Source organism: Bidens hawaiensis, unplaced genomic scaffold (genome assembly GCF_021521415.1).
Source record: "Bidens hawaiensis isolate Kalapana, Puna unplaced genomic scaffold, B.hawaiensis_p1.1 tig00014463_1, whole genome shotgun sequence".
NCBI classification, from domain to species: Eukaryota; Viridiplantae; Streptophyta; class Magnoliopsida; order Asterales; family Asteraceae; genus Bidens; species Bidens hawaiensis.
The window spans coordinates 1-144,179 of NW_027492258.1; the positions used below are offsets into that span (position 1 = coordinate 1).

At 36.6% G+C, this 144,179-nt stretch overlaps 7 protein-coding genes and 5 pseudogenes across 11 annotated transcripts; 5 read left to right on the forward strand and 7 right to left on the reverse strand.

Annotated features, from left to right (window-relative positions):
• The first annotated feature begins 2,102 nt into the window (after window positions 1-2,102).
• On the forward strand, window positions 2,103-27,309 carry LOC143546782 (endoplasmic reticulum oxidoreductin-1-like; annotated as a pseudogene).
• A 2,219-nt stretch (window positions 27,310-29,528) lies between these two features.
• LOC143546770 (uncharacterized) lies at window positions 29,529-37,593 on the forward strand. Of its 2 annotated transcripts, none has more exons than XM_077038359.1 (8): window positions 29,529-29,677; window positions 31,605-31,854; window positions 32,095-32,218; window positions 32,291-32,637; window positions 32,773-34,453; window positions 34,616-34,866; window positions 36,748-36,835; window positions 37,197-37,593. In XM_077038359.1, exons 1-7 carry the CDS (start codon window positions 29,595-29,597, stop codon window positions 36,817-36,819), a joined length of 2,808 nt encoding a protein of 935 aa, XP_076894474.1. In that variant the 5' UTR covers window positions 29,529-29,594; the 3' UTR covers window positions 36,820-36,835; window positions 37,197-37,593. The 2 variants fall into 2 exon arrangements, with proteins under 2 accessions (XP_076894474.1, XP_076894473.1); XM_077038358.1 differs by having other exon boundaries at window positions 37,192-37,592.
• A 2,710-nt stretch (window positions 37,594-40,303) lies between these two features.
• Window positions 40,304-41,800, forward strand: LOC143546755 (DNA-directed RNA polymerases II, IV and V subunit 12). Its single transcript, XM_077038343.1, has 3 exons — window positions 40,304-40,391; window positions 40,508-40,600; window positions 41,593-41,800. Exons 1-3 carry the CDS (start codon window positions 40,352-40,354, stop codon window positions 41,613-41,615), a joined length of 156 nt encoding a protein of 51 aa, XP_076894458.1. The 5' UTR covers window positions 40,304-40,351; the 3' UTR covers window positions 41,616-41,800.
• Window positions 41,801-43,635: 1,835 nt separating this feature from the next.
• Window positions 43,636-47,212, reverse strand: LOC143546756 (elongation factor Ts, mitochondrial-like). 2 transcript variants are annotated; one of them, XM_077038345.1, is made up of 9 exons: window positions 47,160-47,212; window positions 46,657-46,879; window positions 46,403-46,575; window positions 46,233-46,319; window positions 44,927-45,101; window positions 44,646-44,830; window positions 44,121-44,246; window positions 43,956-44,044; window positions 43,636-43,870 (listed from the first exon to the last, which is right to left on the reverse strand). In XM_077038345.1, the coding sequence occupies exons 2-9, from the start codon at window positions 46,868-46,870 to the stop codon at window positions 43,834-43,836; spliced, it is 1,086 nt and encodes a 361-aa protein (XP_076894460.1). In that variant the 5' UTR covers window positions 46,871-46,879; window positions 47,160-47,212; the 3' UTR covers window positions 43,636-43,833. The 2 variants fall into 2 exon arrangements, with proteins under 2 accessions (XP_076894460.1, XP_076894459.1); XM_077038344.1 differs by lacking the exon at window positions 47,160-47,212 and having other exon boundaries at window positions 46,657-46,885.
• A 3,352-nt stretch (window positions 47,213-50,564) lies between these two features.
• LOC143546742 (vacuolar cation/proton exchanger 3-like) lies at window positions 50,565-54,943 on the reverse strand (annotated as a pseudogene). The gene is made up of 11 exons (XR_013137642.1): window positions 54,890-54,943; window positions 53,884-54,121; window positions 53,744-53,807; window positions 53,557-53,585; window positions 53,286-53,482; window positions 51,586-52,013; window positions 51,383-51,499; window positions 51,223-51,276; window positions 50,913-51,028; window positions 50,676-50,772; window positions 50,565-50,581 (listed from the first exon to the last, which is right to left on the reverse strand). The product of XR_013137642.1 is annotated as a vacuolar cation/proton exchanger 3-like (transcript).
• Window positions 54,944-56,282: 1,339 nt separating this feature from the next.
• Window positions 56,283-59,256, reverse strand: LOC143546757 (ras-related protein RABB1c-like). The gene is made up of 6 exons (XM_077038347.1): window positions 59,120-59,256; window positions 58,101-58,240; window positions 57,703-57,785; window positions 56,816-57,020; window positions 56,668-56,736; window positions 56,283-56,582 (listed from the first exon to the last, which is right to left on the reverse strand). The coding sequence occupies exons 1-6, from the start codon at window positions 59,163-59,165 to the stop codon at window positions 56,490-56,492; spliced, it is 636 nt and encodes a 211-aa protein (XP_076894462.1). The 5' UTR covers window positions 59,166-59,256; the 3' UTR covers window positions 56,283-56,489.
• A 1,234-nt stretch (window positions 59,257-60,490) lies between these two features.
• On the reverse strand, window positions 60,491-61,148 carry LOC143546743 (putative glycosyltransferase At3g07620 pseudogene; annotated as a pseudogene).
• A 155-nt stretch (window positions 61,149-61,303) lies between these two features.
• On the reverse strand, window positions 61,304-68,278 carry LOC143546745 (putative glycosyltransferase At3g42180; annotated as a pseudogene).
• Window positions 68,279-86,047: 17,769 nt separating this feature from the next.
• On the reverse strand, window positions 86,048-88,064 carry LOC143546758 (uncharacterized protein At4g26485-like). The gene is made up of 4 exons (XM_077038348.1): window positions 87,974-88,064; window positions 87,641-87,924; window positions 87,329-87,533; window positions 86,048-86,791 (listed from the first exon to the last, which is right to left on the reverse strand). The coding sequence occupies exons 2-4, from the start codon at window positions 87,795-87,797 to the stop codon at window positions 86,395-86,397; spliced, it is 759 nt and encodes a 252-aa protein (XP_076894463.1). The 5' UTR covers window positions 87,798-87,924; window positions 87,974-88,064; the 3' UTR covers window positions 86,048-86,394.
• A 22,919-nt stretch (window positions 88,065-110,983) lies between these two features.
• On the forward strand, window positions 110,984-112,697 carry LOC143546746 (uncharacterized; annotated as a pseudogene). Its single transcript, XR_013137643.1, has 4 exons — window positions 110,984-111,027; window positions 111,116-111,215; window positions 111,917-112,287; window positions 112,363-112,697. The product of XR_013137643.1 is annotated as an uncharacterized LOC143546746 (transcript).
• A 12,948-nt stretch (window positions 112,698-125,645) lies between these two features.
• Window positions 125,646-129,662, forward strand: LOC143546759 (uncharacterized). Its single transcript, XM_077038349.1, has 13 exons — window positions 125,646-127,098; window positions 127,184-127,396; window positions 127,475-127,543; window positions 127,647-127,735; window positions 127,884-127,971; window positions 128,049-128,171; window positions 128,274-128,468; window positions 128,576-128,655; window positions 128,726-128,792; window positions 128,918-129,016; window positions 129,081-129,186; window positions 129,306-129,393; window positions 129,475-129,662. The coding sequence occupies exons 1-13, from the start codon at window positions 126,076-126,078 to the stop codon at window positions 129,650-129,652; spliced, it is 2,418 nt and encodes an 805-aa protein (XP_076894464.1). The 5' UTR covers window positions 125,646-126,075; the 3' UTR covers window positions 129,653-129,662.
• A 4,576-nt stretch (window positions 129,663-134,238) lies between these two features.
• LOC143546747 (uncharacterized) lies at window positions 134,239-140,290 on the reverse strand. Its single transcript, XM_077038340.1, has 3 exons — window positions 140,266-140,290; window positions 134,541-135,037; window positions 134,239-134,433 (listed from the first exon to the last, which is right to left on the reverse strand). Exons 1-3 carry the CDS (start codon window positions 140,288-140,290, stop codon window positions 134,239-134,241), a joined length of 717 nt encoding a protein of 238 aa, XP_076894455.1.
• Between the last annotated feature and the right edge of the window lie 3,889 nt (window positions 140,291-144,179).

The window sequence follows — 144,179 nt, forward strand, 5'->3', positions numbered from 1 at the left end:
AAAGTAATAATAGGCATGACACTTTATTCACTAATCAATCCAGTAAAACAAGCAGTTTTATGTGACCAACAAGGCCTACAACTAGCAGTACTATCATGTTACGTTCCCTGGATATTTGTATAACTGATCAATTTTATGCACACTTATAATCTAAGCGCCTCCATGTTAATTATACTATAATGTGCACCAAGTGTGTTAAAATATGTGAAGTTGTGAGTAAATATATGGTTTATTGAATAACTTGGTCAAAGGTATGCATGCTTACGTAGGTGGATGAAAGAATGTTGAGAAGTTGTGTCGTCATGTGAAGAGCTTCAACCAATTAATACCCAAGAAATTAAACCATGAGCTTGAAAAAAGAAGGGTTTGAATGACGTTATTAAGCATTTGAAATCATACATTTTGACTTGCCATTTTGTTGATACATGTGAAGACGTGAGAAATGAATGTGGGAATTCTATTTCATGGCAAAGAGGGCATGAAGAGTCTTGTCAAGGTCTCCACGATGATCGCATTATGGATATTTTATTTCATGATTAAGTTGAGTTTTAACATATGTATGAAAGTGTAAAATTTGGAGGTAACATATGATTTGTTGCTTAGAGCATTCCCAATGGGTTCTCTATCTCCATCTTTAAAATTTAACTAAAAAAAATAGTTTCTTTAAATTATACATCATTTTCTAATAATCTCCCCAACTCATTCTCCATTACTATCTCTATATTCATTTGTCTTATTATTATTTTCAATATTAAATGATTTTTAATATAAATTTATAGAAGGGTAGATGGAAATGGAGTATTATGGAACACTCTAAATTTGAAGGCTTCTTATATCATTTCACTAAAATTTAAAGATGGAGTTTGAAGATAGAGAATGGGTTTGAGTAATTATTTGAATGTTTTTTCTAAATTTTAGAAATAAAGATGGATATAGAGAACCCATTGGGAATGCTCTTAAAGTATAAACACAAAGAAACCGTAAAAAGTTGAGTTGCCATATTTACTCACAATATGTATCAAGTGTAAAATTTTGTAGGCAGGATATGATTTCTTACCTTTTTCTTTCTTTTATTCTTACAACCATTTTCAACAAACATAAAAATTCATAGAGGATGAAGAGTAATTTTTCAAATTTATTTATCAACATTAATATTTTTTCTCTCAACTACCTTTGAAAAATGAAGAACCACACTCATATAATTTACCGGACGGATTGGAATGCTCTGTATTATAACAACTAGAGCATATATTTTTCAGTTGGATTTCAGGTTCAGTGCGATACAAATTGCTTTTGCTATTGTACCTTGTGAGGAAAACACGTTCTCAGGGATAGTAAGAATGAATGTGAGGTGCTACAAATTTATTGGTTAATGGGTTTAATAATAATGGGTTAAGTTCGGTTGAACTGAGTTGTAGTACTGGGTTAACGTGACTACGTGAGGTGTGAAATAACATGTTTTATAAAAGTTTTTGTTGTCATTAATAAACGTGTTTTGAACCGTCACATATTTAAAAACCGGTGTTTGAACGTTACCTGGTTGGAATAAAAAATGTTCCACCTGGCTATCGATGGTTCAACCGTATTTAATACTTAACCATATAATTTCATAAACTTCAACTTAAAAAGAAATCAAAAAGTACATGATTTTAGTGTATAGGAAATGCTGGTAAGTTAAAAATGATTGATTGGATGGTACTAAAACTTTTATCTAAAGTGTAAACAATAAATTTTACTTTACTTAAACCAGTACGGTATAAGTCCGTATCATTATTATTATTATGTTTTAAATGTACTTGTAATTCAGCTGTATTCGGTAGGTATTCTTTCCTGTTTAGACCGCCAACTTCCCAACTGATTCAACTCATTCAAACTCTTCATCTGTTGTAATGCAGCCGTCGTTATAAGTCAATTCAACAAGTCAAACTTTAATCTCTTAGATTTAATCCGATCTCTAAATCAAACTCAACGTAAGGTTAGGATTCTTGCAATGCAGACCTCTTAACTACAGACTTTTGTACGTTTAACGAATTGTTATATTGGTGAGTTTTGAGCGAAAATATTAATGACGGAGGCAGAGATTAAAAGCAAGAATCATACAAATGAGGATCAAAATAAGAACAAGATCATATGGTGGTGGAGCATTGATTGCAGTTTTACTCGCTACATCTCTAAATCAATGGCGTCATTACCCGAATAATAACTCTTTCCTCCGTCCACCATTCCGTTGTCCTCAGGTTTGTTATTATTATTATTATCATCATTATTATTATTCCTCTATGCTGTTATAAACTTAATTAGTTAGTATTGTTACTGTATCTTATATAATTATAGACTTATGTATTATATAGTGATTATCTAGAATTATTGATGGTTTAGATGGTTATTTTGGTGCCAAATATTAACTAACCGTCAATTAGGCTGTATATACGTGTAGTATAGTGTAATGTACCAAGATGTTACTTTTACTTTCATGTGTAATATTTCCTAGATAGTTCATCATCTTTCATATACAAGTGAAAGTGTGTTCGGTTATTACAACAATTACATGTATACAAGTCTAATTATATGTAACTGCAAGATCATATCAATATTTTGATTTGTGAATTAGGTTTCTGGTGAATTTGGGGATACTTAGAGATAGTTGGAAATTACTTCTGAGTTTGATTTGGATAAGAAATAATAATTTTATCTTTTCCTCAGGTGTTCATTGAGCAGGATTCTCATACTATACAGGTGTTGTTGAGGACTGTTGTTGTGATCATGAGACTGTTGATAGTGTTAACGGAGCTGTTTTACACCCCTTGTTGCAAGAACTAGTTACGACTCCTTTCTTCTGGTATTATAAGGTATAGTTTATACTTTATACTAAAGATGCTTTCAGTTTTCAAACGAATGGGTTGATAATGACGGAATAAATATGTTTTGATTATTTTCAAAATATTTGGAGTTGTTTTATTAGAGTATTTATGATCTTTGTGGTTTCATTTGTGATAGGTTAAGCTATGGTGTGACTGCCCCTTTTGGCCTGATGACGGCATGTGCATATTGATTCATTGCAGTGTAGGCAAATGTCCAAAAGATGATCTTATAAATCCAGAGGCTGCTGTTGATCATACTATAGATGCTAAAACATTTAGAGACTTCACAGTAGTGGATAATCCATGTGACGATGAAACTGATAATGGCCATTGATCATTCCCTACATCACTTTTATATATTTTTTGGGTATATATAAGTTTGTTGCGTTTGAGAACTCTTTAATATCGATTGAAGTTCTTTAATCTGCAGGTGATATGACATATGTAAATTTGCAACTGAATCCCGAACGGTACACAGGTTACACAGGACCATCAGCCAGAAGAATATGGGATGCTGTATATTCTGAAACTTGTCCAAAATGTAAGCCCATGTTCTCATTTTTACCACTTTTTGGTTTCAGTTAGGCCATGCGAAATGCCATTTATGGAGTTGCAGTCTATAAACAAGTTACCGACTTACCGTATTCAGAAAACAGAACATGATTTATACCACAGTAATTATGTGACAAAATGATTTTCTCCATATTGTTTGTCGCTTCAAATCCAGTTGTTTTGGTATTTGTTCAATAAAGAAACCCGCAAAGAAACACGTAAACTGCTTAGTGATTTCATTAGGAGATAATCAGTAGCTAATGTGCAATTGCTTAGTAATTTCATGTTTTATTTTACACCATATAGAAACAAGTAAACCAGACAAATCTGCTTGAAGTTGAAGTATATTTGTATGCTCGTTTTTAAAAAGTTAATTTAATGGTAACAAAAATAACTCCTTGAAATCATCTTTTTGTGCAGATTCATCAGGAGATAGCTGGCAAGGGAAGAACGTGCTATACAAGTTAATATCTGGTCCCCATTCCTCAATTTCGGTCCACATAGCTATTGGTTATCTCCTCAATGAGACAACCGTAAGGCTACATGTACGTACAAGATTCAGTTAAAATGCAGTCCATTGCTTTAACACTGCTTAACTAATTATTTTCTGATTGCTATTTAGTGGGGTCCAAATCTTCTATGATCGTGTCTTGAAACATCCTGACCGTGTTCAAAACCTATACTTCACTCTCCTCTTTGTTCACAGAGCTTTAACTCCCTTTTGTACACTTACCAAGAAAGTATTCATCAAATTTTCTCTCATTTCGTGTTTGTTCTTTATACCACAGACAGCCCCATACTTGGAGGAGGCCCAATATAACTCTGTTAACCATCTTTAAGATCTGAAAGCCCGTTTCTTGATCCGACAGCTACTTCACAATCCAAAATTACAAGCTGCGTGCACTCTTCCATTTGATGAGGCTAAACTTTGGCAAGGCCAAAGCGGACCCGAATTGAAGAAACAGATCCAGAAACATAAGCTTTCCCTCTTATGCAACAGGTCAAACCCGAACCGGACCGGACCCCGAAAACCATGAAAAATCAAACCCGAGGACTGGACCATTATTGTGTGGATTGGTCCGGGTTGTGTGGTTGTGCCAGGCCAGAACTTGGTCTCGGGTTGGACCGAAATAGTTGGTTTCTGCATACATACAATATGCCAATATAAATATAATATATGGTTTCTGCTAAAATATTCACATTATGTATACATACAATATATGGTTTCTGTCAGAATCTTTACGGTATATACATACCATATATGGGAAGAGTTCATGAGAAACGAGAAAACTACCACCACCCAATCAATTTTTTTTTATTTTCTTCATTTTTTTTAATTATGATGTTTGTATTGTAAATATATTTTTCTAAATATGTGGTTCACAAAGCTACAAATGTGCATCTTATACGAGGTACATATATGCAGCTTATGAGTTACATATTTGTAACTCGCAAACTACATGTATATTTTTTTGGCAGATTTTGTTAGGATATAAAAAGAATGAAAAAAAAAACAAAATCTTGTTTAAAAGTGGTTTTCTTGAAGTTGTCACGTATCTTTTAAGTTTTCTCATGATCCCTTCTCTACAATATGTTAGGAACAAAGCGGCGCGCGGAAGCGAAACAACACACACATGCACAACGATAAACACGCATAAACGAAAATTTAAACGACACAAGAATTTAACGTGGTTCGATCCCCGCGAGGGGACCTACGTCCACGGGCTGCAACTAGGTTTTCTTATTAGCTCGGAACTAAGATTACAATTACATGATGGGATATATATAATAAACAAGATTAGGGTTAGACATAATTAGGAGCCAAAACCGGGCCTCCTAATAAAACCGGCCCAAAGGCCTTCATAACCCAACAATCTCCCACTTGAAGGCCTTGCGATAAACCCCAGCTCGCCGTCAAAGCAAATAACAATCCCAGTCATCCAGTAACTCTAGTAATCTTCAGTAACAGAAATCTACCAAACCTCCAGTTCCAAGAACAAGCTAAAACTTCAACAAAAGAAGTTCTCCAAGCCTCCAGTTCTCTAGGAACAAACTAAGATTTCTACCAATCCACACCCTAGTTGCAGCCGCCCTTCTCATCAGTTACCTGAAAGGCCCATTGAAGCTCCTGAGAGCTCCAATCTGGTCATCCCATACCCAGCCATGACAAAACTCGCCAATGACTCATCCTCAATCTTAACCGACTCTCACTTACTCACACAACCGGCTTCAAAGACTTCCAGAGGATAAACACTCTCCAAATCAGCAGACTATACCAGGAGAGATTTTCACATTCGGATTCCTGGTCCTCCGAACCCAACGTCCCTTTGGAAACGAACCTAGAACACACCGCGTGCTCCCACTGTTGCCAAAACCCCGAACATGTTCAGACCTCCGAATACGCTCAAGCTAACATCACTGTGGCTCTAGGCTTCATGTCTGCAAACTGAAACCCCTTAGCTCTACCCGATTTAGCGAGCCAAGACTTTATAACTCGAAAGTTGGTTCTCTTCTTCCGACGATACAGAGACCGTATCTTCCAAAGTCTTTAACTAAAAGATTCAACAAATGCTTCATTGAAGTGAGTAACAAGAAATAAAGCAAACTAGAATCTTGAACCCAAGAGTCTTCACCGCCTTCACTGAGTCCCAATGCATGAACCCCGTATACATTCTCAAAAGCAGAATTCCAAACCATTCGACATCGACTCTTAAAATGTCTCACCTTTACGCAACCTACCAAGTCGACTATGCCCAGCTCCCATTGTCTCTGTTATCCAAACCCATGCCACACCAACACTCCATGACCCCACTCGTACTATCCCGGCAAATAACTTTACCCAACACGAGATCCTGAACCTCTCAAATGGTGTACCACTGATCACCAGCAAACAAGATATAACTTCACAATTCCAAACGAACAAAAAGTAATAATCACAGTTCCGAACCAGCTAATAGGAAAACAGTTATAACAACAGTAGAACTTTCATGGAGAACAAGCGGTACCAAGGGTTCTATGACCGTACACCCGATCAGTTAACACAAACCCTAACCGAAAAGTCATCCAAACGAGCAATAAATCACATAACTTGTCACTAACCTTTTTATTTCACTATGTCGTCACCAGCACACTCGTTGGTTCCATTTTCTCCAAGTTTATCCATCACCAGTACCACATCCAAGTTCCCTTTGACAAACCAATCAACCAACAAAATCCAAACCGTCAAACATTCTGATCACAACTATCTCGTCTTTAGTTATGAAAATAACAAACGAGAACAGATCGAAAAACAGTTAACATACACAACAATGACACGAGCATGAACTTGACTTCTGTTTTACTAAACACTTTCAAGTTAAACCGATTTGCTCCTACAATGACCGATAAATCAAGTAATCGTAAATAAACTATAAACAATTACCTCAGACCATCTTTTGCATACAAATCTAACCCGAAATGCTGAATTTTCACATAACCCGGTTCCCTAATTTACGGTTGATAATAAATAGTCAAACCCCGAACTTGAAACACAAAATCCTAACTCTTTCTGCAAGTTTCAGTGAATTCCAAGTTTTTAGCAAAAAAACTTAATCACAACTTGCTTCCAAATAACAAAAATGGCAGCTCAAAAGTTAGAGAAGTAGAAAACCAAGACTGACCAAATATTGATTTAAACAAAAAAAACTTTAGTCACACTTTTCAATACCCAATGAGAAAGTAACCAGCCCCAAGGAGAATTATCTCCTTCACGTGAAAAAGAAAAAAAAAACAAAGAAAAACCCTTGTTTGTCTTTCTCATATTTTCATCAATTTCTAGCCACACATCATTCAGGTCAAGACAAGAAACAGAAACATCGGCCATGGTCTCCCATCGCAATCTCTGGCCAGCATAATCAGCCGACCCCATAAAATACTGGCACACACAGATCGCGCTGACCATCTACTTCGCCGATGACTTCGATTTGAACTCAGACCATCGATTGAACAAAAGAATAAATCAAGATATCTCAGCAGCGATTAACCGAGGGAACATGAAACCGAATCACTAACCAGATCCAAATCAAAACCCTAACTCAGCCTGACAGCCACCAATCTTGACTGTCGATCACTGATGAACACGAAGCAGAAATTAACCCTGCGATCTTCAACCGCAATCGTCTCCTTGCAACGAGCTGTGTGTCAGACGAGCCTAAGCTCTGATACCACTTGTTAGGAACAAAGCGGCGCGCGGAAGCGAAACAACACATGTAGCATCTGCCCGAATCCGACCCGACCCAGGTACCCGTTTCTCTGACCCGATCTCTTTCTTTTATGATTTAATATTTATTTATACTTATATTTTACTTTTAATAATAATAATATATTTTCCTTCCCGCCTCTCTCTCTCTTTCTTTCCGCCGTCCCGTCCTTCTCTCTTTCCGCCTTCTTTTCCCTCTTGTCGCCGTCCCGCCCTTACGCCTTGTTTCCCTCTTTTTTCTAACTCTTTGCCTGTCCTTTGTTCCTTCCCGCCTAAGGTTGTCTGCGCAGCTCCACGCGCCAGACTCCTTTCGAGGAAGCCTGCGTGAAGACCACCTGTTCAGCGATACGCGAGACGAACTCTTCTCGCAGCGCGCTAAGAATTGTAATTCTTCTCGCAGCGCGCTAAGAACGGTAGTTCTTCCCGCGACGCGTTAAGGATTTGTAGTTCTTCTCGCAGCGCGCTAAGAATCGTAGTTCATCCCTCGACGCGCGAAGAATTATAGTTCTTCCCGCGGCGCGCTAGGAATTTTAGTTCCTCCCGCGGCGCGCTAAGAAATGTGATTCTTCCCGCGGCGCGCTTAGAAATGTAGTTCTTTCCGCGACGCGTTAAGGTTAGTTCTGTCTGCCTTCGCGCTCGCGCTCTCTTGACCTTCTGTGTCTGCCTTCGCGCTCAAGCCTTCTCGCGCTAAACCCTTTGAGTTCTCTTCTGTTGAATCTAGCCGTTTGCTTTTGTGATGTCTTATCTTTTGAGCTGTTGACCTAATCTGCTTTATGTCTGATAAGTTACTTTCGGCGCAGCATGCGCACCAACCCCATTGGTTGGCAGAAAAAGTGACTGACATTATCTTTGGAGATCTGCTTTTTCCATGCTTTGACCAGTACCTTTTTCTGATCCGCCCATGCTTTTTACTGTTCCCTGTCAGCCTTTTTCTCTTTTTCCCTACTGCCATATCTTTTGATATCTTTTGCTTTTGGAATCTTTTACTTTTTGGAGATCTTTTCCCCTTTTCTAGGGATTGTGTTCCCTAGGGTTTCTCTATAAATAATAATGTTATTTTTAACACTACACACACAAAACACTTAATCTCTCCTGTTCTTCCTTGCTCTCTGCCGCTGATTCTCTGCCGCCTCCCTCTCTGCCTCCGTCTTCCTCCCTGTTCTGTCCTGCTTTTCCGGTAATATATATATTATATATAATAATTTACTTATTAATTATGCTAACTTGTAATCAAGACTTAAAACAAATCATTAAAACAATAATCTTGTTTATAGGTTAACTTGTGCTTGTTTAAAAGTTGGTTCTTGCTTTATCTTACACCGCATCGTTATCAAGTGAGTAATCTTGTACCTAATCCCTTTTTGCTTTTAATGTTTTGGGATGTTCATGTGTTCATACAAACTTAGAGTCTTAAACTTGTTTATGAACTTTAGTCGCGCAGTATCCCATGTGTTGAGGACGTTTACTTGGCTGTTTATTTGTATGTGTGTATCATTAACCGCTTTGTTCGGCCTATTCCGCAGTTTTCATGGATCCATTAGATGAACACGGGAGACCTATCGTTTACGGTTTTCTTTGTTTACACTTGCACAGATGTTTTCTCGTTTTTGTGCTCAATTGGGAGCACGGATTGAACTATGAACTATGAGCTATGATCTATCTAGGCTTGATCACAATCTGATTGCACCCTTGTTAAACACCAGACATACACGTGTTGCGCGCAGATTTATTGTTATCTATTATTATCTATTAAACTTGATTTCTCACCAACACGCAAGTGTTTGACGTTTATTTTAACACATGTTCAGGTTTGCAGTAGCTGTTTTGGAGCTTGTGGACACGTAGGAAGTTTTCTTTATTTTGGACCTAGATTAAAATGTGTCAAGACAAGTTTTTGCTGTTCGAATATTATGATTTATAATATATTGATTTATGATGATTTATGTTATCTTGTGTCTACCCTGCGCGTGCGCGAATGAATGTATTTATTAAATATTGACACCCAATAGTGTCACGAGTAATGAAACAATATGTGGCGGCCCGATGTATAATCCGCCTTTGGTCGGGGTGTTACAGATTGGTATCAGAGCTCGTTGACTTTAGGATAGGTGGTTAGACGTAACGGCCTAGAATACCTAAGAGTCCCTTCTCGCGCATGAGAGAAATCTCATGTTTGCGCGCTTATTGTTAATTACTCGTTATTTATGAATATGCTCGCGCTTGCGCAGTGTATGATTTTATGTTTTATTTCGCGATATTTCGATTTTTGTTGAATTTCGATTTTTACTGATTTTACTTACATATTCGTTTGTTGGATTTGAAAATCCGAAAAGTCATGGTGATACATGAATAGTTGAATTTCAATTTCCATTTACGATTATGTTCTGAGGTTGGAGACTTGAAAAGTTATGGTGATGCATGAATTGTCAACCTCCAATACTCATTTTCTTGTATATTTTATATTGAAGATTGAAAAGTCATGGTGATACATGAATCGTCAATCTCCAATACTCGTTTGCCCGTATATTTTAAATTGGGAATTCGGAAAGTCATGGTGATACATGAATTGTCGATTCTTGATTCGAATTTGTTACCTTTATTAAGTCTGCATTTAGGGTCATTTATTTTACTTCAACTTTTGACAGTAACTGACTCCGTAAATCCAAGTTTTTTGAGGTTATACTTTGCGATAAAACCAAGATATTAACTAAAATTAAAACTTTTATAGAATGCCTCCACTATCAGCTCGCCATCTTAGGAAGAAAGAAGCCGCGCGCAGACTTCGCAGCAACGTTCCCAGGAAATGGCCGCCGCAATAGCCCAAGCTTTGAGCCAAAACAATACCAACACCTCTGGTTACAACATTAAGTCCTTTAACGCGGGTAACCCTCCAAAGTTCACAGGTCTTGAAGGAGCCACCGTGATGCTCCAGTGGCTTGAGAAAATAGAAAACACTTTCCTCCACACCCAATGCCCCTCAGACAGACGAACCCTATATGCTTCCAGTGTCCTGGAATCTAGAGCGCTTACATGGTGGAATGGAGTAGCTCATGCGCGTGGCGCAGAAGCTGCTTCCAGCATGCTCTGGGAGGAATTTAAGGAAATTCTGACGCGAGAATTCTGCCCTCCCAACGAAGTTAAGCGCTTGGAGGAAGAATTTTGGAATCTTAAGCAATACAGCGGTGAAGCGCGCGAGTACGCGACGCGTTTCCATGAACTAAGCCTGCTTGTCCCTCACCTTGTTACCCCTTCCCGCCGAGCCATAGAGAAATTCCTTGGGGGTCTCCCCATGGAAATTCAAGATTCTGTATGGGCCAGAAACCCAGTTACCCTCTCTGACGCCATCGAGTTGGCCGCTGTGCTCAGCGACAACCATGTCAGAGCAGGAACCCTGTTCCTGCGGGGAACAGAAAAGACCAAACTCACCAAGACTGTTCCTGAACCAACAGAAACCAAATCAGAACCCTCAAACCGTAACAACCTCAAGCGCAGGCGCAAAGCCTTTGCGCTTACCAACCCGCCCATTGTCCAGCAACCCATCTACCAACCTCCAGTTTACGCGCCTAACCCTCTGTCAGCCTACCCAACACCTCCTGTAGTCCATAACTATGCCTTAACCAATCCCGCACTCCCTGCCCCGCCACTTAAGAAACCTTACACAGGAAATCAACCCTTTTGCCCAACCTGTAGACTTCACCACCCAACCCAAACCCCGTGTCGACAATGCAACCGATGTGGCCGCGTTGGTCACTCTGCCGAATACTGTAGAGTCCCTCCCGCCAACCCAATTGCGCAAACACCACCAGTCTACCCGCAGAACCCACAACCAACCTACCAAAACCCACGACCCAGGTCGTGCTATAACTGTGGTGATCCCAGTCATTTCCGGAACGCGTGCCCGAGACTACAAGTGCAAATCACACAAGCGAATCCGGTGAACCAGATTTCGAACCAAGTGACACGCGGACGAGCTTTTAACATAACCGCGCACCAAGCGCAAGCGAATAATGACGTAGTTAATGGTACATTTTTGCTTAACGGATTTTATGCTTCTGTACTTTTTGATACTGGCGCCGATCGAAGTTTTATCTCTCGCGCCTTTGAGCAGAAGCTTGCGCGACCGCGCAATGATTTAAAAGAAGATTTTTCAGTTGAATTGGCTAATGGCGAAACTGTTTTAATTAACTCTGTGATTAAAGATTGCACGCTTAACCTTAACGAAAACGACTTTTTGATCGACCTCATCCCCATGCCTCTTGGAAGCTTTGATGTTATTATTGGTATGGACTGGCTTACGCATAATCACGCCGAAGTTATTTGCGCCAAGAAGATGATTCGCATTCCTCGAGAAAATGGTGATCTTCACATCTACGGCGAAAAACCCTCCAGTGGTCTTAAACTTATGTCTTGCGCCGAAGCCCGAAGGCTCATGCGGAAAAGGTGTATTGCATTTTTAGCCCATGTGGTCAAACCCGATGAAGGAAAGAAGAAGCTTCGCGATATCTCTGTTGTGCGTGATTTCCCTGAAGTTTTTCCTGATGATCTTCCTGGTATCCCTCCCGTTCGTGAAGTCGAGTTCCGTATTGATCTTGTCCCTGGTGCTTCCCCCGTAGCTAGATCTCCTTATCGTCTTGCACCCGCTGAGATGCAAGAATTGGCGAGCCAACTTCAAGAGTTGACTGCTAAAGGATTCATTCGCCCTAGCTCTTCGCCCTGGGGTGCTCCGGTGTTGTTCGTTAAAAAGAAAGATGGATCGTTTCGCATGTGTATAGATTACCGCGAGTTGAACAAACTCACCATTAAAAACCGGTATCCCTTACCACGTATTGACGACCTCTTTGATCAACTCCAAGGTGCCTCTTGTTTCTCGAAGATTGATCTCCGCTCTGGCTATCACCAGTTGCGCATCCGCGATGAAGATGTTCCGAAGACTGCTTTTCGAACTCGTTATGGCCATTTTGAATTCTTGGTCATGTCCTTCGGTTTAACCAACGCACCCGCCGTTTTCATGGATCTAATGAATCGGGTGTGTAGGCCTTTCTTGGATAAATTCGTAATTGTGTTTATCGATGACGTTCTGATTTATTCTAAGACCAAGGCCGAGCATGAGCAACATCTCCGATTGGTATTGCAAAAGCTTAGAGCCGAGCAGCTCTTTGCCAAGCTCTCCAAGTGTGAATTCTGGTCTGATGAAGTACAGTTTCTTGGTCATGTTGTGAACAAGATGGGTATTCATGTCGACCCATCCAAAATTGAAGCAATCAAGAACTGGATTACGCCATCCTCTCCTTCTGAGATCCGTTCCTTTCTGGGCTTAGCTGGTTATTACCGGCGCTTCATTTCGAACTTCTCGAAGATCGCTTTGCCTTTAACAGCTCTAACGCACAAAGGTAAACCGTACATTTGGGGCTCGAAGCAAGAAGAAGCCTTTCTAACGCTCAAGCGTTTGTTGTGTGAAGCTCCTGTTCTTGCGCTACCTGAGGGTAATGATGATTTTGTCGTGTATTGCGATGCATCCAACCAAGGTCTCGGTTGTGTTCTTATGCAACGAGGCAAGGTTATCGCTTACGCATCAAGGCAACTCAAGGTTCACGAGAAGAATTATACAACTCACGACCTCGAACTAGGCGCAGTTGTTTTTGCCTTGAAGATCTGGAGACACTACCTTTATGGTACTAAGTGTATCCTCTACACTGACCATAAAAGCCTTCAGCATATCTTTGATCAGAAGGAACTTAACATGAGACAACGCCGATGGAACGAACTCATCAGCGATTACGATTGTGAGATCCGGTATCATCCTGGTAAGGCTAATGTGGTAGCCGATGCGCTCAGCCGAAAACCCTGCCAGCTTAACTGTATTTTGCCGCGCACGCAGCTTCACTTCGCGCCGATCCAAAGCAACCTTGAATCGCGTATCCGTGACGCGCAGCGCGCATCCATCAGTAATGGTAACCTTCGCGCCGAGTTAGCGTGTGGCGCGGAAGCGCACTTTGTCCCTAATCTGAATGGAATTCTCTGCTACCTTAATCGCATCTGGATTCCCTATGATGAGAATCTTCGCGCTGATATCCTGAGTGAAGCGCACAAATCTCGGTATTCCGTTCATCCCGGCGCTGATAAAGATGTACAAGGATTTGCGCATTGCTTATTGGTGGCCCGGTATGAAAAAGGATATTGCTGTGTTCGTAGCTAAATGCCTGACTTGTTCTAAGGTAAAAGCTGAACACCAACGCCCATCTGGTTTGCTCGAACAACCAGAGATTCCTACGTGGAAATGGGAATGTGTAGCGATAGACTTTATTACCAAGTTACCTTTGACAGCAAGCAAACATGATAGCATTTGGGTAATAGTGGATCGTTTGACTAAGTCTGCTCACTTTCTGCCCATTCGTGAAAACTACCGTGTTGAGCAACTCGCGCAGCTTTATGTCAAGGAGATTGTCTGCCGCCATGGTACTCCTTTGAGCATCATATCCGATCGCGATGGCCGTTTTATATCTCGCTTTTGGAAATCTCTCCAATCTGCGCTAGGAACTCGCTTGGACATGAGTACGGCATATCATCCCCAGACTGACGGTCAGTCTGAGCGAACTATTCAAACTCTTGAGGATATGCTCCGATCTTGTGTTCTTGATTTTGGAGGTAATTGGGATTCGCACCTGCCTTTGATCGAGTTCTCTTATAATAACAGCTATCATTCCAGTATCGGTATGGCCCCATTTGAAGCACTTTACGGTCGTAAGTGCCGCTCCCCGATTTGTTGGAGCGAAGTGGGAGAAGCTCAAATCACAGGACCCGAACTTGTTCAAGAGACAACCGATAAAATCGCCAAGATCCGTGATCATCTGCTGACTGCCAGAAGCCGACAGAAGAGTTACGCAGATCGTAGGCGGAAGCCTCTCGAATTTCAAGTTGGTGATCTTGTTCTCCTCAAAGTGTCGCCCTGGAAGGGTGTTGTCCGCTTTGGGAAGAAAGGTAAGCTTGCTCCTCGATATGTTGGACCATTTAAGATTCTCGCGCGTGTAGGAAAAGTTGCCTACAGACTTGACCTGCCGCCCGCGCTCAGTAATGTGCATCCAACGTTCCATGTATCCAATCTCAAGAAGTGTTTAGCTGACGAGAACCTTCATATTCCACTTGATGAAGTTCAAGTTGATGAATCTATGCATTTCGTTGAGAAGCCTGTTGAGATTATGGATCGCGAGGTTAAGCAAACCAAGCGCAGTCGCATCCCTATCGTGAAAGTTCGCTGGGAGTCCAAGCGCGGAGCCGAGTTTACATGGGAAAGGGAAGATCAGATGAAGATCAAGTACCCGCACCTGTTCTCTGCGCAACCTACTTCGAGATAAATTTCGGGACGAAATTTCTTAAAGTAGGGGAGACTGTAGCATCTGCCCGAATCCGACCCGACCCAGGTACCCGTTTCTCTGACCCGATCTCTTTCTTTTATGATTTAATATTTATTTATACTTATATTTTACTTTTAATAATAATAATATATTTTCCTTCCCGCCTCTCTCTCTCTTTCTTTCCGCCGTCCCGTCCTTCTCTCTTTCCGCCTTCTTTTCCCTCTTGTCGCTGTCCCGCCCTTACGCCTTGTTTCCCTCTTTTTTCTAACTCTTTGCCTGTCCTTTGTTCCTTCCCGCCTAAGGTTGTCTGCGCAGCTCCACGCGCCAGACTCCTTTCGAGGAAGCCTGCGTGAAGACCACCTGTTCAGCGATACGCGAGACGAACTCTTCTCGCAGCGCGCTAAGAATTGTAATTCTTCTCGCAGCGCGCTAAGAACGGTAGTTCTTCCCGCGACGCGTTAAGGATTTGTAGTTCTTCTCGCAGCGCGCTAAGAATCGTAGTTTGTCACACCCGGCCCTGAGCGGCGGAAACAGCCGGGCGCGCGCGAGTGGGGATTGATAATTAAGCACGGGTCATTGCAAACATTCAAAGATTTTCATTGCGCATGAAAAGTTTAATACAAATACATTACATTGTTTAAAATTACATAAAAACATCCAAGTATAAAACTGTTGAAGATTTCCACGCCATATCCCCTTTGCGCGGCGGGTACAACCACGCGCATCGAAGGGATAGAACTAAAATCTTCCAAAAAGCTAGTTTTAGATGTTCAGCGTGAGGTGCTCTAAGTGTGACTCCATGCGCTACCTAGTTATCTCCTGAAAGACACGTAAAAATATTTGAATCAGTATAAACTGAGTGAGTTCACAAGTTTTAGTAACTTGATAAATCGTATTGCATCATAATCTTGATACGAATCATTCTGAAACATAGTTCTGATAGCATTATTAAACACATGCTTGGGAAAACATAGTTATATCAACATATTCTGATAAAATCGTTCCGCGGGTTACGCGCGAACATTTCTGGGAACTGTGCTCGTCCATGCAAAGTGGCGCTGCCACTACGAGCTAAAATAAGTAATATCGTCCCGCGGTTTACGCGTGGACATTTCTGAAAAACTGTGCTCGTCTGTGTAAGTGGCGCTGCCACTACGAGCGAATAATACTGTAATACCGTCCCGCGGGTTACGCGCGGACGTTGTGCCGGAAAACAAGGCGCTCGTCCATGCAAAGAGGTGCGACCCCTACGAGCGGGCTAAAACCCATAGTACTGCCCCATGACCATACTAGGCACTCGTCCATGCAAAGAGGTGCGACCCCTACGAGTGGGTGGATCAAACCAGCAGTCCCTACCCTTAGAGTTCCAATGGTAAAGTGATCACTTACTCGAATCTGGTGCACTATCATCGAAAAACCATAGATAATTGTTTGCTTTGCTCATCATGAAACATAACTTAAACACGTAATCGTTTGCTTAGCTTGTAAGTATACCATGATAAAACATTATTTAAGTACGTGTCCCTCGCCCCGAAAACAGTTTAAAATAGTGAAAACAGTGAAAATGGGGCTGTGAGACTCACCTGAGGTTCTTGTTAAGGGATTAATCGAGATTCGGGTTTTCTTGGTGTTGGCCTCGGAATCGAAGGTCTAGAATACGATTAAATAACAAGTATATATATTAAGATCAAGAAATAGGAGAATATGAGGGTTGGATAGTAGGTCTCAAGGTTATATTCTCGGCTTACCTAGTAACAGGATCGGAGCTGGAAACAACGGATGCTTGGGAAAGGATTAGTGCAAGTTTGTAGTTCTTTGAAGTGTGTTTCGGGTGATAATTTAGGCTACAAATTTATAGGCAAACTCAAGGGAACACAATCCCTTGCTTTTGGGGGATTAAAATCTTTTCATATCTAAATGTAATGATGATAAAGTATGGAAGTTATTATTATTTACTTAAGAGTGGAGTGGTGGATAAAAGATTTTGATTTGATTTGGACAGAACATGCAGATCTGGGGTTGGTGAGAATAGGGTGGCTGACAGTTGACTTTTCATGTTACAGTGTGCTTTTTCAGGTACTTTTGTCAGTGTACAGTAAAAAGTGGAAAATCTCTGAAACACGCTACTGTTTCCTTTCGGGCGGGAGTAATCTCCTTAACTGGAGAATAGACCAAATGTTCTGCGCGTATAACTTGGTGCGCATAGCTTTCTGCGTATAGGACATGTCTTTGCTGCGGGTAGGTGCGTAACCTTCTCGCAGTTAGGGACATTTGAGTTTCATTTGTAGATTCTCCAGGTGGTCTTGGTATTTCAACATAGTGATCAGTCATGTTGAAGTCAATTCCATCTTGGAGCTTCAGACAAACTAGCTCTCAACGTTCCCGCCATGCGGGTAGGTTAGTTCCCTTCCGCACGCGCATAAACGATGTAGGATGCACCCGCCTTAGCATCATGCGGGATGGTCAACCCATAGACAACATAATGTTTAAGTTACATGAAAACATAAAGCCAAAACGTTCACGCATGGCGCATATAACATATGCTCACGCTGGTTCTTAACATGGTGCGCTCGCGCAGGGCGCACATAACACATGCACGCGCTGACTAACATGGCGCGCTCGCGCAGGGCAAACATAAATGTCCGCGCTGATTCTTAACATAGCGCGCTCGCGCAGGGCGCACATAACAAATGCACGCGCTGACTAACATGGCGCGCATAATATTTACAATCACCTAATTATTAGGTTGATTACTTAGTTTAAGGGGTTGGGAATTTACCGGGTGTCACATTCTCCCCTCGTTAAACGAATTTCGTCCCGAAATTTAGGAGACGTTGCTGGCAGAAGCCATATTCTGAAAGAGGTGTGGGTATTTTATGCGCATCTGATCTTCTCTTTCCCAAGTGAATTCAGGCCCACGCCTTGAGTTCCATTGAACTTTTACCAACTTGATTCTGCTTCTGCGCAACCTTTGTTCTTTCCAATCGGTTACTGCTATAGGCTCTTCTACGAAGTGCAGCTGTTTGTCAATATGAATTTCTTCCACCGGTAAAATCAACGTTTCGTCAGATAAACATTTCTTGAGGTTGGATACATGAAACGTATCATGAACTCCACTGAGTTCGGCGGGTAGACGGAGTTTATAAGCAACTGGACCGATCCTCTCCAGGATCTCAAATGGTCCAATGTAGCGCGGATTTAGCTTTCCTCGCTTACCGAAACGGGGGACTCCCTTCCATGGAGAGACTTTCAAAAGTACTTTATCCCCTACTTGAAACTCCAACGGTTTCCTTCTCATATCAGCATAACTTTTCTGTCTGTCGCGTGCTGCCTTAAGGCGATCCCTTATCTGAAAAATCTTGTCTGTTGTTTCTTGGATCACTTCTGGACCAGTTATTTGCTTGTCGCCCACTTCAGCCCAACACAGTGGGGATCTACACTTGCGCCCATATAAAGCTTCGAACGGCGCAGCCTTAATGCTTGTGTGATAACTGTTATTGTAAGAAAATTCAACCAACGGGAGATGGGTATCCCAACTACCTCCAAAATCGATCGCGCACGCGCGCAGCATATCTTCCAATGTCTGGATCGTTCGTTCGCTTTGTCCATCCGTTTGGGGGTGATAAGCCGTACTCATGTCCAGTCGAGTACCTAACCCCTCTTGTAATGATCTCCAAAACCTTGAGGTGAACCGACTATCTCTATCAGAAATGATGGACACTGGGACTCCATGTTTTGAAACTACTTCTCGAATATATAGTCGGGCTAACCTTTCCATTTTATCAGTTTCTTTAATCGGCAGGAAGTGTGCTGACTTAGTTAGCCGATCCACAATAACCCATATTGTGTCATAACCCCCAGGTGTCCTTGGTAGTTTGGTGATGAAGTCCATAGAGATTTGTTCCCACTTCCACATGGGAATTTCTGGTTGTTGAAGCAACCCTGATGGTTTCTGATATTCAGCCTTTACTTTTGAACACGTCAGGCACTTACTGACATACGTCGCGATGGCGCCTTTAAGATTGGGCCACCAATACAACATTTTAACATCTTGGTACATCTTGTCTGCGCCAGGATGTACGGAATACCGCGTCTTGTGAGCTTCGTTCAAGACCTGTTCGCGCAATCCTCCCTTGAGAGGGACCCATATGCGGTTAGCGAAATATAGATTGCCGTTCTTAAGTTCCAAATTCTTAACCATGCCCCCAAGGCATTCGTTTTTAACAAACTCTGGTTTCAAGGCTTCTTGCTGAGCTTCTCGGATGCGAGTAGAGAGATCTGCGTGAATGGTCAACCTTAGAGCCTTGACTCGTAGCGTTTTTATTCGCTCCTTCCTACTTAGCGCGTCTGCCACCACATTCGCCTTTCCAGGGTGGTATTTTATTTCACAATCATAATCGTTCAACAATTCAACCCATCTTCGTTGCCTCATGTTTAAATCCTTTTGATCAAATATATGTTGAAGGCTCTTGTGATCCGTAAAGATTATACACTTTGTACCATAGAGGTAATGGCGCCAAATCTTTAGCGCGAAGACAACCGCTCCAAGTTCCAGATCATGCGTTGTGTAATTCTTCTCATTGGTCTTAAGTTGGCGCGAGGCATACGCTATGACTTTGTCTCGCTGCATAAGGACACATCCGAGTCCTTGATGTGAAGCGTCGCAGTAAACGACGATGTCATCTGTCCCCTCGGGCAGAGATAGAATTGGCGCACTACATAACCTCTGCTTCAACATTTGAAACGCTGCTTCCTGGTTTTCGCCCCAAACAAACATCCTGTCTTTCTGAGTTAGCGCGGTCAGAGGTAGAGCTATCTTGGAGAAGTTCTCAATGAAGCGTCGATAGTAGCCAGCTAGTCCTAGGAATTGCCTCACCTCAGTTGGGGTTTTTGGCGCTTCCCAGTTTTCGATGGCCTTGACTTTGGAAGGATCAACGTGAATTCCTTTCTCGTTTACAACGTGACCGAGAAAGTGAACTTCTCTAAGCCAAAACTCGCACTTGGAAAACTTCGCATACAACTTTTCTTTCCTTAACAATTCCAAAATCAATCTCAGGTGTTGCTCATGCTCGGCCTTGGTCCGAGAGTAAATCAGAATATCATCTATAAACACAATCACAAACTTGTCCAAGTATGGTTTGCACACGCGGTTCATCAGATCCATGAATATAGCCGGCGCATTAGTTAGCCCGAAAGGCATCACTAAGAACTCATAATGGCCATATCTAGTTCGGAAGGCTGTCTTTGGCGCGTCTTCCTCATGGACCCTAAGTTGGTGGTATCCTGACCGTAGATCTATCTTCGAATAATAACTGGATCCCTGCAACTGGTCAAATAAGTCGTCAATCCTCGGTAAAGGGTACCGATTCTTGACTGTCAGCTTGTTCAGCTCCCTGTAGTCAATACACATCCGGAAGGAACCATCCTTCTTCTTCACAAACAGTACTGGAGCTCCCCAAGGTGAGAAACTTGGGCGAATGAAACCCTTATCCAATAGTTCCTGTAACTGATTGGATAGTTCTTGCATCTCAGATGGAGCTAATCGATAAGGCGCTCGTGCTACTGGCGCAGCTCCTGGGACCAAATCGATGCGAAATTCGACTTGTCGCGGCGGCGGTAATCCGGGCAGATCTTCAGGAAAAACTTCTGGAAATTCGCGCACTACTGGTAAGTCTTCAATTCTTCGCTCATCTTTCTTTTCTACTACATGCGCCAGGAAGGCGTAGCACCCTTTCCTTAGGCACTTACGCGCCTTTAGGCACGAAATCAGTTTCGTCGCAACTCCCTTTCTTTCCCCTTGAATCATCAAAGTTTCTCCGTTCAACAGTGGGATCCGAACCTGTTTCTCATGACAAATAACCTCTGCGAGATTCTCGACTAACCAATCCATACCTACCACAATGTCAAAACTTCCCAAATCTATAGGCAACAAGTTAATATTGAACTCGTGACCTCCCATGAATAAAACACATTGCTCAGCCCTTTCGCTCGCGCACAACTGCCTACCATTGGCTAGTTCTATAGTATAAGGTATGTCTAGCCTACTGGTTGCTAGACCTAAGGAGTTTTTAAACTCAGCAGATATAAAACTTAGATCAGCGCCAGTATCAAATAAGACAGATGCAAAATGGCCGTTAAGCAAAAACGTACCGGTTACCACATTCGGCTCTTCTTTAGCTTCGCCTGCGCCGATCACAAAAGCTCTCCCGCGAGCTTGGTTTCCCTTTTGCGGGCAATCCCGGCTAAAATGCCCTGGCTTCCCGCATGCGTAGCAGTTGTCGCTTGCTCCAGCTTCTCTGACACGGCAATTCATCGTCTTGTGCCCTGGTCTGCCACATTTGGCGCACGTGACGCTCGCGCACTCACCATCGTGGTGGTACTTGCATTTGTTGCACCATGGGCGAGGCCCGCTGTATCCTTTCCTTGACGACTCCGCGGCTTGGATCGCGTAAGTCCTTACGCTCTCCTGCTTCTTGAACGGTGGCTGCTTGGAGTCGGACCCTCGGTGGTGAGAGTTCCATTTCCTTTTGGAGTCAGAGGTTCGCTGCTCGCTTCCGCGCGTAGTCAACATACCCGCACGGACCGTATCCCTTGTAAGGGTGATGGCCCGCGCAACCGCCTCATCGAAGGTTGGAGGCGCTGCGGCGTTGAGCGGAACCCTAACAACAGGAGGCAATCCAAAGATATACCTCTCGACCTTCTTTTCCTCTGTGTTTGCCATATCTGGCACCAACTGACAAAGCTCGTTGAACCGGTTGTTGTAGGCGTCGATATCCGTTCCTACCATAGTGTGGTTCCAGAATTCTTGTTGCAGACTCTGAATCTCTGCGCGTGAGCAGAACTTTCTCATCAACATTTCCTTCAGTTCCTCCCAGGTCTTGTGGAGAGCAACTTCTCGCCCCAATGTTTTCACTTGAAGCTTCCACCAAGATGAAGCTGCTTCTTGGAACATGCAGGTCGCATAAAGGACCTTCTGGTTCTCACTACATCCGCTAATGGAGAGAACTGTCTCCATCTTGTCAATCCAATTGTAGAGCCCAATGGCTCCTTCAGTGCCTTTGAATGACCAAGGCTTACAGGCCATGAATGTCTTGTAGGAGCATCCTTTGTCCAAGGCTCCTGATTCGGGTTCTGGGGTCTCATTCTGACGACCCTGACTAGATTCGGCCTTGCTGGCCTCATGTGTCGCAATCGCCTGCGCGATTATTTCCGCGAGTTCCTCGGGTGTCATGGAAATTCCTTTGGCTTTAGTTGGAGGCATTCTCGCTTTAAAAGAGAGTGGAAATATATCAAACTTAGCGCATGTACTCTGAGCACATAATGTTATCATAGACACTGTGTGACCCGTGTTCCTAAGTGTGTGTATAGTTTCTTTTGAAAATATTTTCTTTGAAAAGTATTTCATGCGATTCCCCAATCGGTTATAGTCTAGGTTAAAACTTCTTTTCCTAGTTCGCTATAACCAGTGCTCTGATACCAATCTGTCACACCCGGCCCTGAGCGGCGGAAACAGCCGGGCGCGCGCGAGTGGGGATTGATAATTAAGCACGGGTCATTGCAAACATTCAAAGATTTTCATTGCGCATGAAAAGTTTAATACAAATACATTACATTGTTTAAAATTACATAAAAACATCCAAGTATAAAACTGTTGAAGATTTCCACGCCATATCCCCTTTGCGCGGCGGGTACAACCACGCGCATCGAAGGGATAGAACTAAAATCTTCCAAAAAGCTAGTTTTAGATGTTCAGCGTGAGGTGCTCTAAGTGTGACTCCATGCGCTACCTAGTTATCTCCTGAAAGACACGTAAAAATATTTGAATCAGTATAAACTGAGTGAGTTCACAAGTTTTAGTAACTTGATAAATCGTATTGCATCATAATCTTGATACGAATCATTCTGAAACATAGTTCTGATAGCATTATTAAACACATGCTTGGGAAAACATAGTTATATCAACATATTCTGATAAAATCGTTCCGCGGGTTACGCGCGAACATTTCTGGGAACTGTGCTCGTCCATGCAAAGTGGCGCTGCCACTACGAGCTAAAATAAGTAATATCGTCCCGCGGTTTACGCGTGGACATTTCTGAAAAACTGTGCTCGTCTGTGTAAGTGGCGCTGCCACTACGAGCGAATAATACTGTAATACCGTCCCGCGGGTTACGCGCGGACGTTGTGCCGGAAAACAAGGCGCTCGTCCATGCAAAGAGGTGCGACCCCTACGAGCGGGCTAAAACCCATAGTACTGCCCCATGACCATACTAGGCACTCGTCCATGCAAAGAGGTGCGACCCCTACGAGTGGGTGGATCAAACCAGCAGTCCCTACCCTTAGAGTTCCAATGGTAAAGTGATCACTTACTCGAATCTGGTGCACTATCATCGAAAAACCATAGATAATTGTTTGCTTTGCTCATCATGAAACATAACTTAAACACGTAATCGTTTGCTTAGCTTGTAAGTATACCATGATAAAACATTATTTAAGTACGTGTCCCTCGCCCCGAAAACAGTTTAAAATAGTGAAAACAGTGAAAATGGGGCTGTGAGACTCACCTGAGGTTCTTGTTAAGGGATTAATCGAGATTCGGGTTTTCTTGGTGTTGGCCTCGGAATCGAAGGTCTAGAATACGATTAAATAACAAGTATATATATTAAGATCAAGAAATAGGAGAATATGAGGGTTGGATAGTAGGTCTCAAGGTTATATTCTCGGCTTACCTAGTAACAGGATCGGAGCTGGAAACAACGGATGCTTGGGAAAGGATTAGTGCAAGTTTGTAGTTCTTTGAAGTGTGTTTCGGGTGATAATTTAGGCTACAAATTTATAGGCAAACTCAAGGGAACACAATCCCTTGCTTTTGGGGGATTAAAATCTTTTCATATCTAAATGTAATGATGATAAAGTATGGAAGTTATTATTATTTACTTAAGAGTGGAGTGGTGGATAAAAGATTTTGATTTGATTTGGACAGAACATGCAGATCTGGGGTTGGTGAGAATAGGGTGGCTGACAGTTGACTTTTCATGTTACAGTGTGCTTTTTCAGGTACTTTTGTCAGTGTACAGTAAAAAGTGAAAAATCTCTGAAACACGCTACTGTTTCCTTTCGGGCGGGAGTAATCTCCTTAACTGGAGAATAGACCAAATGTTCTGCGCGTATAACTTGGTGCGCATAGCTTTCTGCGTATAGGACATGTCTTTGCTGCGGGTAGGTGCGTAACCTTCTCGCAGTTAGGGACATTTGAGTTTCATTTGTAGATTCTCCAGGTGGTCTTGGTATTTCAACATAGTGATCAGTCATGTTGAAGTCAATTCCATCTTGGAGCTTCAGACAAACTAGCTCTCAACGTTCCCGCCATGCGGGTAGGTTAGTTCCCTTCCGCACGCGCATAAACGATGTAGGATGCACCCGCCTTAGCATCATGCGGGATGGTCAACCCATAGACAACATAATGTTTAAGTTACATGAAAACATAAAGCCAAAACGTTCACGCATGGCGCATATAACATATGCTCACGCTGGTTCTTAACATGGTGCGCTCGCGCAGGGCGCACATAACACATGCACGCGCTGACTAACATGGCGCGCTCGCGCAGGGCAAACATAAATGTCCGCGCTGATTCTTAACATAGCGCGCTCGCGCAGGGCGCACATAACAAATGCACGCGCTGACTAACATGGCGCGCATAATATTTACAATCACCTAATTATTAGGTTGATTACTTAGTTTAAGGGGTTGGGAATTTACCGGGTGTCACATAGTTCATCCCTCGACGCGCGAAGAATTATAGTTCTTCCCGCGGCGCGCTAGGAATTTTAGTTCCTCCCGCGGCGCGCTAAGAAATGTGATTCTTCCCGCGGCGCGCTTAGAAATGTAGTTCTTTCCGCGACGCGTTAAGGTTAGTTCTGTCTGCCTTCGCGCTCGCGCTCTCTTGACCTTCTGTGTCTGCCTTCGCGCTCAAGCCTTCTCGCGCTAAACCCTTTGAGTTCTCTTCTGTTGAATCTAGCCGTTTGCTTTTGTGATGTCTTATCTTTTGAGCTGTTGACCTAATCTGCTTTATGTCTGATAAGTTACTTTCGGCGCAGCATGCGCACCAACCCCATTGGTTGGCAGAAAAAGTGACTGACATTATCTTTGGAGATCTGCTTTTTCCATGCTTTGACCAGTACCTTTTTCTGATCCGCCAATGCTTTTTACTGTTCCCTGTCAGCCTTTTTCTCTTTTTCCCTACTGCCATATCTTTTGATATCTTTTGCTTTTGGAATCTTTTACTTTTTGGAGATCTTTTCCCCTTTTCTAGGGATTGTGTTCCCTAGGGTTTCTCTATAAATAATAATGTTATTTTTAACACTACACACACAAAACACTTAATCTCTCCTGTTCTTCCTTGCTCTCTGCCGTTGATTCTCTGCCGCCTCCCTCTCTGCCTCCGTCTTCCTCCCTGTTCTGTCCTGCTTTTCCGGTAATATATATATTATATATAATAATTTACTTATTAATTATGCTAACTTGTAATCAAGACTTAAAACAAATCATTAAAACAATAATCTTGTTTATAGGTTAACTTGTGCTTGTTTAAAAGTTGGTTCTTGCTTTATCTTACACCGCATCGTTATCAAGTGAGTAATCTCGTACCTAATCCCTTTTTGCTTTTAATGTTTTGGGATGTTCATGTGTTCATACAAACTTAGAGTCTTAAACTTGTTTATGAACTTTAGTCGCGCAGTATCCCATGTGTTGAGGACGTTTACTTGGCTGTTTATTTGTATGTGTGTATCATTAACCGCTTTGTTCGGCCTATTCCGCAGTTTTCATGGATCCATTAGATGAACACGGGAGACCTATCGTTTACGGTTTTCTTTGTTTACACTTGCACAGATGTTTTCTCGTTTTTGTGCTCAATTGGGAGCACGGATTGAACTATGAACTATGAGCTATGATCTATCTAGGCTTGATCACAATCTGATTGCACCCTTGTTAAACACCAGACATACACGTGTTGCGCGCAGATTTATTGTTATCTATTATTATCTATTAAACTTGATTTCTCACCAACACGCAAGTGTTTGACGTTTATTTTAACACATGTTCAGGTTTGCAGTAGCTGTTTTGGAGCTTGTGGACACGTAGGAAGTTTTCTTTATTTTGGACCTAGATTAAAATGTGTCAAGACAAGTTTTTGCTGTTCGAATATTATGATTTATAATATATTGATTTATGATGATTTATGTTATCTTGTGTCTACCCTGCGCGTGCGCGAATGAATGTATTTATTAAATATTGACACCCAATAGTGTCACGAGTAATGAAACAATATGTGGCGCCCCGATGTATAATCCGCCTTTGGTCGGGGTGTTACAACACACACATGCACAACGATAAACACGCATAAACGAAAATTTAAACGACACAAGACTTTAACGTGGTTCGGTCCCCGCGAGGGGACCTACGTCCACGGGCTACAACTAGGTTTTCTTATTAGCTCGGAATCAAGATTAAAATTACATGATGGGATATATATAATAAACAAGATTAGGGTTAAACATAATTAGGAGCCAAAACCGGGCCTCCTAACAAAACCGGCCCAAAGGCCTTCATAACCCAACACAATATACATACAGTATATATACACACACCAAGCATAATAATCAAATTTAGTCAATTATATCTAAGTAAACTTAATCATCATAAACTATCACTACATAAATTCTGTTATGGATTAAACATGCATCTCCAAAAACATACATTAGTATAGTAAATGCGGGTTGGTCTCGGTCTGGTTCGGGTCTGTTTTTATTTTGAGCCATCTTTTGTTTATAAATTCTTGCCCTTAAGGAAAAATATAATCCAGATGTTGTCAACCTGTCTGTAACCGAAACTTATACATGTTGCAGTGCCCTCACGAATTGTGTAGGGTGTGAAAAGTGTCGACTGTGGGGAAAACTTCAGGTTCGTGGCCTTGGGACTGCACTAGAAATCTTGTCCTCTGTTGATGATAAAAGACAAGTCATATTAGTCTGTGAGTATCACCTACCTAGTATCAAAGGTTTTTATGAATCAAAGTTTCATTGTTTCTTCTCCTTGAGATATATATTTATGTTTTACTGGATCAGAGCTGCAACTGCAAATATATGAAGTAATAGCATTGGTGAATCTGCTCAATCGGCTATCAGAATCACTCAAATCAGTCACGGATATGGGCTCTTCTGCTGATATGGATGGCTTGATCTTGGAACATTCTGCAAAAGCAGCCAGGTTGATTCAAAGACTGCGAGAATCACGGATGGACCATTGATAGAGTTGGCAATTTCAGCCTGTTTATAGGTAAATAACCCGAGTTAAGTCATTTATTTTCCTCTAGCGGGTAAAATGCATAAGGAAGATTTAGTTACAATGAAAATCGGACATGCTAGTATTCTAATGCATAAACCATCCTGGTAATTTCAATGAAAATGTTACATTACTATCGTAAGTTTTTATACGTGTTGTAACCAATGTTGACAGTAAAAGATCAAAAAGCTTGTCAAATGACGAATGTCTTTAAGATTTTTGAAAATTCAGTTCGGTCTTTGATGTGTTAAAATTGTTAACGTTTAAACAATCTTCAGGGCATTGTCGTCGTTTGACATGTTTTCTTTATTAACATCGGTATAAATGACAAACATATATGGATGAATGTATGATAATTATAAATAACTAGCTTAAAAAAGTTGAATACTTGAGTGACCTCCTATATGTTACCCCTTATTTTAGATTCCATCAAAAAGACAAAAAAGTGTTTCTGTGAGGGTCCCCAACTCGGCCCTCACACACACTAAAAGTTATATATGTATTCTAAACCGCATCATTTTTGACAACACAACTTGCCAATGAGTCTATTTTTGCGACCCCTAAACTTTGGCTTTGGGTGCTCATGGTCTTGACTATTAACTTCTTTAAGTTCCTTTTCAGGTTGAAGAATGTGCCGACCTCACCGCTATCTTGTACATAAAGTGCTCTCAGTTTTTCAATCAGCCTAAACCAGAGATGAGAAAAAAATTAAGTAAAGGGATACATATATAGAATGTGAACATATGAGGAAACAACACATGTAAAGCCGATGTGTACATTAATGGTTTCAAAACTGTGGACATGTAACATGTTTTTTGACCTTTTTTCTTACTTGTGAGTACGAATAAAGAAGTTTAATGTTCAACTTTAACATGCATTGTTGTGTAGAAGTAGACCAAACAGCAACCGATCAAGCAAACCTCTAATGCAAGCCCAAACCTTCCTTCTTAAAGACTTAAAGAAGTATTTGGCTTTTAAGTCATGCTAGTGTAGACTCTTAAAGGTTAAGAAGTCTTGTATTGGTGTATATCTGTGAATATGAACATGTCTAGACTTTTGGGAATGTGAGGAATCATGTTATTTGAAGCAAGATCTTGTATGCCAAATGTACAAGTACACATCATAACATTAAATCATTTCCAATAAGTCACCCGACTATATAATTGGTATCATTTTGTACTAAATACTACAAAAAAATATGTAAACAACTCATATTAAAAAAATGATGTTTGGTCAATATAAGGCAATGTGTTATGAGAGTTGTGAAATGTAAGATATGAGTTCATCATGTAGGCCACATGTAGAGACTTACACTTTCACATTTCAAATCCCAAATGATGTTTTATGGTGGGTAAAAAGTGAAATGTGATTGTAGAATGAGGTGAAGTTATATAATTAACGCCTGCATGGCATGGACTCATGCTCGCTAGCCTTCTCACACCTGGGTGTGACAATTTTTCAGTTCCTTGACGCTTACATGGCATGTGCTCACACCCACCCACCCACCCACATATGCCATAATAGTATAATACATGGCCTAAAAGGTTTAGAGGAAAACATGTAAACAACCAATTTAAATGAAAAACATATATAACTTTCAATTAATTATCAATTGGCCAGCTAAAATACTAATATGTTTCTTTATAAATGCGCATTTACTCAAACAAAAAACTCCGGCCTGGTTCTAAAGTCACAAGAATCCATTCGTAACCTGTACGTAATTTTCATCGAAAAGCTTCAAAATATGTTTTTCAAGTGACGAATAAATTGAATAATCATAAACGAATAACCAATATGTAAACAAATTTCAGTGACATCAGGGGAGAAAGTTTCATTTAAGACGTGGGAAGAACCCGAGAATCAAGGGCTATACTGTTAAAAAGAAACTGTCTAGGGATTTCAAATCAGGGTCGGTCGTAAACTGATCTCCGACCATTCTATCATACCGTAGACTGTTGACATTCTTCGAAAAAAATAAATAAACATGACATGTGTTATGTTCATTCATGTATGTAATAATTAATAAAGGAACATGGAATAAAAGTTATTAATAATGTTTATATTGGTTGGTTAATTAAATAAATAAAGAAAGAGAGGAAATGAATAAGCCAACCACGCACGATTCACGTGCCCCTGTGGAAGCTAAGAACCTACCTACGCGTTACGAGCCCCTAAAACACACACAAATCAAAAATCAAATCATCATCAGTCTCACTGTAACCAAAATAATAATAATAATAATCAAAATAAAATGAGGGAAGAAGGAATGAGCTCGTCTGGAGACCCATTACTCTTCCGCAATTCATCCTCTCGTCCACCCACTCCAGCTGCAAGGTATAATAATATACACACACCTAACCCTAATTCTCTAATCATACTCTATACATGTTAATTCGTGTTCTAATCGGTGTTTATTCAATCTCGCGTTATTCAATTCAACCTAAATCGCCATAATGCGTGCTCAATTACTGAATCACGAGCTAAACCCTAGGCTCTAGCCTTTATTGTTTCATTTTAGGGCAATAATGTACTTTGTGCATTCTCCTATTCCGGAATTAAAATTGTTTCTGTTTTTTTATCAGTTTTACCTTGTGTAACTGTAATTCATGAATTTAGGGATATTTTAGATACCGTATGAGTTTGAATGTTTAAAGCGCAAATTCCGAAGATAGAGAATCGTTATGGACTTTGCTAGTTAACCTGTAAATGCTATGAATATTCAAAAATCAGTGGAATTGTGAGTTAAAATTGTTTTATATTGTTTATCAATTTTACCTTGTGTAGCTTCAGTTGGAACTGGATACTGACATAATGTAATATATTGAATTTAGGGATATATTAATTGTTGCATCGGTTCGAATATCTAAAGCGGGATTCCGAAATTAGAGAATCATTATGAATGGAGTTTGCTAGTTAATTAGTGGAATTGTGCATTCTTGTAATTCGGAGTTAAAATTGTTTCATTTTGTATGTCAGTTTTACCTTGTGTAGCTTCAGTTGGAACTAGATACTGTAATCCATTGAATTTAGGGATATTTTTATTGCACTCAGTATCGGTGCTATAGCGGTTTCGGACCTGGAGCAGAATATCATTAAAAATATCGGTACCGATAGTATCAGCGATATTTGACCGTATATCACTGATTTTCCCCCAATATCAGTTTTTTATGTCTTAATTGTCAAATTTTAGTATTTAATGTTAGTTATTAGTCTTAATCAGTTCCTACTTGCTACAATTGTTAGTGTTTTGCTAAAGGTTAATTTGTTAATGGTAGGAGAGTGTACTGAATTGTTAGTGTTTAATGTTAGTGTTTTTAGTCTTATCTACTTGCTACAATTGTTAGTGTTTTGCAAAAGGTTAATTTGTTAATGGTAGGAGAGTATACTGAATTGTTAGTGTTTAAATTGCTATATACATATAAATTTTGCTTGATATTTAAATTACCGATATCCCACTGTGATAATCTATATCTCAAATATTGGTACTTTGACCGATATCCGATATTTTTCCGCATTAACTGCATAGTGTATCAGTTTGAATATTTAAAGCGCGGTTTCCGAAATTAGCGAATTGTTATGGACTTGGCTAGTTAACCTGTGAATGCTATGACTATGCAAAAATCGGTGGAATAGTGCATTTTTGTAATTTAGGGTTAAAATTGTTACAATCTGTTTATCAATTTTATCTTGTGTAGCTTTAGTTGGAACTGGATACTGTAACCTGTTGATTTAGGGATGTCTTAATTGTTGCAATAGTTTGAATATTTAAAGCGCGGGTTCCAAAATTAAAGAATCGTTATGAAGGTTGCTTCATAGTTATCAAATGCACTAGGCGCATAGGCCTTGCTTGTTGCCTAGGCGCAAAAAAACGAGGGCCTGAGAAAAAAAGGCACACTTAATAAAAAATAAAAAATATATTACGTGTATAATAAATTATACTATTCTTCAAATAAAATAAACAAAAGCTATTATATAACAATATAACATTTAATATCAGCTAATTAGTACCAAAAGTTCTAAAATAGTCAAGTTTCAATAGAACTTCTTGTGTTTCTTTTTCTCGGCATTTATCTTCTCATGCTCACGGCATAGACAATGTCGAAGCGCTCGCCTAGGAACTAGAAGCGAATTTTTTGAGCATTGCCTAAAAAATGAGCCTAGGCGCAAGAAGCGACGGCTTTTAATAACTATGGTTTGCTTAGTTAACTTGTGAATGCTATGAATATGGAAACATTATTTAATATATCAAAATTTTTATCAGTTCTGCAGGGGCATCATCACCTGCTGTTGCCACTAATGCTGGCAGTGCAGATTGGTTGGGTCATGGCCAAGGATCCAAAGTAGGTTCTGTGTCTCGAGTTGGCTCACAGCCCATGTGGATTTCGTTGAGTGCGAGTGTTGGTGGTTCGGCTTTGGGCTCGTCTCAGCCTTCTTGTAGACCATGGGAGAGGGGTGATCTTTTGAGGAGACTGTCTACATTTAAGCCTGCAAATTGGTTTGGAAAGCCTAAGGTTTGACTTATATATTATAAATCTATTTAACATATCAATGTGTTCAACATGCATTGCTGGAACTTTTTATAGATCAAATGACCTGTTTTTATACATTTGTAACATGTTCAAGCATTCAATGTGCATTATTGGAACTTTTTATATGATTTTATCTTGTATTACTACAGTACCACTTTTAAGTTTTAAAGTTAATGTTTGAATTCCATAAAATGCTATATTATAGTTCTATCTCTCATGCAGGATGCTAGTTCACTTGCCTGTGCAAGAAGAGGTTGGGTAAATGTTGATGTTGATAAAATTGAATGTGAGTCTTGTTGTGCTACCCTCAAATACGTTGCACCAGATTCATGGACTCCTACAAAAGGTCAAATTTGCTACAATTTATCATAATTATGTATCCTTTTTTTATAATTTGTATATCATATGTTGTTAGCAGGTGATAATGTTGGAGAAGAATTTAGCAATCAGCTTGATGAAGGACACAAAGTGATTTGCCCATGGAGAGGAAACAGCTGTGCTGAAAGCTTAGTTCAGTTTCCTCCAACTCCACCATCAGCCTTGATTGGTGGTTATAAGGACCGTTTTGATGGATTGTTCCAATTTCTCTACCTACCAATTGTGGCTGCTTCCACAGTTGACCAGATGAGGGTCTCTAGAGGCTCTGAAATTGACCGCTTTTTGGTTCAACCGCATGCTTTTGTCGCAGGGGAATCGGGTTTTAAAGCAGACATAGCATCTGGTTCAGATAATACCAAAGAAGAGGCGTTATTCATATATTCACGTGTAAGTTGCATGCATCACTTACAACCTAGATTAACTGATTACTAAGTAAATGGATTGATATTGTGACCTCTGGTAAATTATCATCATTTGTGAGCTTTATTTTTGTTTTACTGATCGATAATCATCTGTGTGTAGGCTCAGAAATTGATAAGCCTATGTGGATGGGAGCCGACATGGGTTAGAAATGTTCAAGACTGTGAAGAACATTCTGCTCAATCAGCAAGAAACGGATGTTCTTACAGTCCCATTACCGATTTTGCACCACCAGATGACCGACTTCCTATCAAAAAAACATTATCCAAAAAGGGTCCTGATAACAATGAACAATTGAGAGCTAGATCGCCTATGCTCGAATGTAGCTTATGTGGGGCCACAGTCAGAATCCTGGACTTTTTGACTGTCAATCGTCCTGCTCGCTTTGCTGCTAATATTAATGATGTTCCCGAAACAAGCAAAAAGATGGCTTTAACCCGTGGAGTAAGTGCAGCTAGTGGAATTAATGGATGGGTTGCCACTGACCCAACGGAAAAAGACCAAAATGACCTTGATGAAGCAGCAACCACAGGGGAAGGAAAGTCAATGTCAAATATTGGAGTTGACTTAGATCTTACAATGGGTGGTGGGTTTTCTGGTGGAACTACACAGAAAGCTGCGGTACCTGAACAATATGAAGATGTAAACATCGGGAAAGATCTTATTATCGGGCAGCCTACCAGTAGTGAGGTTGGTGATCGGGCAGCATCCTATGAATCCCGAGGTCCTAGTACCCGCAAAAGAAATCTAGATGAAGGTGGGAGCACTGTCGATAGGCCGCCACATGTCACAACGCAACAGGCAGATAGTGTTGAAGGGATTGTCATTGACCGTGACGGTGATGAAGTCAATGACAGTAAACAGTCATCTGGTCCTTCTAAACGCGTGTGTGAGCGTGAGTCTCATGTTTTTGAATCGCATAGACGAGACTCATCCGGTGCGGGCCCTAGCCAAACCTTATATTTTGATATTGAACAAGATGTTCACTTTCATACATCTGCTATCGATTCCACACGGGCTTCTTCTGTTATTGCAATGGATATGGTTTATCATGATGATGATAATGATTCAATGGAAAGTGTTGAAAATCGACCTGGAGATTTTGATGATGTTGATATTAATGATCCTTCTACTTCAGCTTTTAAAAGCCCTGATTTAAACGACCCGTCAGATTTGAATTTGAGTAATCAAGCCCAACAGAGTATCTGTCCCGCTTCGGTTCGGGCCCCGGGTGAGATCGGGCTTAGCAGCACGAATGACGAGGAAGTATTGAATACAGATACCGCCACCGAGCACCGGCGGGATGGTGGTCCAAGCCTGGCGATTAGTGGCGGGAGTGTTGGAATGGGGGCTAGCCATGAAGCAGAAATCCATGGTGTTGAAGGCTCTGTTCATAGGACCGAGAGTGTTGTTGGGGATATGGAACCGGTGGCTGAAGTTACAGAAAACCAAGGGCAAAATGGGGAATTTGCTATGGATCCTGGAGTGATGGGTGATTTTGTGCCTGAAGAAATGGATCAAGATCTGATGTCAAGGTCTGTTGGAAGAGCAGATAGCGGGTCAAAGATTGTTGGGTCAACTAAGGAGGAGTCGGTTGAAAGTGGTGAGAAGACTAGTAATATGAATGCTTTAGGGCATGAGCAGAGTACACACCCGTCTCTTTCTTGTAATGCGGTTTTGTGTTCTGGGATTGAAGCATCAAAGGATGAGGTGACACAGGGTGGAAAGTCTTCCCCAACTGATGAAGGCGGATTCACAAGTTATGCGGTTGCCAATGGGATAGGTAGGTTCACTTTGTCTTTATTTTCCACGCACATATACACATCTGTATGCTCTTTATCCAACTGCATGTATATTAAATATGCACTTTGCCAGCTGTCAACTGTTCTTTAACACAACTTTGTTACTGTTAGATGGTTAAAATGGTAGTGGTATTTTTGTTTAGGCCCTCCAAATGGAGAAAGCAACTTTGAAGAAGCTGTGGAGTTTGATCCAATTAAGCATCATAATTTCTTCTGTCCTTGGGTCAATGGGAATGTTGCTGCAGCTGGTGTTACCAAAAGTAGCAGTTCAAGTTCCAGTGCTGGTGCTTTAGCCCTGTGTGGATGGCAGCTGACCTTAGATGCTTTGGATGGCTTCCAAACGCTTGACCCAAATCAGACAGTTGAATCTGAATCTGCTGCTTCGTTGTACAAGGTGTGCCAATTCTAGCCTCATTTTTATAAAGATAATACTTGTGTAGGTTGAAGTTCATTACAGAACACTAAATTATTGCAAAACAAAAAGAACAAACTTAGATCGTTTAATTTTTAAATAAATATTTTATTATTATTATTATTATTATTATTATTATTATTTTTTCAAATTTTCTACTTCTTACATACATATTTGTATGTTTGTGTACATAAAAAATCACCAGACTAATTTTTTTATATGCTTTTAAAATTTGTTAACAATTTATCTACACATGTGTAGGTTATATACACAAACGATACTAGTTCATTTTTTTTTCAATTTCAGTATAGGCGATAGACATTGGATTTCTATCATTTTTTTTTATTTTAACATTTTTAAAATAGGAAAATGAAGGATTCATTTTGTTCTACGTGTTCTCACAATATTTAGTGTTATGTGTAGATTCCTCCCGTACTTGTGTATTGGTAGATGTCTTCGTTTATTTATAAAGATGATAATTTTAGCTTGTTTATTTATGAAGTTTAGTTTACTTGCTATTTTTCTGTGTAGTGTTTTAATTTAGGAAAGTTGGATAATAATAATCCAAACTATTAACTATTGGCCAATAATAATCTCAACTAACAATATGAATGGTAATAATCACAACTTTCAGTTTCTTTACCCATAACAATCTCAGTCTAACAGAGTGTTAACTCCGTTAGTTATTTCTTTTAAGTGAATGTGATAATGACCGAATTACCCTTTATGTTAAATAATTGTAAACAAAAATAAGAAACTGAATATATTTTGGGATCACTTTTTATAGCTAAAGAGCAATGAAGATTACAATAAATAGCCCGAAATCCACCCACCGGATCTCCTCATCGGAACGCCTGCAACACCGCCGTCGGCCGTCCATCTGCACCAAAACCGGCCACCGTCACCTGAAACCTGCAACAACACCACGGTGCACCCCCAGTGTACTACTTCATCAACAACACTATGACATACATAAAGAATTTCCACGGAATCTGTTCTCTCAATTCCTTTATTAAATCAACAAATTGGAGACAAATTGAGTAGTTTTTTTTTTGCTGATTTCGATTAAAAAATGTATGATTCTGAAATTAAAACTGGAATTGAAGTTGAAAATGTATTTTCTCATATCTACCGTCGATTCCCGCCGTCATCTATAGTTTTCTCCCGGCAAACGCATCTATGACGTCACCGTTTTCTCCTCCCTGCGGCTGGTAGTCCTGGTGTTGTTGCAGGTGGGTGCCCGGTGTTAGTGCAGATGGCTGGCCGACTGCGGTCGGCGGTGTTGCAGACTTTCCAATGAGGTGGTCCAATGAGTGGATTTGGGGCTGTTTATTGTATCAGTATTGTTATTTAGTTATAAAAAGTGATTATTTATTATTTATTTAATGTAAAGGGTAATTTTGTCATTTTAACATTCACTCAAAAGAAATAACTAACGGAATTAACACTGTTAGACTGAGATTGTTATGGGTAATGGAGCTGTAAGCTGGATTATTACTGGTTACATTGTTAGTTGGGATTATTATTGGCAAATAGTTCATAGTCTAGATTATTAAAATCCAATTTTCCTTTAATTTAAAGGTTTGACAAATGGGCGGTTTGGGTTCAACAAGTATTTCTTTGTTTGGGTCTGGGATGATCTAAACGTGTTTTTTTTTTCATTTTATTTATTTTTAATTAATGTGTTCAGTATGTATCTAAAATATACTTTGTTAATTGGTGAATTTCTGATTTTCGTGTTCTCGAGAAATGGAAGTATAGTTGGGTGTATTTTTGCAAATGTTAGTTGTGTAAAAACAAATTGCTAATTACTCATACCTCTACTTGTTGATTGGACCGGTAACCTGGCATGAATTTTTGCAGGATGATCGTCAAATTTTGGGTCGAAAGCACATGGCACAACACTCTCTCAGCAAAAGCCATGGCCAGAACTGAAACCACCATTAATCTGGTAATTTTTAAAATTTTGTTATATATCCATTTCACAACTTCATGATTCCCCTAAACCACGAGATGAGAGGTGACAAAATGGTATGGTTGATTAAAGGGTCAAAAACGGATTATTCTACAAATTATTTATAAATAGCTGGTTTGTCAAATACGATTATAAATTTATAATGTATATTATATTAGTAACAAACTAATAATGTAATTTTGTCAATAAAATGATACTTTGTATCTCAAAAACACTTTCTGGTGAGTTTCAGCCATTGTGACCTGTTTTCCCTTCTAGATTTTTTTTTCGTTTTTCCCTTTTTTTTTTGGTATCTTATCAGTTTAACATTCGTTTTATATGCATATTTGCAGTGCAGCCAAACATCTCTGGTCGTGTTACAAGAAGTTTAAGCCTTGCCTTTTTCTTGGAGTATTGCTTTAGTATGTACCTAGACCCCTATAACAAGAAGTTACATGGTCTACATTGCACTTCTATCTATTTCAAGTTTTTGTTCCTTGTTGCTTATAATAGTTTATAATAAAGCGTTTAAAAACGTTATAGGAATTTATAGAACGATATGGAGTCTATTATATTTTGTATGTAGGAATGACATTGTTAAGATGCTAGACATACATTTGAAGTTTGAACCATCTGTCAGTCCAACTTCGTATGGAAATTGTTTCAATGGTTGTTCATTTCTTTATACCTATTGTTCGGCCCGCTTGAGGGACTAGTTTTTGAGACCGAGTTCTGGTAGTTATTTTTTTATTTATTTATTTATTTTTGGGTGAAAATGAGTTATTTTCAGTAATAATTTAGTATTATGTTAATTGTCAGCACGTCAATTTTGTTAAAAAGTTATATATTGTCAACAATATTCTAATTTTTTAATAAAGTTATTTGATAAGATTAAGCTTTAAGAATATAGTTTTACGTTTAAGACTTTCTTTTCATTTTACACGTTTCATCTTAGGTTGTTCTATTCGGTTTTGCTCGTTTAATCTAAACTTAATGTGGATTGACCAATGATTTCTTATTGGAAATCTCATGGAATTTGAACGTAAATGTTCGATTGTTGTAGATCAGTAATAAAATTGTGCTGAGAAGTTTTGATGAGTATATCTTGCTATGTGGCATAAAACAAAGATTGCTTAAAGAAAACTAAAAGATTCTAGCAAAGTTTACTGGTATTCTTGTGTTCTTAGTTTCAACATAATACCGTCTATGGTTGAGGTATGCAAAACCTGAGTTCAAGTTGCATTGGTAAAGCTAAAGAGCCGACTCGAGACTCCATCATACCTGACAAAGTTATTATATGTTTGATTTTGGTTTAGTCTTAGATCCTACTTATTAAGTTATCAACTGATCGACCTTTAAAAAAAAGTTATCAACCGATCGGTATTAACTAAGCCTTACTGATCGCTGTCAGCATTAACCGAGGTGAGTTCCTATCTAGCCGAGCCAAGCTAAGCATTGAGACAGACCGAGTTCCTACCGATTACAAGCCTATCTCCAGCTCAAATATTACTTACCCACCTGTTTGGTGGAAAAACAAATCTAACCCGAATCTCTTTATAGGAGTCATTTTAAATTGTAAAAATAATTCCATCCAAGAAAACCAGATATTTAAAAGTATGAACCCGGCGTGAATCGAAAACGCAACCTTCTGATTCCAAGTCAAACGCGCACCCATTGCGCCTTGAGTTCGTGTATGTTATCCAATCCAACTCTTTATTAGTTACCACTGTACTTCCTCGTATGCATAGCTAGATTGTACACCCTGGATATACAATTGTACATATTTAGACAAACTAAATGATTGTTATAGCATTTGGAAAATTATGGAACAAATAACCGATGAAAATGTTTCCAGAAAATCTTATTCAACACGGACAGTTTAAACCCGAAAACTCGTTTTCGGCCGAGAATTAGTTTATATATTCAAGATTATCGGCCAACGAGTAGTTTAGTACTTGGTGAGCTATATCAAGTGAAAATGAAATTCAAAAAATGTCTAAATATAAGAGGCGAGCTTTTCCAATATAAGATAAAACCGATGAAAATGAAATTCAAAAAATGTTTTTCCGAGATCCCACCAATTTTATGTTGTGCAGTGGATTTGAACCCGCGCAACGGTGTTGAATTATTAATTAAAAAACCACTAATGATTTGGGTTTGTGATATAATGATCCCTTTGTAAATATGGAATAAAAGATTTTAACCGGGTCTTCCAAAACATGTTTGATGTCTACTTGTCAAAATATGATTCCGTGTCATCCACGGGTGCGGGTTCTAGTAGGCCGGGACACCCGTTGAGTAGATTTATTCAAAATTTAAGACATGTCAATAAATAATAAACGTGTTCGAGGTAATATTTCAAATAGCATAACATATTTCTTTTCTGTTATGGGTCCCGAGGCATTGGCACTGACCAATTTTGATATATTAGCTTGGTGGAAAGGAAACACAGTTTTTGACTCACGATTGAAAGTCGAATAACGTTTACAGCGTAAAGGAAGTCGCCAGAAAAGTCACCGGAATTGTTGGTCGGAAAACTTCATCAGAAAAACTCAACGGGAAAGTCACTGGAAAAGCGGCCAATGTCTCAAGCAATTGTGTTTTTCAACATTGAAAACACTTCAAAAAACACAATGGAGGAAATACAATTATATAACACAATTTGTAAAAAAAAACCAATTTTTTTTTTTAATTTTTATATTGCAATATTGTACTACTCATGTTAAAATAACAAAACATGTGTTATTATAGTAATTTTTCTTTTGTTAAAATGTCAAATAAAAAAGTTATGGACGTTTTGAAACGACGAGGCAATTAGCATATGTAATGCATGTGGAGAAATAAAATCAACAAATGTGTTATCTCTGCTTAACTAATCTCAATTATCAAAGTCTAAAATGAATAGACAAAATTACTTTTACCCTTTTTACAAAACAATATTATATTTATAACGTAGCCGGTATTAATATTATAGATTTTTTAATTTGTTTGGTTATGTTATGTCGTCTTTTTTTTTCTTTTCTTTTTTTGTAATAATTGATAAAAAACTTTTAGACCCAAATTACATTGTATTTGTTACGGGTAAATCAACATATTATAACCTTCAAGAGCGATAACTGAAAACCGTCATAATGGATCAGTTATGGTTATTTATTAACTAACATAACAATTATAATTACGGGTTTGACTCAAAACCGCTTCAAGTCGATCCATACACACCCCTAATCAAAAGGGTAAATGGTTGTGATGAAATACGTAATTTCATATTTGACTAGTTACAAATGTAGTAAGGGTTTAACTTGCAAACCCTATGAAACTTAAGGGTCTCTCCACTTCTTGTCTCTGTATATATATAATAACATTTGTCCCAAATTTAATCTAATCTTCCATTAATCAATCAATCGCTATTACCATCACCGCAGGTAACAAATACCTAAATTTTGAAACTATGTTGGTATACATACATATATATGTAATAATCCCCTGTTTTATTTTGTAAATTTGCAGTAAACAATGGATCCAGCACCTGAACCAGTTACTTACATTTGTGGAGGTCTGTTTTTTATTTTATTATTATTATTCTTTTTGTGTATTTTGATAGTCTTGATTTCTTTCAGTTTCTGTTTGTAATTTGGTAATTAATTGATTGAGTTTATATGTGTGATGTAGATTGTGGTCATGAGAATACTTTGAAGGTTGGTGATGTGATTCAATGCCGAGAGTGCGGTTACCGTATTCTTTACAAGAAGCGAACTCGCCGAAGTAATTCTCTTTCAAATCTCTGTTTTTTTAATGAGTAATTTTTGTAAAGTAGCTTTAAATTTTGGTTAGTCCGCTCGTAAAGCTCAAGCTAGCTCGTCTATCTTATCGAGCTGAAATGTTTAGTTGCTTGGCTTATAAAAGGTGGAGCTAGCTTGTTTAATTTTTATAAGTTATTAAATTTTGTACTTTTTACACATTGTTATATATGAAACAAAAGATAGCCTTTTTAACTACACATAATGCTGAATTTATAAACAACATATATTATGATTTATATGTATTAAAATTTGGGTTATAATTTCTGGATAAAACTTATATATATATATATATATATTAAATTTTGGGGTTTTATTTAATTGAGTCAACGAGCCAGTTAACGAGCGAGCCAGTGAGCTAGCTTGCCTTGGCTGGGTGCCCAACACAAACGAGCCTAGAACTGCTAGTTCTTTTAACAACCTTAGTCTTACCTGGTTCCATTGGCTAACATGGCATTTGTGGAATATTGTGAGTTAACTGGTGACAGGTTCTTATGGTTAACTGAAAAAAAAAAGTAATGTTTAATGACACAGAATGTGTTACTTTTGAAAATGGGATCTTGTTTGTTAGAAAGAACTCAATAATTGTTGTTTGTATCCTCATAAGTGAATGCATATATGCTCTTCCACTTGTATTTTTTTATCACTCACGAGAACTAAATAGATGAACTCAGCCACTAGATACATATTGTACTTTTTTCAGAGTCACAGACACATAGCTAGTTAGAATTGAAATTGCCATTGGCTTGAAGTTGGTTACAACTCGGTGATCCTTAATTTTTAACTTCAGTTATGAAAATTTGTTGCTGTCTTTACAAGCACAAGAATTTGGTGTTTGGTGGATTTGTTATAGGCACAATGTTTTGTATTTACCAGCCTCTTGTATAATCTATGTAGTTTGCATCATCTTTTTATCTATCACAAGTATTCTAAAAAATCCTTGATTATCTGCTGCAGTTGTGCAGTATGAAGCCCGTTGAAGAACACACTGCAAGTGAAGCTCGCATTGGCATCATCAGTTATGATTGGATTGTCTTGTAATAAGTGTGAAATTTGGATCTTTAATTGTGAATCATCAAATCTTGTCTGTTTGAAATGCTTGAAGATCCTATGTTAACAGACAGCAGTTATAAGTTATAGCATTGAAATTCGACGATTACATTTACCATTGATGCAACATTATTTCATTTGCACAAACATATTACTTTATAAAATCAAAATCATATTAACTTTCATTTAAAACGAGGGATGAGAATTTTTTTTTTTGAAATCTGTCTCTCATATATTCGGTACGGATATTGATGTTGGTATTCTGTTAGGCATATGTTAAAAGTTTATTGGGAAATCTCCATATATGATATCCAATAAAATGGGGCCAACCAACTTTTCAAATCATAAAACAATGAGACTTCATCGAGATTTCTGTTGAGAATGTAACAAACAAAGAAAAGGAGAAGGGGTAAATGGAAAGGTGATTGGCAAAGATTTAACGAATAGTAACAATTTTGTTATTTTTGGTTTATTTTGTTCAATCTTTTTCATAAAGTTTTTGGGAGATTTAGTATATTCTGGTATTGTGTTACTTGATTACAAATGGATTTTATATTATGGTTTATTTTGGTATTAAGTTTTTATTGGTTTTAATTTTGGTTTTGGTTTTGGTTGTGATATTAGTAATACCGGTACCCATATCAATTTAGTCAATTTGGTACCCGTCGGTATTCGCATACTGGTACCGGAACCTGGACCGATCTAATTTGTTATTCGTACCGGTACCGGTACCATGATCATTGGAGATTTGAAAAACAAAACACACACACACACAAAGCGGTACAAAAGCATGTATTATACCAATATACATGTATTGATACTCGTACCGTACCGTTATACTTCGTATTCATTTTTTTTTTCATAACAAGAATATTGAATCGATCTCATCCCTGTTTGAAACAACTAACTCATACCTTTAATCCTACTTTCTAGTTTTAACGCCTTAACAATTTATGAGAACACTTAAGGGGAGTCAATCGTATCGCGTTGGCGAGTTGACGGGTTGAGATTCTTTAACTCTAACCCAACCCGTATATATATTTGTGTCGTGTTGACCCATTTAAATTTGTGTCGTGTATCGGATCAACCCATTTTATGTTTATTTATGAATATGAGTGATACCTAGTGATTTGGTAACAATTAATTACTATTATTCATAAAAAACAACATTTTAGTAATTTGTGAAATACGGAGTATCTAATTATTTCTCATTTTCAATTAACAAATTTGGTTTTGCATATTTAGCTCAAGATAAGAGCAAACAAATAAAATAATTAAAGAAGAGACGGTTAGAGTTAGCAGTAATAAAATAAAAATGTTGGAAATTAAGGGCAGATAAAAGTAATTTAAAAAAATTAGTTTTACTTTTAAAAGTGAATAAATATATTTAAATTAAAAAGCTAAGTGTTTAACTTTAAAATTTAATAATTCTCATCACTAGAATTAAAATATTTACTCTAAATTCTTAAACGGGCTAATGAATTAACCCATTTTAGGCGGGTCGTGCCAGTCGACCCAAACCTATATTTTATCTTGTCGGGTTCGGGTTGTGTCAAGAATTGACAACCTCCCTAACTGAACACCATATACACCTTATACCAGTATACCACTAGCCCAGATTTGCTAAAAGCACTTGGTAATCATATTAACTGAACAATCAGAGTATCAAATGCATCACAAAATTAACAAAACAAAAAAGGAATATTTTGATAAACGAATGCGTCACAAAATTCAATTTTATCAAGAAATTCGAAGTTTCTTTTTTAAGGCACAGGAAAATTCATGAACCAAATGATTTTGCGGATCAAGCGCCTCGCATACCCAGGTGGGCTCTTCTTTAACCCACCCGGGTTCCAATAAAAACCGGAGAATGGTTATTTGGCAACCCGGTTAACAACAATGTCTAGACAAGCCTTTAATTCTCTACACTAACATCATGTAGCGAGTCTATTCTGGATACTACAAATTAATTTATGACAAAATTTATGACTAGTATTAAGGTTTATCAAAACCTTGTTACAATTCATACACTAGCAAATCTCAAAAAACAATATTGATTTCTAAACCTAGAAACAAATATCCGTGCTAAATGTACATGCACCTTATATAATTAAACGACAAACATATGGCAAATGAGATCACAGATCATCATGCTGCTTCAGCTAAAGCTTCAGGTGCATCGGCCCTGCATATACCCGTAGCAAATTAAATAATGAAAATAAGAAATAATTATCATTTAAGGATTAAAAAGTTTCACTTTATTTGTTTACCTCTGAAATCCTTCTCCAACTTCCATTCTTAAAAAGTTCCCAACTTTCACAGGGGTTCCCACTTCCTTGGATAGTTCACTCAACAATGTCTGCAAGAGATTCATGTTACAAATATTCAACATATATTAATTACATTTGTTAAATATAAAATGCTAGATAACATACCTTCACATTGATGGTGTCGTTCACAATAAACTTTTGCTCCATTAAAACAACTTCCTCAAAGTACTTCCTTAAGCGACCTTCAACCATATTCTCTATTGCTGCTTGGGGCCTACCCGAACTTTCAGCCTGGTAAAAGAAAATAATAATCATACATTTAGATGAAAATATTTTAATAATAAGAGTAAATAACACAGATGGTCAAGTGATTTGATCCAAATTTTAGATTTCGTCTCTAACTTTAAAAGTTACTGATTTAGTTGCTAACCACCTAGTTTGCTTTCTTAAATGGTCCCTAGGTCAGGTAAGACTACTATTTTTCTCTTTTTAAAAGTTACACTTTGACCCTTTAATATTTTACTCGTTTAATAACCCTTACACTTTGAAACATTTAAACACTATCTTATACAAGCTGTTCTATTACACCAGTGATTATCTGATTATGATTACTCTAAGTCATTTAAATTTTCAAAATCAGATTTACAGCAAGTTTGAAAAAAATGTAGCCTAAAAATAAGAAAAATTCACCTGAGATTTGAGAATTTCCCGTTCGTTCTGAACCGCATCAGAAGACACATGTTCTTTTGTCAAAAATAAAGGCTTTGCAGCCACCACATGCATTGCCAATTCTGAACCGACGCGTTTAACAGCATCCAGTGGAGCATTTTCATCCTCAACTTCAAGTGACAAAATTCCAGCAATACGTCCCAACCCTAAAATTATTATAACATCAAGAGTTAATTTTTAGTCATTTGCTGAGTTTCTTGAAAAGCCTTCATTATTTCAAGATTTACAAATAATAATCTTACCAGGATGAGGACAAGTATGGAGATATGTAGATATTACACCAGGATTAGAAAGTGGCACTGCAAAACCCCTTCTAAGCTTCACATTCTCACCCATCATTGCAGCCACTTCTGTAATTGCATTCTGAACTGTTGTTTCTCCACTTAACTTAGGATGGTCAAAATTGATCTTCAAATTCTGCACATGATGTGCCATAAACCATAAGTTTAATAGCCCAATCACTTAAAACTAACAAAAACTATGCTTGAGCTTTGGCTCAATTCATATGGACTCGTATGCAAAATAAAAAATAAAAAAAAGCCTTGAGATGGAATCACAAATAAACTATGCTTAAACAAGTAGCCAAGACGCTAAGATCAACGGGCCAAATAACACCACCCGACATAATTACATATATTTAATGAGATCGACATACATTATCATCCCCAATATCTCATAATATGCATGGAGCCTAACACCAAAATCTCAACTCCTAAGTCCCAACATATGCTCAATAACTCAAGAACAACTCATAAAGTTGTGAACATGATACTTTAAAGTTTAAACAATATATTATTTCTCATATATACTTGAAAAATGCATTACAAAGCTAATGCTGTTTCCTTCTTGATTCTTTTATCTGTTTCCTTATTGATTCTATTATCTGCTTTTAAATACCATAAATCCTTGAAAACATTTCACCATATTATTAAAAATCTAATTTTGTAAAAGAAAAACTACTCATTCATCGCCATTCTCCTAATTAAGTTCAATGGAAATAAGAAATTTAAGAAGCTACTTTAACTTTACTCAAAATTCTAGATTAAGTGCTAAAATTTATAATCTAACATAACTAAAGCAACTTATGAGCTTGTAAGCAAGCCATGAATTAAGAAAAGTCAAAAAAACAAATCAGGGTATAGAACTAGGATTAATGTACATCACATACACTTCCCATCCGACGATTCAATGAAAGTTGCAACAATTTTCATCTTGAAATGTCCCATGAAAATAACATTTCCTTTAGGCAAATTTCAAACATCCAATAATTTATTTGTCCGTTACTATCATTTGATTGTTTTATACTATCGTTGTCCACTAAATTAAGGTTCAAATGTTTCAAACTCATGAAATAGAGGGGCACAAAGTTAGATATAGATGTATTCACAAATATTACATTATTAAGGCAACACTGATTATTATTTATTAATATACATAAACACTTTATAGTCTCAAAGTCAAGTCAACTCAAATCTAAATTACTTTTCGGATGGAATTTCACATAAATAATCTGCAAACACAATCTGAATGACAAGTCAGATCTCTTACCTCTAAACCTTGAAGTCCAATAGAGAACGGACCGGTTACTTGTTCTGAAGCTTCTGTAGAAAGTGCCAATTTTGCCAAAGACGAAGCCTGCAAAGATAATCATTTACATAATCACTTCTAAAACACGCATCCAAAGACATTTATTCAAAAAACAGTTTAATAAGACTAACCAGGTACTGAAATATTTCATTTCTTGCAACAAAATCGGTTTCACAGTTTAGTTCAATAACAACCGCCTTTTTATCATTCAGTGATAGAGCAAGTAAACCCTCGGCTGCGGCTCGAGACGCCTTTTTTGATGCAAGTGCCACTCCTCTTTTCCTCAGTTCCTTTTGAGCATCCTCTGTTAGCATAATCATCATTATATATTCATAAAAAAAAACCAAAATAAAATAAATAAAACAATTTTATTTAATTTTTTTACCTAAATTCCAGTTGCAGTCGATAAGAGCTGACTTGACTTCTTTAATAGGAGCACTAGTTCTTTCTCTTAACTTCTTAATCAGACTCATATGATCCAAAGGCGAAGCCTCACTCGAATACGTTCGTGTAGAGCAACCGTATTCCGAATGTATAGGAACGCTTACTCGCCTACATAGAGTCTCAATTGACCGTTTTGCCCCTCTGGAAAGCATCATTTTGTAAAACTGCATATCAAATTTACAGCATTCAATAACAAGAAATGATATATATATATATGTATATATATATATATATATATATATGTTTCATTTGAAACAAAATGATAAACCTAATTAGCAGAAACATGAGAGTGTGTAACATTTATGATATTATAGAGGTTAACAACCTAAAGAGCACGTGGCTGATAAGATCTAATACGAAGAAATTAATATATGCTATAGTTATAAAATGAGAGAATTAAACAATAATAATCGTGGGAAAAGATAATAATAATAATAATAATACCTGGAGATCGGAGATGAGAATTAAGGAAGCAAAGTGAGGAGGTTTAAGAGAGTGGCCGGAGAAAGAAAGAAAGAAAGAAAGTATGTTAATTGTCAAGTGATTTTAGATTTTGGGGGAGCTTCATGGGCCTCATGTGGGCTCACTGGCCTTGAGATTGGGCTTTAATATAATTGACAAGTCTTAGTTTAATTATAAATAAGTAAGCTTAAGCACAATTATGAAAATCTGAGTTTGGAGTTGGATAATGTTTTATTTCTTACTTTCTTCTCTTAAGTTTTGAGTTGGATTGATGTCTTACTCGACAAAGAAGGTTGAGACTTTAAAAGGTTCGCTGGTTATAGTGCGTCTTTAGTAGGCCGTGGGAAAGCGATAACAAGTTATAGAGGCTTTAGGCCAACACTTAATTAAGGCCTCCACGTCCAAAAAAACATCATATAATAATGGGTAAAGTAAACTCAAAGTAATGTATTGTTGTGGTGGTAGGCTAGGTTGTTACTAAACTATAAGTTACGAGTTCAAAACTTGTAATAAGTAAATTTATTTTCCTTAACAATTGTCATAAAAAGGCCACAAAATCTTGTTTCGATTTACGTTGAGCCGGCCTGGTCGTCATTCCACTGCCAAATAGGCTTGGAATCGCCTTAACACTACTACGGCTTTTGTGTAAATGGGGAGTTGCGTTGCCCATGTTGTTGTTCATGTGGAAATGGGGTTGCACATATGTTTCCCTTATTTAACCTTTTTATTTAATTGAGGCAATAACGTATTTTCCTGTATATTTTATTTGCTTAACTAATTTTTAACATTATTTAATCATTATTGTATGACACTCAGGTGCGAAGTACTCTCAACGTTGATGCCAAGTCGCTTCTTGTCTTCTCGAGCCAAGAATCAAGCTTAGGCCACCAATAATGGGCGTTTAATTATGATACGCGAGACCACAAAACGCCAAAAACACCACCCCCTGTGGCGTTACATATGGGTTTATTATTTCATGGCGTTTTTAACTTTCTTTTATTTTCTATAAATTACACCATAACTCAATTCACACTTCTCAAGATTACAACAATTCATCCTAGAAGTTTATCTCAAAGAGTTAAAAAATGAAAGAATACTATTTATCATCATCAACAACTAGTAATGATGGTACGCCTTTGGATTCACATGAGATCGACGAGACACTCAAAAGTGCAATTGAACTCACAGTAGAGTTTATGGCACATGAGATGGACAATTGAAGACGATTAGTTTTTTCAGTATTTCATGTTCTTTTTATTTATGTGCTATTTTAAAAAATATTAATGAAATATTTTTTGTTTATAAATGTCAATGAAATATGGCATCAAGTTTTTGTTCTTTAATATTTATTTAAAAAATATTATAATAATAAAAAGGTAAAATAAAAAATAATTGAATAATGACAGAAGGGGGCATTAACCATTTACACATCTTTGTGCCTAAAATAAGTGATGTTAAGTTGGCGCTATACGACGAGATAACCATTTATAAGACATTAACCATTACTCATGACCTTGTAACATTAACATGTTAAAGATTTCTTGGAGCTAGAGCCAAGTGGACACTCTCACGTCAAGTCAGCTTGTTAAAAACCATTTTGTCAAGTCAATATGAACACATTCCGAAGTCAGGTCAATATTTGAAAAGCTTCATTTGTACGAGTTTGGAACATACTCTTTTGACAATTAATCTTCCCCCTTAAGACATATAGTTAACACCTTATAAATATTCTACTCTCTTAACACGGTCACTGGCGAAGATTACTTAGGGCCTGGGGTGGCCCCGTACCCCTGTTTTTTTACGCGGTAGTGTAAATTTACTCGTTTTCGTCAGAAATTTTTTATACGTCGTGCATATTTAGCCGTTTTCGGCCGAAATCTTTTATATATAGTGTAAAATTTAGTCGTTTTCGGCCGAAGATTTTTATACGTAGTGTAAAATTTAGCCCTTTTCGGCTGAAATCTTTTATACATAGTGTCAAATTTAGCCGTTTTCGGCCGAAGATTTTTATACTTAGTGTAAAATTTAGCCTTTTTCGGCCGAAATTTTTGTATACGTAGTGTAAATTTAGCCGTTTTCGGCCGAAGATTTTTATACTTAGTGTAAAATTTAGTCCTTTTCGGCCGAAATTTTTGTATACGTAGTGTAAATTTAGCCGTTTTCGATCAAAAATTTGAGTCCGGCCCACTTTGTTTGTGAATTTTTGTATACATTTTGAGTCCGACCCTCCCTGGTGTCTTAGTCCAAGCTTCACCACTGAACACGGTAGATAGCAACCATGTACAATCTTACCATTAAGGTAGTGATCATTATTTATTTACTTCTCACAAGTTATCACCTTATACAATATAATATTCATGCCCTCTAATACGTGATCGTAGATGTACAATCTTTACACTAGTATAATGTAGTAATCACTTCAATGTTTATCAAGTTTAATGATGATAATTTAAATTTTAAATTGATATTATCTTGCGATATCTTCTTGGGAATTCTTTTTTATTACATCGTTGACAAAACCATTGAAAGTTTCTTCGAACTTCCATGGGTAGCAATTATGATAAGCAACAAATATGTTGTCACTAGTAATTGTGATGATCTGATCAACAACTTTTATGAGTAGCAACTTGGCTATCAAGCATCAACACTCTATATGTGTGCATCAACATCAAGTTGGGCCATCCAATCCTCAACACTAGTACGAACTGAGTTGTTGCTAAAGGAGATCCTATTGTTTACAACATATTAATGATAACTGAGTAACTGCTAACCCTTTTAACCGAAAACTATCAAACTGTTTCATACAGAGTTGTGATGTTTCAAAAAAACATCGTGATGGTCCTTAATTATATAAAGAAGGTCTTTGATTTGTTTTATATTTTTAGAACACATTTTTCATACTGACTCGCTCTTGTTTTCTCTACAATTATCCAATTATAGGTCTTGAGAGTGCCATTAATATACTATAATCTGAAAGTGATTCCTGCACGATTCAAAGAGATGTCGAAAATATTAAACCTACAACATAACAGAAAGAAAGAATTTGTGTAATTTTCAATTGATATTGTATTTTTCTATGTGCTTACATGTCATATTTATATGACTAGCAAATTAACAAGCTAACTGAATCATTAACAAACTCTATCCTCCCCACCTCAAGTTATTGAACCTGAGATCTACAACCAAATTTAAGGTGACAAAACGTGAAAATGAGCACATTAACAATACCATAATGATTCATGGAGGTCAACCTGAAAATTCCAAACTCTTAACAATTGGCCCAAGTCAAACTGAGGTTTGTAGAAAAAGCTTCATGATTCTGACAGCTGATTGATCGGGTATGAAACATGTACCCAACTGGAATGTGATGATGTAACTCAAGTATGGTTATTGAGGGTCATCTTCTGCAACAACCAGAATAAACGAATTCAGCATAGTATGAAGTAACAAACTTATAATACCTGATTATCATAACTTGGTATGCACAAAAAAACTCACGTATATATAGAGGATCTATATGTACAAAAAAACTTGCAGCAACAATCATATAACAAAACAAGAGCATTAATCCTTTGAAGTAATTTGATGTTCCCTCCTGCAAGTTTAGTCAAACTTTGAGTCAATATGTTGAAATAATCAAACAAAGGGTAGATGTTCAAGAGAATATTAGACATCTAACAAATAGTCAAACTTTGCAATATTCATGTGAAGGAATAATATATTTAATATTCAAACCTGCAGCATGAAGGCTACAACCAGAACCGTCATAAAAGAGTTGCCGTCTCAAAAGGTTCAAAATCGAGGTCCATCGGGCGTCCGATTATCCACCCAACAACCACACAAATTGGCATCTGTAGATGAATACATTAACAATGGTGATGAACATTTTAGTCATTGTATTCAAAACTTGTTAAAGTTTTAAACACATATAAAACACAATTTAATGCCAAAATATTGCAAAAATATGACCATTTAACAGAGATTAGTATGATAGTATCATTATTATTAAATACTGAAATCACTAATATACTTTATGAACACCTACCACAAACATGGATATTTGTGTTGATGATCCAATCGCTACTCCTAAAGATATGTCCTACAAAAGTAATCAAATTTATGGTAGAAAAGATTAAATTGCCACCTCTGATTTTAATCAAACTAACAAGTAAAAAATATCAAACTAACAAGACAAAAACACTTACAAGTTTGTCTTTCACTGCAAACATAATAGCGCTCGCATGTTCTGCTGCATTCCCAACAATAGGAAGCAGAATAACACTAATGAATGCTACCGGGACATCCATCGCAACAGATGCACCCTGGAACACAGAATCACTGTATGCTGAAATAGGTTAAAATGCCACCTCTGATTATATATTTATAATCAAACTAACAAGATTTGAACCTCTACTGCATTAACCAAGTATTTGGAGAGAATTGAAATGAATAGAGTCAAAACGCCAAGCCAAATAATCGATTCCCACTTTGAAATATCTGCAAATTCTTCCTTATCTGAACTCGATGTCGGAGTATCCTGATATTTTTTAACAATTAACAGAAAGTATAAACATATTGCACGATGCTATACTTTATATGAGTCTTTATGAAGGTGATCGGTACCTCTTTAAGTGATGCATAATCTTGCTTCTGATTTGTTAGCAGAAAAAAGATATAGATGCAATATGCTACAAGCATTATACAACTACAAAATCTTGAAAGGGATAATATTGATGTCCCAATATGCAATTCGGTGTTTGTGACATGAAGAACAGTTGGGAAAATCAGGGCCATAACTGCCATCAAGAGCAATCCTACATTCATCCCAGCATTTGACTGACAATAAACTTAATTTAATCAATATTAATGATTAACTGATTATACACATTACAAGTATGACGATGAATAGAGGTGGAAAAATGGGCGTTTGATAATGAGTAGTGTTTGGTATGGGTCGGATCGGGTTGTGGTTGACTTGAAACACTTTTTGTTGGGCTTGTAAACGAACTGAGCTTTCAGTATACAGTTCGTGAACCGTTCGGCAGAAGATAGTTTATGTTTGACTAAACGAACGAACATTAACAAAAAAAAATTTGTTCATTTAGTTCAATAAACGAACATAAACACATGTCTCGTTCGTTCACTTGAATATGTGTATGTTTGTTTGTTTGTTTATCTTTGTTCGTTCATGTTTGTTAATATATTCATTTAAATTTTTTTGGCCCATTACAACTTGGTAAAGTTTTTGTAACTTTCTAGGCCCAACATATTGTTCTTCACATTACTTTTAACTAGTTTTAGCTCAGTTACATTTGTTCATCTATGCCCGGTTATGTTCATTCTTTTACGGCCATGAACCGTTCGTGTATACCGTTAACAAAAAACATAAACCAAAACGATCATATTCATTTTCTTAGCAATCAGACAAAAAAAAAAAAAAAAAAAAACATGATCGTTTAATTTTTCGTGATCAATCGTTTATTTTTTGTGCTCGATCGTTTGTTTGTTTAAACTTAAACAGACGAACACATACAGCTTGAGTCGAGTTAAGTAAAGATTAGCTACCTAGATATCCTACGGAACACTTTCAATATATATATATATATATATATTCTATTTAGATTTGCTTTTGCGGCTGCAACCTTATACATGCTCCAGCCGTGGAGCTCCCTACCCATATCAAACTTGTGCCCTCGATTTCATCGGGAAAATAACCACTCCCTCGAGGGGAAAATGTTTCATTTTAGTAGCAACAGAGTTGTTCACCAAATGGGCAGAAGCAGTTTCACCAAGCCGAGACAACTCTCCTACAAGTTGAGCCAATGCTCTGTTTGTGTTCGTTTACAAGCCTACTTTTTTTGCCACAACTTTTAAACTTTCTATAAGCAATTAGAATGCCAATACAGTTGTAAAAACCATATTATTTAAATAAAAGAATTTTGGAGGTTTCAATCTTTAAAACACACTTTTAGGCGACTTTCGACTCTTTTGAAGCATTCCACTTAAGCTAAGTTTTCTATTTTGAGCATTGGATCTAAATCTTAACCCAAACCGACCCGTTGATAAGTTAACCGGTTAAAGTTAACTGAACAATGGCAATCAACTAACCTTGTTAAACATTTGTTCCTTATTATGATGTGTGATGCCTCCACTAAAAAGTGCACATCCAAGAACAAGCAACATGTTGGACAAAATTGACCCTAGTAATGACTGCTGAACGAGGCGTAACATGCCTTGCTTCAATGCAAACAGTGATATTATCAACTCTGTTGCATTGCCAAAAGTGGCATTGAGAAGACCACCCACTGTAATTCCAAATTTTATATATAAATTAAATGATTACTATGCGATTGAGACCCTTGAAAATTGAAAAACAAACCTGTAGGTACTGTGTAAAAAACCAGTTGTCTGCACAAAAGAAGTTAAATAGTCAAAACATGTTTCTTTTTGAAAGATCATTTTATAAACCATAAAAACACTAAATTCAAGTTTATAATTGACATATATTCAATTATATACATGATGTGGCACAAAGTTATTGAAGACATTAATTTGTAGATAATTACCCGGTGGCCCAACCCAAACGCTCTGCCAAAGGTATGATGCCTAATAAGCTCAACATAAACACCCTGATATCATAAACAAACAGATTAAAACAGTGGTAAAAATACAAATTCATGACAAATGGTAGCAATATTAATAATGTAACTCACTGGGCGATGGGTCAATTGGTCAACCAGCATTGCTAATGGGCCACAAGGTAAGAGTAAACTTAGTTTATCAGAAAAGAAAGCAGTCTTTATACTGGCTAACATTATGTTCCATGTAGAGTTGGCGCCAAAACTTTTCGGCCCGCCTTTTAACAAGTTTCTGGTAGTTGACACGGGTATAGCTCGACTATCATCTTCTAACTCAATCATTGACTTTACACTTGATGATTTCATCTGTGAAAATTCTTATTTTAGAAAATAAAAAAAAGCACAGTTTATGGTGTATGTCACTATAAAACGTTCTGATTACAATTGTTGACTGTTCATATTATCAAGGTATATCAGAATTGATTTATGAAATAAATCTTAAGGGAAAAGGTAGAAGTAACTATAGAATAGTGAAAAACGCATAAGGTATTGTGTTTTATTGATAACTATTTATATAAAAGAAACCTAATCAAATCATATACAAGTATACAACATTAAGCCTATCTAACTTATTCTATCTAATGCTTACACATAGAGCTGTAGACGAAGCGAACGTTCCATGAACGGTTCATGAACCGTTTGGCGGGAAGTTCGTTTATAAAATAAACGAACGAACATGAACAACACATTTGTGTTCATTTTATTAAACAAACGAACACGGACGCATGTTTTGTTCGTTTATGTCTGTTTATCTTTGTTACTTTATGCTTGTTTACATAATAAATAGAAAACAATTAAACATTATCTGGATTAGGCATCTACTTGATTGTGTTCATTAAGTTTGTCCATATATGTTCGTTTATCTTTTTTCAAATATGTCATTTGTGTTTGTTTATGTTTGTGAGCCGTTCATTTTTTAACAAACGACTATGAACACAGATAGTTGTTTGATTAAGTATTGGTGTTTGTTTAAAGTTAAATGAACGAACACGAACATGTCTTCATTTGGTTCGTTTACTAACGCATGGCATGATGAATTGAATATATGAATATAGAGGTAAGAATAAAAGTTACTTGTAAATGAGAATTGAGGCCTCCTAATATCCTCAAATTGGTGCTGTTGCCCATAGTTTCACTGGCGAGATGGAACTTTGAATGCATTCAAACAACGAAATGATCAACGGGTGCTGGTGCAGCTATCAAACGAAGATCAATTTTAGAAATCAATACAACAGAATACGATCAAACAGATTGAGCAATGTGATTGCATGATGAGGCAGTTAGGTTATATTGATCAAACGCACAACCTTATTATTATTATTATTATTATTATTATTATTATTATTATTATTATTATTATTATTATTATTATTATTATTATTATTATTATTTTTGTGTTTGCATGATGAGGCAGTTAGGGTGATGAATGTGTACGTACGCTGAGTTTGATGATAATCACTGACGTTGACATTGATGTCAATAAATCGTTTCTTGTTTTTCAGAATCATCTGGTTACTTATTCATTTTGAATTTTATTAAAAAGCCTTCATTTGGTTTACAGAAAAATTAATTAGAGTTTGACTGCATTCGAGTAAGTGTAACAAACTGACCAGGTTAGGATCTGGGTCGGGTCAACACATGTTTCTATAAAGTATCAGTTTGGTATGGGTTAAAACGAGTTAGGCTCAATACGGAGTCGGGTTGAAATGGATATTTTAGAAAAAAATAAAAACAAAAATAGGTTCACCTGCTTATGGGGCATTGACTATGAGGCGTTCTGGTGGAGTCTGAGACAACGATTAGGTGGTGGAGAGACAACGATTGTGAGTGGTGTTAACAACTTTTGTAGCACTCGTTTGTTTTCTACTTGTTGCCTAAATTGAGTAAACCGAATCATCATGACACGAAGATTGGACTGAAGTGTCAAATTACATCAATACTCAGAGCAGTTTGGTTTACCTCATTGGATTGTTAAGTTGGTTTGCACTTCGCAAGAGTGTGTTGGGACTTTCAAATGCATTATGCATAGGGAGGTGATCAAACTTAATACGACGAGTTTTGAATGAAATGAATTGGTATGAGGCTCAAATGCACTATTATGTGTTTAAAGATGACCTAATGGATGCATATAACTGAATTAGAATACTTAATTGGTCTTGTGATTGGTGAAGTTGATCAAAAGATGGATTGGTTAGACAATTGTGCAAATAGTTACAGTTTGGAAGTCTAAATCGCCAAGGGTGAGCATGCAAAGCTTTCTTAAGCAAGTGTCAAAATTGGCTGATAAAACTATATTTGAAATTATCTAATTGCTTATTTGCTTAATTTCTTTACAATAACCAAGTTGGTAGCTTGACTTGTGTATAAAATGTTAAATCTCAGTTGTAGATGCCAAGTGTGATATAGTGCAAGTCCCTTGGTGTACGAGAATTTCAAGTTGAGTTGAACCAAATGCGTGATAGCAATAGCACAAACAAACAAAAACGAACATATATAAAACCCCAAAGTCAAGAACATTTATATACTAATTCATCTGGTTTCAAACTAACAGCAACTTTACATGATCAATTAACTAAGAATCGACAAGCGCTATTCGTGAAAGTTGAACCAACACGAGAAAGGTAAAAATACCATGGACAAGAATGTATCAAATAATAAACTTGAAAGTCTCTTTTTAACTGCAACAGGCTCCTGCTTGAGCAGGGGCGCCATCTCTTCCTCCCGATGGCCCAGAATTACCACCATAACCGACTTTAATCCCATAAGACTGTCACAAAACAGAAACAAAGGATAATAATTAATGTTAACTAAGATGATTTAGAAAGATGTATGTAAAGAAAAATGACACATGCCTCATTTGACACGTCAAAAACTCCATCCTGAATCTTCTTATAGATTGTTCCAGCTGTGTTTATAAATGCCTGAAAAAGAATACGTAAATCATAATAAGAAATTTCCAAAAACAATCAATTAGTAATTAAATATAAGAAAATAAATGACCTCCTCAACATTCTGCGCGGTTTTTGCAGAAGCTTCCATGAATACCAGACCATTTTCCTTAGCAAACTGTTCACCTTCTTCAGTACTAACTGCTCTTCTGTGTGAAAGATCACACTTGTTACCAATGAGCATTACAGTCATATTTGCATTTGCATGCTGTCTAGCATCCTCCAACCAGCTTGCAAGATGATTAAAAGTTTCCCTCCTGTATTATACACAATATATAAAGTTATACACACCATGTTGAACACATCCCTATTATAATAATCTTTCATAATTGAGTGTGCCATCATTAATTGAAGGGAAAAAAACTCAAATTCACTTGTAGACAGGAAAATAAGTCTGAATAAAGAAATGTCAAAACATTCAGATTGGATTCATTATGATTTTAATTTTTAAATAAAATGGACTTTTCATACTTTAAAATGTGTTGTGTGTGTGTGTTAATGCCCAAACTTTCGGTTAGCAAACAAGATTTATAAAAAAGAGAGAATTAGGGGTGGAAATTCCCGACACGACACAAGAATCGTCAGGTTTGGGGTTGGCATATCTAACCCATTTAGAAAACAGGTTGTGGTCGGGTTGATCTGTTTAACCAGTTTAGTTAAAATAGTCGACCCAACAACATGTTTAGTTAAACAAGTCACCCCAGTAATCTGTCTATGACCCATTTAACTCATCAACCTGATTAGCACGTTTACAACTTGAACATAACCCGCCAACCCATTTAAATAAACAGGTTAAATGGGTCGTCTTCAGGTTACACAATTTCAAGTGTGTGCTGGTTAGGTTGATGTTTTTGACACATATAAAATATGGTTCGTGTTCGGTTTGAACAATTCAACCGCCAACCCGACACGATTGACAGACACGTATAAGAATGATACCTGGTGATGTCATAAACCAGAAGTGCACCAGCAGCACCTCTGTAGTAAGACCTGGTTATTGATCTAAACGACTCCTGGCCCGCCTGTAATACCAGAAGCAAAAAAGAAAAGGTCAGAGATGAATATAAATTTAATGAATAATCAGAATATTGCATTAGAAAGAAAAAAACATCTTTTTTGTGGTATTCGTCTCGTAACTTTAAACACCGTATGAACTGGGTGACGTGGCTTAAAAACCCGTTACTTAGTATGTAATTTTGTCTTGTTTCTAGTTAGAAATTTCTAACCAGAGTGGCTTTATTTAAAAGTTTGCCTTTCAAAAAAAAAAGAAAGAAAAAAACACTACAAGTGCAACAATGAATGTATAAGTACCAAAGAAAGGAAATAAGTTAACAAACCGTGTCCCATATCTGCAGCTTTATTGGTTTGTTGTCAATGGTGATCATTCTGGCACCGAATTCAACACCAATAGTTAAATCATGAACTGGTTGGAACCGCTTGTCAGTGAACTGCAGAAGAAGGCATGATTTTCCAACCCCTGAATGGTATTATAGATTATTAATATTTTCTGTTTCATTGATGGCAGTACATAACTTATTAATCCAAGAAAACTTCTTCATGTATGATATACATGCCACAATCTCTGTCTAACAATCATCTATAAAAGCTTGGCATTACAATCCAAGTCACCAATGAAATGCACAAATGTAGATACTATTAGGAGTGGGCAAAAACCGAACCGTTAAGTGAAAAAATTAACCATAACCGACAAAACCGATCGGCTATGGCTTAGTAGATATGGTTAACTGACCATTCGGATGTGGTTACAGTTAATATGTCTTCGTTAACCGACTTTAACTAAAACCAAACCTTGTATGTTTGCGTTTTTCCAAATTGTATACATCTATTACCATTTTTTTTTATAACTCCATTTCTATCTTCGAACATAAAATTCATACTAACCGAGCTTTAAAACACCATAAACAAGCTTGGAACCGGCACATTTCAGCTTTGAAACTTCACAAATGAGCTTGAAACATCATAACCGAACCATTTTCAACCGACACAAAAGGAAAAAAAATACTAAAAAAAACACACTAGACATTAACCGAAAGTGAGCCATAACCGACAGTTAACCAACCAACCATTCGGCAATGGTTATGCAACCGACTTTGCCCACCCCTAGATGCTATAATCAAACAAATAGAATAACAAATATAATGAACAAATTGTATAAAATTAAAGAGAGCATAAAATAATTAATTACTTCCAGTAAGATCATGGCCTGATTCATATCCAGACGGACATAATACACCACAAGGCGATGAACATTTAGATCATACATTTAGGGTAACATAACAAAATTAATGACTAAATAATAATAATAATAATAATAATAATAAATAAAGCAGATTACCGGTATCACCAATGATGATGTATTTGAAAAGGTATGCGTAGGACATGATTCTTTCTTCAGATCTATCTCTCGGAATTGAAACCGAAATTAATCCAACATGAAATTGAAAGCTAAGTATTGCTAGTGTTTTTTCGTGATTAATGAATGAATATGATCTGAAGAAAAGAAAAAATATGTAAAAAAATACAACCAACTTTTGGACTCGTGTTTGCTGACCTGTCACTAGAACCAAGTATTTTTCTTTTTCATAAAGCCCAAACATAAATAATTCAAGGCCCAATCTATCGGTGTAGGTCAGTAAGTGTATGTATGTAAGTTGAAACTTGAAACCGGTATGAGAAAAACTAAGTTGAATACGGTCTAAAGCCGGTTTGTTGCCCATCTAGGATTGGGTTTGCTACTAAAAATGGGATTGCGACGAAACTTGATATTCATGTACATGCCACCTCATTGTAATCGTTTTGAATGATATAAAGGTTATTATGTAACAACCAGTTAAAACTTATCTGTTTTGGTTTGTTTTTTCTTTACAAACCGCTTTGGGTCCGAGTTGATTTTGACTTTCAATGATCCAATCTGAACCGGTTTTAAAATCAATCCGGTTTAGCCTACTTAGTTTTGCTTTAAAGTATTTTAAAAAGATTACGAGATTAAGTAATACTAATTTGAAGTTAGTTTGTTTACCTACAAATAACATTAAAAGTTCAGACTCGATTCGTTTATCAATTTATTTAACTATTTTCACGTGTATGTGTGTTTATTTCTTCATATATTTAAAGTTTTAACTACATATAACATAATATATAACTTTAATATTTTTTATTTATCACTTAATATATATCACTTACTTGACAATTCTATATTTTATTTTGGTCTTAACAAAGTTATGACATTTACTCGATTAATAGGTTATCTATAGTCATTAGCCTAATCAAGTTCGAAGCATAAAATCGAGGTTGCTAAGCACGCCATGTTTGCGGGTTGAACTCTAATATGGCACGAAAATTATGTCACGCACATGACACCCAATAAAAGTTAATTTTTTTAGGTATTAATACTTTAAAATTCTAAATTTACAAATGCATTTTTTTTTTATTTTTGAAGTTATGAAAATACATGTTTTTAAACTTATATATTTTTGGTACAAAAGGTAACAAAATAGTTCAAGTTACCGCATAAAAACATTCTAAAAAAAGTAGTGTATAAGTAAACAAATGGTTAAACAGGTCAACCCATGAACCCGTTGGTTGACACAAGCGTAACCTGTTACGCTAAACATGTTCACGGTTTCAATCCAGAGCCGCCTACACTTTTAGACTAAACCCAAAACCACAATTCAATTTATTTGGATTGGATCTTGGTAGAGAATTATCAGGCTTCTGACCTTATGTCATCCATCAATAAGTAGAGATATTCAACCCATGAACTGAAAATTTTAATAATCTAATTAATCAATGGCTATAACTGTATCCAGAATATTCAAGCTCAACCACTTTATATCATAAACAAATCATCCATTAATCTCAGTCATCAAACACTAACTTGTAGATTTTCATTCACAGGTTTTCTGATACATGTGATATATTTTTGTAAAAACCATCTAAAATTCGAAATTATAAAAGCTGTAACAATCTACCACTGGTACACTACAACTTTTCTATCAATGTTCTTAGCCATAAATATGTATGTTTAGTCTTCTTAACCATAATGAGTGTAGAATCATATGATAAATGTCATATCTTTTCGCTGGATTATTAACCACAAAATGTCGTTGCACCCTCTTAACATTCACCTGCAGCCTAACATACTCATCATCTGATATTCCCAACAAAATCCTCTTCAAGTTCGGTATTTCACCCACTGACACGCGAACTGAAAATGCATCCCAGTTGAGAACATCACTAAATGGTAGTACATAATGCTGAGATATCAACACGGGCACACACCCAGCGTATATAGCTTCCACTATTCGTGGACTCGCCACTTCATATCCACTAGGACATAAGCAAAACCGGCTTGATTTCATCATGTTTCTTCATAACTAGTTTATGGACTTTTATGTGCAATTAACCCTTTTAATAAATGCATACTCCCAGTATGTTGTATGCATGTGCTTGGATTGTTGTTGTATCAAGTTTTATTTATTTATTTTTTTTTTACTAACTCATTAAGTATTTATAGTTTTCAAATAACTTGATAGAAAGTGTTTGTCGGTAAGCCCGCTAGCCCATTAAGACCCATACTGAAAGACAGACAGTATATATTTAATCAAAACGTGTTATAACCTGTTACCCAATGTGCCTGGCCTACCGACGTGACAGCTCAAATTTATGCATAGAGGATTTGAACCTACCCAGTCATGGCAAGCTAGCATGAAATGGTTGGATCCCAGGCTCTGGTTCCAGTAAGGGTACCTTGATGAAACTATGTGCACATAATCACCAATAACACGCTCAAGGACAGCTTTATCGCGGATAATTGGGTCGAAAAGATAATCAAGGATCATGGTGACACTAAATGGGAGTAAATACGCATGAGCTCGATTTGGGTCATATGTTCGAAAACTAGGGTCTTTCTCTATGAAGTTAAGAAAGATGCCTTCCGTGGAGTAAATGCCAAAGGTAGGACCTTTGTGAAATAAGGGTGGCTCTCCTTCTTCATAGATGTATACTTTGAATAGCTTCTCCATAAGCAAGTAACTCCTACACATGAAACATTTTATTATTATTATTTTAAACAACATATATAATAGTAACCTCAACAAGATAATAAAAATGCTAACAAAAAATAAAGGTAGAATATGATAGATCAATTTATTTCATCTCTAGTTCTATTGTCTTAAATAAAAATATATTTTTTCTAATGTTTTCGAGTTTTAAAATCTGTCTATATATCCATTCTTTTTTGACAATGTATTTGATGTATATTTTTAGGTGATACATCAAATACACAATCAAATTTGAAATATAAAAGGCTTGTTATGTTTTTTATTGTGTAATCAAACTCGTTTGTAGATCTTTATTTGTAATCAAACTCGTTTGATCAATATGGTAAGTATGAAAAATCCAGACATCAAAGTTTAAGTACTATAATCCTACTATACTATTAAAACAAATTAGTTTGCCTCCACATACCCCTTTTCTATTAGATGATTTTCTTTCTTTCCAAATATATCTTGCACTTCTCTATTTTTCTTATTAATTAAATAAATCAAAAATAAAATCAATGCCACCTCAATGCCATGTCACCAATTCCTTTCATATTAATGCCAACTCATCCTCTAACCTATATTTAAACAATAATATTTCTTAATTTTTTACCCTAATCATGTTTTTCTTTCTTTCTCTAATAGCCGGATCTTCTTTCATCATCTCCCATATTCCGGCCAATCCAAATCTATATATTTATTAATTATTTTCCGTTAAGTTTCTATTATATATTAAATTCCGATTGTTGATATATGTAATTCCGGCAATATTATATTTCTTCCGGTTATTGTTTCTTCTAATCTTTTTATGTTTCTTTTAATTGTTAACTAATTTTATTAAAATCAGTTTAGGTTTTTAATAAAGAAAGGCGATGTCTATAATTTTTGGACGTGTTTACGTTTTTCCGGTAAGTATTGACCCGTTTTTTTTTCGGTTATGTGTTATACTTATAACAATGATGATTGTTTTATATTTATTAGTATTTTTTTAATTTTTCGTGTTCTTTTGTTTGACATGCTGTTAATCTATGTTCTAAATCAAAATTATGTTCATCCATCGACGGTATCAAAATCGGAGATTCCATGGTTAAAAACCATATTTCTTATTTTCCGGTAAGACATTCAATTTTTCCGGTTACAAATTAAAAATCAAATATTCCATAATATCAACATTAATATTCTACTTTCTAATTTCAGGTCAACGCCAAGACTAATAGATGTTCATTTCTCTTAAAATTCTACAAAAAAATCCGACATACCATGGTCATTGTCACAATATCGTTTTTCCGGTTACATCTTTTAAATTTTCCAGTTATTAACTATAATTCAAAAAACCATAATATCAATATTAATTTTCGATTTTATTATTTCAGGTTATTTTTCGACTCATATAATATGATTTCACGATGGATCAAGACTTTATAAGATGTATTTTTATTATATTATCATGTATAGATTTTCTTTTTTGAATATTCATGTATTTCAATATTTCAATAAATATTAATCTATACCTTGATGTATATTTTGTTTTCCGACGCCTTAATAAATGACACAATTAACTATTCCATTAATTCAAATTATTTAGTTTAACTTTTCTAATTTATGGTCATAACAAGATTCCCATTTTATATGCATTGATTTTCTCAATTAACTATTTCCTAATTTTGTTGCTTAATACAATTTATTTCATTCACATTTTATACACAATTTCTTTTCTTAATTTTTAAAGAAAACCGATTTTACAAATTAACTTCATTTTATTTTCTCATTTACTTTTTGACCATATCAATGATAATTATAAAATAACATTTACACATACATAGAACTTTGTTACTACCTTTTATAATATAATTATTGTATTCCCTTTTATATAAAAATTTAAATCTTAACGAAATACAAATTAATTTGCAATCATTTCACCCAACTCAAAGTTAATATGAGTTTACCGTAATTGTATATACTTTTGGTGTGTCATAAAAACTTAATTTTAAATTAATTATCCATGATTTCCATAATAATAATTTATCTAACATTAAATGTCCATAATCTATAAATAATAATACATAATAATAGATTTACTAATTCACATAAATAAGTGAATCAAGATATCGAATTTATTTATGGTATCTCTCTACATTTTTGGTATATTATTTAAATTTAAATTTGAATTTCTAATTAATGTCCATACTAATTATTTGACTAACATTTACACGAAATATTAACATGTTTTCTATTTAACATGTTTCCTTTAATTGTTTGACTAACATTTGAATTTCTGATTAATGTTTATTTGTTCCTTCATTTTGTATATATAACCGAATTAACATCAATATTGTAATTTATATACTTTAATACTTTAATTATCCCATAATTTATATACTTTAATTATACATAATTTACATAATAATAAGTTCCCATAAATTTGAATTTCTAATTAATGTTCATAATAATGGTTTGACCAACATTTACATGGAATATATACCAACATTCAGATTATGTTTAAGGTAACATATTAAAATTATACTTTACAGTTATGTTAGTATTTTTATTTTTGTTAAAAGATTACAAGTTACCATTCATACCATTACAAATTCAAAATTCGTTCTAAATGTTAAAACAACTCATAACTTCAATTCTTTATTTTTGTTTACCGTAATTGTTTATAGTTTTGGTATATCATAAAAAATTAATTTGAAATTAATTATCCATAATTTACATAATAATAAGTTCTCTAAAATTAATGGTCCATAATCGGTAGATAATAATAAGTTTACTATTTTACATAAATAATTAAATGAAAGTCTCTATTTTCTCTGTAGTATTTCTCTACATTTTAGGTATATGATTTAAATTTGAATTCCTATTTAATGTCCATAATAATTGTTTGTCAAACATAATTGTTTCTATATATGTTTTCCATCATTGTATTGACTATAACCGTATCTTAATAATTACCAAAAATTATAATTCAGATTATGTTAAATTATTAAAATTATGCTTTACAAGTATGTTATTACTTTTACTATTTTTTGTTCTAGATATTTCAAAAAGTACTACCTTAAAAAGTTACCATTCAGACTATTATTTTTATTTTTGTTATAAAATTACAAGTTACCGTTCATACTATTACAAATTCAAATTTGTAATCAATGTTAAAACAACTCAGAACTTCAATTCTGTATTTTTGTTTACCCTAATTGTATATAGTTTTTAATTTTTTTTCATTTTTATAAACTCATTCCTTAATATGGTTTGACCGAAATAATACCATAATTATCTCATTATTACAATTTATATGGTTTGACTTTCTTTATTTGTTAAAAAACGCGAATGAAGAAGTTATAAACTAAATAAATTTCCGACCGATTTAAGTATTTGACCATTCATATTAAATCATTTTTGACCATTCATATTAAATCGTTTTAAATTTTAAATAACATTTACATAGTAAATATAACTTTTTTGAAATATATCAACATGATTTAAGTGCTTTTAAATTTAAGATTTGCACTCACAAATTATGTCCATATAAAAATTAGCATACATTTATTTTGACTATTGTAACATTTTTAATTATATATTCTCTTAAAATCCATTATTATGTTATTATGAGTTACTATTAATTGTATTAAGTTTGCTTCAAGCAAAAGAAAAAACAGTGGACACATTTTGGATTTTAAAAAATGCATATATATTATGTTTACAATTTGAAGTCAAAATATGACATTTTAAAATTAAAAGTTAGACCTTTTAATTCAAACATGGTGTGTTAATTTTTTTTTTCAAGATAGTACGTTACTAACTATAATTTTTTCAAGATGGTAATATTTAATTCAAACATGGTTTACAATAAATGTTTTAAATTGATGTGCAAATAAACACAGGTACTATCTTAGAGTAATAAATATTACAGTTATTGATGTGTAATAAATGTCCTACATAAAGTTCATCTTTTAAATCAACATTGAGATAAAAGTTTTGTTGAATCGACATTATAGAATTGTTTTATTGATTTGGAGATTAATTTCATTTGTTTGCTTATTATTGTACTAATGATATAAGTTATAAAATATTTTAACTTTTCATTTATCTTTGTTAGTATTTGTATTTTTTTGTATTTGATTCAAATAAGTTATGATGTCTTATAATTCATGTAAAAGTATCCTTTATTTATAAGTAAAACATTTGCATTTCATTAAATTTATATGATGTTACATATATATCATTTTTTAAATATGTTCCGCCGTGTGTAACACGGGTACTATCATAAATCAATATTGAAATCCAATGATCTGTTTTTTTAAGAGATTTAGATCACTTAAAGCTTGTTAATGTTAAAAAGAAATGGCACATTTGAATTTGGAAAATGAAGTTAGTGATAAATGTTTTTCAAGATGGTAATATTTATGAAAAGTATTATGTATATAGTAATTGTAGAACCAATGTTATTTTGGTTGTACTTATGTTGAAGCAACTTTTTGTTTATAATACGTTATAATAACATCTATATATCATGTTATTGTCTTCTCGAGTGTTGTTGTTAAATGTTTTATATATTTCCACCCGTGTCGTACACGAGTCAATAACCTAGTATTATTATATTAAGAGCCTTTAAAAAACATAGACAAGTGGTATTTTTATATTTAGTAACAAATTTTATATTTTATCTATACCACAATTAATAAAGACAGTTTCTGTAATAGTCCTGTTTTTGTGTTTTGTACAATTTCAAAATGATTCAAGAGTATATAGTTTATTGTTGGAAATCTTGAAAAACACAAAACGAGCCGACAAAGCATCCACGATTCTTGTGAGGCATGTGACATCTCTTGTTCACAGTAAAACTTTCTATTATTTGGGTCTCAGGCATTAATTGCTTTGTAAGTAATAAAAAAACACTGATGTCATGTTATTATATAAATATAAATCTAGTCATGTTCACATGGATTGAATTGTTTATTTGGGTAAACGTATTTGGGAGGCAAAACAGTTTACTTATGATTATTTATTATTTTACCTAATTACTATATTAAATAAAAATGACATACAAGCCATCAAAAGTTAAAAGTGAAAACACATGAGACAAATAGTTGAAAGTTTAACAATAAAAAAAATACTAATTGGTCGGTCCCACCAAAATTACAATGGGAATGCCCCTATCGTACAAGCTACAAGGAACACGGTCCGTATGGAGATGGTCTCAATCTATAATGTTTTAAAACATTAATATTAATGTCATTAGTGAAGTTAATTAACTTTAAATGCACTTTCATTATATGTGAAAGAAAACGTTCGATGCATAAATTATGTGAGCCACTAGCAACGTATATAAAATTATAAACTAAAAAAAAAAGGGAAATAAATATTAATATGAAAGTACCGTAACGAGAAAATAATTAATTACCTGTGGAAAAGGTAAGGATTTCTGTAAATATTTCCGCTCGGTACATAATCAGGATCATTTAACGGAGAAGATGAACTGCTGTTGTTACGGCTCGTGGCGGCGTCTCTTATCAAAACCCGAGCTCCGGCTCGCTCTGCTTCAACCTTCTCCAGGTTCTTGTCTCTCTTCTTGTTTCTCCTCAACAAGCTCTCAACTTTCAATTCTTTAACTAATTGACTCACCACATTATTCATCTTCGTATTTTGCTTCTTACACGAATCCGTATCACACTAATTCCACAACAAAAACCATCAAAATCGATCAAACATTCGAAGTTTAAAGTAGTAAGATAATTAATTAATATAAATATGAGTCAACTATATACACACGGTCTGACATTTAATCCCACATCATTTTCAACGGTTGTTCAAATAGAGGTGAGACAATCGTTTTGGCAACAACAACATAAATTCATTGTATGACAATCTATAGATATTAGACGACCATTTTGAAAAATAAAATATTTATAGTTTGACCATCTATATTCAAAACAGCAATCCAGATATTGGATGAACGACGTCAACAACTTTCAAAAGTTTTCAAAATGTGAACGTCTTGGTCAAAACGACTGTCCTGATAGAGGTCAGAATGCGTTTTGACCAAGTATATTCAAACTTTGACCGTCTATGGTCAGAACAGTAATCCAGATATTGGAACAACACCGTCCTGAGTTATGACCAATAACTTTCAAACATACATTAATTATTCAAGTAATATAAGAAGATCGATAGATAAATTACATTAAACATGGAGTAGAGCTCGGTGTTAGGGTTTAACCGCGGCGTTGGTGGTGGAGATTGAATGAAGGGATAGAAATAGTTGATGAAGACGAAGATAACGGCCATCGCCATGAAGACCATGGCGAGGCGGGAAGCGATAAGAAAGAGAGGCCGGTGGAGGCGTATGAGACGACGACAACGATAACGAGGGCGAGGAGTGTAACGGAAATGAGTGTGAATGATTGATTATTGTTTGATCTACAGAACATGTTGTATTGAATGGATGGATGGATCTGCTAGCTAGGGTTTGTTGTGTGTGTGTTGGGACAGAAAGCATGAAATGGATCGAGGATGAAAAAACCAACCCCAAGTGGTCTGGTTTGCATGCTATTCGGAACCTTCCGTTCCCTAAGAATGCGTTTCATGTTTTTCTATCCATTTTTTTAATAACTGTTATACGTTAGTTACTATCTGATTTTTAAATTAAGTAAGTAAAAATAAATTATATTCGTATTTTAATTTAATTAACTTTTAATGCCTTGCTATTTTTTGTAAACACTAATTTACTTGTATATTAATTAACATCGAATAACTTACAACAAAAACAAAATATATAATCTATTATCTAATTCTTCATAGTAAATTGCCAACCATTTTCTTGTTAAGCTTTCTTTATTCGATAAGTTTCACATAAAAAGAGAAATATTAAGGCTTTTTTGAATATTTATATTTTGTAAATTTGTAATCATAAATTTTACCGTGTCTTTTTTATAGGTAAATTCCTTAAATTATTATTTATATTATTCCATTGACTTGGGTCAATAATGTTTGAAGATTCGTTAACTTGATTCTCATTTGAAAGTTGATCATCATTAATAGAAAAAGACCCGATTAAAATTTGTGTTTATAAATTTTCAAAAGACGAATACTCAGAAGCTTTAATACTTCCTTTGTATGCGAAAGCTACCGAATGAAGAAAAATTAAAAGAAATGGTTGGTTTATTCTATAAAATTAGTTAAATCATTTCGTTTTTGTTATAAGTAATTCAATGTGAATCATTGTTCAATTAAATTGACAAATGAAGGTAGCGATTGAAGAAATTTCAAAGCCAAATTAATAGATGAAACAAGTAATGTGCATATTTCGATATTAGAACATAGATAGATTTACATATAAGATTGTCGAAAAGTAAAACAATCGATAAATAAATAAAGATAAAGAACATTGACGAAATATGTGCACAAGAATTAGTGTCATTGTAAAGACTTTTGTTAAGACAATAACATTTCGTGGAAACCATGAGAAAATTTATCAACAAAACAATGTTAATTTTAAGTTATTATTGAGATGATTGTAGAATTTGTTCCAATAGTGCAAGAGCATATACGAAGCATAAAAAATAATGAAGTTTATAATCATTAACTTGGACACAAAATGCGAATAACTTGTTAGCAAATTAAATAAAAAACTATATGAAAGTTAAAAGCTAAATATTTTTCAGTTATACTTGATTACACTCACGATATAAGTCACAAAGAACATGTCCATTGTCTTATGATGTTTAGATATTTCGTCAATTCCATTGCAAGTTATTGAATATTTTTTACAAATTTTTAATAGTAGTAGATGATACAATCCGTAAGGCCTTTTTGGCAATATTATTGAAGAACTTAATACATCAAGGCTTGATGTAAATGAGAAAAGAGGACAAGTTGATGATAATTTACCAAATATGAAAGGAAAACATCGAGACGTGCAAAGACAGTTGTTAGATATTAACCCAAGAGCATTTTACACATCAAGTAGTTAGTAGTTGTCATGGTTTAAATTTAGTAATTTATAATCTGCCTATCTCATGTATGGATGAGATAGGTACCGTACCGATACCGACATGTCCCAGTCACGAAAATCACAAATTTTTAGTACCAGTACCGATAACAATACTCAAATCTTTGGTACTGATTCGATACCGACGGTACCAAATTAGTACCGATGTCGGTACCGATACCAGAATTTGCTCATACCTAATCTCATGTAATAAAGCTAAGGAATTTTTGGTGTAATACTGTTAGGTTTCTAACATGTCTAAATGAAATTTGTTTGCAATGGAAGCTTGTTTTGACATGTATTAAAACTCTTAAAACAAAACCGTCAAGGATCCATATATGAGTAATCATGAAACTTAAAAATCAACCATGAAGAGGTATGTACCCGCCTCAACACCGAGCGAGGCGGGTCAACCCACAAGATATAGATAAGAGGCTTGAAATCAAGACATTATGAAGGCACAAAGCCAAAACCTATGCGCATGGCGCATATCACATATGCTCACGCATATCACACATGCTCATGCATCACATGCTCAGGCATCACAGATGCTCAAGCATCACATATGCTCACGCATATCACATCTGCGCGTGGCGCATCCGCGCGTGGCGCATATCACATGCTTGTGCATATCACATCTGCGCATGAGACATCTGCGCGTGAGAATAAAGAGAAGACCTCGCGCATCCTCAGGATAGGCGCATATCACACATGCACATAATCAACCTCGTCCTTATCCAAATCAGGATTAGGGCAACCTTGATTGTGCACGTCAGACAACCTTCCAGAAGGTATCTTTTTAAGGAATAAGAATATGCTGATGTTGACAGCTGCCAATGAAAGGTGGACAACTCAGCAAAACCCATGTGCTACCACGTGATTATAACCAATGAAAAAGCACCAGGTGTCCCAGATGACACGTGGCGCAAAGCAATTGGAGGAGGCCAACAAGGCCCTAATTGGGTCTAAGCCCAATCAGTGGAAACCCTAGCACTATAAATACCACATCAACTCCACAAGGAAGACACACAATCACATCCAATTACAGAGTATTCAGCTATATTAAGCAATACACTCCAATCTCCTTACTCTCATATTATTATCTTCTCCTACAAATTCTTATTCTCACACCGGAGGGTTACCCCAAAGAGGACCCCTCTGTCCCTTTCTGAGGGGTAAGTTTACGGTGCTGTTCATTTTGTAGGTGGAAGAACCCAGATCCCAGAAATCCACCGGTGGAATAGCATAATCACACCCGAGGAAAGTAGATTGTCTACCAGTGAGTCGATCCACGTCTCTTCATTGGCGCCATCCGTGGGAGACAACGGCAACAAGATCTCATCAGATCTATAAAAAAACAAATTTTCACCATGGTTTCTGGTGCTCGTAACGTCGATCAAGTTCTGGAGGATATTGAACGTGAGGATGTTAATGAGGGACAGCAGTTTCTGAGGGTGCCGCGTGATTCTACGCGCACCACCAGTAACCGTCCCTTCATCACAACTCCTCATGGCCAGACTGAAACTCCTCCAGACGATCTCACGTTACAAAATCTTGCCGGCGCGAAACAAAAAGGACCAATGGGTCCAGAAGATGAAACAAATGACCCTAAAGAATGGCTCATAAACGAGCAACGGCGTCTAATGGACAAGTACAATGAACTGGTCAAACACAAAACACAAAGGCAAGCGTTTGATAAGCAAACCGTCCATGGAACAAGAAGGGGGCGCGCGCCGGAAGAGGGTCACTCTGTTCACACTGAACACGCTGAGTTTAGTGATGAAGAAGTGCACAGCGTCAGGAAGACGCGAGATACTCATGCAGGAGGCTCACAGCTCCGCGCGCAAATAAACATGGCGCCTGGAGCCAGAGCCGATCTGGATCTGCACACACCATACAGCCCACCAGTGAGAGGGCAAGTGGATGTAACCACACCGTACAGGCCAGCCATCTTGGTGAAACATTCAAAATTCACTGAGCGCATCGCAAAGGCCCCCATTCAGCACAAAACCAAGATGCCAAGTGGTTTGGGCAAATATGACGGCACAACAGATCCAGACGATTTCTTACAAGGTTTTTACAACACAGGAAACCTAGAAAGCTGGACGATGCCAACATGGTGTCACATGTTTGCTCGCTGCCTCACGGGCGCGGCGCGTGTCTAGTTCGAAAGCTTGCCAACTGGGCAAATCGATGGGTTCGAGGAACTATTGGAAAAGTTCCAAGCTCACTTCGTACAACAGCGTAGACACACGCGCGACCCTGATGACATCATGCACTGCGTGCGCAGGAATGATGAAACGATTGAAGACTACATCACTCGTTTCAATCAGGAGTCTCTGGCAATCGGAGGTATCACTGAGCAACTATTGCGCGTGGCCTTTATACAAGGCGCGCGCAGTGATCAACTCCGCCGAGCTCTCGTGAGCAGAGATGGCATGCCCACCACTTGGGCCAAACTAATGGAAGCATCGCGAGTCTTCGCGAGAAATGAAAAACAAATTGCTCAAGATAGAGCGAGAGAAAGGGGGCATCAAGCAGAGGCACCGCGCAACAACGAAAGAAGGGGCAAACAGAACTCTGTATGGTCCAGGTTGCAATCAACCAGTTTTTCTTCCTCAGAAAAGCAGGCGCAACCAAGCTCACCCACGCCCCAAAAAGACGTTCGTAATCGCGGGGAGGGTGACAAGAGGGAAGGCGGCAGAGATCCTAACAGACCTCTGCCAAGAATTTGGACTCCCCTCACTAAAACACCTTCACAAGTGTTGAGCACTGAGAATGTCCAGTTCAAAAGCCCCAAACCACTACATTACAAGGGACCATCAAGCAGTGGCAAGTACTGTGAGTTTCACAAGTCCACAGGACACAACACTGATGCATGCCACCACTTGAAGGATGCAATTGAGAAAGATGTGAAATCAGGCAAGCTGGCTCACCTGGTGAAAAACTCAAGACCAGAAAATGAACAACCAGAAGGAGCCTCTGCCAGTAAAAAGTTTAAAAGAATCTGTGTAGCCGAGGGAGGAACGCAAGGGCAAAGATCAAGAAAGAGAAGCGCGCAAATCCAAGGAGATTGGCGCGAGCAGCAAGTAATCTTCCCAAGAATCAGGGGAGGCCCTTCAATCAGCAGTCCTCTGGTCATCACTACACACATTGCTCATTATGAAGTGTCAAAAGTCCTGGTGGACGCTGGCAGGGAATCAGACATCATGTATGAGCAATGTTTCAGGAAACTGGATCCGGCAGACCAAGCAAGGCTTGAAATTGTGAATGCACCAATCTCTGGTGTTTCAAATGAAATCATTCATCCCCTAGGTCAAATACAATTTGAACTAACCATGGGGGATGAGAAACACAAGCGAGCCGAAGTTGTTAACTTCTTGGTCTTGCCCACCACTTCTTGCCACAATATGATCTTGGGTAGGGGAACGATTGCCCAATTCAACGCCATACCGTCGCCAGCGCACGGCGCGTTGGGGTTCCCAACACCAACAGGTGTAACTTTTGTATACAGAGATCATTTGTGTGCAGTGACAAGTACTCCGCGGGAAGGGAGAATGAAACTTACAATGGCAGACAACGCGCCAGAGGAATGGATTCTCAACCCGAAATTCCCGGAGCAAAAAATCACAATTGGCGCTACGATATCAGACGACACGAGGTTGAGAATGAAAAGGTTGCTCACAGCATATATGTCGGTCTTCGCGTGGCAACACTCTGATATGACTGGGGTTCCGCGAGACCTGGCGCAACATTCTCTCAACATGTTCAAGTCTGTAAAGCCAATTGCTCAAAAGAAGAGAGTCATGGGGGATGAGAAGGCGAGGGCCATGAATGAGCAAGTTGAGGATCTATTGCGCGCAAACATCATCCGCCCGATACGATACCAGACATGGGTAGCCAATCCTGTGATGGTAAAGAAAAGAAACGGGTCGTGGAGGATGTGCATTGACTTCAAAGACCTCAACAAAGCATGCCCAAAAGATTGTTACCCCCTCCCAAACATCGACGCAAAGGTGGACTCCGTGGCGCCATTCAAGCTCAAATGTTTCCTGGATGCCTACAAGGGCTATCACCAGATTCAAATGGCACCACAAGACGAGGACAAGACCGCATTTAGAACCGACAAGGGTGTTTTTTGCTACACAAAAATGCCCTTTGGTTTGAAGAATGCGGGAGCCACCTATCAAAGACTTATGGATGCCGTTTTCAGCGAGCAAATTGGAAGAAACCTAGAAGTCTATGTGGATGATTTGGTGATCAAAAGCAGGGAGGAAAAACAAATGCTCAAAGACATCGAAGAAACCCTTGGGCGCCTAAAGGAAGTTAACATGAAGCTCAATCCGAGCAAATGCACTTTCGGCGTACAAGAGGGAAAATTTCTAGGTGTAATGGTCACCAAGGATGGTTTCAAGGTGAACCCAGAAAAGGTGGAGGCCATCCTTGACATGCCCTCGCCATCCACCATGAAAGAAGTCCAGAAGCTGAATGGTAGATTGGTATCAATCAACAGGTTCCTAGCGAACCATGCAAGCAAATCTACCCCATTTGTCAACACATTGAGAAATTGCTTAAAGAAAAGCCAATTCAAATGGACTCCTGAGGCCGAGCAAGCTTTCAGTGAGATAAAAGAATGTTTGATAAATCTGCCCGCGCTCACAGCTCCACTTCCTGGTGAAACTTTGACATTGTACCTATCAGCAGGAGAGCGCGCCATTGGCGCAGTATTGTTGGTGGATCGCAAGGGAATCCAAACGCCAATATACTATGTGAGTCGGGTGCTGACAGATCCTGAGACGCGCTACTCCATCATGGAAAAGTTAGTTTTGTCACTAACACACGCTTCGCGCAAGCTTCATAGATATTTCAATGGTCATCCTATTGAAGTTCTAACGGGTTACAACATCCAGCAAGTCTTGCGGCGCCCCGCGCTCTCGGGAAGGCTGACAAAATGGGCGCTGGAATTAGGAGAACACACGATCGCCTATAAGCCCCGCCCAGCAATAAAGGGACAAGTCTTAGCTGATTTCATCGCAGAAATCCCCGAAGGAAGAGTTGAAGAGGCTCAGCGCGAGGTAGACCCTCCGCGAGCCAATGATGAAGAAAATGTTTGGAGATTGTTCACTGACGGAGCTTCAAACAACGAAGGGTCCGGCGCAGGCCTCAAACTGGTGGATCCAGAGAATCATGAATATACTTATGCCATCAGGTTGGACTTCAAGAGCACCAACAATGAGGCTGAGTATGAAGCCCTGCTGGCTGGCCTGCGCATCGCGCACAAATTCGGAGTTAAAAAGCTAGAGGCCCATGTTGATTCATACTTGGTAGCAGCACAGGTCAATGGCCTTTATGATGCCAAGGAGAACACCATGCCTCTATATCTAGAGCAGGCGAAAAAGCTCATCGAGCAATTTGACTGCTTCAGAATCATTCATATTCCGCGCAGTGAAAACAAATCTGCAGACGCGCTGAGTAAGATGGCATCAACCAGTTTCGATCACTTTGGCAAAGATGTCAGGGTAGAAGTAATGAGCAACCCGTCGGTGGTAGCGAAGTCTGTCCTTGTAACTCATACAACCCCTTCATCATGGATAACTCCAATAATGGAATTCTTGAAGGAGGGAAAGGTACCGGACAATCGCGCACAGGAGAGGAAGATAAGACACAAGTCGCAGAACTATGAACTGCTTGATGGCACATTATATCGACGCTCTTATCTTGGGCCGCTCATGAAATGCCTAGATGCTGAGGAAGCAAGCTATGTGATCAGAGAGATACACGAAGGAATCTGTGGAATACATGCTGGCCCGCGCATGGTGGTTGCCAAGGCAATGAGCGCAGGTTACTATTGGCCAGGCATGCACTTGGACGCTCTAAAAGAGATTCAAAATTGCAAAGCATGTCAGAGCTATGCGCCAAACACCATGCGGCCAAAGAACAACTTGATTCCAGTGACCTCCGCATGGCCTTTCCACAAATGGGCAATCGACATTGTGGGTCCCCTTCTGCAAGCGCAAGGGCGAGTAAAATTTTTGGTAGTGGCAGTAGACTATTTCACAAAATGGGTTGAAGCCAAGCCACTAGCAAAAATCACAGCCGAAGCGATGAAGCAGTTTATCTGGAGCCACATCATATGCCGTTTTGGCTTGCCCATGGAAATTGTGAGCGACAATGGCAAACAATTCACTGACAAGAAGATATCCAGCTGGCTCAAGGAATTGCGCATCAACCAAATTTTCACTTCAGTATACCACCCTCAGGGGAATGACCAAGTGGAACGCGCGAACCAAAGCTTGTTAAATGGGCTGAAGAAAAGGTTGGAGGGAGAATCCCATTCTTGGGTCGAAGAGCTACCTAATGTCCTGTGGGCACACAGGACATTAAGCAAAACCAGCAATGGCGAATCCCCGTTCAGCCTAACCTATGGAACGGAGGCAATGATTCCAGCAGAAATTGGATGCCCATCCCATAGAGTGCTCATGATGAACAAAATTGATAACGAGCGCGAAAGGAGGTTGGATCTCAACTTACTTGAAGGGCGCAGAGAGGCGGCTATCATCAGTGAAGCCAAGTACAAGAAAAAACTGGAAAAATATTACAACCAGCGCGTGAAAGAATGCCACTTCAAGAAAAATGATTTTGTCCTTCGAAACAATGAAGCTAGCCGCGCGATACCCCCGGGAAAAATGTCCCCCAATTGGGAGGGACCTTATCAAGTCTTGGAAGAATTGGGAAAAGGCGCATACGCCTTAAAAGATTTGAATGGAAAGAAGATCCCGCGCGCATGGAACGCGGCACAGCTTAGAAAATGTTTCATGTAAAAATTGTCAAGTTTGTAATCAAGGCTTTTTAAGCCATTATGAATAATGATACGCGCTATCTTCTCTTAATGTGGATTCTATTACCTTTTGCATACATATTTCACACTTCCCTTTATTAATTTTGAGCAATATAACAACATTGTATTGACATCAAAACGAAATAAAACGAAGTAAAACATACATGCGCGAGCTTCAAGCTCAAACACGTTAACGAGTCTTAACTCTAAAACGTCAGGGCCTTAGCCCAATAATATGAGCCTTAGCTCAGGGCCTTAGCCCAACAATGTGAGCCTTAGCTCAAATCACTCACAACATCCATCCTACATGCTGCGCAGCCTGACCATAAAAATACCTAAGCACAACTAAGGCAAAGCAAATGCCAAAACATAGTTGTTAAGGTCTCAGGTCGAGGTCGCGCATGAAATTGTAATGGATATCTGAGTAACACATATTGACACGTAAAGGCTAAAAACTCATAATTCCATATAATAAACGCGCGATAACGTCGCGCAAAAGAGGAATAATGAAAACGCCAAGGCACGTGTCAACATAATCAAGATATGGCAAAATCACTTACAATATGACAAGGATTAAGTATAATAATTTCATAACAACCTTGTTCTTATTTCAACGTGCAAGCATATCTTATATTCAACAAGCAAACATGCAATATAAAGAGATGAATGGGGAATGCGCAAGATGCGAAGAAGGGAAAAACAAAATTTCATTCCAAAGCATTGAAATTTACAAGTTTACAAGATGATGAGATACAAACTACAAATAAAAATAAAAAACATGAAGGGCTTCTCAAGTCTCCACGTCGACGTCAGCCTCTTCATAGTCCTCATCACCGCCCTCAGCATCTGGCGCAGCCCGCTCCTCGTCATCTCCAAACTGACCATAGTCAAGTTGTTCATCCTGAATGGAGTCTTCTATCACAACAGTGTCAGGAGCGGATCCTTTGGCCACGCCAGAGCCGCTAGCAGGAGCAGCATTCCCTCGCCATCATCGCCGCCACCAGACCCTTCGCACTCGTCAAGTAATTTCTTTAGCGCGCCGAGGTCGGGCTGGTCAGCAAGCGCGGATATCTGCAAATTATAAGGAAAAATATGAGTACAAAAATACTTGGAAAATAAATCAAAGTAATCTCATTAAAGTTAAAATACCTGCGCAAGGATAGGAATGGGAGTATTCAAATACTTCTCCCCCATCTCGGCCATGTCCGCGCAGGCAACGTCGCTCTGATAAGGGTAGTCGGATGGGTTCTTCTTCAGCATCCCATATTCATAGCCATCCTTAAACCCTTCAGCTCGACCCACCAAGCGCGCGGCAGCGTTGCAATCCATCACAAGGGCCTGAAACTCGTCAGAGTATTTCATCGCATAAGCGCAACGAGTCATACCCTGTGAGACTAGCCATTGGCGATCCTGCGCGAGAGAAGAAACAGTCGTCTCGAGGGCAGGAATCTGAGAGTTTAACAACTCAACAGTTTCCTTAGTCTGTTTCAGCTCCTCTTTGTCGGACGCTGCTGCCGCCAAGGCTTCTTCCTTTTCCGCCCGCGCAGCATCAAGTGCTTCCTGGCTAGATGCTGCAGTCGCCAAGGCTTCATCTTTCTCGGCCTGCGCGGCCGCCAGCTCCTTCTTCAGGCGGGCAACCTCACTCTCCAGTGATGATTTGTCAGTTATAGACTGGACAAGAGCTTGGTCACGCGCCTCCGCGTCCAGCTCCAAGTCGCGCACTCTACGCGCGTACTTGGCAGCGTCCGCCTGTAGCTTCTCCCTCGCAGCCTGTAGCTCATGCCCGCGCTTCACGAAGGCGGTGTTGGCACTTGCTCTGTTCTCACTGAGCTCTGCTTGGAGCTTCTCAGCTCTCTCTCGAGCATCAGAAAGATGCCAAGCAGACACTTTAGCCTCTTGCTTGGCTTCCGCAAGAGCATCACGTACCTTTACGTAATCATAGCGAAGCTCTTGGGAGGCAGCAAAGAAAGCCGACCCAGCAAACAGATGATCGTTAAGCAAGTCATCGCGAGCGCGGCCCTCCTGAAACCTCCTTTCAGCTGGAGGCACAGAATGAGCCCAGAAGTCCGCACACACACCCATGGACTGAAATGAGCTGTCCTCAGAAATATTCCATCTTGGGCGGTAAATGTGATCGGCTTCCTGCAAACACAAAGTAATGATCTAAGTCATCAAAACACTAATATGGAAGTCCGCACAGCGGAGCAAAAAAGAACCTATACCTGCGGGGATGAAGCAGAAAAGTCAGCGCTAGCCCCACGAGAAGACTGCGCCGGAAAATCTCGTGGCGCTGCAGGGCTGGCGCGGCCGCCGTCGGAGTCTTCAACTTCAAACTCCTCATCCTCCTCTGAAACAGGCCTTTTCTCCTGCGACCTAGAACCAAAATCAGTCTCGCGAGGAGGGGTGCGCGCAGGAGGAGGTGAGGGAGGTCTCGACGCCGCCAGATCGGCGCGTAAAACGGCCTCCTGCTTCTTAGTAATCCCGATGAGGGGAGATTCAGCGCTTGCAGGAGCAGGAGCAGAACCAACGGCGCTGGCACCGGCGCCAGGAGTGCCGCCAGTAGCTTGTACGCCAGCTATGACTCCTATGAAAAAATCAACAAAAAGAAATGGTTCATGACTTGATCTAAGAGAAAAAAGTCAGAAAATAAAAGCGCAATACATACCTTGGCGCAACTCCGTTCGCGAGGCAAACATCGCCATGAAGTCCATTCTCCCCTTTTTTGAGGGTAAAACAGGGGACTTCGAAGCGACCTCCGGCGCAGGCTCGGCACATTGTTGCGCCTGAGGTTGGTCCACCAAGGTCGCCGGCTCTACAAACATTTAAGTGAGCAAGGATTCATTAGTAATTCTATCGGAATCGCGCTCATAGAACCATAAAGGATAAGCAAAGTATACCTGTCGAAGGCGCAACACCGCTTCCCTTTTCCGCCGCGCGAAGGGAGGAGGTAGCGCCACCATACCTCGTGTGGACAGGAGGTCTGCCCACTTTTTGAGGCAGGGAAGACAAGGAAAACTTGGTGGTAAACACCTGGGTTTTCTCAAGTCCCTTCGCCTGGGTAGGAGGATCCTGAACAACAGGGGCATCATCTTTCTTCTGTTTCTTACTGGCCCCTGCGCCAGTTTTCCCTTTAGCCTTACGCTTTAGTTGGGGCGCCTCCTCCTCCTCCTCCTCCTCCTCTTCCGCGAGCTCCAGCTCGTAGTTTTCGAGCGCATCTACAATAAGTGCAACGGAAATGTTAGCCAAATTTGGTATTATGAAGGCATAAGCATAAGTACAAAGGCTTACCAGGCGCATCGCTGTCAAAGAGAAATCCCAGATCAACAGGGATGAACATGTCATCGAAGCGATCGGGGAAACCAACCTCCCCAGCGCCCAGCGCGACGGAGCCACCCTTCATATGCTCATCATAGGCGGCGTGGACATACTCCTTGCTGACTGCACAAAACAAGTCAAATGATATCAGCAAAACGAATTATATTCGCGCAGAAGTAAGGCAATAAGATTAACTTACACAAGCCGTCAACTTGGATAACGGGCTCAGTCGCGCTGTCGGCCCCACCTACTGCTCATACCAACCCCCACCAGCGCCTCCTCGCAAATGTTCTTGGCGGGGGATGGTTCAGCGGTCAACTTATTAACCCAGGCGCCAGTTGGGTTCTTGAAGACACCCACATCCGCAGGCGCAGAAGAGATCGCGCGCATGGTCATGCGGATGGGGATCACACCAGCCCTGATATAGAAAAACCTCTCAGACCAGTCATGAAGGCTCTTGAATGAAACAGTGCAGCACTTGACCTTCTGACTGCGAGGAATAAATGAGAACCAAGAATCTTGGATCTTGGGCTTATAAAAAAATTGAAAGCGCCGGGGGGTGGGCTCCTCGCGCTGAGATTTGCACATGAACTCAAAATGAGTCATGCGCACGAGTCCAAACGGATGGACATGGGATATATGAATCCCATAAAACCTAAGCACCGCACCTACAAACCTTGTCATCGGGAGACGAAGGTTGCAGTGGGTGAAAAAATGGCAATAAAGGGATATATAGCCGGTAGGCAGGTCCGCCGCCGTCTGCCCGGCCGCCGGCAGCATGCAGCCATACTCAGGGAGAAAACCCTGAGAGGTGATAAAGCTGTCAAAATCGGCCTGCCTCAGTTTGCAGGGGATCTCATCCCACTTCTTCACTGCCTTAGTCCTCCCTACCTCCTCCGATGAGGCCTCAGCAGCCCTCTTCCCCTTGCCGGTCTTCTTCAACGTAGACATCACTAACGATTTCACACGGCAATGGATGGGGGAGATTGTGTTGTCTGAGCTATCAGACATACAACTGTAAAACGGACAAAGGATGCTTCTGAAGAACAGAGATCTGGAAACAGAAAGGTAATCGGAATAGAATGAAAGAAAGAAAAGCTTTGAATAAAACAGCAAAGAAGATAAAGAATAAAACTCTAAGGGCTGGCTTTTATAGGCCCAGGAGAGAGAAAAATTGGTGCTGATCGGACTTCACGCGCCCCCACTCGCAGGTGTAAGCCAACGCGAGCGGGACACGTGTCCCTGACACTGTGTGAGGGGACACGAAAAGAAACTATACAGGTGCTGCCAGAGTTCACGCGCCACCACTCGCAGGAACGGACCAACGCGAGCGCGACACGTGTCCCTGACACTATGTGAGGGGACACGAAAGGCAACTGTAGCACCTCTAGCACACGAAAGGTCTGACACGTCTCCATCACTGACGCATGTCAGCAACAACCAACCACGTACAGGGACGATTCGTTTTCAACCAAAAGGATAGAATTTCGCGCAACGATGAATAATAAGAAGAAAAAGACAAAACCCTATTAAAAGAGCAAACTATTAAGTCTAATATCTATCTTACCTCGCTCGCGCGAGACAAGACACACATTAGACTGGGGGGGCTTGAAGAGGTATGTACCCGCCTCAACACCGAGCGAGGCGGGTCAACCCACAAGATATAGACAAGAGGCTTGAAATCAAGACATTATGAAGGCACAAAGCCAAAACCTATGCGCATGGCGCATATCACATATGCTCACGCATATCACACATGCTCATGCATCACATGCTCAGGCATCACAGATGCTCAAGCATCACATATGCTCACGCATCACATATGCTCACGCATATCACATCCGCGCGTGGCGCATCCGCGCGTGGCGCATATCACATGCTTGTGCATATCACATCTGCGCATGAGACATCTGCGCGTGAGAATAAAGAGAAGACCTCGCGCATCCTCAGGATAGGCGCATATCACACATGCACATAATCAACCTCGTCCTTATCCAAATCAGGATTAGGGCAACCTTGATTGTGCACGTCAGACAACCTTCCAGAAGGTATCTTTTTAAGGAATAAGAATATGCTGATGTTGACAGCTGCCAATGAAAGGTGGACAACTCAGCAAAACCCATGTGCTACCACGTGATTATAACCAATGAAAAAGCACCAGGTGTCCCAGAGGACACGTGGCGCAAAGCAATTGGAGGAGGCCAACAAGGCCCTAATTGGGTCTAAGCCCAATCAGTGGAAACCCTAGCACTATAAATACCACATCAACTCCACAAGGAAGACACACAATCACATCCAATTACAGAGTATTCAGCTATATTAAGCAATACACTCCAATCTCCTTACTCTCATATTATTATCTTCTCCTACAAATTCTTATTCTCACACCGGAGGGTTACCCCAAAGAGGACCCCTCTGTCCCTTTCTGAGGGGTAAGTTTACGGTGCTGTTCATTTTGTAGGTGGAAGAACCCAGATCCCAGAAATCCACCGGTGGAATAGCATAATCACACCCGAGGAAAGTAGATTGTCTACCAGTGAGTCGATCCACGTCTCTTCAAACCACATGGTATAGCTCTTTGAAGGGAAGTGGTATAACTCTTTGATGAAGACAGGTGAACAAAGATCAAACGTTTCTTCTCCAAAAACTGATTCGTCTCTACAACCAACAAGAAAACGTTAGTGTTTTCAAGTAATATGAACTCATGAATAGCCTAACCAAACACTCTTACGAGACTTAGATATTGGTGTTAGTTGTTTGTGCTCAAGAGTACAGAACCGATTATCCAACATCATGTTGAAACTCTTGTTCTTCTCAGGTGTCCAAGAGTAGCATTACAGAAGATGCCTTTTTCTAAGTAGACTTTTTTCTTAACACTTTTTAAACACTAGAATAAAAGTTGGTACTTTTGAAAATGACATGTCATAATTCAAACTCCTCTAATACCCGGTCCATTTACAAAACCAAGGTGTCTTCATTTTATTCTAGAAGTCGAAAATCCAAATCCTATAGAGTGCATGTATTACTGAATGATATGAAATATATGTGACTATGTCATTTGTCGTCCAACAAAACAAATCCGATTATAAAGTCATTTAGTGAAGTTTGTATCTTTAACAATGAGGTAAAAACATGATATGTCTTTAATGAATTAATATTGAAGTTTCCAAAAACAATATAATGCACTTTAACAAGTTTTAGTAGTTTATGATGTTATATATTCTATATTTCTATGAAGCTGATCATATTATATATTTTATATATATAGTTGAAAAGAAAAAAATATCATATCTAGCATGGATTTTGGATCTGTTGATCTAGAGTCCTAATCTAACACGTGTATATTGATTTTATAATAACAGTCTTCAAGTCAAAGAGCTGTGATTAGCAGTTGGAATTCCTTGGTATTTCATGGAATAAATCGAAGTCGTATCCAGTGGTGTGCATTAAACACTTTAGTCAGTGTTTACAGTGTTATATCTTATACTATATGACAACCATCATTTTGTTATTAATAATTATTATTAAAAAAATCAAAACCGGTGGTAACTAAGAAAAAATTATTCAAAGGGGTTAAAGATTATTTATATATCAGTCTAGATCAAAATAGATAATGAATCAAATACGCAGTCCTGGTTTCAATGGTAAGGATTTTTTTCTTTTAGAAACTTTCGGTGCTTGAAATTTTTTCGGTGTCAAAATATTCAAGTTGTGTTGGTTTGGGTCAAATAAAAAGAAAACACAATAGCATTGTAATAATAAAAGTATACCGGTAACATTTTTTTTGACTTCTCTATTACTCTATAATTGAGTTATTGCCTAATTTGTACAGTTTATAATTTTTATTTATAAAAAAAGTTAGTTACTAAAAGAATTCAACTAACTTATCATAATTAATAGATTCTAATATATTTTTTAAATGATAATGAGTTCGCTCACCGAAAAACAATTGGTTCGCTCAAAATACGATATTGTACACCTAGTTTGGTACGTAAACAAAGAAGTCGACCATCGTACATTGTATAATAATATTTGCTACATAAACCGAGAAAAAAGAACAGTTTGGTACGTAAACAAAGAAGTCGACCAATGGTGAAAGAAGACACTCCAAGTGATAATGATATATGCGCTCTCGGAACCACCAGTTCGGTCGTGTAAACGAAGAGACCAAAGTAAAGAAATTATATCTTTTCTTTTTTTCATACGATGATTTATGCTTTGAAATTGTGAGAACTAGCCATTGTGTGATTTTTGTGCATATACATATGCTTAAGAGTAGAGGTGCATAAATCGGGCTTTTCAAATACCCGGTTCCGGGTTTGGGTATGACCGGGTATTGGAAAATCGGGTATTGATAATACCCGGGTTGGGTTCGGGTCCGGGTATTGTCTCTAAAAACCATACCCTATGCATCAGATTCAGGTTGGGTATAGAATCGGGTATTCTAAAATCAGGGTATTGAAAAACCTTATTTTTGGGTTTTTTTGGGCTTTTTTCCGGGTATAGATTGGATTTTTTAAAAGGTTGCACTTTTTAGGGGTATTTTTCGTGTATTTTTAAGGTATTTTTCGGGTATAGATTGGGTATTTGAAATACCCGGTTTCGGGTATTAGAAAAACCCGGTTCCGGGTATGGAACCGGTTCGGGTTTTTGGTTATTACTGGGTACAAATCAGGTCCAGTTCAGATTTTAGTACCGAAATGCATACCCTATCCGTACCCTATGGGCTATGGGTAGGGTCGGGTATAAAAAACCGGGTATAAAAAACCGGTTCCGGGTTTTATTTCGGATCCGTTCCGGGCTTGGGTTTTTTTTTCACCTCTACTTAAGAGTTCTTATGTGTACAAGGCTACAAGTTGGTGCTTTTGTTTTATCACACTGGATATTATGGACCGATAAATACGATATTTAATGTCTGATTAAAAAGATCACTGGCCCATTGGGCTTCGCGTGAGATCAAGAGCATCATCACTTTGTAAATGTTTGATGGTGCTAGAAAAGGGTTCTCAACAAAAGGTTTGAAATGATGAAAACAATCTACAACATGAGAACGACGAGATATAGATACATCCAAATGAATATACTAAAGTTATTAATAAATGTGATGAAATAACTTGGGAGATGGTCCCTAGATATCATAATGTATAATGAATAGGTAGTACGAGATAAAGATGGTGAAAATGCTAGTCGTGTAGACTTGGAAGTACTATAAGCATGGAAATTACTATGGAAGAGTTTTGAGAGTAATATGAAGAAACAAAAAATGTGTTGTAAGACAACCAAGTTAAGATTGTCATAGCTCATAAGAGGCCGATGTAGCAACGGAAAACGAATAAAGTTGATGTGATTTAAGTGATATACAATGACATGTCTAACTTGTGAAGAGTCTGAATTAATAGGACACGATATGAAAACATAACAAGAGAATAATTAATAACTAACCGGTAAATGACAATAATTTTAGTGGAGTGTGAAAGTGTATTTTTTGAATAAGGAAAGCACAATATAATCAATATGTAAATAATGACAAGTGATGCCATTGCCTACAAATCTGCTCTTGTCCACAAAATACTTTTGGGTCGTGGCTATATTGCCCATGAGATTCACAAAGAACTTGTTGGACACTTGGGTTTCATGCGTTGCAATTAGAGGTGTATAGATACCGTTCTTTTGCCAAAATCGATTTGGGTTGGAACTTATTCCGGTTTGGGTCAACAAAAGTCAAAAACAAGTTATGTTTGAAACTGGTTTGAAGAAAACCAAAGATCGGGTTTGACTGGTTTCAATCCTAAAGTACGGGTAGGAACCAGTTCGTTTTCTTGTCACCCGCATTTTTGTACATCTCAAGTTAAAATTAGTATTTTACACTGTTGTAATAAATAATAAGTACTTGTATACTGTTGCATGTTGATTCTAGAGCTTGGGCATTGCCTGGTGTTTAATGTTGCATCAAAGATTCACATATTTAACCATTAAATTTGTTAAAACACCTACTAACAATCAATATATTCAAGCATCGTCTATATTGGTATTGATCTTTGGACCATATATCAATATTCGTATTATGAAGTACATCTAACACATAATATTCACCAACATGGTCATCTTGTATCTGTATTTGTCATTTAAGCTAAGACCATATTTCAGTAGTAATAGTAATACAAGATTTAAAAGCCCCAACCAACACCTTAAACGCTCGGAAATCGTATCCGATTCCAAGAAAGATATAAGATTGTTGCCCCAAAATTCCTTCCCATAAACCCCAAAATATCATCTAAGACTCCAAAATACATGTCATTGTCAAGGTTAACACCAGATAGCAATATTCCTAAAGACCTTAGCAACATATTCAAAGTCACAACATAATATGTAATCCCTTAATCTCTCTTAAGTCAATCCATTCATATATTGTATTTACCAGAAACTTACATCTTGAAGATCTCCAGCATCTCGAGCACACGAGCATACAGATCTTGATCATTCATCAACAATGCACGAACTTCATCTTTCCTAGAAACATCATAATAACCATGATGAACCACCTTCGGTACATAAGGAGCGAACTTAAAAGTGGAAGCACATTTTATAGGAAAAGCCTTGTTGGTATCGATATCCCCTCCTCTTTTGTTATGATAACCGGGATAATCACTTTTATCAAAATCCACTTTCGCCTTCAAAGTAAGACCAGCTTTAGCAGCCAACAAAACAACATTCCACTTGTTATATGGAGTGTCTTCTCTATGTGTCATATGCACTTCACCACCTTTAGTCAACATCTTGCTAGCACTTTTAAAGTAAGCTTCTACCAACCCCTTATGCATCCTGCATGTCAAACATACATACATACTTATGAATTCATTAGGCATTATAGAATAAATATGAAATGGTCCATGTAGTTTGGCACACATAGTGAATTAACCAAGAAGTTTAAAAGTTACGGATTTGGTCCCCACCAACCTTTTTCTTTTTCATCGTTGGTCCAAAAACTTAGCAGGGTTAAGTTTTTCTCTTAAACCCGTATAACTTTACCGTTTTACACTTATTTCTTAAAAAACAAAAATAAATAATCTGAATCCAGGTGGTCCAACCTTTTTTTAAATAATAATAACAGTTACTAATATTATACATATAAAAATCCGATGAATGTTATTTTTAAGAAGGGTAAAATGGTGATTTTACATGGGTTGACAGAAAAAACTTAACTCTGCTAAGTTTTTGGAGCAGCAAAAGGTTGGTAGGGACAAAATCCATAGTTTTTAAACTCCACGGACAAATTCCAGAATTCGGACCAAACCACAGGACCGTCCGTGTTATCTACTCGCTTTTTATATTTTATTTTGTTGTAGTGCATGATCTTACTCAATTAAGTCGGGATCACATTCACATAAATGAGGATAGTGACCAGCATGTGGGAAGTTGAAAATGATGATGTCGAACTTCATGTTCTTTAAAGTGGGATGAGTGTGCATATTGTGGACATCAATCTTGTAAAACAATAAGCAGGCTAAGTTTTCCAGCTCCTCAAGGTGCGGTATGCTTGTGCAATGTTTCTTGAGCAACGACTCTGTCACAAAGGTATGTGATTATAATATAACGCATGATTAATGACAGAAACGACTACTTAGTAATGCTTGTTGTTAAGAGATCTATTTTGAAGCTAAGTAAGATTACTTCTTTTGAGGTAGGTAGTAGCAACGATGTTTTCAGCAGTGTGAAAGGCTCGGGCCAAACAAGCAGAAAATGAGAAATCACCCTCGCCCACAAGTAAGATCTTTTGAGAACTCTTGTAACCATGAATCTGTCTCTCTTTTCCTTTTGATCTGTTCATGTTTCTCTTAAACGTGTGCACTAAAACACACAATAATTGGGAAGTGGTAATTCTTTAATTCTAACACGTCATGAAATTCGACTTATGTGCTTGACTTAGTGATATTATATGAAATTTAATACCAAACCTTATTCGAAAATGGTATCAATAAGTATTAACTAAATTTAATACCAAACCTTATAGATTGTTTATTAAGCACATATATGGAGCCGAGGTTCAATCAGTTAGCAGAGAAAGCAAACAAACAAAACAGATTTGAGTTTAAAACACTTGGCTCAACACACTTTTTATTCAAACACAGAAAAACTTGACCTGTATATTAAATAAAAAGCTAGTGTTTGGATAAAATAAAAACGACTCTTAACGTGAGGAACGTACAAATGACTAAGCTAATTATGCTCACACAAGAGTAATTATTATTACTCTATAGTTTTTGAACTACGTTATTACTATAGTTCAAAACTGTAGAGTAATAATAATTGCTCCAGTATAACGTCCAGAAGGTTAATTTCATTTGTACCAAATCCCACCCCTATAAAAATAAACATTAGACTCGATACACATAGACTAAACCTAGCTTAACCTGCAAGCTAAATAAAAAGTAAAATGATTTTAAAGAAGTCCTCCATACTAGGAATGAAATAGCAGACCAAAAATAAAAAAATAAATCCAAAATTTTGTGATTCCAAATTAACCCAACAATATATGCATATGGCTATATTTAAAGAACTAACCCGAAACCCATTCTAACCCAAAACCTATTCTTAGTTGACCCGTCCCGACTCGAACCAAATGTATATTAATGATGAAATCATGTTTTTAAGAATGGCAACAATAAAACCCAACCCGTTTTGACCAAAAACCCATTACGACCCGGACCCATTCTGACGTGAACCCGTTTGGACCCGGACCCATTCCAACCTGACTCAAAACAATCCTCCTAAGCAGTTGTGACCCCACCACCATATTAATTCTCAAGTGGATGAAGATATGCAGCTTTTGGCTGTGACTTGTAAATAACGCTTGTACAACTAAAAATGGACGAACAAAACTCATAGAAACCTATTGTGGAACTCTGTTTGTAGCAATGTATATGTAGGAGTAATCACAATCTTAATGTTAATGGTTCGATTGGTACCTGAAATGCTGCAGAATAGTGATCATATTATTATTATTATTAGTAGGAAAGAAAGAAAGAAGATTATCCAAACAAAAATCAAGATTAAGCTCTAATTGTGTTTTATGGATGAGCTAAAACCGCTTAACTGCCAGTACAAAAAAGATGATTCTATAATCCTTTTTTATAAAAACAGTCCCTCAACTATTATACTTGACATGTAACTCCTAACTTTTTTTTATTACTTAACTTTTGATTCAGGAGAGTTTTGTTCCATGGGTCGTGGTTTTGCGAGCGTAAACGAGCCAAGCAGCTATTGGGTTACTTGAGATCAGTTTGTTAATACTCAGATCAAGATGAGTTTAAACAGGTTTGTGGCTGAGGTCAGGCCAAAAAACTAAACCTACGAGTCCATGCCCAAGCCTCGTTTATCGAACTTGGGTAGACTCGCGAACCTAAATGTTCCTACTATTTTTACAATTTTAACTTATCTATAATACTTAATGTTAAGTAAATTTATGAATTTATGATTAAAATAATTAAATAATTTTTTTTAGTAAATTATAACTTTATACATTATGTTGCTTTCATAATGTTGAGAGAAAACTAGAACTAAAGCTTGTTCAGAAACCCCGGGCCAATGATTAAGCAAATACTCGTGTCTTATAAGATCTAAGAACGTACTTTGACAAAAATGAACTCTGAACGCTTGTGGTCTAAAGTTACAACTGCAAAACATATATAACGTTTGTTAGCATTGCCATAGTAATGAAATTCTTATTTCGATCGCCCTCTGATGTGAGAATCAGTATCGAAATATGACCGGAGTAACAAGTTTGTGTGTGTGTGTGTGAGTGAGAGAGAGTACGTAGTAAATAACTTGAATCACATGTTATCACTGGCATATATACTAGGCACGTACTTGTCGTTGTCAAGGTGAGTCACACCTAACATGGGCATAAATGCATTGATAGTGATAGCCGAAGATCTGATTAAGGTCATGCAACATGCACTTCACTAAGTTTGCTATATTTGCGTAACACCGTGGATATACTTAATAATAGAAGTTAATCATGAAGCTTGTGATAGAGAAAGTTGAAGGGGTTAAAATGTAAAATTTGATTTTCAGTTTTATTATTTTTAGTATTGTTTTTTTATGGTATGATCTAGTCTTTAGTAAGTTTATTTACATTGTAGGCTAAGTTAGAGTTAATTCAAAACGGTCTATTTATATGGGTCGATGTTTCATAGAGCCTGCCGGTTTTTAATTGATAAAGTGCCAATCAAAAGTTTGTTTATTGGGTTATAATTTAAAAAAAAAAAGTTCACATATCTTGTTCTTCATTTATTTTATGTTTTGTAATTGAAGAAGATCTAGGCCAACACCTAACACGACCTTGTCTAAGCCGATTCTTTTGCAAGATCCTTTTATGTTATCATTAATAACAGTTCCTCAACAATGTTTGACATATGACAACAAACGCCACATGGTTCAAGCGCTCTTCAATGCCTAGATCATGTACGATGACTATACTCCTTGTGCTTGCAAGTTTAACCACATGCGTCTTTAAAGCCCACACCGAGTGGTTGGACCTCGTAATCATCAAGTAATGCAAGGCAGCACGGCTTTTTTTCTCTATGCCCCATCTACGTACGAACTTCGTGACTCAGCATGGCTTGTTAGCATACGCTTGGTGATACAACTTGTTAGTTTAAAATAAAACTGATTGACCATGTACATTAATTTATGGCATCAACAAGTTGTGAGGATTATTGTTTTCTACAACTACAAAAAACGCACCGTGGTAAAATTGTAACAGAGTAAAAATTGCAACAATAGTAAAATAAAGAAGATGCATCAAGTAGTAAGTTTTGTGAAAACTAATAATGATATTTCTTTAAAAAAAATTACAATACACAGAAATGAAATACATAACTTATAGTAAAAACCAAAAAACCACCACTACTTCTTCCATGACTCAAACCATGCCAACAGCCACTCTGTTGGAAGGCAGAACTTGCAACTGTTGTTAGACCAAGTCTTCTGTTCCGTTTTGAGTCAATCTGACCAGTCCGACTCCAGTTTACTATCCACATGAACTTCATCATTCTTTTGAACATTAAGAACCTCATTATCTCCTTTCTCTAAAAGATTTACATCGTCAACTTCACCTTTTGGAAAACTAATATTAACATGATCCGCCTTCGTTATCGTTGATACATTAACATGGTCATGAACTGTATCCTCACCACTCAATACTTGATCATTATTCTTTTCATCTTTATTAGAAAGATGGTTATGGTGATCAACACCCTCTGGTAAAGCAAACTTAAAAGTAGAAGCACATACAATGGGAAAACTCTTGTTGCTGTCAATATCCCCTCCCTCTTTTGTTGTGATAACCAGGATAATGCCTTTTAATGAAAGCCAGTTTCCTCTTCAAAGTAAGACCAGCATTAGCAGCCAGCAAAACAATATTCCAACTGTCATATGGAGGGTCTTCTCTTTGAGTCAAATGCACTTCACCACCTTTAGTCAACATCTTGCTAGCACTTTTAAAGTAAGCTTCTACCAACTCCTTATGCATCCTGCATGTCAAATACACATACATAATAATACAAAAACCAACCGGTCAAGCTATAGCTACATCATCTCCATATGATTTCACATTCCTAAACAGTCAAACAACCGCTTTGAGAAAAAAAAATGTAGTCAAAGTTTGAAAATTCTTGGTGAGATGGTCGTTTGAACAACATCAGGCACTCTGACCATAGGAGGGTCTAACTTTGAAAACTAATGGCCAGAAACTGTCATTCAACCAGTATTCACACGGCCATTATGACCATTAACAATCAAACATTGAAATTTACTTAAAACGCTCATTTGACCGTTATCCAAACAACCGTTTGAAATGGTGTGACTATAGATGTCAAATGGTGCGTATATAGATGGTCCCAAAACCAATTCATTCATTTGAGATCGATCGGGCAAATCTTATATTTGTGGTCATGTGGTGTATGATCTTACTCAATTAACTCCGGGTCTCGTTCGCAAAAACCATCATAATGACCAGCATGTGGAAAGTTGAAGATAATGACGTCAAACTTCATGTGCTTGAGAGTGGGATGAGTGTGCATGGTGTAGACATCAACATTATGCAACAATAAACAGCCTAAGTTGTCCAGATCATCAAGGTGCTGTGTGCTCATCCAATGCATAGGTGATAGCCAGCCTATAATATGTATGATATATATCATGTGATCACAATTCAAAGCATGACTAACGACTTAAATCCTTAATTAAACGATACTTATATAAGAAGTGACAAATATTGTACGTAGCTTACTTCTACTGAGGTAAGATGTAGCAACCAAGTTTTCGCCCGGGCGAAAAGCTCGGGCTAAACAAGCTGAAAATGAGAAATCACCTTCGCCCACAAGTAATATCTTCTGAGAACTGTAATAACCAATCCGTCTCTCTTTTACTTCTGATATGTTCATGTCTCTATCTCTTAACCAACCACACACATAATTTGGATGTGGTGTTACTTATACAAGTGTCTATATATGTAAGCAGAATTTAAATTGAAGGTAGATGTAGTGTCACACCCCGATCAAAGTCGGCGGAACATGCCGGGGTGCAACGTGAGTGGACAAATACACAAGACACTATTTAAAGTGACAATATTTATTTAACTCATTTTATTTCAACAAATCAAATAATCAACACGTCTCGTCCACACAAACAAGTTGAATACAAGTAACAATTATATTGTTCGTTTTACTAATATCCTAATGGTCTTGGTAACGTTTTCGTCAAGTCCTCGAGTCAACAAAAGTCAAACCTGTAACATTTCATAAAATAAAGTTTGTCAACACAAGGTTGGTGAGCAATTCATAAGTTTGAGCAATATAAATATATAGTAATAAAAAGCCACAAAACCTGTATACAAAACAATAAATAAAAGCAACAACTTGGATAAATTGACAATCGCTAGTAGAATTACGTTAGCGCCACCTAGCTACAAGGGGTTGCCAAATAGTCTAGGATTTAATAGAATATCGTTAATTGCATTACGTTAACGACACCTTGCTACAAGGGGACGCCAAGTAGTCTAGGATTTATAGACTTCCACCAACCAAAAGCGATAAACACATAGACAAATAAGCATAGAACACCAAATCGAGCAATTATTCAAGTAAGGTATACAATCACGTTTGTGGGTTTAAGATTCAAGTAAATAAAGCATTTAGTTTGATAGGTATGAAATGTCACCCCAAAACGAAAGATGGAAAAGGGGGTATGAAAGTACTCACCTTGATTGATGAACCGAGAAATAAATAGATAAATAAATGAAGCTCGAATGGTAAACGAACAGATCCAACTTGAAACGATAAACACCTTAGCTAAAATAAATAATGTAATATATATTAATGAACTTGAAACCATAATGAAACTATATTGGAAACATGAACGATGAGGTTCGGTTATAAATCGGATTACCGATTTATTTGTTAATGATTATGGACTCGTACTTAATTGATAGTTTAAAATAAAATATTATTGTTTTATTGGACTTTTAAATAACTAAACCAATGTCAAAATAGAAACAAGACGGGCTTAAATTTAAGAGTTCGGTTTTATTAAAAAAAAAGAATACGTAATAAAGTTTATAATAATAATATTATTAAAAATAAGATAGTAATGACTTTAAAAATATGTTATATATGTATATATATATACATACATATATTGATATATAAGATAATAATAATAACAATAACTATTTCTAATAATACTAATATAGTATAATAATTATAACAATAATTATTGTTAATAATACTTCAGATAATAGTTAGAGAATAAAATCTTGGTATTAATTTTTAAGGTGTTGATGATAGAATTAGTAATAATAATAAGTGATATTTATAGTAAATAATGATACCATACTCGATGTTGGCTCGATTTCTAAACGAGCTCACAAAATAACTATATTAATATTATTGCTAGTAATTAATGATAAAATATGATTTTAATAGATAATAATAATATGACTTTTAATAATATTAATAACAACTTTTATATTTATAATAATAATGACAATAATTATAATATTATCAATTAATAAGCATAATAGTAAGTTATACAAAATAATACTAATAAAAATCTTTATATAGTAATGTTAGTATTAATAGTAATAAAGTTTTGTTAAGTATAAAAAAATAACATCGAAACCGGTCTAGGATGAGACCCGAACCCGTGACCTCTAGTTCAACAACATATGTACCAACCGACCAAACCAAAATAACAATTGTTAATTTAAACCCATAATAAAAATAACATATCCATTATCCGATCGTTTATCTTTTCCCCAAATTCAAAACAATACCAAAATCCATCCAACCCGTTTCAAAGTATACAACCAAATATATAACCGATTATTAACGATTTCAAACTTATAATCGATATATATATATAAAACGGCAGAAAATCGGCAAGGGAAAGAGGGAGGCGGTGCTGCTGCGTCGGAGGTCGGTGGTGGTGATGTCTGGGATGGTGGTGTTCGGTGGTGGTGTTGGCCGGCAAAGGTGGCTGCGGCGGCGGCCGGAATCGGTTCGCCGGAAAAAGGGTGTCGCCGGAAAACGGCTGAGAGAGGGTGACGGCTGGGAATGATAAGTTAGGGTTAGGGTTAGGGTTTTTAGGAATATATAGGTGGTATTTAGATGTTTAACTTTGGCCCCTCGAGTTCTAAATGTTTTATGAAAAGGGTACAGAACTTAAGAAATGTTAATATAGATTCGAAAATGACAAGTATTATTCCTTATGTTTTTCTTAACGACACTATAACATGACAAACATCGATTTATTGATGATCGAGGTCGATAATAACATTATATAATAATTATATAAGGTTCCAAAAATGTTGAATCGGTTTACAAAAATAAAAGCTTACAAAACTAATATAACTCGAGGCTCAAATTTGACGAATGTCACATGTAGCATTAATTTTTCGAGACCTCTTCAACTTCCATGAATGAATAAAAGTTACAACTTACAAGTTAGTGCATGCATCGAAAGTTAACAACTAGTAACTGCTCATATTCTATTGTAATACAGGATAATTCTAGAAGGCAAAAAAGGCAATAATTTCATTGGTTCCAATATAATTTTTCTTGAACCACTATGTATTATAAACAAGGCCCAACGTGCTGCTCAAAACGGAACCAACACGAGCCCAAGCAGAACATATAATTATACAAAAAGGTATAAAGAAATCACATGATTAACGGTACATTGGATCTAGAGTTGAGCCTAAGAGAGGTAAATATCTTCCTTAATCATCTCCATTATTATAACTTCCCGGAATCGCTTGTTATTGAATAACTTCTCGTTTCTACTCTTTCACAGGTTTCAAAAAGTGATAAGGAAAACCGCCCGTATTTTCTCTTGTTTCACGTTATTAGTCACCAGTGTCTCGCAAAGTCTAGCATATCCCTTGCGGAGGTAACGCCTATCGGGAATGGACTTTTTAAACAAAGACATACCAAATGTAAGGTCCCGTTCCCGGTAGCCCTACTTTAGCGTCGGATTTACTCTTAAACACAGTTCTTACAAATCAGAGTTAATTAAAACTTTTCGCGGAATATAAAACATCAACCATTCGTTACAAAACATTAAATCTTTTCTTTGATACCATAACACAAACATTATATTTAAAACATCTTTACTTCTATTTTTAGATGTAAGTCGTTCAATCCATGCCATGTGCCGTCCTCATGCCAACTCTATAATCAGCTCACCTGCGTGCATACTAAAAGTCAGCTACGCTGAGTGAGTTCTAATTAATCAAGCAACTTATCATACAACCACTACATGCAATATATACGTATCCGAAGACACGTAGTCCACTATCTGACCTGCTCACCTTACCACTTAACCTCTTATTTATCCCTACCACTTAACCACTTTAATAACGAATTAACGTCATGCCACTTTGCCACTTTAATAACGTATAACGTTATGCCACTTTGCTACTTTAATAACGAAGTCACGTATAGGCTTACCCTACCACGTACTACCGTCACGCCACTAACACTCTTACTAGATTCTTGTCACTTCTAACACACCCTACCTCTACTCGTCTACAACACACTTCATATCATTACATCATTTACATAATAAACAAGTCACATCATAGTATTCATACACACTAACAACCTCTTGGAAATCACCATCCAGCAATATCCGAAGATCGTTCACGCACCAACAAGCATTATATAATAACTACCTCGTATGACTTCTATAGCATACACTTACCACTTAAGGTAAGTGTATTCACACTTCACATCGAGTATGCACACAGCCTCGAAAACATAACAAGGACATGGGGCTAGAAACTCACCTGAACTCGGTTACTTCTTCTGCTACTGGTCATTCCTTCTCGAGCTGTGCGCATCTAACTGTTTAATAATTACAATATTAAGTACCGCTCTAGTCATTCTCATTGCTACTTAATTAGTCTTACGCGTCTAAGCCTGTTTTACTTCATTGAATCATTACCCGGTTAGTTAATCGTTACTCGTTGACCTTTAAGGTGTCATTCATTAATTAACAAAGTCCAAGGGCTATTATGTATGTATATCATTCTTTTCTAAGTCTAGGGACCACTTCTGTAATTCTGCCAATCTTCTAGTTCGTTATCCAGCCCTTAACGAATGTGGTTCTTAACGAATGAACTCATTCATTATAACGAACTGACTATATAACGAACTGGTCTTTAACAAACTGAACCCTTAATGAATTGGGGGTTCATTCGTCAGTTCTTTCTTAACGAACTACTTAACGAAATGGAGCTTCCTCGTTACTTATCCTTAACGGACGACTAAACGAACTGCTTATAGTTCGTTACTTCCTCCTAACGAAATGGATTAACGAATTACCTTCTAGTTCGTCAAGTCACCGCTAACAAACTAGGTTAGGTCAGAATGTCAGACTATTCTGACATCCTCGTACAAACATTCTCCGGCGCCGCCGTTGCCGGAATAACGGGATCTCGCCGGAAAAGCGAGATCTTGCTTATTTCACCATCATTTCATCGTTTTTCGTCCCGTTCGATCCAGATCTGAGCTAGGGTGATCCCTAAACTCATCTTAGGTTCGGTTTATACCCGAACCCACCCGGATCTCGTGACTTTAACGGTTTAACGGTGTCAGCTCGTCGTTTCGTGACTAAATCTAATGGGTTTGGGTTCATACAACAACATACTAATCTTACCTCGGGTTGAAAACCGATTCTCCTTCTTCTTCCTCTTGGTTTCGGCTAGAGAGATAGAAAGTAGGATGAGAGAGAGCTAATTGTGTGTTTTAGTGGTGTATGGAATATGTATAAAATGAAGGGATTTTGGCATAATGGAGGTATTTATATGATGGGTCATGGGCTTGAGCCCATGGCCTATCTTCCTTTCATTTTAACCCAAGTCCATTACCCATATTACCTAATCCAACACAAGCCCGACTCGTATTAACTCCTACTTCATTTAATTATTTCTCCGCTAACCCGAGTAAACTTTCTCACCAAAAAATAAATAATATAGATAATATTATTTTAGAAATTTCGGGATGTTACACCAAAGTCCATATTAATTTCGCCAAAGGGCATAATATCATAATATGATTAACCGATTCCCAGGGAGTATCTCACAGCGCTCACAACTCCAATAATTTGGTAATAGCAAACCCAAAACATTAACGCTTCTTTTGTCTGAATCCTATCAAGCTCCGCCCTCCAAGTATAATAATAGTTACGGAGTAATTTTTAAGGAAACCTAGTTGTTCCAAGGGAGCAACCATTGTGGCCGAACACCATCATATGTACTTTCCAAATCCGTCCTAACCTCTTTAATGCTAAAGGGTGCAATATCACTATTATATACGGATTTACCCACTTCTAGGTATCATTACAGTAAGTAATTCAGATTAGAATAATGTACCAAACAAGCAAACTACAAAATGTTATCCATAACATAAAAACGTTTAAAAGTTGCTTCAAGTATAATTTATATGGTCACAACGTGCCTTTTTAGTTTAATTAAGGGTTTTTCTAACCACACCGGAGGTGTGGTTAGAAAACCACTCAAACCGTCGCTTATAGCTTTATTCACGGCTTATAGGTGTTTTCTAAAAAGATGTGTTTTTTTGTCTTTTGTTTAACCACGGCTTATAGCTCTATATGTGGCATATGTGTTTTTTAAAAAAACGTGTTTTTTGTCTTTTTATGTTTAATGTATATTAGTGTTAATTTAATTAATTGATTATTTTGTTGTTTTATTAAAAAATTTATTGAATTTCTTTATCAAGAAGTACACCAATTATAACGAAGCAATGTCAATAAACGATATACACACACACACACACACACACAACCAATACAACAAATTTGTACAATTAATAACAAAATGTAGAAATCTATCTAAATGGCAACGTCACTGGTGTTAGCAGGCGATGCTTAAATCGTAGGATTATGTGACGATAAAAAACACAAAAAACCACCACCGCGTTCTGACCATGAAGCGAGCACATCGAGCATTAGGTGTGGTCGCGAGGACAACGACGACGTTGTACAATAAAAAACACGAAAACCACCACCATTACAACGAGTTTGTACAAATAATAACAAAATGTAGAAATATATATATAAAATGACAACGTCATTAACGTATTAACGAAAGATAATTAAATCTTAGGATTTACGTGACAATAAAAAGCACAAAAACCACCATCACATTCTGACCATTAAGCGAGCACATCGGGCGTCAGGCGTGGCCGCGAGGACGGCGATAGACTGGGATTCAGATGTAGGTTTGATAGCACGACGGCAACGATGCCATTCGTGACACTGCCATTAAGATAGATTTTATTATTATTTGTACAAACTCGTATGTATATATCGTTTATTTACATTGTTTCGTTATAATTTTTATAATTGTTGATAAATAAAATAAAACAAAATCTATTTTTAATAAAACAACAAAAAGAAAAACAATAAATAAAATAAATAAAACTAAATTAAAAGTAACATAAAATTAACATAAAAAAACAAAAAAAAACCTTTTTAGAAAATATCCTTATATGCTGCGAATAAAGCAATAAGCGGCCTCTGTTACGGTGTGAGGTATGGTTAGCAAGACCCTTAATTAAAAGAAAGTGACTGTTATAATTGATATAGTATTCTAGCTAGACTTGGTTGTTCATGTTTTAGCATCTAGACCATCAACGGTAGTCATTAGTAATTGGTCATTAATCTACCACCAACTTTGGTAACTTTTACATCAACATTCCTAATTGATCACGTGGGAACAAATGCCCTTTTCTTTTTTCCGTTTAAATAAAAAAAATACAAAGGAAATCTAACCCACTTATAAAGTAGCCAGAGTAAGAAAAGAAGATGTAAAAATGATTTGTATATCTCTTGATGTTTCATTACAATAACCACTTACCTATACGTACTAGTCAAGTACCAATATTAATTAACCACCTAATTTTTTAAAAACAAACCTACACACCTCTCTTAGAGACGCTCTCTAATACTACTTTAAAATCTACATCACGTCGGTGGTCACAGCGACCACCTCCAGGATCTCCGTGGCGAGGCTAACGGTGTTCTCTTATGCAAGAACCACCCAAGGCGGTCCAATTTTCCCTTTCGGTGCAACGCCTTTACCATAAATTTCCAGCCCAAATTTATGCAGCAACATTGACTTTTCTAGTAATGTTTGACAACTCAACATATGGCTGGACTTGGCATACACTACGTTATACCTTTTCTAGTAATATTTGTTAGTTTAAACTTATGGATCAATCATGCATGCATATGTTTGACATCAGCAAGTAGCACAACTGTACGTTTTATTCAGCATAAAAAACGTAACATTGTTAAAATTGTATTAACCGAAAACATGAAGAGCAGCAGTAGTAAAACTGGGATAGGGAGATGAATACAACAGTAGTGAGTTTTTGTGAAAATTGACAATGATTTTCCTTAAGAAAAATTACATATTCCATGAGTCAGCCGTTAACAACCACCTTGCAGGAAAGTAAAACTTGCAACTCTTGTTAGACCAAGTCACGTGTTCTATATCCATAACTTCATAATATTTTTGAAATCTGTCTCTAGAAGATTTAGATCTTCCACTTCATCTTCCGAATTCGTCAATACATTATCATAATAAGGAGCAAACTTAAAAGTAGAAGCACATTTTATAGGAAAAGATTTGTTGGTGTTAACACCTCCTCCTCCTCTTTTATTGTGATAACCAGGATAATCACTTTTATCAAAATCCACTTTATCCTTCAAGGTAAGACCAGCTTTAGCAGCCAACAAAACAATATTCCAACTGTCATACGGAGAGTCTTCTCTATGTGTCATATGGACCTCACCCCCTTTAGTCAACATCTTGCTTGCACTTTTAAAGTAAGCTTCTACCAACTCCTTATGCATCCTACATGTCAAACATAAATACATATAATAGTATACTATTAACTATATCATGCACAATGCTACAAAACAACCGTCCGGCATGTATCCAGACGGTTGTTTAAAATGATGTGAGATTAGATGTCAGATGGTGTTTGCGAGTTTTGTATGATCTTACTCGATTAATTCAACATCACTTTCACGTAAATGAGGATAATGACCAGCATGTGGGAAGTTGAAGATGATGATGTCAAACTTCATGTTCTTGAGAGTGGGATGAGTGTACATCTTGTGGACATCAACCTCGTACAACAATAAGCAGCCTAAGCTCTCCAGCTCATCAACATGTGGTATGCCGGTCCAATGGATCTGAAGTAGCGACACTATAACAAGAATATTGTTAAGTCTTTCTATAATTAGATGAATTTTTTTATTTATAATATGTGATTACTATTCAAAGCATGATTAATGCTACAAAGTACAAACAACTACTTATGAAAAGATCGATTTTGAAGCTTGCTTCTTTCGAGGTAAGAAGTAGCAACCATGTTTGCAGCCGTGCGAAAGGCTCGGGCTAAACAAGCAGAAAATGAGAAATCTCCCTCGCCCACAAGTAAGATCTTTTGTGAACTCTTGTATCCATGAATTTGTCTCTCTTTTCCTCTGTGTAGGTCCCGAAACCGGATCAAACAACAAAACAAACTAAGATACTAGTTCTTCTTGGATCAACCTCACAACAAGTTGGCGGAAATAACTAGTCGGACCGAGATCTCGGATCTTGTGTGTGTATGAGTAAGACACGAAAGTTGAAAGCAAGGGTTAGAGAGTTGAGAGAGTTTTGTTTACAGAATACTTGGATAATATATATTTTGTGAAAGGGTTTTGTAGTGTATTCCATCCACACACGTTATATAGTGTGGGTATGTTATACACCATTCCATTAATAACAAGCCCAATAGGCACCAAATACACAAGGCCTCGGGCCCAAACATACAAACGTAAACGAATAAACAACGTAAACGTACACTAGTTACAAATACGAAAGAATACTAATGAAATGGACCTTACAATCTCCCTCTAGTCTATTGGTATTTGTCTTATTTCCTTCTCACCACTCGCATTCGGACTCGTAGTCAAATACACCATCTAGACTTCTTCAAAAGGTTGCTTTTCAACAAGTAATCTGACAAACTTGTTGAATTTTCCAACGATGGCGTCCGTGTAGTCACGACGGACATCTTCGACTGTACATAGAGGCGACTCAATTAGCTTCCTGAGGTCGCGGAGTCCAAATCCAGTCAATCTGTGCTCATCAAAGAACGTGAGCTCGTGACTGCGAGTGCAATGCATTATGACATCATCGAATTTGTTGTTGAGTTAGACCTTGCTTGCATGTTTTCCAATATGCTAATGCTGTAGTATTTGATTCCTCTTCTTGACCGACTTCTAGCAGGATCAGCAACAGGAGCGACAACATGCTTGTCAACAATTGGCTCAACATTTTTCCAGTTGGCGGTGTGTCGGGTTCGGGGGAATAGTTGATGTCGTCATCATCATCTTTATTTTCTTCACCGGCTTTCTGAACTGAAGGAACGGTACCTGCAAAAGAACAAACGTTAAATAAAAAGGCGGCTCGGCCTCCACCTCAACTTCCGTTTCCCTCGTTTTCTCAGCCTCCTTTGACGGCCCAGCATCAGCCGTCTTATTTTCAGTGGCATCACCACTACTACTTCCATTACCACCACCATTTCCACGAGTATCATCATTGCTATCATACTCATCCTCATCCTCGTCATCTCTCTTCTGACTCATCATCGTCTCCATCCAAGCACTTGTCAAGATATATTTTATCGGGTCAACACTTAACAAACAATGCAATGAAGACCTTGTAGTAAACAAAAGCCCATTTTGACTAAATACTTAAAAATTAAAATAAAATTTTAAAAAATAAAAGAAAATAAAATTAAAATTTTAAAAAAGTTTAAAGTAAAATAAAATAGAAAGAGAAACTTTTATACAGACACAAGATTTAGACAAAACTTAAACTAATTTTAAAATAAAAAGATTTACAAAATGATAAAGCAAAAACTTAAAAACTAAATTAAGAGTTAAAACCAAAAAAAATTAGAACAAAATAAGATAAAGTCAAATATTTGAAAACTAAATTAAAAACGAAAAAATCAAATAAATTTAAAAATAAATTAAAAGTAAAAGTAAAAGTAAACGTAAAATAAGATAAAATCATATTAAAAGAAATGTAAGTTAAACTAATTTTAACATGTGAAATAAAAATAAAAATAAAAATAAAAATTTAAAATTTAAAATAAGAAGAAAATTAATATTATATTAATTAATCATATTAATTAATTTACAAAATAAGCTATTAATACTTGTTTTTGGTGAGAAAGATCACAACATGGAATCATATTGTTTATGGTGTCCTAGATCACACTTCTATTTGGATATTATTATGCCAAGAACCCAAGGTCGATTGTAGATATGTTTGTCCACTTTAAACTTAACAAGTATTTTGATTTCATCGTGATACGTTAAGGTACAATTTGGCACAATACTTGTGTGGTCCCCTGTGAATCCGACATGTTACAAACTCCATCATACCTCGGGCATACTTTGTGTTCATCAGTATCACCCCGAATTGACTCCGCCCCCCTAATGATTGATCAAAACATTTTGAGCTTCATAGACTTTTTGCAAACTTTTCTTTCAAACAATATGTAAAGGTTGAACCATGGACTTGCTAGCCTTGTTGACTTATGCCTTCATATAAAGTGTTTAGGACTTACTTGTTTGCCCAACGTTACGTGGTTCTAATATACCCCTTTTTGTTTGATAAAATTATCAACAATTTTGTTGTTGATTTTGAATATTTTTTGAGTATTTTGCAGTTTTTCTGCTTTTTCAATATTTTTTGATTTTTTTTAATATTTGAAGCTAAAGCAAGAAATAATTTTCATTGTGACCAATCACTAACGGGCTCGTGTATGACTGACTATTAGGATTTTTGCCGTCATTAATATGACTTATTTGGAGTCGGCAACCGCTTCATAAGAGTGTAACCACTAGCAAAGGCAGATATTTAAGTTTATATCGCTATGATATTTACTCATTTGTTAAGCCTATCTACACATCAAGCAATGATCTTTTTGGCTTTTGATCTACCCTTTTCATGTGCTAGGATCACCTAAGACAATTTCCTATAATTTTCCAAAGGTCGGATCGATTTCTCAAAATTTTATGATATTTTAATGTTATCCAACTCCCTCTAAGCAGGAGCTCCCTCTAAGCAAGAGAATATATTTTAGATGTTTTTCTGTTTTTCTTAAGTAAAATAAAAAACATATAAAATATTTTTGGAAGTCAGGTGATATTTTTTTAACAAAGGTAAAATCTTTTTGGTGAGTTAAGACTCATTTTCTCCCTCTAAACTTTTGACATATTTGAAAAATATTTAAAATTTTATATACAAAAAGATAAAAGAAATATGACATAAAATGAAATGCAAATTAAAAAGAAAATTAAAAATAAAATAAAAATAAAACAAAAGTTTCAAATTTAAAAATAAAGTTTAAAATTTAAAATAAAAGAAAAATTTAAGCTAAATTAAAAAGGAAACCAAATTAAAAAGAACTTAGATAAAATAAACTTTTAAGTAAAAAAATAAAAATAAAATGAAATAAAACTAAATAAAATTAAAATAATTTTAAAATAAAAATAAAACAAAAAAAATAAAACTTAATTTTGTACAAAAGAGATCATGCCAAGTGACTCAACAAGAAACAAAAATCTAGCACGATCAAAAAGGCTTTAGTAAACAGGTCTGCATAGTTGTCATCAGTATCGACCCGTTCTATTGTGACAAGCTTTCGGTTCAGATTTGAGAGATGCTAAGTAGGTAGTGGTTTAGTTGTTCCACCAAGTTGACGTCTTCAAATGTCAGGACTCCATTTGACACTTTTCCTTGTTTAGAAATATTTCCACCCATATCACTAGCAAAGGAAACATATCCGCCATTGAACGGTTTAATGTCAAACAGTAAGGATTCGTCTCCTGTCATGTGTCGGGTACAACCGCTATCTAAATACCATATACTATTAACAGAATGTCTTGGCTGACCCTACACATTAGCAGTTCAATTAGATACAGGTTCCCGAGACTTAGTTGTCTCGGGAGGGTCAAATGTCCTTTTCTTGTTGTTGTTTATGAAGTTGTGGGACGTGTCAGAATCAGAAGAGCAGTCTTTAGGATTCCATGCACGAGCAGGTTTCCTGTTTTTAAAAGATTTTCGATCTCGTCTCCTTCTTGGTTTTAAAACAACATTCTCAGATTTTTCAATCTTTGAATGTCTTTTTTGCTTTCTTTTTGATGAATTCTCAAACTTGTCGGTCTTTGAATTCATTTTTGCTCTCTCTTTCTTGGTTATCCAAATAGGAGGTTTTTCATTCTTTTTACTTTTGGATCTCACATCCATTTCACTGGCAGAACTGTCAGGTTGATCATTTCTATTCCTTGAGCTTGGTTTAGCTCTGGATCTGAATTGATTAAACCGACTATTCGTTTTCCTTTTCATATCATGCCAGTTCTTGCAATGTCTTGCAAGGTGGGAAGGGTTACCACACACAAAACAAAGTTTTCTTCTATCTTCCCTATAGAAACCGTCAGAATAATAATACATGGGTAGTGGCGAATAAGGAGATGGTTGTACGGGAACAAACAAGCTGTCAGATCTATGACCCCGATCATCAAAAACATTTTTATAGAAAGAGTTCACATAATCTTGTGGATAATAACCATAGTAGCTATTATCAAATTGATTGTACAGTTGAGGTTGATAATATTGATTTTTGGATTGATAAAAATTGTTTCTATGAGGTGGCACATATTTACCAGATGTACTTGTCTTTTCCCTTTCAAAACAAGTTTCATTAATTTTAGTCTCCTCAACTTTACAATCTTTTGACAAGCAGCTGGGTAGGTTAGTATTCACAGACACCGTTTCATGCACAATTCTATTAACAATAGTTTCATCAAAAATAGTTTCACAATCACTATCGGAAATAGAAACATCATTTTCATTTTCAAAAGACGTGCCAACATGAACACTCTCATCAAATACATCATTGTTCAAAATGTTTTTGGAAACGGTATTATTACATACATGGTTGTTAATAGATGAATAAAAAAGTTTATTTTTATCTCCAAAACCCATGTTTGTTTCCATGCACCCATTTTCTTCTACACGACTTGCTACATAAGATGAATCACTATTAGGATTAAATGAGGAATTAGCTGAAATTACAATCTTGGGAGCTGCAGGAACAAATGTCTTTGATATGGGTACATGACCAATACCATAGACCATTTCTTCCTCAGGTGGAGAATTAAAATAAAGGTGAGGAACGCTAGTATAGTTATTGTTAAACGGTGGAGGTACAGCAGAACTATCATAGCCTAAACCAGTCTTTAATCTTAATTCCATTTGTGACCCAATAAGTTTATTCAGTTTCTCAGAAGCTAACTCAAAGTTTTCTATGGCAACTTTTCTTTTGGTTAATTCAATCTCTAATTTGGCAATTTTAGCGTTTAGTTCAATTACATGATTTTCATGACGTTTTGCCAAATTTCTAGCAATGGAAACTTGTTCCCTAAGATCGGCCATATCATTACCATGAGTGTTAATTCTGATAGTGTAAATCTTTGCAGCCTTTTTAAGATCATCATTCTGAACTCTAATGCTCTCAATTTGTTCAAGAATTTTTGCATTATGGTTTCTATAGTGAAGAACTTTATCTGTGCAAGCTTGTGAGCAAAGTTTGTGTACCTCGGGAATGAGAGAGGCAGGTGTAGGAATCCCATTAGTGGAGCTTGACGAGGTGTTTGCTTGACTACTTCCACTTGCAGCACACTCGGGGATTATAGGACTTGCTAGACTGCTCACACCCGCATCACTTGTCTCATCTTTATTTTCTCTGCACCAAAACTTGATGGTAGAAGTCATCTCTGAGAGTGTTAAGGTATCCAGGTTTGTCGTTCTCTTGATGGTAATCACACTGCTATTCCATGTATGAGGCAGTGAATCCAACAACTTCATGTTGATCTCAGACAACTCGTGGATAATATCGACACTTCTCATTTTAGTAGCGAGTGACTCAAATCTGTTGATGAGAGAGGCAACCGATTCTCCTTGAATATGTTTAAAGTTGTTGAATTCTTCTTTTAATATTCCTTTGCGGTTGTTTCTCATTTCTAGGTTCCCTTCAAATTTGTTCACTAAGGCATCCCATAGACCCTTAGCAGTGGTGTAGTCTCTCAGTGTCAATGCAATTTCTCATGAAAGAGATACAGTTAGAATACCAAAAGCCTTTTGATCTTCAGCAATCATTCTTCGATCATCATCATTGTAGTTAACTACTGTTTTGGGAACCACACCATCAGTACCAGTTGTCATAGGACGGTGTGGACACTGTTCAATAGGTCTAATAAGATTGTAATCAATGATCTTGAGATAATTGTAAAACCTCCACTTAAACTCATCAAAATCACAGTCCCATTTCATCAACTTTGGAGACTTAGAAGTGGTTCCGGCCTCGTTCTCAAACATCACATATTGAACAGCTTCAGCACTAGCAACAGTGGAAATTGGGTTTGCCATTTCTTAAAATCTGCCCAAAAACTAAGTCTGATATGATCTAATGAAAAGTGATCCTTTTGAAAAGTGATCTAATTTTGAAAACTGAGCGATTTGAAAACTGGCGATTTTGAAAACTGAGTGATTTGAAAACTAATCGATTTTGAAAACTGAGCGATTTGAAACTAATCGATTTTGGAAACTGATCGATTTAGAAAACTGATTGATTTTGGAAACTGATCGTTTTTTGAAACTGATCGATTTAGAAAACTGATCGATTTAGAAAACTGACCGATTTTGAAACTGACCGATTTAGAAAACCGATCGATTTTAGAAACTGATCGATTTTGGCAAAGTAGGCGAAAATTTTAAACAAATCTAGTAAGTCACCAACCCACTTTCCTTGTCACCTTTCTCAACCATATCCAAATACATGCAACTATATAAACACAATTTCTTGAAAATCACACACCACAAACACAACCTTTAGCCCATTTTCAACATCTTCATGAACAAGAACAACTTAAATTTCTTAAGAACTTGAAGAACACAAAAATCCGAAAATTACTTATTTTCTCAAAAAATCCGTCTTTTCACACACAAGACCAAAATCCAAGGTTGTGACCCAAGATCTACAACTAGTAGAGCCCGAAATCTCTGATACCAATTGTAGGTCCTGAAACCGGATCAAACAACAAAACAAACTAAGTACTAGTCGTTCTTGGATCAACCTCACAACTAGTTGGTGGAAACAACTAGTTGGACCGAGATTTCGGATCTTGTATGTGGGTGAGAGAGGGCCGAAAGTTGAGAGGAGGGTGAGTGAGTTAGAGAGAGTTTTTGTTTACTTGGATGAAATTAAAATGCAAGGGTTGTATTCACAAAGGTTGTGGAAAAATGGGTTAAGTAACCCTTTATATAGGGCCCCCATTTCTCCAACAATTACATTTTGTCCTTACAAAATAAATGTACTGAGGTACGTAATACACCGACTCTAAGCAAATATAAAGACATACACAATCCTAAAACTAATATAGAATATTGGCCCTACAATCTCCCTCTAGGATTGTGTATGTCCAGAAACCTTCAACAATTTCTTTGCTTCGTCTTTATTTCTAGAAATCTAGTAGTTGTCTTGATCCAAGAGCTTGAACGAGATTGGATCTTGACAATTCTTTATTTTCCAATCTTGAAGACTTGAACTTCAATCTTATTTCCTGGGAAGAATCGGCAACGGCAAATTTTAGAAACATCAGATGCGGTAGGCTCGACATTTAATTTTCTTTTGTTGACTTTCTTGTGCCGGCTTGTTTCTTTGCTTTGTCCTTCGACTGATCTTAGACACGATCAGTTCATTTTTGGGTTCAACCGCCAACTGTCACTTTCTCGTTTTCTTTTAAGCGCTTCAGCATCGACAACTTCAGTCTGCGCAGCCCAGGACACTTGATCTTGATCTACATGTCCATGTACTGCTGCACAAAACTTAGAGCGAATAAGATTCATTCACAGATCCTCTCGAGGGTCAAAGAAGAATTTTCTTTTTCAAAACATGCCCTTAGTTTGAAGTATTTACAGAATAACACTGAAATTTTATTTTATCTTGAATTTTCATAAAATATCAATTTCAGTCCCTTAACTTGTAATGATTTATTTAAGTTCCAGGTTTCCAACGAACTTTGCATAAACGACCTTGATAACAAAACACATGATTTGAATAAAACAAAGATTAATAAAATATGTACGAACTCATAAAAACTTAAAATCTTTTTGGAATTTTCATATATTATAATACTTCGAATATATATATATATACATAATATTTTGAAGTTGACACATAAAATAAAACAAGAAAAAAGAAAAAGATAAGAGTAAAGATGAATTTAATATTATATAACAATAATATTTACATAATTTTCTATTGACTTTATTATTTTTGCGAGAAAGATCACAACATGGATTCACATTGTCTATAATGTCCTAGATCACACTTCTATTTGGATATTATTATGCTAAGAACCCAAAGTCGATTGTAGATATATTGGTCCACTTTAAACTTAACAAGTATTTTGATTTCATCGTGATACGTTAAGGTACAATTTGGCACAATACTTGTGTGGTCCCCTGTTGATCCGACATGTTACAAACCCATCATACCTCGGGCATAGTTTGTGTTCATCAGTATCACCCCGAATTAACTCAGACCCCCTAATGATTGATCAAAACATTTTGAGCTTCGTAGAATTTTTGCAAACTTTTCTTTCAAACAATATGTAAAGGTTGAACCATGGACTTACTAGCCTTGTTTGGCTTATGCCTTCATATAAAATGTTTAGGACTTACTTGTTTGCCCCACGTTACGTGGTTCTAATATACCCCTTTTTGTTTGATAAAATTATCAACATTTTTGTTGTTGATTTTGAATACTTTTTGAGTATTTTGCAGTTTTTCTACCTTTTCAATAATTTTTTTATATGTTCTATTTGAAGCTAAAGCAAGAAATAATTTTTCATTGTGACCAATCACTAACGGCCTCGTGTATGACTGACTATTAGGATTTTTGCCTTCATTAATATGACTTATTTGGAGTCGGCAACCGCTTCATAAGAGTGTAACCAGTAGCATATGCAGATATTTAAGTTTATATCACTATGATACTTACTCATTTGTTAAGCCTATCTACACATCAATCAATGATTTTGTTGGCTTTACAAATGAGTAAGTATCATAGTGATATAAACTTAAATATCTGATGCTGCTATATTACTCATTTGTAGGTCCTGAAACCGGATCAAACAACAAAACAAACTAAGTACTAGTCGTTCTTGGATCAACCTCACAACTAGTTGGCGGAAACAACTAGTCGGACCGAGATCTCGGATCTTGTGTGTGTTGGTAAGGGAGGCCGAAAGTGAGAGGAGGGTTAGAGAGGTTTAGAGAGTTTGTGTTACTTGGAAGAAATTAAAATGCAAGGGTTGTATTCGCAAAGGTTGTGGAGAAATGGGTTAAGTAACCCTTTATATAGGGCCCCTATTTCTCCAACAATTACATTTTGTCCTTACAAAATAAACGTACTGAAGTACGTAATACACCGACTCTAAGCAAATATAAAGACATACGCAATCCTAAAACTAACATAGAATATTGGCCCTACACTCTGAACGTGTTCATGTCACTCTCTTAGACACACACACAATAATTGGAATGTATATATAAGCAGCATTTGAAGATAAGGTAGATATAGCATTCTTGATGCCTCTTCATCTTCAATGAATTAATAGGAATTACTCCGTATAAGTTAATGCATCAAAGATTCAAAGCTAATAACAAGTAACTGCTCAAATTCTATTATTTATAATACTAAAGACAAAATAGCAATAAATGATTAATTTTAATCAAATGTAACATCGGTGCCTATATTTGCAATTCATTTTTTAAATTGTTAAGATTATTTTTCATTTACTACATTTATCATTTTTAATTTTATAATATGTGTTTATTTAACATAATTCATAATTATATATATATAAACCCAAATTTTTATAAATAACGAAACTTAAAATTTATTAACATTAGTTTTAATAAAATGAATGAATTTTTTCTTATTCCAATATATTAACAAGTTTTTTTCTTTATATTATTCTTTATTTTTTGTAACAAAACCTCTATAATCTAAATCTTTATAAAAATAATTAATTCTTTTAACTTCCAGTTATGAAGTCGTTTGGCATATGGTACTGTTATTTTATTTCATTAAGTCTATTAGTTAGGTAATTGGGTTTTACATAACCTGTTGTTGGCTGGTTTTTAGGGTGTTTTTGGCTTTTTTTTGTTATTTTCTTTTTGTTTTTGTTTTTTACATAGAAATAGATTTTTGTGTGTATATATTTCAACTTCCAAGCAACCGGAAGGAAAAGAAATGAAGACAGCAGCGACGGTAATATTCATCCTCGACCGACGGCCTTCAACCAGACCCTAACTCTACCTTCAAAATATCGTTAGTTCTCTACATCTTTTCTCTCTGCGTAATTATCCACTTACGTCATCTAATAATATTATCCTTTGGTTACTTGTAAATTTGTCAGAAAAGAGTCATTCGATCTGCCACTAGATCGGTACGGAATTAATAATACCAACGCATCCGGACACGTCACTCACTTTGTCGATTCCAGTGGAGTTAAGCAAGTATGTTTACTCAGTTCATATCCTGAATTTGTGTAATTACATTCAATTTCTGTTCTTAATTAGGGCTACAACCACAATTAATAATTGGATATGAATGCTGACCTCATACCAGTTAGATTTGTTCGTTCGTTAAGGAAATGAACTTGTTCGTGATCGGTTCACAAATGTACACGAACAAATTTTTGTTTGATTTGGCTAACTATCCGGCTATGAAGTTTGTGCTTATGTTTATTTTAAAGATTCATGTGCATATGTTAGTTTTACTTGTAAATTATCACATAATACTTGTATATGTTTTTGTATTATAGTAAATAGTTTTGCTTAAATCTATATGATAAGATTAGAAAAGTCGTTAAAAAGTTATAAAAACCTCTAATGAACAAACATAAACGAACACATTATCAAACGTTCACGGACACAATTGAACGAACCTGGATTATTTTGGTATTCATTCATTTTAGTTAATTAAACGAAATTCCTTTTTCTTGTCCGTTCGTTTGTTAGACTATTAAACAAATGAACATAAACAAACTTCCCACCAAACAGTTCGTTTACAACCCTATGTGTGGTTAATAATTGTCTTACGACATTGAGGATGCATATTGTGCTCATATCAGTTAGATTTTGCTAAGGATAATTTATTGTTTACACCAGATTAGGGATTATAACTATGAGTATTATGTTATGTAACCTTTGAGCAGGTATCTATCCTGGTTCTGCAAAAGTACGAGCCTCCAATATTGGCATGTGCCATCAATGAAGTATTATCATCGTTAGCCGGAGAAGACACATCAACCATCCTTCATTAATCCTTCCATTTCTTGTAGACTCTTCAAAGCTTAAACTGGAGAGAAAAAAATCACCCGACGAACATATTTATGGCATCCAAATCGGTGCACAAACTGATACAATGCAAGCATTGGCTAGCAGACATGTAAAAGCACCCTCATCAATGCAGATTCATCATGAACCTTTGTCTTGTGCTCTTCAGTTGGTCCGTGTTTTGAAGACCGCTTCGTTTATTCTCATCGGTCAAAGCAGTCAGCTTAAAACTCGTGTGGATGACTTTGAGGTACTATTTTTAAATAAGTCGAAACGTATAGAATGCTAGTTATATATGTTTTGACCTTTGGTTTTCTTTTTGTAGATAATATGTGAGATAGGAAAATCGTTGGCTAGTGCGACATCTTTACAGTTTGTGAAAGATAAGGTGACATGGAATCCAACCAACGTGTTAAAAGAACATGAGAGTGAGCCATGGCGCGCTCTGTATGGCTAGAGTAAGGTTTTATTTCACACACTGATCAGATGGTCTGGTGCAGTCCATATATGTTTTCTGTACTATTGTAATCATAATTGAAAAACCAGACACGAGGTGCACGCTTTTGACGTTAGTGATCACTAGAATTCTGCAAGCATTAATGCCAAATGTACCATGTACTTAACAACCGAACTTAAACGATGCATACTTTGTTGGAGCTACGTCAATGGTGTCGGGTTTGACCGCCACCATTCATTTTCACATTTCATATAAAATGTATAGCCTGATCATTTGGATCAAACCAAACTTTTTTTAACGATTGAACCCATTGGTTATATGAAGAAAAAAGAAAGTTTGAACCAACTTTTTAACATAAATTTTAACTAAATAAAAAGGATATTGTTAAAAATTTACTAATCAACCAGCAGTCTTAATACTCTTATTTTCAATTTTAAAAGGCCCAGTGTTCCCAAAAAAAAAGGTGAATATCTTTGTTTGGAGTCTACTTATGAGTTTTGAATAGGTTACCTAATAAAGGGTTGGATGTTCGGTTCATAACGTGCCTGTTGTGTTCAAGACAAGTGGAAACTGTTCAACATTTATTTAACCGTTGTGGTGTAGTTGCATCTGTGGCTTAAGGTTCTTACATGAGCTCAATGAACCCTGAATATGTACACGTGCCAAAATAGGAAGTGTTGTGTACTAGAGGCTGTAGCCTGTAGCCACACTGGGATAACATATACAACAAACCTTTCATGTGCTCTATCAAATTTAAGGGCTAATTTCCATTGGAACCAAATTATTTGCACCTAAGAAACATTATCAGATTTGGGAACTTGAGTTTTTACAAAACTTTAAGTGTAGTATGTGTTACAAGGTTGTTCCTGGCCAATTTAAATGGTTAGCTAAGAGAGTATTGGTTCTTAATATAATTGAAATGCTAGACAGGGCGGACACCCTTCACCTATGCCGAATATATGCTCATATGGATCATCACTTGTTTTTTCGCAAACCAAATTTTTTATATATACGTTTATTGATAGAGCGTGTCAATTGGGTTGAAAATAGTGGAAGTCATAAAAATTAATACGATAATATTTTGGTAACAGCAAAATGTAATCGCACATCAACAAACAAAATGTGCAAACAGTGTGAATGATACCAACAACAAAATGCAACAACCTGACATCCTGACATTCAACAAACAAAACATGCAAATACTGTTAGTAATATTAATTTAAGAGACTAGAATAATATCATTGAATTTATAATACAATAGAGGGCTGCCCGGTATATATTGGAGATAAAGTAGGAACCCTAAGATCTAACTTGGCTCGTGGGCTTAACATAAATATATTCTATAATACTCCCATACAGTCGGGCGGTAGGAAATCGAATGCTCAGATAGAAAACAACTAAAATTATTTTGAAATGTAACGCCCCGAATGTCATAGGTTTTTATAAAATAAATACATGATATAAATTTTGTGACTAATTGTGTAAATAAGCCAATGGTAATTAAAGATATTGAACATTTTAAATATCCAGCTTTTTATACCAACTTAATTAAAAAAAAACCGTATATTTTTCTACTAATATTTTACAATCACAATGCATAAATACCTCTATGGATTCTCAAAAAAAAAAAAAAAAAAAAACAATGTTGGTGGAAGCAAAGAGATCACTAGGAGACTGTTCGAGAACAGATGGTTCCGGCTCGAGAGAAAGTGGTTTGAGGTTGACTCCGACATTTAATATGTAATTTTTCAAGAAGACTTAAGTTTGAATTATTTTTTTTTTTTTATTTGTAATGAAAGTTATATTTTTAATTTTGTTTAAAAAGTACACTTTGTATTTTATTTAAAATAATAAAAAAATAGTCTATGATAACTGAAAGATAAGCGCCGATACTAAAGGGGAGTTTCATGATTAATTCAATATAGCTGATAAATAAAAATGATATGTCAAGTGCATGATTGATGGATTCCTATCGATCTAGAGCGATACCACTAGCCCTAGTAGTAATGTTGGTGCCAATAACAATTTATTTGAAATAATTTAAGTCAGATTAAAATAATGTGCCAAACGAGCGGATCCATAAAGGTTTAATACAACAAAAAATGGTTTGAAAGTTGCTTAAGGTATAATTTAAATTATTACAAAGCACCTTCCCAAAATTAGTTATGGCTACAATTTGATAGTATTCTAGCTAGACTAATGTGTATATCATGTTCTAGAATCTAGACTATCAACGTGGAGTGTCACTATTTTACCACTAACTAGCTAGGGCTCGTAATTAAGCATCTGTATAAGACACAACTAAACATGTTAATATAAAAGAGTACACTACATAATCATGCAACTTTGTCAATTCATGCGTGGTAGAGGTCATGATTGTGTGTAGCTTAGTAAGGGCCGAAGGCCCCCCCCCCCCCCCCCCCCCCGCAACAATAGAAATTTACCTGTTATTCGCTCGAAAGTTTTATACGTTGTGTAAATTTACCCGTTTTCGATTGAAAATTTGAGTCCCCCCACCCCCCACCCTCATTTATGAATTTTTTAAATACATTTTGAGTCTGGCCCCTTCAACGTTCTCGTCCAAACTTTGTTATTGGTGTGTAGACAGCGAGCATAAACTTTGTGAGAGACTATGAGGTTATTTAGTATTGTCGTATGCCAGTTGTGATGGTAAACTTAAACTAGCACAACATGACTATTATATGCGGGTATTGCCACATGGTATATATGATTGGTTATTTGTTGAAAGACTTTTAAGTAACTTTTGTATCGTTAACCTTCATGAGGATTAAAGTTATCCATTTTTTTAAGTTATAAGACAATCAATGGATATATATTAAGTGACAGGTTAATTATTTCAGATGAATCTCAAATATAATAAAGGATAAAGTAAATACCGAGATTTTGGATGATATTCTAGTGGGAAACTTGTCTTAACACTTGTGTTAGGGAAGTAAATCTCAAATCATTTATGAATACTTGCACAATATAGTGAATCTACTTCACCATGTCACTCATAGTTGTTGATCATGGTTCACCAAATGTGTATGAAAGGTGTTCATAATTTTAAGTCCATAATCACCAAAACATTCAGGTGTTTTAAGTAATCGATAGTACAGGACTATTTTCATTAACGTATACAAACGAACAATATTTATATTTTCCACTCAACCATAATATCCTAATTCGAGTTGTAATATTAAATAGGAATATTGGTTTTTAATACTCTCAATCGTTGATTAATATCACTCCTAACTTTCACTTTGTCTCCCGCCACTCTTTCGTTAACTGAAGGCTAACGCCGTTAGTGAAGACGCCGACGTGGTTTTTTTAAAAAAAAAAAATTAATTGAGTCATATGAAGTGTCATGCCTAGTTGGAAATTACACTTTTTTTCTTTTGGAGTATTGGTTTATAATACTCTCAACTTTCTCTCGTTGGTAGATAACACTCTCAACTTTCAATTTGTCTCCCACTACTCCCAACTTTTAACCTATTTGTTTTTATCACTCCCGCCTTAAGTTTAGGCTAACGACGTTAACTGAGACGCTGACGTGGCTTTTACTCTGCTAATGTGTCAGCTTACGTGGCTTAACTGAGTCGCCAACATGGATTTCTTTTTTCTTTTTTTTTCATCACCTCTTCTTCTTCCAGATTCATAAGACCTAATAACCACCACCACCCACCTATACACCTCAATCTCCACCCCCACCACCCACCCACCCCTTTCCTTCAACCACCACATTAAAACAATTGTCGCAGCACCACCATCTACACTCGTGCAAAAAGGCTAAATTCTGCAATCGCCTTTCCCACGTTATCTCCATACTTACTCCTGGCCATTCACCATCGCATCACCTCACCTGAACTAGTGTTCTTGGACCTGATTTCGCATCTCCAACTACCACCGCAATTACCCACCTTTCTTCACCATAGCCACCATCTCTAGCAATTACAACCCCAATTTCCCAAATCCCAAATCCCAAATCAAACCCTAATTTCCTGAATGAAGAAAAAAATCAGAATCTCTACAAATTATGTGGTGCTTGGAAAAACAGGGGGAAGGAGAATAAATATAAAGAGCAACAAGGTAAAAGGGGCTGTTCAGGTTGCGAATCTTTGTAGATGTCGACAATGACGATGATTTACCTGACTAACCTATTCTTCTTAAAACCCTATTCCATGGCTATCTCACTGCCTGCTCCCACCACACACACACACACACACACACACACTTCCTCCAACCTAGATAGTGTATCAAGAGAGATGGTGAAAATAAATAAATGAAAAATTGGATTTTAATAATCCCAAACTTAATACAGTTGGCTAATAATAATCTCAACTTTGAAAGTAGCTGTCACTGGTCCCAACTTTCACACTGTTTATTTTCATTGGACCTTCGTTAAAAAAAACTTAACGACGTTATGTTTTTTTCCAAATTTCAAACTGATATTTTAGGGCTTTTGATCGGAAGAAGAATACGAGTCGATTGATGTAAAACTTACTTCCAAACGGTGGTCCAAACGACTAAAGGAAGCTTCAATTTCGGTGTTTAAACTTTTAATTAACAAAAATCAAGCTGTTTGAAGCGTCGTTTCAAGTTAAGTTTTACATCAATCGACTCGTATTATCATTCCGATCAAAAGCCCTAAAATATCAGTTTGAAATTTGGAAAAAAACATAACGTCGTTAAGTTTTTTTTAACGGAGGTCCAATGAAAATAAATAGTGTGAAAGTTGGGACCAGTGACAGCTACTTTTAAAGTTGGGATTATTATCAGCCAACTGCATTAAGTTGGGATTATTAAAATCCAATTTTCCTAAATAAATAGATGGTGGCGGTGGTTCAGGTGGAGGTGGTGGAGGTCGTTTAGATGGTGGCGGTGGTTCAAATCATAGAGCTGGTGGTGGTGTGGTTGTTTATTAGGGTGAGAGTGGGGTAGAACCGTAGAATATGGCTAGTTGGATTTTTGGAATTTAGAAATTTAAAAAGAATTACACATAAGCTTGCCACGAAACAAAAAATATGCCATGTCAGCATCTCCACTAACGACGTTAGTTATCTTTTAACGAAAGAGTGACAAAAACAAATAGAGTGAAAGTTGAGAGTGACATATAACAAATCGAAAGTTGAGAGTAATATTAACCAGTTAGTGAAATTTGGGAGTACTAAAAACACTATCCCATTCTCTTTTTTATCAATCAAACATCATTTAAAATGAAAACTGGTCCAATAACTTCCATGCCTCTTGCTTGAGGAAGTTCTGCTGCTTCGAAATGAAAGTCTCAACGGCAATCTAAACTCTTTGTTACTGAGCTCCTCCACCGTCTCCGTTGACCTCTCGTCGCTGGAGTTCACTAAGAAACTGCTTCTCTCCGCCGTCACCGTCCGCTACAACTCACAATGAGGTTTAATCGAAATCCCGCGCTTTAATTTCTCAGATTTAGTCCTCCAGAATCTTTCTATTTGCCTCACCTCCTGCTTAATTGCCACTTCAATTGCAGTTTCTGTAACGGCGTCGTTTTCGGAATCATGTTCTTCGTTAGGCTTTTCTTCTCCGTACGTCTCCTCCGTTACTTCTGTTTTGATGACGTCATTATTATATTAATGTTCTTCATTTTTTAAATGATGTTTGATTGATAAAAAAAAAGAAAAAACAAGGTAATTTCCAAGTAGGCATGACACGTCATATGACTCAATTAAAATATTTAAAAAAAGCAACGTCAGCGTCTTCACTAACGGCGTTAGCCTTCAGTTAACGAGAGAGTGATAAAAACAAATAGGGTGAAAGTTGGGAGTGGCGGGAGACAAAGTGAAAGTTGGGAGTGATATTAACCAACGAGTGAAAGTTGCGAGTATTAAAAACCAATCTCCATAATACATATTTGTGTATACTTGTTTAGAGCCTTTGTGTAGTTACCTTAACGTTACTTTGGTTTCCAGTTGTCTGTCTTTACCTAATTAAAAGTACATAGGTCGAACATTGGATGGTGACTTTGTTTTTTGTGTTGCTTAGCTAGATCATTTTCGTTTTTATTATCAACCATGTTTAGAAATTATATTGAAGTGCTTTATTCTAATCAAATTAGTTAATAGTCTCTCAAACTTGTATCTACTTACCGATGATAAGTCACCGTTTTAAATTTTTAATATAAGACCCAAAGCAATCCATGATGTCATATTGATCAAAAGTAATATGTAAAAGTTGTTTACTTTTTACCACTTCAATTTTTCCCCCACCAATATGCAATGAATTATTTACTAAACATTTAATTTTAAGTCACGTTCTTTTTTAGTTTTTCAAGTAGACCACCAAATTTATAAATAACAACTTAAGAAGTTTTAGTTTTTTAAGTTAGGCCATCAAATTTATAAATGACAACTTAAAAGTTTTAGTTTTTTAAGTCTGGCCACCAAAGGTTTTAAGTTTAACACATCCTATTTAACATGAAATTTTAGCATATTAACTTTGGTCACCAAAGTTTTATACTTTTACACATCAAGAATTTTCATAGTTTAACTTTGGCAACAAAGCTATTAGACTTCAAGCTTAGAACCATAAACTTTTAATATAAAACTTTTTAGACTTTTAATTTTGGCCACAAAAATTTTAGACTTTTAATGTAACGAACCGAACCTATACCGACAATGTTTCCGTTGTGTCCACTCCGCAACGCACGAGTTTAAGGGGTTTTTGGCGAGCTAGCCAACGATTGCGTTAGAGTTCCATTATGAACAAGTTTGAGTTATCGCAACGCGCAGAGTCTCTAACTTGTATTTATTAACCGATGATGAGCCACCGTTTACTAATTCATGATGGCATTGATCTGAGTTATATTTAGAAGTATAAATTCTTCATTATATGTTTACTTTCACCACTTCATTTTCCACCTAATCATATGCAATGAATTATTTGATAAAAATTCTTATTTTAAAAAATATTCTATACTTGTACCATTAAAAAATATGAGTTGTCATTTTCATTCTTGAGGTTTGGTATATTACGGTACAAAAACTATTTCTTTTGCAGTTGGACCCTTATGATTTCTGAATATTGTCATTTTCATCTATTTCACTACCTTGTTAATTTTTTTACGTTACGTTTGTGGTATTTATGTCCTTTATTTTCATTAGTCAAATTGGCCAACTTAATACTCATGTGGATGACTTTGAGGTAATATTCTCAAAGAAGCAAAACGCATATAATGTTAGTTATTAGGTAGGGGTGAGCAGAAAACCAAAAATACCGAACCGAAACCGAATTAACCGAAAAAACCGAACCGAAGCATTAACCGACGGTTTTTTTTTTGTTTTTCTGAAAAACCGAAATTTCGGTTTCGGTTCGGTTACCCATTTCAAAAATACCGAAAAAACCGAACCGAACCGATTAACTTTAAATATTAAATAAATAATTTAAATGATTGTTAAATATATTTATACTAAGCCATATGCGACAACAACCGAAACAAATTAGGAGTTTGTTTGTTCAATAGATTTGTAAGAGAAATTAGAGTTTGTGAAATTAATAGTAAATGTTAATATGTATTTTTGTACATAGGAACTAGTCGCATAAAACAATTAATATAACAAAAAAAACAAAACAAAAAAAAAACGAATATAACCGAACCGAAACCGAAAAATCAAAAACCGAAAAACCGAAAAAACCGAAACCGAACGGTTTGTATATATGAAAAAAACCGAATTTTCGGTTTCGGTTTCACCCAAAAACCGAACCGAACCGTGCTCAGCCTATTATTAGGTGACATGGAACCTAACCAATGAGTTAAAAGAACATGAGAGTGAGCCATGGCGCGCTCTTAGGGATGAGTTTTATTTCCCTTAATATATGTAATCCGTAATCGTATCTGCATATTTGGTATAAGTATCGTCCAAAATAAAGAAATTCGATATCTGGTTCTTACAGGTACGCGTATGGACATGAGTATTTTGGTACTTGGTGCATTTTTGATAATTGATATTATTGTTTAAATGTGGATACCATACTGATATCCGTACCAATTTAATCAGTTTGGTATCCGTCACGTACCGGTACCCGAGCCGATTTACCTTATTTGTTACTTGTACCAGTAACAATACCATGCTCATTAGATATTTGAAAAAATAAATAATAACAAACTGGAACGAAAGCAATATCATACCTACATACCCATACTCAGTACTACGATATTTTATACTCACTTTTACTACATTGTTAAAGTAAAGTTTCTTTTCAGACCCTAATCTAAGATGCTCTGGTATTAAAATGAAGGTTTCTTTTCATGCTATTCATATATTCTGGTGCAGTCCTATCACACCTCAAATCATGGCCTAGACGTATGACACGTATGTTGGTAACATAATTATAATTTAATAAAAATTAGAGGTTTACAACGAAAATAATAATAATAATAATTACATTATATTTAGTGGTTTCCAAAAGACGAGGTATAAAATTCTCGACAAAGTTTGTAAAAGAAATATTTACTTGTTTTATATTATTATTACATATTTTATAGATTTTAACAAAACAAATTATATCCGAGCCATCAGATAACAAAGCACTTCAAGCATTCTAAGCTCCTAATCTTGGTTACCTGCAAAATGTTTAGAAAAAACGTTAGCAACACATGCTGGTGAATAAGCTGACGCATAAAATATTTTCTTTACTTGATTACCCCTCGAGACATAACTTAAGTCCGACCCATCGTGGCTAAGGAATAATCAAGCTTTAAAAACAAAACACAATTATAAACTTAAGTTATACACAAGACAACCTATCAAACACCGCAGCGTTCGACATTACTTAGGTACCATACGTATACACATGATCACCCTCACTTGGACGTAACTCAGGTCCGGCCCATCGTGGCGGAGGCTCATGACCAGGTGTGGCGCGGTGTGCCCACCGACTTTTTACCACATGTGTAAGGATCCAAACAAACGTACACGACAACCTGAGGGGTAGCGATTACTTTTGTTTATAATGTTTTAGAGATACGTAATATCATGTAATCAATTTGTTTGACACGTTTAATATAAGTTTATAAAGTTGGGCGTATTCACCTTTTCAAAGGATCAACTTCAATACATTGATCGGTCTTTTCATTTATTTGCTATCTCGCACCTATAGTACGAGGATAACCTTTTATTAATACCAAATCTTTAATCGAGCTCAAGACCCTTTAGCTTTAAAATCTCAATTCAAATCTACCCGTTTTTTACACCCATAATCAATCAAAATGTGTACTAGGCTGCCAAAAATGTTTCCGTCGGGCCATCGGTTTTTCCACGTTTTTCAAACTTTGTTTTTTCCCGCACTAATTATAAAGCGTTCTTCCTTTCAACACTCCAGTACTCCACTCACACACAAAACTGAACCCTAGATCTCCAATCCCCAATTAGTTCTACCTCAAATCCATCCAATTGCCATCAATAACTGCCACATCTCCACCTAATTACACAGATGCCGTCACCGGCTGCCGTGGAAGACCACTCCAACACCAAAACGGAGGACGAAACAACGGCGTTTCATAAGAAACGATCTCGGCGCGTGAGCTTTGCGGAGAATACTTTCGTTCATATATTTCACCGTGATGAAGAGCTGGAAACACCTCAGGTACCTAAGCCACATAATTCACCATTTCAGGACCTAGGGTTTGGTGAAAAGGATAGTGACTCCAAGCAGTTTTCGGCTACCGATGATGACGATGACGATGCGAATGAGTTCGGACCGAATCGACCGTTTTTTCGCGTCGCCGCGTCTCCGTCTTCGGCCGGTAGCACAATCTCTGCTGCCTCTAATGATGGCAAGTGTTTCTGATTCTAGTAATATTGTTTGAACTTGGTTGTTTAATTAATGTTAATGCTTATAATATAAATTATGCAAACACTGCACAATAATTGGATTGGATGCTGTCATGCTGCTAGGGGTACAAACGAGCCGAGCCCGGGTTGTTTTATTAGCAATAATAATAACATCCCTCCAAAGAAATAATTCAAATTATTTCAAATCCACAATCTGTAACTTATGATTCTATTTTTGAATAGTTTTGAATAGGTTTATTCAATCTTTAATGTAGCTGAATTGTAGCTTGTAACTGATTTCATTTTCTTGTATTTATACCCTTTGATTGTTAATATCAAAATCATCTTTGGCTGATCTTTTCATATGGTATCAGCCAGGCCTTCCTTTCTCCACTTCTAATTCCAGCAGCATAATAATATCCCTGGCCCGTTCTAATTTTCTAGCCACCACAACACACCTACAAAATGCCAACACAAAACAACAGTGACTCGTCCACCATCTCTCACCTTCCCCTCACCTTCCCCTCTCATCTTCCCACATACATGAGTACACATTCTTCTTTTGCAACTTACACCCAAAACTCCCCAAAACAATGGCACAACATAAACCCAGCACCTGCTTGTCTTTTTTTAGAGAAGTGCCAATTTTGTTTCAAACAAGGACACTCCTTGACATCATGTTATGTATTCAAGAAACGATTCCCTCAAGTTACACTCCCACCATTTCCACGACATGGATCAACAAAACCACAAGCTCACCTGATGGAAGCTTCAACAAGTTCATCCAACCCTACTTGGCTTTTTGATAGTGGTGCGTCTCATCACATCACTAACGACCTAAACACACTCTCACTTCATACACCTTACAACGGTACCGATGAACTTGTCATCGGCGATGGTTCTTCACTAACTATCACTCATGTTGGTTCTTTAAGGATTAATTTTCATAATACTTCTGTCCTTTGCGTTTCTTCTATATCCAAAAACATTATCTCTATTTCACAATTATGTATTGATAATAACATATTATTTCAATTTTTTTCTTCCAACTTTCTTATCAAGGTGATACGACTCCATCTTATCAGTGGGTCGACCCATATGGGTCCACAGGGTCTCGGGTCCGTTACTTTAATCTAGTCAACCAGGAGCAAAAGTTTAGGGCTGAATTAGTGGCAAGTTGACTGTTGACCATTGATTGTCAAAGGCTGAATGCTAGGAGGCATTAACTACCAAATTTTGTTTTAAGTATTCCATCTTTGTTCTAGTTTCTATGTCTTGCTTATTTTGATTATCAAGTTCATCTTGTAATTGAAGACTTACCATCTCGAATTGGTTAAATCGGAGACTAGCCCCTCTCGACTTGGCCGACTATCTTTTTATTTCAATAAAATAAATATTTCAATTTTTGGGTTCTATCACAAGGACTCCCACTTCAATCAAATTTTACTTCAGGGAACGGCCACTCGTGGTATCTATGAACTTCGTTCTATATCACCACCATTTGTTTTTCATATCCAACAAAATAAGTCCATTTCATGGCATTATCGCCTTGGACATCCACATTCTCAAGTTTTACAATTTCTAGCTTCCATTATTCCTTCTATTAAAAACTCAAAAAATAATTGCAATGCTTGTTGCATTAATAAAAGTCACAAGCTTCCATTCCATGTTTCATCTCTTTCTTCTACCCAACCATTACAATTGATTCTTTCAAATGTTTGGACATCTCCCATAACAATTTTTGATGGCTTTAAATACTATATTATATTTGTAGATCTTTTTCTAAATATATTTGGATTTATCCGTTAAAGCACAAATTCGACTCTCTCACCACTTTCATTAGATTTCAACGTCTTGTTGAAAACTATTTTCAATTAAAAATTAAATAACTATTCTCCGACAAAGGAGGAGAATGCATTATGTTTTTGGAGGGATATTATTATTGCTAACAGTTTTGACTTACAAGAGCTCGAGCTTAGCTCGTTTATGTTTTATTTATTAATTCATATACATGTTTAGTTATTTTTATATATTTTGAGAAAATCTTAACGAGCCTAAACTTGGCTCAAGGTTGTGTGCAGTACCTAAGGGGTGTAAACGATCCGAGCTGCTCGCAAGCTACTCGAGATTGGCTCGTTGATAGGCTTGGTCGATCCGAGCTTAAACGAGGCTGAGCCCGAGCCTAAAAGTAAGTTCGTTTAATAAATGAGCCCGAGCCTAAGCTTCACTGATCTAGCTCGAGCCGGATCGCGAGCCTATCATTAAAATAATTTATATGATATAATTATATATATAGGGTTTGTATCAAATACAAATGAAATTAACGTGCTAAATGTGAGAATCAAGTAGAGTAATTATATATACAAGTAGAGTAATAATGTAATTACATTATAGAGTAATTATGTAATTACTCTATGATGTAATTACATAATTACTCTACTTGTATATATAATTACTCTATTTGATTCTCACGTTTAGCACGCTAATTTCATTTGTACGTTAACCTTCCCCTATATATATATATATGTTTAATAAAAATAACTAATATGTTATATATAAAATTATAATTGAAAAAAATACATGTAAATAACTATAAATATATAAAAATTAATTAACAAATATTAAACGAGTCGAGCTCGAGTCTGAAAAACTACTCACGAGACGAGCTTGAGCTTTAGAAATAGAGATCAAAATGAGTCGAGCTCGATCTCGAGCTCTGCATAAGTTAAATGAGATGAGCTCGGGCTTGGCTCGGCTTGTTTGCACCCTTTGTACCTTAAACGAGCCAAAGCTTGGCTTGAGCTCGACTGTGAAGTGTGAAATTAATACATAGTACTATAGTAGTCTAAAAGAGTGTAAACTTAAAAATACGCAAGGCTCGTTGATAGGGATGCGTTGAGTGGATCAAGCTCCAAGAATAATTAGATTAGAGACCTGTAGAGAGGGTTAACCTCCAAGAACATAGATGAAGAAGAAGACTAGTTGTTCCATTAATTTTCTGCCTATTTCATTCAACACATAAACAAACTTTTTAGAGCATTCTCAATCCGTTCCCTAAAATGTGAGGGAGATTTGTAAATTATATGGAATGGTTATGAGTGGTTGTAAGTAGAGGAGAGATAAAATGTTATATGGGAAAGTTAAATTTGGGGATTCGCTGTACAAACCGTATAATTTTTTAATATTTTTTGAAAGTGATTGTGAGTAGAAGAGAGAGAAAATATAGTGATAAAGGTATTAAATGTATTATTTAATTAAATATGAGAGAGAAAATGCAGTGATTTTTAGTGTCATTTATATGATATATATGGATATACGGTAGGGAATGGGCTGGGAATGCTCTTATAGGCTTACAATTACCAGAGCTAAACAAACAGAAATTACGTAACAAAAAAAACTAATAACCCCACTAACTAGGAAAATAACGAACTAAGATCATGGAAATAAACGAGTTCAGGCTCGACAACTAAACGAGGTTTATTCGAGGCTCGAGCTCGATAAGGCTCGGTTTGTTTTGAACTTCTTATCGACCCGATCTCGAGTAGCTTGCGAGCAGCTCTGCTCGTTTGCATCCCTACATGCTGCTTTGTATATTATTTTTTAATTCACAAATTTAGAATTTTGCTAACTGTTATTTTTCAACTATATCACCCATATTGCAGAAGATAATTTTTTCGGTCCTGTATCAACAAGATTTATTAGGAGAGATTTTCTAGACTCTGCTGGTTCAGATGATAATGATAACTATGATCAAACATTGGATTCAACTGCATTTTCAATGCATTTTCAAAGCCTTGCCAGATCGGATTCGTTTGTGGAGAAAACCCCTACTCCAAATTCTGTTCCTTCAGATACAAGAAGCCACATGCAACTGACCCTAGTAAATAAGGTGGATTCTCGTCCTACTAGCGCAGGTTCTCCATCAAATGATATGAGTCTTGTTGAAACATATCATGATAAGTATGACTATGGGAGCTTATTTCCTGTTTTGGATCCACTCTCGGCAGAAGACCAAAATGAAAAAGGGTCTGACTTTATGGATTTTAGTTATAATCAAAATAATAGAAGGCCAGGCTTTATGAATCATGAGGAGCATAATGAAGATGTTTCTGTTAAACATAATGAAATGCTTGTTGTAGCAGTTAATGGATCTAAGCCCCTTCTCACCGGGGCTTCTAAACCACCGACTCCTAATCATACTAATATGGCTCATCAATTTAATGGTGTAATAGAAAAGGAATTTAGTTCTCCTTCGGTAGGGTTAATATCCCATTTAACCGGTACGCCAAATCACATGCTTTTAAATGGTGTTGGCTCATTTAAGTCTCCAGGAACCGTGACTCCTTCCAATAATCAAACAAGTTTTATTCAAAGAGTTAGTGTTTCTTCTCTACAAAAAAGCATGTCTAAACTTAGAAGTCTAGAAGCTTCTCTCTTTTCTACCGCTTTGATTGCTAAACTTGAAGACTCAAGCTCTAGATCTTTAGTTGGTCTCTCTAAGATGGGTACTTTGTTGGAAAAAGAAGGCACACCTACAAAAATGGATAATAATAAGACCATAACTCATGAGGGAAGAGAAAGTTCTAGCCCATTAAATGTTGCCAGTTCCAACATAGAAGAAATGATACAGGACAGTGATGTGCACAACAATTCAGGAACAAAGGAGGACTTAACAAACTTATCAAAAGATATACAACATGATAACATAAAATTAGTTTTAAAAGAAAGTGATATTTCTATGGGACAAATGAATGCTTCTCTTGTAATAAATGGCAAGATGGATGAAAAATCTTGTCATAAGGTCAGTATTCTACTTTCTTTTTTTTCGCTAAAAGCTTAGTATATTTACTGAATATAATTTGACTCTTGTGTTACATTTCCTTCAGAATTTGGCAGATCAGTTGAACAACGAAAAGGTTGATTCTTTGATTGCAGAAAACGTACGGTCTGATGTCAGCCCAGCTGAGCGTAAAAGAAAAGCTGAACATGAAACTACCGACAAAATTGCTAAAATCAAAAGGTGTTCAAACTCTGATCTTGAAGTCCCAAATGCCAGTGAAACGTCAAGCAGTGGTCCTAATTTGGAACATTTGGCTCAGGTTTGGTTGCCAACTGCTAATTTCTGTTGTGTTATTGTTCATTAATTATCAGTGTTTATCTGACACTCTGTTATCCAGATTCATACAAGATTCTTTAAAGATACAAAACTTCTTCCACATTCAGTTGATAAGATGAACTTGCATGCGGTATAGTCTTTTATTTTTTATATCCTTTGCCACAACTATTGGCTAGCAAACTGTATCAAACTTTCTGTCTCTTAATATATTGTGCTGGTTGCTGTTTTTGCAGATTGATCGGATGATTGATATTCTAGGGCAGCTACAGAGATCAGAAACATATCAGCTTCTTTCTAGTGAATATCAATCTAAAGATAAAAGGTAATTTATTTTGAGGTCATCTATTCGTATATACATCTAATTATAGTTCCCAGTAGGAATATTCAAGATAAAAGGTAATTTACAAATCAATTCAAAGATTTTTTCATTCTATGTGTTGATTCCAATATTGTTTATAAAAAATTTGCAGAGCAGCAGAAATAAAATTGGTATTGTGCAAATTTGTGTATGAGCAAGCACAGTTGCAGCTAATGCATGTGAAACGAGAGAGGTTACTGGTACTGAATATTCCCAATTTCCCATCTATTTTTCTTAACAAACATTTTTTCTTTATTTTCAACTGTTTTATTTGTAGAAAAACATGCAATCACTGGCCTCTGGAATTCAAGAGGCTGAAGCATTAAAGTTGAACCATCCACTAGATGTTCGAGTTATTCGTCAGCAGCCTTTATCAGACAAGATTATGGAGACTCAAGTGGTAACTAAACCTTTTTAAATCTGTTTTTAGTCAGCCTTATATTGTGATCGCTAACTTTAAACAAAGGCTAGGTTGGTTTTTTTAATGTGTCGACTTTTACAGTGCCGCACAGACGACAAAGTGACTTCCATGATGCAGGAGAGCGAAGATATTAATAGAAGAATTTCCAACTTGACAAAATCTTTACACATATCGTGTAAGATAAAAGAAGATCTCAATCCTGCTGATACTATTGCATTTGCTAATAATTATTTGACGAAAAAAGCACGTTGTCAGATTATACGAAAGGATATGCAGGTTTCTGTATTTACTTGACTTACTACCTTATTTTATCATGTAAGATTATAACATGATATTTTTATTCTGATGATGTTTTTGTTTTCAATTTCTTATTTTTATTACAGCTTTGGACTATAGACGGACTGAAGAATAACAAAGACCATCATGATGTTGTTCTTAACTACCTTGACCTATTGTCTCAAAGGTACTTCGTAAGAACACAATTTTATTTTATTGTTATCATGATGTTAAATTTCATTTGTTGCTGATAACAGGATAACGGTTACTGCTGGTCCATGTTATTCCGTTTCTAATACATTGAATCAAAGAAATATACAAAAGGTAAAATCTTATATATATATATATATATATATATATATATATATATATATATATTTATGTTTATAATTTTTCATATGATTTGATTAACCTATATGTTGTTCACAAACGACCTTGTTGCGTTGTAGTATTTCAAAGATATGGATGCTTCAACGGCGTTCGGGTTTGTCTTTGATGCTGCATTATTACAGAAGCATGCCAGTACAAATTTGGCACATGAAACACAAGTAAGCATTTTAACTAGAATATGCAAAGTTCAAAGTAATTTTTTTAAAATTATTTCTTTTATAGATGACTACTTCTCTTTTGGGAAATTTGGTGGATGTGATGGAGGAGATTCAACTTGCAAGATTAGAGCTAAAGAATCTGATTTATGCAAGATTTCACACATCCTCAGGTAATATATGATTAAGAATGAGATTAAACTTTATTGATTTAAGCAAGATTTCATCATATGACATTCATTGCCTCATACAAAAAAGGGTTCTTAGTTTTACAACATTTGTTGACTTGCAGATGAACGCCTCAATTTGGAGCTCTATTTCTTTGATTCAAGCAGCCGAAAAAAGTCAACAGTAACTCTAAACACTTCATGTCTTAAAAGGTGCCTTGCATTTCATATATATTATTTGAACACTAAACTATGTATTTATTTTTTCCTTATTCTAACTTATTATTCAAACAGGGGTATCTACCCATCAGAGATTGTTGCATGCGAGATTAATTCATCCCAAGAAAAACTCTCAGCTGAGATTTCAAAAGCGGTTGAAGATCTCAGAGTGGGGTTTTCAAGGATTTTGCGGTTATGTAGATGCATATCACAGTTGGTGAGGCATCAAGATAAAATCATTCTTAATAAATAGTAAGTGTGTTAAATGTATTGTATAAATTATTATTTTATTAAATATGAGTCTCATGTATTGCATAAAGCAGGCTGTCTGCAATAAAAATATGCTTAAAACTAATTGCTATTTAGTATTTACAAGTGGGTTGCATAGTTGGACTTAACTTTTCTCATTTACACATGCATCATACTTAAGAGTGCCCCTATTTGTTGGGAAAGTTTCTAGTGGGACTATAAGGTCATAAATGCCCCTTATCTGCACCAAAAGTTTCGTACTAGGAAGAAACATGATTTCAAGGGGAAAAAGTAGTTTTTATGCAACTTGGCTTGTCCTTGTGTTACAAGAGCTATATTATTATAATATTTAAATGTAATTTTTGATAAATAAATAGCTACATGCCGGAAGCAGGAACAGAAATATATAAAAATCAATCATTTTTGGTGTGTTAGATATATGAATTACTCGCGTAAGCTTTTACATCCAACTATAGTACAAATGATAAGCCCCTTGAAACTCTATTGTGTTATATTATTAAATACTTGTGTATATGTGTATCGTATTATATGCCTTTATATATGTGGCTCTACGCTCCATCCATGTTTTCTTATGCTTAATGTTCATAATTTCCCATTAGTTTCAAAATTTCATACTTAGATAATCATATGGAAAGGGAATCACACTTGTGGATGATCATGAACATTATCTATTGAAGTGAGTTTGTAGTATTTATTTCTGGTACGTTTTTGTGTATTGCTATCAAACGTTAAGATTATACATGATGATGTACTCATGGCTATTAGGCTAGATATATTTAACATTATTGTATAGTATTAAATACTCTTTAATTTCATTAGTTTCTATTAATGTCTTTGAAAAACCATGCCGAGTAGGTTTGAGGTATGACCTGGTAACCCAGATGATACAAGACCAATTAAGCATATTCGGTTTGGTTCTTAGTTCTAGGGGGTAAATTCGGGTTTGGTTTAGTCTAGGTAAAAACCGAATAACATGAGATTGACCCAACCCGAAAAGACCAAGACCAAGCCATCTTATATCAGTCCAGTTTTTGGATTTGATTTTTAAAAATATCTGGTTCGGTATGGCTTACTTCGATCCAGTTCCAATCAGCTGACGCACACCCTAGTAGTGATTTATTTCTCTTGAGGCTTTTAAGTTATGTGTCTTGTTGCCTGTGTACTAGATTTTGGTTGATATGACAAGTATCAAAAGTGAAAGAGGCATAATTCATGTATAGGGTAGATAAGGTGACCAAGACATGTGAAGTTTGTTAGGAGGACGACAGTACTAGACCAATAGCATCCGGGAATAGGTTTGGTTAGGAATAATAGTAAAGAGATGTTAAGGACTAGGTTAGGTTTTTGTTTATGCATGAACCTTGGCTTATAATGTGAGTTAAAATGACCGTATATTTATTGAACCTAAAGTTTTAATAAGGTTTATAATATAGAGCTTTATGTAACCTGTTATCTATATATAAACTATAGAAATATAGATTTTATTTTCAGAAAAATAATATTCTCCAACAACTCGATCTAAAACTTTGTGTTGCCACTTTTGCTTAGTGATTTTCAACTTGGTATATTTCTAAAGGTAAATATAACTTTCTATGTATACTAATATAAAAATTAAGTCCTGTTGAACAAAATAGTTCTTTTAAAAAATGTTAAAAATCAAGAAATAATAACAAACTTTTATTATAGTTCTAGCAAAGTAACTAATATCCGTTTGATAAGTGTTTTGATGAAAATTAGGGAAACTTAACTACGATTAGCTAAAACATAATTTAAAAAGATATACTTGCCTATCTAAAGTACTCCATGGCTTCAACTCCTCCCCAAAACTCTTTCACTTAGTGGTTCATGATTACCTAACAATGTCCTTTAGGTTCGTTCACTACTATTAACAAGATATACTTTATATTTGTGTACTGTTTCTTCCGATAGAATGTTTAAAATGGGTAACAATAACTTCATGAACTTTCTAGGGAGTTCATGGTGGAATGGGAATTTGTTTAACTGGTTTTTGCTAAGACCTACTTATAAATCTACACCTTATTAATCATAAAACTAGAAACCTTAACTATTTAGGAATAAAAATCTTTTTATATATGATTTATACTATTGTTCTCAATAGTATTATGATCCTTAACTCTAAGTCACTATTATTTTATATGGCTCATGATTAGGCATTAGCAACAACTTGAATAACTGGTAGCAACTTTTGCCAACACTAAAAGTAAGTGTAAAAAAATAGCAACTTCTGCCAATCGTCAATAGCAGCCTAGGGTTTTTCTACTAGCGAAGTTTCTACTAACGGTAACCGGTCAATAACTAATGATAGCTATAACCAACTGTTGGCACATCGTTACATGAAGAGTTATGTCATTTCAACTTAAATAGTTAAATATTATGATGATTCAGTATATTTAAAAAAGCTTTTGGTATGTTTAGATATATATAAATTGCAATCTTGTTCTTATTGAACTTTTTGATTTATTAGATAAAGATTCACACCCATAAAATATTTTTGTACGGTTTAATGCTATCGTCACAGCACGCAGGTTTAGTACCTATTACAAATGGATAAAATGTTTTGGAGGATCGAATCAGTCCATCTAGGTCAAAACGGTTTGCATTTCTGATTTCCAATAAAATGAGTTGATCGAACGCTATCCGCTACAAAACATGAGGTAAAAATCCTTGTCACATATTAAAGATGATATTTAAATATATAACAAAAAATGTAAGCTAAAATGGCAACATTTCAATTCTCAATATACGTGTTCACCTTCAAAATTAGGAAAAGCAACATCTGTCTTTATGAGTTTATGGTCAATCAATAATTAGAAGAGGCAACCCATGCCTTACGTGAATCATGATAGTTAGACAGGACCCCTTGACGACATGTAACGTGCTGTCTCCCTTACAAAATTTCACTTCAAAGGGGGCCATATTTCTTACGATCACTCCAATGACGTAAAATGAGCGATATGCATCGAAGAAATGACTGGATTATCCTTCTATTTAATAGAAAAAATGAGCACAAGAGACTGAAAGCGTTATATAATTTATACCTCACGCAATGATATGTAAAAGGATTTTTTACCGAAAGGATTAAACAGGTCAAACCATAAGGATCAAAAGTGTAGTTAACTAAATTTTTTTAAAAAAAGTTGAGGCCCCAAGTCTATGCTTTTTAGTACCGGCCCTGCCGACTATTGTATATTGGAGCAGACGTGTTCGTTGATAGGTTACATCAATCAGATTTTAGAGACCTATAGAATACGAATTATCATTCTTATAACAAGTGTTGTGATTTGTTCTTCCTTTTGCATTGTAATTGTTGTGTTTACAACATCTCTTTATATTGAGGTTATTCACAATTTAAAAAAGAATAAGCAAAGTTTTTTGTCTACTCAAAATAATCTGAATATATAACCAGAAAATAAAAGTTGAGGTAAAATCACATCATCTCAATATATGTGTTCTTATTCTAGGTCGTTCACCCCGAATTAAGAAAACCAACATCTGACTTTATGGCCAATCAATAAATGAGGCAAGCCATGCTTTCTTTGAATTATAGCAGCTAGACAATCGAAAAGCAGGACCCCTTGACATGTATCATGTCAACTACCTTACAAGCATTACGTGATACCCCTCAACCTATGCTACATATGTCCCAAATTGTAGCAAACGATAAAAAGGCCACACATATACGTATTTGTGTTCCTTACTTACAGAGGTTTCTAGCACATATATATACACCATGTAAAATAGGATCAGGGCCGTCTCCGAGAATATATAAAAAAAAACTAAGGCATGGGACATGAAAAACAAAAGACACTAAAATACAAAACAAAAGGTTTTTTCAAGTAAAATGAACTAACAAAAGTACTTAAACGAATTGTGATGCTCTTTTGGCATTTTTGGAAGCAGAACCCTCGATTAACTCTTTGTAATCTATGGTCTTTCTTGGGACATTGATGATCGTAATAGGTCTTCAACAACTTCAACTTTGAAAAACTTCGTTTTGCCGATGCCACTGTTATAGGAATAGTCAACAACACTCTATATGCAACTAATGCATTAGGGTAAGAATCCACCTGCTTCATATTGTTAAAGCATCAAAAGAATTAACGGGGTGTTTGGCCTAGCTTTTTTAACAAAGCTTATAGTTTTTTTTTTTTTTACAAAATAAGCTTAACTTGGTGTTTGGCTTAGCTTTTTTAGATTATGCTTATTAGCTTATATAAGCTCATTTGAAGATGGTTTTTTTAGCTTATTTGATTAAGCTTATTTGTTTAAGGGTGTAAATTACTCATTTATCCTCAAATGATGGTGGATTAGTAAATATTAAAGCAACTTATTACTCTAACAAATTAAAGAATTGTAGATTTAACAACTTATTAAGACACATAATTAACTTATAGAATATAAGCTAACCTAAACACTTAAAAAGAGTTTTCATAATAATAGAAAATAAGCTATAAGCTAATTTAATATATAAGCACAAGCATAAAAATAAAAGCTAGGCCAAACACCCCCTGATAATTTGACAAGGTAAACAAATAATAAAATTACGCATTAGTATAAATGGACCTGTTTCAGATTGTTTAAAACATCTAAAGGACTTATGCCATCACTAGGTAAAAAGGTCTCAAACAACTTCAGCTCTCCATAAAGTTCTTCAGCATCAATATCAGATTCTTCACCATTCTTCAATGCATCTTGAAGACAATAACAACGTGATTTAAGATCTTTTTCTCCAAGTTCCCTCAACTTTTTAGGAAACAAAAAACCAAATAGTTTTCTTATTGATGGTATTGTTCAAATCATTTTTCAAGAGATGAAATCGCTTGATCAACGATACATAAAAAGCAATTTACTCTAAAATCCTCTTTCGCTAAAAATAAAGCATCTTCTCCAATTGAAGTCTCCCAAATTGTTTTTTTTCTTCGAATCAGACGCCTTTGATTGAATATTGGATCAACACTAAATTCAATTGTAATTTCCTTAGCTTCATTGATCACCTTAGACAACCCCACTTCTCTATATTTCTTGAAGTAATTAATCAACTTCTTCACTTGATCAATAGCATCATCAATTATCATATCCTCGGATTGCAACTTTTGACTCACCACATTCACGTTTAATAATACTTCATACCATATAATGATTGATACTATAAATTCAAAATCACTAAATTCATTCTTTTTTAATGAATTAGCATCGCTTGTTGTCTTAGGATCACCTCCGGTGTCCCTAACCTCAAGCAAAGCTTCTCTTACATCCGATAGTTGAAATCTAATAGGTTTCACACTCTTAACCCGACTTTTCCAACGAGTCGCAGACAAAGGCTTAACAATCAATCCTTTAACATTGTCTATTATAGGATAACCGCAACATTGTTTACTAATGATCAACTACCATTTTAGACTTGCACTCATGACGCATCTTTAATGTGTTAATTTATTGTACATTTATCCACACCATGTAAAATGAGATAACCACACCGTGTAGGTGATATAATCGTATTGTTATATCAAACGGTGTCTCAAACTTTTAAAAAGAATGTCATAGCCGAATCACAAACCGTCTACAATCATTTTCCGTACTCTTTAATCTCCTGCTAGTTAAACTAGTGAACAAAATTGGTGTTGGACGGAATTTAGAAAAAAATGTTTTTTTCCTTTACAAATATCATTTGCTCCTACAAACTTTGTATTATTTTTTTATTATATTTTTCGTAATTAGTTAAAAATGTAAATTTGCATATTTTACTTTAAATAATTATATATGTTTTAAAGTTTTAAATAAATTAGTTACGAATACATTGGGTTTTTAAAACGATTATACCAATAGATCCATAAGATTCAGTTCAATAACGGGCACATCATGAAAAACTATGAATAAAACAATTTTAGGAATATCATTATATGTAAAATAATATTATAATGTTTGCTTAAACAAAATTCTTGAGAAAAATTTTAACAGCCAATTTTTTTTATTCTTCATCTTTGTGTGTCGTGAAACTCAAACCGTAGTCTTTATTAAGTAATACAACACCTTTATCACCACATCATAAAAGGTGGGATAACAAAAGTCTTATATGAGTTTATTTCTAATCATATTAATAGTAGAAAAACAAGGGCGAACCTGGGGGGGGGGGTGTTGTGTGTTTGGCTGGTTTTTTTTTTTTGAAAAATTTATATGTGCTTTTATGAACAACAATATGTATATATAATGTTTCAACTCAATTACATAATAACTAGCTTAATCTAGTAGCAATATATGACTCCCAACCAAAAGGTTGGGAGTTCTAGTCTCATTTGAGACATGTTTAAGTCTAATTTTGTACAATAGCTTTTACACAATCCAAATATAACCAAGTAAGCTTATTTAAAAATTAAATTATTTAAACCCGTAAAATACTACTTTTATTTAAGGCCTAAAATATTTTTTGCCTTCGACCCAAAATATTTTAATCTTTCTTGGAAACGGTCATGTAGATAAATTTCCGAAGAATATTAAATCACTATTTAACATGGGTTTAAATATATGTAGTTAAGGTAAACACTATTTGACAATTATTTGGTCAATATTTTTTAACATCCATTTTCAACAAATTTAAGATTTGACTTTCGATGTTAGCCATAAATCTATATATCTAGAGTAGAAGTGAGCATAAACCGGGTAAGATTCATGAGATTTTAACCGATCAGAACCAGTTATTTACTAAATGGTCAGTTTCGGGCCCTGAGAATAACATTAAACATGTTTGGGTCAAGTCTCACGGGTCTGACCCTTTTGTTCACTTGTATATATACCCTTGAATATATCAATTATTACTTGCAATTAAAGTATTTTTTTAGATACTTTATGATAGTTAATTATAAGTGGCTAAAACAAATTAATATTGAATTTTTACCTACATATTTTACATTTCATTTTGAGATGAATAAAAGGTGTCACTTTAACATTACAAAACGAGTTATGATTCTGTTTTTTGGATAGTTGGATGTGCTGGACAAATTGATTATGATTCTGTTTTCTGGAGTTAAATTAGGCCAAACATTATCAATAATTTAACAAAATTATTTTCAGAATATACTTATGAATCTAAATTATAAAATTTATATATTACTAGCGAAACCCATCTAAGAGGCTCATAAGCAAGCAATACAAGTTTGAATTTAACTTGAAGACTTCAAGCTAAGTTCATTGTCATTTTGATAACTTGACATTCTTTCAAACAAAAACTCAACGGGCTTTATAAACTTGAAGTTAAATGAATTTTAGGTCAATCTTTTGATGCAACAAGAATTCGGTATTAGTTCTGTCTGTTACGGTGCTAGTATGATACCGACACTAGGGTACCAGCATACCTAATTACTCACTACCCACCGGGTACCAATATACCCATTAATTTTGTTAAAAAATATTGTTAAGATTTTCAAGTATATTTTCTTACTATCTTTTATTGATATATTGATTTTTATTAATCTCAACTATCATCTTTTGGTCGCTATGGGTCCAACTTACGAATTGGCTCTGACGGTCCCACATTTTAAAGTATTTGTTCCCAACAGTGTGTGACTCACATAATCCTAACGCCGTTACTTGCAAGTCGCCTGAAAACGATTTTGGCCGGAAAAATCCCTTTTTTTGCCGGAAAACTCAACATGAACACTGCCATCACCACTAACTGATTCACCACCAACCAACCACCACCGCTTGAGCATTACCAACCGATTCTGACGATGGTTTTAGGGTTCCGACGGCCTCAATAATTAGCGTTTTTACTAAATACAAGATGTTTCTAAAGGTCCGATCCAATGTTACAAAGATGTTTGGGACATAAATGTTAAGTATTCCCGAAAATTTTGAGTTTTTCGGCAGTGTTTTCCGACGATATGGAACTAGCGATGTTAGGATTATGTTAGTCGCTGACCGTTGGGAACAAATACGTTAAAATATGGGATTGTCAGCAGCCAATTCGTTAGTTATGACCAATAACAACCAAAAGATGATAATTGAGATTAATAAAACCAATACACCTTTTTTTATTTTGTACAAATTTGATAACCTAGAGAATTAGAAATACTAAGACTAAAAAGTTGATGGATCAATAGATTACAAAACCAAAATCAAACGAAACTAAACACATAAAAAAGAGACGGTATTTACATGTATTGTTTGGGTAAACGGGTTTGTTGCTATAAGGTGACACTAAGAACGATCTTGTTCAGATTATAATGAATCTACTATCTAGTAAGAATTAAAAATTGTTAGTCTAACCGCATAGGGAGTCTCATGTGCTCAACCTTCAACAAGAGAGTTATTGGAGATTACTCCTCTGATAAGTTATTAGCAAAAATGAAATTGAGAGTGATAGTAAGTAGAGAATGAATGGGGTGAATACATTTGATGTTTTAGTCACGTATTTAAAAGTGGGAGAATCGAAAGATAATACCATCCTAGGTTGTTGTCTACGTTCCATTCAAGGGTAGTGTGTCTACTTTAGACATGAGCTTACCCCTCAAAAGTGGTGTTCTAGTATATTTTAGTGAAACAATTTGACTCTTCTGAAGCTCTTATGCACCTTTCCTTAGACTACAATTTGCCTCATAACCTATTGCTTTGTAATTCAAGTTCTCATATATCATAGGTAATGTCTTCTCGGCAAGAGAAATTTGATATGTTCTTTGATATTATCATAATCCTTAGTGAGGCTTCACATGTTCAAATGAGGCTATACTTGCCTCTATTGATGCATAGTTGAGGTTACCTCGTCATTAGACATGAATATTTCAAGTGATAAGTTGAATATCACTTAAGACCATACATGTCTCTAACATTGTGAATTTATTTAAAACTATTTTGATATATGTCGGGGGTTTCATCGGAAGCAGCCTCTCTATCCCCTTAGGGTAGAGGTAAGACTGTCTACATCTTATCATCCTCAGACCTTACCATAGCTTTGCTATTGTTGTGATATACTGAGTACAATGATAATGATTGTTGCTACAACAAAGATAAGACCAATGATAGTGAATGGACTGGTTAGGCTAACAGGCTTCAAGGGTTCAGGTTAGCCTAACGCAGGTCGTGGTGTCCCTCTACGTTTGCAAAACGTAGAAGGAGGTTCACTAGTTAGTTGTTTGTTATAACTCACCGAAGATCAAGAACCGTGATGTTTGGAATCGGTTTTAGGATGATATTCATGGTGAAGCTATGAAGTTATTGAAGTAAGAAAGAAATAAGCTAAGAGCATATTTCTCAAGGAAGAAGAGAAGATCAGGGAGATGGTGTTATCTGCCTAAATATGTTGTTCTCTTGTTTGTGACTAAGCATCTCATATATAGGTGAAGAGATGTAAGCCTATTAGTCCAGTTAACTAAACTATTTAGCCTCTTGTTTGCATAGAGAGTTGACCTTTATGGGCGGGAAGATTTGGACCGTTGGTCCATAGTTAAAATAATAATACTTTATCTGAGCATGTCCTTTGGTCAAAGGGGACAAGGATGTGAACAGTGATTTGACATCGTACTGTAGCACGTGGGTACTTGTTTACATAAGTTTGGGCGGGAAACGAAGCTTTTAACCTTTTAACCCTTTTAGCGTTAATGTGTTTCAGTCATTTTATTATTTCCTTGGGCTACCCCCGTCATCAGCTGTAACATCACGTAAATTTCGGGCCAAAAATGTAAATTTCCAAAGTTAAAGGACCAATTCTGTCATTTTCCAAACCTCAGGGGGTAAAATGAAAATTCTGATTTCTTGACCCCTCGCGCTACGCGACAGGTCAAGAAAGACACCCATCGCGTATCGTGATGGGGTGTCTGAAAGACAATGACACGTGTGCCACGTGGCACACGGTGGCAACGTCTGCCGCCACGTGTCACCACGTGGCAACACGTTCACCACGTGTCACCACGTGTGGTGGCGCCTGCCACGTGTCGACACGTGGCAGGTCTACTGTCTGACTCAGCAGGCCTATATCGCAATACGCAATAGGGCTGCCAAGTGACCCATCGCGTATCGCGATAGGGTCCAAAATTGGCTCTATAAATAGCAGCCACGGGATTCATTCCCAACTCACAAAATCTCACACATTTACTCTCTCTAACCTCTCACTACCTCGTAAAACGTGCCAACGCTCCACCTCGAAAAACATACCCCGTTACCTCGTTTTCCTTGCTATACCTCGATAAACGTGTCAATCCCCGACAAGGAGAAGGTGCTGCCCCGACGTTTACCTCGAAGTACGTGCCAAAGAGTGTTAGTGTCTCGAGAAACGTGCCAAGTGTGGAAGAAAGTGTTGATCAAGTGAGAATTGAAAAGCAAGTAGCGTCGAAGTGCTGCCCAAGTGACTAGGGTGTTTTAAGCCAACAAAGGCAGGCATAATGCCCGACCAAAATAATAATAAAATATTATAATGGCTTAATACCTAAGTCGAAGTTATTCTCGATAAACAAAGAAAGATATAACAAAAGAAAAGAAAGAAAAGAAAGATAAAAATATATATGTGAACATATATATATATATATATATATAATTATTCTTTGTTATAAAATATATTATTTAAGTATAATGAGTATACTTAATTACCAATCTGATGAGACGGCAACTCCATACCCTGATCCCAAGAACCACTACGATATTGTGATGATGGGTTACCGCGACCCACCTCCAAGATATGGGTATCCGACTGACATGCCTCAGTCCCAGGAGGAACATTTGGACCGAGCCTTGCACGAAACTGATGACCTTAGGAAAAAGATTGCTGTGGATGAGAAGAGAAAGAAGAAGATAGGAGACAAGCTTCTTCGTAAATGCAACAAGCTCACTCAAGTTGTGAAGAAGTTTATGAAGGATTGAGAAAATGAAAATGGTGTGTTTAAGAGATGAAGTTATGTGTGTAATATAGTTTGTATGATAAGTGTATCATATGTAATAAGGATAGGATCTATAAGTTTGTTGTAAAATAATATACATATCATTTATGATATGTATATGAATGTGAAATAAATAAACTTGTATAATAAGAAAAGAAATGTGTTAAAATTTTAGATAAAAAGAATAAAAGATAAAAATATGTCTCGACAAAGTGATAATCGAGAGGCCTCCCGAAAGGAAGCCGAAAGACATGAAGCAAAAGGGAAAGGTCCTGAAAAAGAACGAGAGGAACCGATTCCCGATAAGTACATGAATCAAATACAACAGATGATTAAAAAGTTGTTAGGGAAGAATCTGAATTTCGATCACAAACTAAACATTCTCAAACTAGAAACTCTCAATCCGTTCATCCTTCAAAATCCATAAAATCCCGTCTACACCCGTCTCGTATTGAAGAAAGTGTGCATGAGTCCAACGCGGATAAGGGTGTTCGAGAAGAATTCAAAAGGATGAAAATTAGTGGGTGTTCATTTAAAGATTTTAAATATTATGGGCCAAAAGAATTTCACGGTGACAAGGGAGCCATCAATATCGTAAGGTGGCTTGAAGAGATGGAGACGATTGTTATCACGAGCAAGTGTACGGAGGAGGAAAAGCTTCAATACTTTGCCCTGATGTTCAAGGGCGAAGCATTAGAGTGGTGGAACACATTGATGATGAGTAGAGGAAGGGAAGTTATGTATAGTTAGACTTGGAATGAGTTTAAGGAGTTGGTGATGTCGAAATTTTGTCCGATGCACGAAACGGACCAGATCCAAACCAAGTTCTTGGCTCACAAAGTTGTTGGAACAAACCTTCGTGAGTACAACACGAAATTTCACGAGTACTGCCGATTAGTTCCCCAGCTGGTTACCCCAGAGTCCAGCAAGGTTACACGTTATATATGGGGACTACCTCGGGAAATTCGTGATATGGTAAGGTCGCATTTGCCACAAACTGCTGACTCCGCAATGGAGTTAGTGGGATACTTGATGGGCGGAATGATCCGCAACAAAGAGGAGGATAAGAAGGTCGTGACAACACACGACTCAAGGAAAGGAGGAGATAACCGATTCAAGGGTAAAGGAGTAGATCAACGAAGGTCTAGTTCCAATCTTGGCGTCCCTCAATGCAAAATTTGCAAGAAGTATCATAGAGGTAGATGCAACTTCGCCTCACGAGTCTGTGAATCATGCAATAGACCCGGCCACGCCGTGGCCGATTGCTGGAAAAAGACGATGACCTGCTATAACTGCAAAGAAATGGGGCATCTTAGCTTTGAGTGTCCCAAGAACAAGCCCGCGACTGGTGGTGAGGGTGGTAGCGGTCAAAAGAATGAACCCAAAAAGGGCAATGGAAGAGTCTTCATCCTAGATACGAAAAAGGCGGCTGACACACCGGAAACCATCACCGGTACGTTTCTTGTTAACAACGCTTATGCTAGAGTCTTGTTTGATTCGGGTGCCAACTTAAGTTTTATAGATTATAAGTTTTGTAGTCTATTAAACGAACATTTAATTAAACTCAATAAAACTCTAAGCATCGAGACCGCTAATGGCGAAACTGTTAAAATCACCGAAGCTTTAGAGAACGGAAAAATCTTGTTAGCCGGTTATGTTTTGCCTATTCTATTGTTACCTATGACTCTTGCTGGTTTTGATGTTGTATTGGGTATGGATTGGTTATCCGACAACCATGCTCGTATCCTTTGCAATAGTAAGACCGTTGAACTTCAAGCCCCTGATAAACGAACTATTCGAATTGAAGGGGATAAAGACGCTGGCCGAGTTACCCTAATCTCCATGATAAGGGATAACAAGTGTTTAAATCAAGGATGCTTAGAATTCATGGCCTATGTCACTGAAGAATCTAAACCCAAAGAACTCAAAACGTTCCTGTTGTTTCCGATTATGCTGATGTATTTCCCGACGAACTTCCCGGCATTCCACCTGATCGAGAAGTAGAATTTAGGATCGATCTTATTCCTGGTACTGCTCCGATCACTAAAGCTCCATATCGACTCCCCCCAACCGAGATGAAGGAATTGAAGAAACAATTGGACGAACTTATGGAGAAAGGCTTTATACGACCAAGTTCATCACCATGGGGAGCGCCGATACTATTCTTCAAGAAGAAAGATGGATCCATGGGCATGTGATTGATTACCGAGCTCTCAACAAAGTAACAATCAAGAATCGTTATCCACTTCCCCTAATTGATGATATTTTCTATCAACTTCAAGGTGCTAGTTTTTTTTTCAAAAATTGATCTTCGTTCCGACTACCACCAACTCAAAGTTCAATCCGAAGATATCCCGAAAACAACTTTTTGAACAAGGTATGGCCATTATGAGTTCACCGTTATGCCATTCGGACTCACTAATGCGCTAGCTGCGTTCATGGATATGATGAACCGAATCTGTAAGCCTTACTTGGATAAATTTGTTATCGTCTTCATCGACGACATACTCATTTACTCTAAGTCTAAGTACGATCATGAAAATCATCTTCGAACCTTACTTGAAATTCTTAGAGCCGAGAAGTTGGACGCCAAGTTCTGGTTGCACGAGGTGCAATTTCTTGGTCACATTATAAACGTTAACGGTATTCAAGTGGACCCCGCTAAGATTGAAGCTATCTCTAAGTGGGAGGTCCCAAAGTCGCCAACCAAGATTCGAAGTTTCTTGGGATTGGCCGGCTACTACCGTAGGTTCATCGAAAACTTTTCTCGAATCGCTGTTCCCTTAACTTCTTTGACACGTAAAAATATTAAGTATGAATGTGGAACAAAGCAACAAGAGGCGTTCGATATACTTAAACTAAAGCTTACCCAAGCTCCTATACTGGCCTTTCCAGAAGGTACCGAAGACTTTGTTGTTTTTAGTGATGCATCTCATTCCGGTTTGGGATGTGTGCTAATGCAACGAAAGAAAGTAATTGCTTACGCCTCTCGTCAACTCAAAGTACACGAAAAGAATTATACAACTCACGATCTAGAGTTAGGCGCCATAATCTTTGCGCTTAAGCTATGGAGGCACTATCTCTATGGAGTGAAGTTTATCGTGTACACCGATCATAAAAGCTTGAAACACATATTTGAGCAAAAAGAGCTTAATATGCGCCAACGACGTTGGATGGAAACTCTTAACGACTACGATTGTGAGATCATTTATCACAAAGGTAAAGCCAACGTTGTGGCTGATGCCTTAAGTCGTAAAGAGCATGAAAAGCCAAAAAGAGTCCGAGCGTTAAGGCTAGAACTTCAAATCGATATTATTGACCAAATTAAATCCGCTCAAACTCAGGCGATCAATGAAAACAAGATCTCCGATGAAAAACGTAACGACACCATTGACTCGCTAGTCAAAGGTGATGATGGTATCCTTAGAATGGGAAACCGAATTTGGGTACCAATCATTGGGGACTTGCGTGAGAAAATCATGAACGAAGCACATAAAAACAAGTACATGATGCACCCCGGTAGTGACAAAATGTATCAAAACCTTAAGTCGAACTACTGGTGGAATGGGATGAAAAAGGACATCGCTTCGCATGTTGCGAAATGTCTAACTTGTTTGAAAGTCAAGG

Bases quoted from the DNA above. Each gene is read 5' to 3' on its own strand.
- LOC143546770 (XM_077038359.1), top strand. From the start codon at position 29,595: ATGAGGGAAGAAGGAATGAGCTCGTCTGGAGACCCATTACTCTTCCGC. The intron at 31,855-32,094 runs GTTTGACTTATA...TCTCTCATGCAG, and splicing joins ATTGGTTTGGAAAGCCTAAG to GATGCTAGTTCACTTGCCTG. The intron at 32,638-32,772 runs GTAAGTTGCATG...ATCTGTGTGTAG, and splicing joins CGTTATTCATATATTCACGT to GCTCAGAAATTGATAAGCCT.
- LOC143546755 (XM_077038343.1), top strand. From the start codon at position 40,352: ATGGATCCAGCACCTGAACCAGTTACTTACATTTGTGGAG. The intron at 40,392-40,507 runs GTCTGTTTTTTA...TGTGTGATGTAG, and splicing joins AGTTACTTACATTTGTGGAG to ATTGTGGTCATGAGAATACT. The intron at 40,601-41,592 runs GTAATTCTCTTT...TATCTGCTGCAG, and splicing joins CAAGAAGCGAACTCGCCGAA to TTGTGCAGTATGAAGCCCGT.
- LOC143546756 (XM_077038344.1), bottom strand. From the start codon at position 46,885: ATGCAGTTTTACAAAATGATGCTTTCCAGAGGGGCAAAACGGTCAATT. The intron at 46,320-46,402 runs GTTAGTCTTATT...TTATCTTTGCAG, and splicing joins ATGAAATATTTCAGTACCTG to GCTTCGTCTTTGGCAAAATT. The intron at 44,831-44,926 runs GTAAGATTATTA...TAATAATTTTAG, and splicing joins CCATACTTGTCCTCATCCTG to GGTTGGGACGTATTGCTGGA.
- LOC143546757 (XM_077038347.1), bottom strand. From the start codon at position 59,165: ATGTCCTACGCATACCTTTTCAAATACATCATCATTGGTGATACCG. The intron at 57,021-57,702 runs GTATCATTCTTA...TGTATAATACAG, and splicing joins CTGGTTTATGACATCACCAG to GAGGGAAACTTTTAATCATC. The intron at 56,583-56,667 runs GCATGTGTCATT...GTTTTGTGACAG, and splicing joins TTTTTGACGTGTCAAATGAG to TCTTATGGGATTAAAGTCGG.
- LOC143546758 (XM_077038348.1), bottom strand. From the start codon at position 87,797: ATGAACAGATCAAAAGGAAAAGAGAGACAGATTCATGGTTACAAGAGT. The intron at 87,534-87,640 runs GTAATCTTACTT...CCTTTGTGACAG, and splicing joins TACTACCTACCTCAAAAGAA to AGTCGTTGCTCAAGAAACAT. The intron at 86,792-87,328 runs GTAAGATCATGC...TTTGACATGCAG, and splicing joins TGTGATCCCGACTTAATTGA to GATGCATAAGGGGTTGGTAG.
- LOC143546759 (XM_077038349.1), top strand. From the start codon at position 126,076: ATGCATTTTCAAAGCCTTGCCAGATCGGATTCGTTTGTGGAGAAAACC. The intron at 128,656-128,725 runs GTACTTCGTAAG...TGCTGATAACAG, and splicing joins CTTGACCTATTGTCTCAAAG to GATAACGGTTACTGCTGGTC. The intron at 129,187-129,305 runs GTAATATATGAT...GTTGACTTGCAG, and splicing joins AAGATTTCACACATCCTCAG to ATGAACGCCTCAATTTGGAG.
- LOC143546747 (XM_077038340.1), bottom strand. From the start codon at position 140,290: ATGGAGTTGCCGTCTCATCAGATTG. The intron at 135,038-140,265 runs GTAATTAAGTAT...ATCCTATAATAG, and splicing joins GTTGCCGTCTCATCAGATTG to ACAATGTTAAAGGATTGATT. The intron at 134,434-134,540 runs GTAAATTGCTTT...TTTCCTAAAAAG, and splicing joins TAGCGAAAGAGGATTTTAGA to TTGAGGGAACTTGGAGAAAA.